This window comes from Ambystoma mexicanum, chromosome 5p, assembly GCF_040938575.1.
Source record: "Ambystoma mexicanum isolate Mex_15411 chromosome 5p, UKY_AmexF1_1, whole genome shotgun sequence".
Lineage (NCBI taxonomy): Eukaryota > Metazoa > Chordata > Amphibia > Caudata > Ambystomatidae > Ambystoma > Ambystoma mexicanum.
In genome coordinates this window covers 479,964,160-480,108,338 of record NC_090930.1, presented here as the reverse complement: position 1 = coordinate 480,108,338, position 144,179 = coordinate 479,964,160, and positions in this window count along the sequence as shown.

Here is a 144,179-nt window from a genome sequence, read left to right as displayed (position 1 = left end):
GGGAAAAAGACATTTTGGAGCCCCCCCTATAAGTTTGCCCCCCCTGGACCAAACATGACAGAACTTTGCAAAATAAATTCAGAGTGGCCAATATACTTTTTGTGCAAAGTTTGGTGAGGATTCGTCCAGGGGGAGCAGAGTTATAAGCCGCACAAAAAGTACTCTTCCTATGGAAACAGCAACTTAACCATAACTGCACGGCCACTACCGTGGCAGTGTAATCAATGAAAACACATTGTTAATGGGACGTTATGGCTAAGTTGCAATAATAAAAACCTATGAAATTCAATGAAAAAACATTGTTAATGGGACGTTATGGTTACAAGTAAAACCGAAAAACTGAAGAAATGTGCAAGTTATGGTAAGCTAAGCAACCATAAATCGAGCCACCACCATGCACTGCTAAGACTAACACCCAGGACATCAAAGATGACATCACTTTATATATGTTCCAAATATTATGTGCTCAATCCAAGTCAGTGGGGACTATTAGGGTACAATTAAGGCTGGAAAATATGAATTCCTATATTAATCAATGTAAGCATTTAAAGTTTCCACTCTCTGAGCAGTTCCAGCTAACATGTATGTTTATCTATCAGTCCATGTACATAAGAGGTATGCATTTTTATTAGAGTGGCTGTACATGCATATATGGACAGTACGTGTAGCCATATTGAGAACTTGATTCCTTGACACTTGCCTGAAAAGATCTCTTCTTCCTGTTTGGATCCTGGACCTTGGGGAAGACACTGTATCTGATGTCTGGTCCTGCTGAACATCTGTGGACTATAAAAGACTTGATGAACATATTGGCCTTGCAGACTCCATTCCATTGTTGGACTTCCTGGTCCTCATGAGTTTGTATGGACCTCCAAGAACACCCTGGAGTTCTTCTATCTCCCAAAGGACCCTTAGAACCTAAATGCTGGCAAAAGCAAGCTTCTCCTAACAAGGGTAACAACTTAACCCTGTTGTGGGTTTCCGGATGTTTTAGAGGTTGCACGCTAGGAAAAGCAAAGCTATCCCCCTACGATAATCTCATCAATGTTTCTCTTCAGCGACTGTTGAACTTAGTTGTCCTCTTTCAGTGATAATAAGCCCCCTTAGGGATTGACAACATGTCATAGGTGTATTGGTCTTTGCTTTTTCCCCATCTCTTACTCTGGAATCTTTAACACAGGGTCCCGTGTTTGCTGCACGTCTCATGAACACCTCAGCATGTATACTCAATAACCTTTCTTTGATCTTTTCAGCACTTATTGTACTTCAATTTACCCTTACCCTCCATCAGGGCCTAGGTGTACCAAATAGTTCACCTTTTGACCTTGGAAGAACTTTACATTTTGGCCATGCATGCCTTCCTGTTTGATCTTGTTAGACTTCCTGAGACCTGACTGACCTTGATGGGTCCTGTTATATGTCTTTTGGACGTCCTGTGTCTGGACCTCCCATCACCAGTACCATTGAGGTTTACTTCTGTGAAGCCACTTCCTGTGCATAGGTTTATCCTCTCAAATGACTTGTGTTTTGATTTGCTGTTGGTGCTTTGCAATTTGGCTGACATCCAGTGAATGATACTGACAGATACAATTCATCGTAACATGCTCTGTAACTACCTACTCGGGTGGCTGGGGTCCATGGCAAGGACTCTATTGTTTATCATTCTTCTTTGATAAGCGCATCCTCTTGTCAAGCTTCACTCCATCCTCCGTCTAACAGCAAGCATCTTCTCCTGACCATCACAAAGACCTGCACTACTTCTGAATGTGTTAGTTATGACACTTCCATATATTGTAAATAAATCCTACAATGTTGGGCACCTCATGTTTGCTTACGATACACACCCAAAACTAAAATCTGTTAAGAGAATCTGTGACTGACCGTATTTTCTAGCAGTCCTGGCTCATGTGCCAGTAAGTCCTGGCTTAAACTGGTAAAATGGCTCTCTGGGTTAGGTGCTTGTTGCTGTGATCTATGTTTGATCTGCAGGTTCAAATTCTGGCAAGGTCAGCTCAGCATTTCATCCTTCCATGGTCGATAAAGTGAGTACCAATTTCGATTGGGTAATAATAATAATGTATGTAAATATGTGCGATGTAAAGTGCTTTGGATCAAAGCGCTATATGCATAACAAATTATTATTATTATGTACCAGCTTCGATGAACCAAAACAAATTGTGCTTCAACATGTTCAAGAGAACACTTCTTTAAAAAGCGTAACTGAAGCAGATCAGTGGAGAAGATCAAAGGTATAATTTGAAGAGAGAGAACTGGAGGAATGGGGTGACAAACCCAATTTTGAAAGGGGGGGCAATGTAGTTGGGCTCACTAAGCAAAGGAAAAATGGGGGCAAAGGAAAGGAGAGCAAAGCAAGGAGAGAGAGATGATATGAATAAAGGAGAAATGCATTGAGAAGCCTTTTTCAAGGGAGCCTAAGAATCATCAGAGAAAGCTACAGCATGGGCAGAGTGACCAGAGGTCAAAACAAGCAGTGGGAGAAATTGCACATTCTATCCCATTGAATTCAGCAGCCAGGACATTTGAGGGGGACAATCATTACCAATCACAATGAGATTTAACCAAACACCTGCATTCAACAAAAATCAAAGGTTCCACAGTTCTTAACTCAAGCTCTTTGATTCTGGAAAATAACAGTTTTGTTTTGCATTACTGAGGGGAGGGTACCACTGTAGGTTTGCGCTGGTGGGAACCTTAGATTTCGATTCTCCAAACATAAGAAGCCATGGTATCCTCGATACACAAAGGAACGCCCAAACACCCTTTGAATTAAAGCCTTCATTGCATGCTGACTGTACAAAGTCTAGAGGCCTCAACTGCTTCTCCAATATACAATTTACAGCATGCAAAGTACTGTGCGTAGTTGTGGATTGTATCCGTCTCTTTTTATCTTGATCTTTCTCACCCTCTGGATCTGGAGAATGCATATCTTGTCAACTCACATCTCCTTCATCATGCTAGGAGAATTCTTGGAGTGGCACTATGACTATGGACTCTCCTGAAAGTAATATTAAATTCTTTCCTATTCAGCTGTTTTGTTTAATGGCCATACCTTCACTTATGAGACTGTTGTATGAAACAATAGTAGTTGGAAGCTGAACATGTTTATGAATAAGTGGTTAATAAGGGCCACACTGTTTTGTTTCATTGCTGTTATAAAGGGGGTCGTCAAATAAAAGGTGGCTGAAACATATGTATTATTTAGGCACGTTTTCTCAATGTTTAAAGGACTGGGCACGTCCCATCATCAAGCAAAGAGGCACCATAAACAAACAGAACCACTGCTGCCAGAAACACTTGCACCCACTATGAATTGTGTTGTGTTAAATTAGGGCTCTCACACATTGCCTTATATTAAAATGCTGTGATTGATGTGGTTGATGCATACCACTGCACAAGGACCATTTCCTGGAGCACATATAACTTTAAAAGCAGCCCCCTGTGTGATTTCCCATGTTTTGTCTGCGGTGCAACTTAGTGTGACTTATCACATAATAGACAAACTAGAAGAAACTGTAAGCAGAGATGAACCTAGGTGTTGTCAGTACCTAGGCTAAAATGGAGCCAATAATCTAGAATACCGTAATTCCTGAATGTGTATGAATGTAGCTAGAGGAGCAGCTATTACAGAAAAGTGCTGTGGGTCAGACAACATTTGATTTGTCCCCATTTAAATACAGCCACTAAATATGAATACACCACATCAATGTCTTTTCATACTTGACCACAATTAAATAACAAATGCCAAATTCAATACCGTGCTTTGCTTTTCTCATTGTGCCTTCTGTGGCCAATGTCTGGGATAGATGCACAATTTATTTATGTATTTATTTAAATTTATATAGCGCGCAAGCAGCCCACGGGCATTGAGGCGCTGTTACTTGTGAGAGCTTAGTTACAGAGGTACAGGAATGGTAGCAGTTGTTGGTACATTATAAGTATTACAGGCATAATACAATACTTACAGCTTCTGCGATTGGTCATTACATTCCAGCTCATGCAGTGGGTCAAATGTATAGTATTCATGCTGATGCGAGGGACCTTATGTGAAGAGGATGGTTTTCATGGCTTTACGGAAGGCGATGAGGGAGGCCTCACCTCGGATAGTGGGAGGTAGGGCATTCCAGTGTATGGGTGCAAGATATGGGAAGCTGGAACCACCCACTCTGGCTCTTTGTACTAGTGGCACATAGAGCATGTTGGTATAGGGTGATCTGGTTGGCCTTGTGGAGGAGACAGGGTGGATCCTTTCCGAGAGGTAAGCGGGAGCAGTGAGGTGAATGCACTTGTGGGTCAGTGTAAGAGCTCTGAATGATCAGTCCTCTTCATAAGCATTTACTCCTCTCCTCAAATCTAGGATTTGTTCTGCTACAAACTGGAATTGAGAGGCAATGTGATTTATAACTTGCATTATGAAGCGCAATTGAAAGTTTACACATTTGAAAAAAACGTAATGCACCTGATTCATGAAAGGGGTTTTCAATGGGAAAGTCCCATTGAAAAATGCTTTGTAAATTAGGACCAATGAGTATGTCCAGTCACATTAGACTGTGTTATCACAGCAGTGATAGGCAAGAACCTGGTGCACTGTAAAAAAGGTAAAGAAAACCGTTTTGCTCCACGAGCTGAATACATGGCAACCTAAAGCCAGGGATGTGTACCAGAAAGTGCCAACAAGGCAGATAAATTGCACCCCAGAAATCACAGCTGAAGTAGCAGCACGAAATCTAGCATACCATACGGCGAATCTAGCATAAACATACCAGGAATCTAGCATAGCATACCAGGAATCTAGCATATCATACTAAAAATCGAGCATAGCATACCAGAAATCTAGCATAGCATACCAGAAATCTAGCATACCATACGGCGAATCTAGCATAAACATACCAGGAATCTAGCATAGCATACCAGGAATCTAGCATATCATACTAGAAATCGAGCATATCATACTAGAAATCGAGCATAGCATACCAGAAATCTAGCATAGCATACCAGAAATCTAGCATACCATAGGAATTTAAACAACGGCAATAAACCAAAAGGAAAAAGTAGAATCCTGCCCAGATTCCGGACATTGCTGGTTGGATTGTAGAAAGGAGAAGACCATTACAGAAATACACAAGGACCGAAACAGCTCTCCATATGTTCCACAAAGCACAACGGATCCAGGTCAAATCTGAGTTTCAGGAAACTAAACACCAGACAACAATTACACTTTATGCTGAATATTGGATTAGTGTATGTTTCTTGTGTGTAGTTTCTGTTTCATCTGACATACTGTGACCCTGGTGTGCTGTAGCATATGGTGTTTGTTTGTGGCACTTGGTGTTACATGATAGTATTAGCAATGCATTGGGGCTCATGTTCATTAGAGCCGTAACGTGAATGGAAGGTGTAAAAGCCTTGAGCAAGGCTTTAACCCCCTCCATTAATGGCATGGCTCATTTTCAAGCCTTTGTATGGTGGAGTGGAAGGGTGGAATGCAACTTGTGGTTCTGCCGTCCCCCTATAGACACACCATACAAATGCTTCAGCATCTGCGCCAGCATGGACTTTCCTGCCGGCGCAAATACTGGAGATCCCTTTGGGGTCTGTCTGCTTTATGCACCTTAATAAAGCAGACATACCCCATAGGGATCCATTGCACATGCTTCCTACATGCGGGGATTGCAGGGAGCATGCACAATTACAATTAAACCCTCCCCGACGTGCGAGGCTCTTTTTAATTTTCATTGTGGGCACAGCTTTCCATGAGCTCATGGTAAGCAGTATTCACAATTGTAATTAAACCCTCCGTGACATGTTAGCATGCCGGGGAGGGTTTAATTGCAATTGTGAGCGCCACTTGCCATGTAAGCATGGCAAGCGGTGCTCACAATGAAAAGAAATCACTGTTTGCCATGAAGCATGCCTGGCAGCGTTTATTCACTTTGCACTCCGGAGTGCAAATGTATAGGGCAAAAGGCTGTATAAACACTTGTATACCGCCTTTTGCCCTTTTCCTTTGCAATGCACAGTGCAAATGAGGAATATTTGGCAGTGGGGACCTGGCTACACCTCAGTGCAAAAGAACAGGTTGCTACTGTCAAATTGTGTCTGGGAGTAAAATGAGCTCCATTGTGGTAATTTGTGGTCCTAATGTGTAGCGAATGTTACAATTATTCATGCTGGTTTGGGGTTGCCCATAACAGAGAATGTGGCAGTTGTGGTACTACTGTATAGTGATTAATGGGACTTGTGTGAGGTATTGTGGGAGTTATTGGCATGTTATGGTGCTTTGGGGTACTCTGTGCTTATACATATTGTCATTTTGTTGTCAACCTGTGGCAGTTGGTTATACTGACATGTGCCTCTGTCTTGTAGATTGTGACTGTACCTCATTGTAACCATTGGTAAATTCAATGATTTTTTACTTTGTGGTATGTCATTGTGCCATGTATTCATTTGCAGTGAAAACGTGACCCTTTATGGATCTTTTTTGACATGGTGCCGGGATGTGGGCTATTGTGTGATACTGTATGGCACATTTGTGTGAATTACTGGAATTGTATTACACTTTGTGTATTTGTCATGCTTTGTATAACTATAGTGTTGTGCTTTGTAGTTGCAGTATGATCTTGTTGCTTATATACTGACATTTGTTATGTTACTGTATACTCAATTTTCATGTGGGACATTGCGGTTTGAGTGCATGCTCGTTACTTGTTTGATATGTTGAAACTATGTTTTAACTTGAATTATTTTCTGGTAAATTGTTATTTTTTGGCAATTTGTAAAACTTGGGTTACTACATTACTATTTTGTTGGTGTAGATTGTGGTACATTTGTTTCACTTTGTAGTGCCCCCAGGCCTTTTGCTGAATTTCTTTCTGGTACTCTGTGGATCTTTTTATTCAATGTGTTTACATTTTGTGGCTCTTAGGGTTTTCCTGTTTAAATACATTAAGGTATGTTTGGATTATTTGAAGCAATGTATAATAGATGTTTTATGGTTCTTATACTCTGTATTGTTTTGTAGCACTTACTACTGTTTCATGCTGTATTGTAGTTTTTGGAATCTCGTTGTAAAGTTTGGTAATACATTTTGCCAACCTGTATGACTAGTTTACAAAGGTATGTGGCACTCTGTGGTAGTTTATTTATATGACACTCTTTCTTGTTCTTTCTAGGACCCAAAGCAAAATAGGCTAATATTTGTTTTGTGTTGGAGTAGCTCTACTATTTCCTCTTACCTTTTACCACGACTCTTTCACTTAGGCCCTCATTACAACCCTGGCGTTAAGGGGTTAACGGCGCCATAAAAGGTGGCAGCGCCGTTAACCCCTTAACGCCTGATTACGAGGTCCCTTTGCGGGTTGGCGATTTTAACGCCTGCTTTTTGCAGGCGTTAAAAACCAACCCGCAAAGGGACCTTGGTGCTAAGTACGGTGCCGCAATTTGTGGCACCGTACTTACCGCCTTCCCCATTCCCATTGAGCCCTATGGGGCAAAAATGGAAATGGGGAAGGGCCATGGCGGCATGGGGAATTATCGCCCCGCCAACCTCGGAATGGGGCGGTAATTCCCCATTCCACCATGGCGGAGTCGGTAAGTTACGGGCATGGACCATGGTGCTATTAGCACCATGGTCCAACGCCAGGGTTGTAATGAGGGCCTTAGTCTATTGCAGGTCGATGGTAATCTCATGTTCTCACGTTCACATGTGTACATTTTTAGTGAACATACCATATCTTCTACATTTGACAACACTTGAAAGACTCTCTATTAACATGCAAAAAGTCTATCATAGCTTGGTTATTTTGTGCAACTGAGGTATTTGCAATCATTTACTAAATATGCCTCTATGATTCGTTCAGTGATTTAAAGTGTAAGAGATAAAGATAACAAAGTGATGTAAAACCGATTTTACTTTAAAATGTGATAATTTGTTGACCGTTGTAGATCACTGCATTAGTACAGCCATTTTTGTCAAGAAAGACCTTCTCAATGACCTACATATGTTCTTTTATATTAAAATGTTTTTGCCAAGCAGTAAGCACAAGTGAATATGGATTTTTTCTTAATTGTTTGTGACCTTCTTGGAAATTACCTTGCATTGGAGATGAAGTGTATGGAAGCGTATGCTCCAATCAGCGTTCCCTTTCTGAAGGTCCCAATAATTACTTTTCAGACACCACAAACTGGCTGTATTGTTATGAATATATCCTGCATAAATCAATTGCAATTTACACCAAAGTAAGCATGGTTCTGCTCAACAGGGATTGACGTTCAGGGTTATAATCAATTATTAGTTGTATCAAATTTGTTCTATTTACTTCTGTGAATTCTTTAGCATTTAATCTATAGTAAGCACATTGCAAACACTGTTTTTTTTCTGAATAGTTCTACTGTTCCTACACTGTTCACAATTCATGTCTATAAATTCTATGAATATAAAATTGTCATTGGCTAATGTGTGTCGCCTTTCTTGAAGAATACAACTCACGTAGGCAATACCTCATGAATGCTGCAGTATTTAACACAAGGCTTCTTTGCATTCAGGGGCATGGTATAGATAAGTATTAGCAAGATTTCTATTGTTTTGTCTAACAATCAAGATATTATTTATAAATTATATAACCATTACAACATTTGAAAAAACGGATTTCTTAGATGGGAAGGCAACTGTAGCAAAATATGCATACAATTAACTATATTTATATCAAATATGACTGTCCATTGCACTCCTTAGTATACAGCTAAAGAATGTGTCGCCCTTGCCATGGGGAAAGATTTGCTTGCTTTCAAATCAAGAAGGGAATTAGTAAGACAGTGTTGAAAACAAGTGGCCAAACCAGCTATGGTGTGATCTCTCTTAAAGTCTCGCCAGGAAGGTATAGTGAGGAAACATTATTTTCGAAATAAAATGATAACGAATATTTAAAGAGCAAAATGAAGGCTTCACAAAAACGCAGTATCACAATGAATTTTGGAGACCCCCCAGCCATCTTTCGTTTTACATAAACTGCAGTATTTTCAAGTGTACATTTCTGGTGTAGAGCTGTCATCAGAATGTTTTCACTCTGCCCTCGTCACTGTTGTTGGGGAAGCCCAACAGCCCATTCACCAAACTCTAATACATTGTACTAGTTCTGCATTTTCTTCGTCTGGTGGCCTTCATATTAGTATTATTATTATTATTTGTAATTATTATGAGCGTATTTACTGAACAAGGACCTACCTTCGAGAAGTAATAGAGGATGTTACCATCATAGGGCCAAGAACATGGTGAGGGGAGCAGAGAAACTAAGAAGTGGTAAGCTGACAACAGGGGCGGGAAGGTGGCCAATTTGTCAGCAAAGGGTCAACAAGCCATCTGGGGAGGAAACAGTGTGAACCAGATCACCCAGTCTCAGAAAGGATGTGGAATAAAGGGTGTGTGGACCTAGGTGTTAGGGAGGAGACATTCCTTGAAGTGGAGGCTGTTGAGCTCCTTCCTGAACTGTCAATAAATGCAATAAATAAATAAATAGAAGCAAATGGGTGAGTCTGATGATGAAGGGGAGATTCCAGACCCCGGTGCGTAGACAGACAATGTCTATCTTCTGGTTCTACCTGGACCAGTGAATTTCAAGTCTCCACATGTGCTTACTTCTGGTGGATCGTAGGCCTCCAGAGATGCTGAGTTTCTTGGTGACGTAGCTTGGGGACTTCAAGGTGACAGCCTTGTAGATGATCCATCAGAATTTGATAATGATATGGGCATGCAGCAGGAGCCAGAACAGTTCGAGAGAGTTCGGGGTGATGTGGTCAAATTTGAGGAGTCCTTTGATTAGTTGCAGCATGCAGTACCTCTCACGTGGGTGCTGAAAGGTGTTTCAAAAGCACATTGCCAACATCTATGTGGAAGAGGAGCAAGTCTTGCACAGCAGATCTGAAGTCGTTTTTTGGTTAGAAGAGTTTGATTTTCTGCCAGAGAGAACATTGGTACCAAGCTGGACTGAGTCGGAAGCGGCTGTGTGAGAAGCAGTTCCTTGTTCCCGATACACAGTGAGGCTTGATTCGTGGCTCGTTCAGATTTTTCAGGTCCCTTCTTCTAATCTATCGAGACATAGTTGACAGAGGTGCCAGAGGTTTTGAAGCTAAAGTGGGCCCAGGCTCGGGGGCTCAGGAGTTTTACATGCTCAGGAGTTCGACACGCCGGATCTGTGACCAAGTCACTCGGTGGCTGCAGGGAGATGCCGTACTGTGGAGCCACTGGGAAACGTATTGCCCTGCTGCTGATTTAGAGCGGAGAGGGGTGGCAGTACGATGGTCCCCAGCACCTCCGAAGCAAGCAGACTAAGTATGTTTTCATCCTATTCGTTGGCACGCTCGAATTAGAGTGTAGCAGCAGCGATCACATTGTTGTTTTTAATCTGCCCAGGCAGTAACAGGAGTTCTTTAAGAATTTCATACAGGTATGCATGGAGAAACCAGAAAGCAGAATCCTCCTGAGACTGCCTACTTGATTGTTAGCGGGTTCGAGGGTTTAATCACTGTTTGAACACCTCAACACCTGACGAGCAGATTGGAAACAGCTGAGCAAAACCGAGGTGAAGGAACAGATTGTACTTGATTGCTGAAGACCAGATACTTTCATATGCAGTGTGGACTTGTGAGAACTTACCTACTTACTTCACTACAAGTTCCACAATGCCCAAAAGGTCTCACATCAGAATAGTAGCTTCATAAAGCACCAGACTGTGAGCCTTTGAGCCTCATCATTTTTCTTTGATCTAGCAAAAGCTGTACTTGCTTTGCATTGTGCCCTTGAGCCATACCTGTGATTACATTGGCTTCTGATAGAGGGGCTTTGAACAGTTCTTCATATCTTGACCTGAGGTGACTGTGGGCCTAGAGCCTTTGAGCCCCACTGTCTTTTTTAACTCCTTGATCTTCTGGAACTAGCGAAAGCTATATCTCTCGTCCAGTAAGTTCACCCGGAAGTGCTGTGGAAGGCTGCTTTGCTGCTTCTAATTGCAAGGTTTGTGTTTGTCTTTTTGAGGTAATTTGTACCAACATATAATTGTATTGCCTCCAATTAGTTGTTGTTGCTACATTGCATGTGAGTCCAAATTGTTCTCCTCTCGTAGCTCACGTTATATCTTTATCCAAAGTTATATGCAAATGGTTTACACACGGTCACACGTTACCCTGTGACACATGCAGCACACTTCAGTTGTACTTAAGACAACCATGCCACAATTGAATGAACCGAAAACCTCCTTGCTACGCGTAGAGCCGAGTGTTTTAAACCTTTTACCGGCTCAAATAGCAGTGAGAAAAGCCATTACAGTGGTGTCCACTGCCCTCAGCCAGAAAACAGGTGGCTCTGATATTCATTGTTTCTATTCACCTCAAGGCGTTCACCCGTCACTACTCTCTGATGCACCGATAATTTCCAATGAAACGATATGTGCCATGCTGCACAAACAGGACGACCTGGCAGCTTTCTCTGTGCAAAATACACTTGCTACACCATCGACCGCAAGCAAGATTTTTATGAGCAGAGCTGAGCGTCGTACTGAAACTCCAACCTCAGCTATGGCTATGGCGATAAACCTGCTATCTCCGCTGACAACTAAACATCAAGGTGTCGACACAGCACAGCCTAGTTTGGTTACCTCTGAAATTGTATATCAGCGTTTGCCTGTAGTTTCCATTTCTATAGATGCGGAACATCTAGCGTCTTCTAACAGAGTTTCTCCAATAGATTTAACATCACAGGGAGACTCACAACACATTTCAACTGAAATTCTTAAAGTGATCCCAGCAACTAATCGCTACAAAGTTCGACATCACTATCCAATCGATTCTCAATATTAGCTCTGAAAGCTAAACAAAATCATTCCTCTCTACCAAGATCTAACAATTCTTCACATACATAACAACTCGACCCGAATCAACAGAACATAATCTCGCTAGCTAGCCGGGACACTAGAGGGCATGTACATCTGATGATTAATTTGTCGCTCTTCAAGAGACATAGTTATCAGAAAATCTGGTATGGGACGGTTATCAGGTAGTGACAGTGAAAGCCCTGACACCTGCCAAAGGTTGTCCTTCTTGTGGCCTCCTTATTGCAGTAAAAATTGCAGCTGGTTACACGTGCGAAGCTTGGGCCTCTCCTAATAACTATGCACAACTGGTCAAAATCAGAAAGGGCTCCACCTCCTGGCACTTCCTGGAGATTGCCCCCACAAAAAACATGCTCTAGATGATCCCTATCCTCCATAATCGACTTCATCTATATGGATCAAGTTACCTTCAATAATGCTTTGCATTTCGAAGTGATTAAACAAATCCATAGCGATCACAACACGATCACGCTGCAATGGGCCCGGAGAACCTTGATACATTGCTATTATAGAAGCAGTACTGCGGTCAATTATTTATTAACCAAGGCAAAAAATCGTTTCCGATGGTTTGCAGTCAAACTTGAGCATCTCCAGTATTGTATCATCACCTATCAAGACTCAGTTAATGAAACAAGATCACTGGAAGATCATTATGTAACAGCTTTGCAGATGTTTGCCTCAAATTCATCAAGCAGAATAAAACCGGTTTACAGACCAAAGCATGTTTATGATGCAATCCTGTGGGGAAAAAAACTGAATATCGTAAAAGCAGAAGAGCTGCCAAGCGTCTCGGAATGGCTGAACAACTGCAAACACTAAAGTCTTTAAAAACGCAATGCCATAATTGGATTCAATGTCACAAAGCTCTCATATACCAGCAAGATGGAGAATGTATGTTGCCTGCTCTTACATCCAAGACATCTGCAGCCACTTGGAACCTATTAAATAACACAACCAATACTGCTCAAGAATCGACACAAATAAATGGTATTAAGGTTCAAGCATAGTGTAATCACTTTTTACATCTATATGCTTTACGAAGTGCTTCCATCGTAAATGAAAAAAAAAAACTTTAAGAACTATCACCACAATTTTGATCTCCATATTACTAAGGTGGACATTATATACTTCCTACGGAGGTACGGCCGTTCTAGAGCTCTAGGGCCTGACGGATTAAGCAATAGTATGTTCAAAGTATATCCGAGCGCATGGGCTGCCATTCTATATGATATTTCCAACACATTAACCCAAATGTCTTACCCAAATCGTGGCTTAAATCAATTGTGCTTCCAATTTACAAGAAAGGAAATAGGCAATTACCAACCAACTATCAACCTATTGCCTTGTTGGATGCTCCAAGCTAAATATTTACACGTTTCATTCTCAAGGAGTTCAATAGATGGACCCTGGACTCCTGTTGTCGAGATCTGTATCAAACAGCATTTGTCTCAGGTCTGGGCACCACGGTCAACCTAATGATAATTACTGCTAATCAAGCGCAAGCTCTGAAAAAACAACAACTTTATTTTGCTTTTATAGATTTTTGAGCCGCTTTCAATTCTGTTTCAAGACCACTTTTGTTCACCAAATTAAGAACAGCTAACTGTCCATCATCTGTTCTTAGTTTAATTATGATGTTTCATACATGCACGTCAATACAAGTCCGGCTGTCCTTGGATGATTTACTATCAGAACAAATTCCCACTTATCGAGGGCTGAAGCAGGGATGTATTCTTGGCATAGCCCTTTTTAATTTATTTATTTTTTATTTAGTTAAAGATCTCTTGAGCTTGTTGACTGATGCTCCTAAATTAGGTCCTCATTTGATTCCTTGTTTATTTTACCCCAATGATTTGGTGTAGAGTTCCAAAACTCCCAAGGGTTTACAACGAATGCTTAATGAGCTTGCCTCTTATGCGTCACAAAGTTTTCTGGACATCAACTTGGACAAAATTAAAGTGATGGCGTGTCCAGGCACGATGTTCAGGAAAAAACTTGCCATGAAGTGGACCCTCTCACAAACACCTTTGGAAACTGTCCACCAATATATTTACCTGGGAATAAACACAAACAATCATCCATCTGATGTCCCCTATTTGGCCTCAATCACCCACAAAATGTCTGTGACTGTCTCTCAAGCCAAAATCGTGCATGTCAAATACGGCAAATTCTCATGCCTTCAAATTATAAACTTTTTTAACCAAAAAGCTGCCACACAAGTATTTTATGGAGCTGCATCAAGGTGGATCATATCGGAAATGTTTCTGTTAAGATTAGAGGGCAAGTGCTGGAAACAACTTTTAGGCCTTCCTGAAGCCACCCCAATCAACATGATTAGGCATGAATTGGGCATTACTTCCTGGTACTGCATATATTTATGGAAATTGTGTTTGTTTTACAGGAAATGCTTATTATGTGCTAATGAGAACCACTTGCTTACAGTACTAGCGCATTTATTTAATACATCGAACCTGAACTTTATTCATGAATGGGAAAACACGTCTCCAATGCTCTAAACGCAGCGGACATAACTAATGAGCTTTTATTGAGTGATCCCAAGCGTAAGTTACTTCTCTTTCTGATTGGATAACGACTCCCCAATTCTGTGTGAAATATCAAGATTTTAAGCAAAATCCATTTGCATCTAAGGGCTTGCGCTCAGTAGAAGGCTACTTGGCCAAATGTCCTGGCCCACGACGAAGACTTCATTTATGGGCTGCTAAACAAATTTTGGCTCGTCGAAAAATTATATCTCAAAGTGATAATGTTTGTCGACACTGTGAGAAAATTGAACCTCCAGAGACCGTGAAACTCTTAGTAGCAGAATTGACTGCATTGAGTAAGCAAAGTAATGTGTTTTTTGAACCACACTTTTTAACTTGCCAAACTTTAGATGGTGACACCGTTTGGGCAAGTAACAAAATCACATTGAGAATAGCCATAATGCACTTTTACAAAGCTATACACTTGGATGATAACGAATAGGCATCCTCTTTTCTTTTGTTAAAAACTTAGAGCAATTTGTAAGTCCATCCATATGGTTCTAAAAAAACGATGGAATTATGATTTTGTATAAGTTGGACGATGTAAATGACTTATTTTTAAAAATGTAATATGTGGTTTTATAATGTAAAAAAATGTGTAATACAAATACTGAAAAGTTGATAAAGATAATCAGCTAAATAAATAAAAAATAAAAAATAAAAAATAAAATAATAAGTGGTACCACAGTGTTTGTGTCTTCTTTGAGTTGGGTTTTTCATGTGCTTTCTGAGGTTCAGAGTGTTGAGTAGGCAGTGGAGATCTTCTTTCCTTGACTTTGTTGCTGGATTGCCAGGGATGTCAAAGTTGCAGAGGAAAATAAGATATTTTTATCATGTGTAAGACACATTGTGGCAACCAAGTCCATGATGTCTTCAACGAAGGAGATGTTGTGCTTGGGTGGTCTGCAGATGATGAGGTGAAAACTGACTTTATCCATTGGGGAGAGCAGGAAGGGGCAGGAAAGGTTTTCAAATGAGCCAATGGTGGCAGCGTCCAGTTGGGTGCATGGCCATTATGCTTTGTGAATGATGGCAAGGCTTCCATCAATCTTGTTTGGACAGTCTCATTGTGGAATTCTGTAGCAGTTGGGAATGAAGACATCTAGTGGATGTCATCCAGGTTCCAGAAATAAAGATTGCATCAAAGTCATGTGTGATGATGATGTGAGCAATGTCTGCTGCATTGTTGCTTGCTGAACAGACATTGGAAAGCATCCATTTTCATGTAGTTGTGGGTGATGGAGTGCTGGTCATATCACAAGCAGGCTCCCCAGTGCTGTCTGCCTGGAGCTGGCCTAGAGTCCTTAAGTAGCTGCTTGGAAGGTGCTGAAAGTGGTGGTGGGTGGAGCAACTGAGTGGCAGGACATGATCACATCAACTTCTTAAACAGAACCGACAAAACGGGTACTCACACTGTAGCCAGTCCTAAATTCTGTCAAACAATTTTTGAATTAAATCTCCATATCAACTTGAGGCTAGTGCTTGCAAAGGCTAGTCACTAAGGATAAACCAAAGAAGAAGTCCAGAGTATGCTGACAATACATTTATTGTTGAAAGCACAGTTCTTAATGAATCAGAATTTTTATACTTTTGACAAAAATGAATAAAAGCAATTGGAAGAAATTGAAGAAAAACATAAGACATAACATTCATCATGAATACATAAAGTACAAAAGAACAACATATTCATCAAATCGCAAACGTGGATTGTTCAAGAGCATTTAATGAGAAGAATAAAACAATCCTTGCAGGATACCAATTGTTCCTACAGCATGGGGCCTACCAGGGTGTATGAAAAATTACCCTGGTGGGTGTAGAGAAAAAAAAATTCAATTAGCTAAATTTGCATGTTTATCTGGCAGATGGTAGGCCCCATGCTGTAGGAACAATTGGTATCCTGCAAGGATTGTTTTATTCTTCTCATTAAATGCTCTTGAACAATCCACGTTTGCGATTTGATGAATATGTTGTTCTTTTGTACTTTATGTATTCATGATGAATGTTAAGTCTTATGTTTTTCTTCAATTTCTTCCAATTGCTTTTATTCATTTTTGTCAAAAGTATAAAAATTCTGATTCATTAAGAACTGTGCTTTCAACAATACATTTATTGTCAGCATACTCCAGACTTCTTCTTTGGTTTATCCTTAGTGACTAGCCTTTGCAAGCACTAGCCTCAAATTGATATGGATATTTAATTCAAAAATTGTTTGACAGAATTTAGGACTGTCTACAGTGTGAGTACCCGTTTTGTCGGTTCTGTTTAAGAAGTATTTCTTGCCCCCACTCACGCTTGCACATAGGGGCACCCCTATTGTTTGTTATATATGATCACATCAACAGCAGCCTCCTAAGTGATGTTTCATAATATATTGTTTGAAACCAGAAGGTGTCTCGCCCACTAGTCCCCAGGGATCTGTGATCTAGGTGGCCAGGACACGGCCATTTCTTTTGGATCCAGTTCCAGGTAGTGGACCAGTGCCGGAGGATCATATGTTTGAGGGGTTGTCGGGAGTGGTAGTAAGACACCAAATTGGAGACGCAATATCCCCTTCCCTTGAACACCTTTACCCCATCCTACCAGGTTGGATATTTATGAACTATAACCCTCCTTTTACAACATGAACACTTTCACATGGACAGCCCGCTATGAGAGAAAACAGACTAACACCTGAGCAGTATACCTGACACGTCGCAATATAATGGTCAGGCGAGGTCAGGTAATTACTGACCATCACACACGCCTGACTTCCATTAAGCTTCCCCACACGGATAAAAGGCAGAGCACAAGAGCACACTCTGAGTACCACCCGAGAAGTTGTATATGTGGAATCCTAAGAATAAAGGAACTTTATTGTTTGTTGTGTTGAATCAGGACCTCTGAAATAAGATACTTTGAATTTCAAAGAGACTTTGGCACAGAAGGCCCTGATGTTGAGGTTTTAAACCACATCCTCATGCTAGAGAAGCCAAAGAGTGTGCTAAGCTCAAGTGTGCTGTCTTGTCTCGTGCTGAAAATGTGGGGAAAGGAAGCCAATGGCTTGAATATCCTGACATTATTTCTTGAACACTTTTTTTGTATAACATTGTTTCCCACACTATTTGTTTTAGAATTAAGTATTGGCAATATGTTTATTAGTATAGACCCTTCTATTGTGACAGATTTGGCTAGGACTGCATTATTATGTGATGGTCGCAGCTTACTCCCATCTTTAGATTTAGGATTATATAGACATTTTATAAACCAAATTGGACTTCAAAGAACACCCTTGAACTGTAATCACTTGTGTCTGTCTTACAGTTTGATACCCTGCCTTCCCTACAATATCCACATGTCCCTGTTCAATATCATGCAGAATAAGGGTTTTACCTTTTTTCAAGTGCCAGAGGGCATGGGGAGGAGTTGCATACATGGGCAAGAGCGGTTTTGCATTTATGAAATGAAGGATATGTGAACAATCGACATTCAATATGTTTTGAGAATATATTTTTTGCTCCTAGCAGGCAACCTCGAACAGAGTAATGTCCACTCCTCATTCAAATATCCCAGCTTTGTTTCTAGGTTTGTGTCAACATTTTGAGAAACGGCAGGGTTGTTTTGTTTGCTTGATGGGTACTCAAAGCCAGAACCCTCCTCCACTTAAAACTCCATCTATGACAAGGGCTCAAGTCGAGGGTACATGCGGGTGACAGAGCCCCCCACTTTTTTTCAGAGGGCACCTTGATGTGCTAATTTCTTGTGAGACCACATTACATTGGTATGTTAATGAGGCCCCCACATTTTATTTAGGACTTGACCCCTTTCCATGACACTTTGTCAACACTTATGTGGATCCAGCAAGATTATTTTAATTTCTATGTCTTTCAATGCCTACATAAATGATGACTACTTTATTTTTACTCTACCTTACATCCTGTAACTGCTGAACCCATATGCATGCATTGGTGTTGGCCGACCCCGAACCCTCACCCAAAATAATTTGGCTCACAACATTTTGTCAAGTGTTGGCAATAAAAGGCTGGAGGATTTTATTTTCCAGATATGATTATGGAGATAACAATAATCACATATCATAATAGTATCATACTTTTGGGCACCGGGTCCTGAGGTTATCCCCTCTGGCCTGTGCCACCACACACGGGCAGGTTACCGGCTGACCGTGTTCCCCCGAAAGTAACTCCTAGTAATAGCCCCCGGAGGCTAGGGTTGCTGAAATTTCTCGAAAGAAATGTTCCATGCCCTGGTTTGATAAGTGATTGCCATCTTTGAGAAAAAGGTCCGGGTCACCCAGGGTAATGACCGGATGCTTTATGAAGCCCAGCCCTCTTGCTGTACAGAATTTCTCTAGCCCCCTATTGAGTTTTCTTTTATCAATGTCTACAGATTTGTAACAGTTGGCCCCCTGCCATTTCTTTCTGGGTAGGATGGCCGAGAAGTATATTTCTGTTTCCCTCCAGTTGTGTGAAATGCCCGCTAGGGACGAGCAGATTTCCTCGAATAGGTTTCTCCTTCCTGTGGTAACCAGATCATTGCCCCCTAAGTGTATTATCAGAAATTCTGGCGGTTCTCTGTATGCGACCAGCTCTGCTAGTGTTTCGTTGATGTCGGCCCACCGTAGGCCTCTGTATCTCCACCATGAGGCAATGGTGTTTCTGAAGGGTGGCCCCGTCTTTGGTTTCTTCCGCCCAATGGCCTGTCCTGAAAATTAATGAGTGGCCGACAATCCATGCTGATCTGAGTGAGGTCCTCCCTTCGCCTGTTGTTTCTGCAGGAGGGAGGGAGAGAACGAAAAAAAGGGGGGTGGCTATATTAGCTGTGGTCTGATGTATCTTTTGTAGCAATCTGACTTCCATCCCTCTATGTTTTTTAGCTGTTGTGTTGCCAGGCCTCCTTGCCATGCTGAGGTGGCGGCACCTATTCTAAAGGAGTGGTTGCCAAAACCCTTGGGGTCCCACCCTGCTTTGCTGATTGCTTTCATCAGCACCCCTTTAAATTGGTAGCGGCTCAGTGTCGAGGCGTCCTTGTGGATTAAAAACCTCCCCCCCACATTGGGCCTTTGTGCGTAATGAAGGTTGGTAATACATACTGGGCAGTTTTTTACCTCATCAATACAACAAATGTTGATGGTTCTTTTGGCCCCAGTTTTTGACTGTTGGATTTCAATGTTGACGCTGTCCTGTCTGACCCTGACCTCCATAACGCCTAACCCGTTTGAGGCCTTGGCGCTGGAGGCGATAAGTTCTCCAACCCAGAAAGCCCGAAGTAGGCCAGAAAAAATGCTGTTTTGAATAATATGATCTCATATGGGTGCCAGCATATGGCTTCCAACTGGTTTGCTATTTTTACCAGTTTGTTGAAATCAAGGGGCGGCGGGACCTGGGGCCCTTCAACTCTGGCCCATCCTTTCATAGCCTAGGAAATGAGGGCGTTCTGGGTGGGGTCTGAGTCACCCGTATTTTTGAGAAATATGAGATTGCTACTAGGTGTCTTTTTGCCCAGTCTTTCTTAAAGCCCCGCTCATGCGCCCATTTTAAGAAAGTTTCTATGTCTTTAATCATTATTAACTCGACATGGTTTAACCCTGTGGCTCTAAATACTGTTTTCAAACACTTACTGTACTGAGCTGCAGTAGTGCTTGCCGGTGCTTTCTCTGCCATCTCTGTTAATAACCCTGAGCCAGGGTTTGTGTTTTCTGTGGTCAGCGAGTTGCTGGCACCTGTTTTAGAGGTGCCTGGTTCTTGTTGGGCATTCCGGCCTGGACTCTCTGGCGCTGGCGTTGATGCAGTTATGTTGTTGTCACCTGTTTTTGAGGTGCCTGGTTCTTGTTGGGCATCCCGGCCTGGGCTCTCTGGCGCTAGTGTTGATGCCGTTAGGTTGTTGGCACCCGTTTTTGAGGTGCCTGATTCTTGTTGGGCATACCGGCCTGGTCTCTCAGGCGCTGGCGTTGATGCTGTTATTCTTGTATTCCCATAATTGCCCAGCATTCCGCTGGTATTGGCATCATCTGTTCCTGGGCGTGTGGTGCTAGCTCCCGGAATCTTGGCCACTGAAAGCGAGATAAAGCATCTGCAATATTATTGTCTGCTCTAGTGATGTGCTTTGCTTTGATCACAATGTTTTCTTGTAGTGTGACCGCTGTAATGGCTCGTAGGACTTTCAGCACTAAAGGGCATTTAGTAGATCTTCTGTTTATGGAGCCTACCACAGCTATGTTGTTGCACCAGACCAAGAGTTCCGTGTTAGCTAGCTGCCTGCCCCAGATGTGTAATGTTAGCCAAATGGGAAATATTTCTAGGAGGGTGATGTTTTTTGTCCACCCTGCAGATTGCCATGTTTTGGGCCAGTATACTGCCACCCATTCTGAGTCTAGTGTGGCTCCAAACTTCCTGCTCCCAGCTGCATCGGTGTAGAGGACCCTTTTTGCCCATGTGTTCAATGGCATACGCCAAAGTGCGGTCCCGTTGAATTCTTTCAGGAAATTCCCCCAAATTTCCAGATCTTGTTTTACCTCTGTGCCTAGCCGGATGTGCAGGTGGGGTATGGTGCATGATTTGATTTTTAGTCTGAAAAAAAAAACCCTCCCCTGAGGGATGATTCTGGCTGCGAATTTGAGACTTTCTGTTAATGACTGAATTTCTTTTACTGTGCCCTTCTCTTTTGTTGTCAGGCTTTGCATTTTCTACAGGAGTTCTGCTATTTTTGTTTTCGGGATTTTGCATAGGCCCCTTGCCGAGTCTATTTCAATACCTAGAACAATTATCTTGGTGGCTGGTTTGGTCGTTTTTTCCACTGCCATGGGGATGCCCCACTGTGAGGCCATTCCTTCTAACTTCGCCAGGGCTCTGCTGCATTCTTCAGAATTTGCTGGCCCCATTACCATGAAATCATCGAGGTAGTGCACTATCCTGGTCCCTGTTTTTGGAAAGCCCATTGAAAAAAGGAGCTGAATTGCTCAAATAGGGCGCAAGATACAGCGCATCCCATGGGGAGGCATCTGTCTACATAGAATGTGTTTTTAAAAGTAATACCTAGCCATTGCAGGGAGTCTGGGTGAACAGGCCATAATCTGAAGGCGGATTCAATGTCCAGTTTGGTCATCAGGGCTTCGTGCCACATTCCTGTATGAGTCTTACCGCCTCTTGGAAGTGTGTGTAGGATACCGCGGATTCCGTGTGCGGAATGCCGTCGTTTAGCGATTGGCCCTTAGGATAGGATAGGTGATGAATTAGCCTAATTTTCCCGGGTTCTTTTTTGGGGACCAGACCTAGGGGCGATATTATGTACTCCTTGAGAGGCATGTGGGCCCAAGGTCCCGCAATCCTGCCTAGTAGTAATTCCTTCTTGATTTTGCTTTCCACCATCTGCGGGTTGTCCCTGGCTGACTTAAGGTTATTTGGAACATTCTGAGACCTGATGCCCTTGAAGGGGATGACAAAACCCTTGGTGAAACCCTGCCGGATTGCTTCGCTGGTTTCTCTGTCTGTGTAATTCATGAGAGCCTCTCTGAAATTGTTTGGATTGATGGGGGTGCTGCCCGGTGCTAAACATGGGGTTGGCGGGATGCTTTTGGTGTTGCTCTTTTGTATTTTTGGCTGGCAGTCTGGTGCAGTTGCTTGCTGCGTGGTCACCGTTGCAGTTTGTGCAAGTGTGTTTGTACCAGCATTCTTTTCCCCATGTGCACTGGTTTTTTCCAAAGTTCCTACATGGGATGTTGGCTTTTGGTGAGTGGTTTTTGTTCTGCCTGTGGGCATTAGACTTAGCCGCACATGGCTGATTCTTCCAAAAGGGCTGTTCCCCTTTTTTGTTGTTTTCATTGTCAGAGAATCTGGGGCCCTGTGGGTTTTTGCTATTTTTGGGGGTTGTTTGTGCGATCTCCTCCTCTGAAGGAGGCTCGGCATTTAACATGTATAAATCATTCTTGACCTCGTCCTATTCTATGGCTGACCTCTCTGACATGCTTCTCCTGAATCTAATATCATTTGCTAGCCAGGTCTTCCCTTTCTGAGTGATTTTCACTTCTCTGATTTTATCCATGTATGCCCATAATTTTCTGCCATCATTGGGGAATTTTTCTTCATATATAGTTGCCAAGATGGCAAAGGCCTGTAGCCAGTTGTCCCAATTATGTTCTACCTGGGCGTTTCTGGCTATGGATTTCTCCTCTATCTTTTGGGATCCCTAAAAGCATCTTTCCCTTTGCGTTGGGCTTCTATAAGTGAAAAGATTTTGATGAACTGTTAGGCCCATATGGCTTCTTTGATTGTAATGTCAATGTTCCATGCTAAACACCTTTTGTATCTGTTCAATATTTCTGTCTGAAAAGATTTAAGTTTTAGGTCTAATTGGGTACTACTAATCATTACCGTGTCTGATGGGTTGTTGTTGCTCGCTCCTGTCTGTCCTGGTGTATTTGTATTGGGGATTGTCCATGCTTTTAAAGCACCTGTTGTGTCAGGAGCTGCCGTTGTTGGTGTAGGTAAAACTGTGGTGGCTGCTGCTGGTGTTGTTGGCACCTGTGTTATTGGTGCTGATGGGGCTGATGCTGCTGTAGCTGCTGCTGGTGGGGGTGGTGGTCACCATGATGTCCGGTACTAGTGGTATGGTGGGGTTTGCTAGCCTAGTCTCGGCTGTGGGACGTGTTTGTTTGCCCCTGATTTCTAGCAATAATTGCCGCATCTCACTCATATTCTTGCATAATTTAGATAGTATTTTATTACCTTTTGCCATGCCTTCTGTACACTTCCTTTTCTTTGATGGTGTTGTCTCGTCCTCTTGACTGGTTGGTATGGGGACCCCTTCTTTTGGTAGGCCATACATATTTTCTCTGACCCAGGCCCCACCATAATGCTCAGCTGCCTCCATGGCTGCAAGTAGGTGGGGTGATTTGGGCTTCTGTGAAGGTATTGGAGGTTCCTGTGATTTTCGCTTGGGACCCATGATTCTTTGGCCTGAAAAGCTGAAAATGACAAGGCTGCCTGCGCCCGGGCGCTTTGTGTGTTTTTCCTCCATGCTCGCTTCTGCCTGTAGTGTAAAGTTCTGAACAGTGACAATGTTCAAAGGAGGGGAGAAAAGACGCTGTGGGTGCAGTGAACTTTTTGGAGTCTGCTAAATAAGCAAAGTGTGGAAGACGCTGAGTGAACAGCGAACATCCTATTAGTTTCGGTCCCCGTTCAGGGTCCACAAACAGATTGTGTTTTCTTAGAGCATTCTGCTTTTATTTATAAGACCCAGGGGAGCCCTCGGTCTTTGATATGTATAGCAGTGGGGGCTGTGCGCCAGCCCCCGGCTGGATAGCCGACTTGTCTGGCCCCCCTGAGGGGAGGGCAGGTCTTTGAACCTGGGCGTGTAGTGTAATAAATAGCACCTTGGAGTGTGTAGCACCTCACTGAATGTGATGGCATTTTGTTGCCAGCAATAATGTGGCATACACATTTAGCCAGTCTATGTTGCCAGCATAACATGTGAGTATGTGGATGGAGACATACAAGGTACAGGGTTTATAATACAGCAAAGAGCAATGTGAAGCTGTATGTTTAAAAGTGCACCAGAATATTTTTGTTTCTCTACTTTGGAATACCTCATGCATAGGAGACTACATTTTCATGTAACTAACTGACTTAATTAACAATTACTAATTACTAAAGCTAACTCATTAACATTATAATGTAATCTCTGTGTGAAAAATGAGGTGAAAATGATTCGTTTTTCAAACGTGCACTGGAGTTTTGTTTTTCTTCATTCTATTCCTATGTTTGCAGCAAGCAGAGAGCCTGCATACCAGGAAATGAGATTAGATACAGTTGCTCACTGTATAACTGGCCTATTGTACTGAAGGAAGGGTGATGCTGCATTTTAACTTGATTGGTGCAAAGTATCTGCAGTTATATTACGTAGGCAAAATGGGAAGGTGCAGAGCTCTTGTGGGGGAAAACTGGCAGAGGGAGAGTTAGTTCGGGGATGACGGGCTCTCAGACAGACGTGCCTAGTCTCACTTAGCGCTTGCTTGAGAACTCTACGTTTTCGCTCCGGACAAACATCCAAGATTACAGAGGCAATCCATGATGACCGGGCCTGTTTTCTGAAGCGAGGGAAAGAAGGTCATCTGGGGAGAGAACTACAAATCTTTGGTAAGCATCCAAAGTTGAAGTGAGGCCATTGTGTCCTGTTGTTTGAAGAGGGTCTGATCTCAAAATACCAGGCAGTCAGAGTAGCCAAGAAAAACGAAACTCCCCTGCATTTTCATTCGTCTTGTTGCCTATATTTTAAAAAAAGTTTGTTTGCACTGTATGTTTTTTTTTCTTTTCTCTTCTTATTATATTACGGGTAATACCGATATATATACATGGTAAGAGTTTTGTCATGAATTGTAATTGTCTGCAATATAACTAATTTATAAAAAAACAGATGGTTTTATTGTTGTAAAAATTGCATATGAGGTGTTGGGGAAGATTTGTGTTCTTTTTGGCGATCTCTACATTTGCAAATCTCTACATTTGCAATTTGTTCATGCAGATAGAATAACAGATAGACTAAGCGGTGATAAATAGGTGTATGCCTGTGTTCCCCAGTGCATGTTGTTTGGGGAAATCTAATACAACATATAGATTACTGAGGGTCTATGAACCAGCAATGAGGCCTTTGGGCGAATAGATCAGTGGTGTAAATATATCAGTGATACCAGCCAGAGGCTGTAGGTGGCACTATACGTAAAATTGTTGGTCCTCTTGTGCATAGGTCCAAGGCCTCTATATATCACTGGGAGGTATTCTAATAAAAAGGAAGGTTATGTGTATGATGGGGTTATAATGTAGGGAAGGCAAATCATGCTCACCACTAAGTAATACTACCACAAAATAGTGCCAATAATACATATTACTAAATTCTCCAAAATAGTGTAAGAAAATATTGTAACTAGAATGATGTGAGGCCAGACCCAATCTAAATACAAGGATAAGCTCTCACCAAACTACCACTATATTTTTGGCAGCAAGAAAATACCACCAGACCCCAAAATTACACAAAATATCTTACATATATGGGCAGAGGCTGGGAAAGTGATTATAGAGCACCTACTGGGCGTGGCAAGTGTGTCTCACACTACCATACATGCATTAGCGGGAACCCATTTCATGATAGCAGTGTGACACTAAAAGTGAATTTCAGAATGTCTCAAATGGAAGCCACATTCCCAGAGCTAGTGCAATATTTGGAGGTAAAGTTATATGCACATGGGACATGGTCATCAAATAATGCCACAGAATGGCATGACCGCATTTATGGTGAAGTACAGAAAGAACCATTAGACAGCATTTTTGCAGAAGGCAGCATAATTCAGGTCTGCCTTTTGAGACTATTAAATGGAGCTGATAAACATGCAGAGAAAGATTGTCTGATACGGCTATGTGCCAAGACATGGTTTATCCTGAATAGATCCCTGCGAATGCAAGAAAATGATACTAAGCTGATTAACAGGTTAAAAGCTGATCTGGATGGGGCAAGTGAAAAAGAGGAAATGTTAAGAGCAGAAATGGAGGTATGTCAAAAAGACATGCAGTCAAAATGTACGGATCTTGATACTCAATTGTCTAAAAGCAAGAAACAATTTGAGGATAGTGAACAAACAAGAATCGGTACACTTGAAGGCATTGGTAGACCATATTAGACAAGACAAAGATGAAGTTGTTTTAGAAATGCAGATTTTGCAAAAAGAACATTGTGAAAAAGAAAGTGATCTCCAAAATGCTGTAACAGGAAATGGTTGAAATGTTTCAAGAAAGAGACAAGAGAAACAAAGAATTCAATGAATGCCAAATGCAAATGGGCGATATGCAGGAGATAATTAATAAATTGAATGAGGAAAACAACTATTTGTAAAAGGAGACAGATAGGCTCCTTAGAAGGTGCAAGGTGTTGGAACAGCAAATATGCATTTCCAGGTCCCAGGATAGACAGCAGGGCACCACATTCAATGGAATTGAGGTGAATTCTGTTTCTACACAGAGAGCTAGTGAATGAACTTGGTTGCAGTGCCCATACACCTGAAACCAGGATTGAATCACAAGGTAGTGCAATTCCATGCATAGCAACAAGTAGCCCCATAAAGATAATGAAATCCATCAAAGCTCTGATCAAACCATTTAAAAAAGGAGGGGAGTGCTGCATAGAGGACCACTTAGAAGTGGTGCATGATATATTTGAAGCTCTCCAGATACCTAAGGAGCAATACAGGCAATATTTTCATTTAACTCTAGATGCTCCCACAGCCAACATCATTAGGGGATTAAATGAACAGCAGAACAAGACATGGGCAGAGTTTGAAAAAGAGATTAGACGTCATGTTTCTCCTTTCCAATCATTGCAAGAGGCGAAAAAGGTTGCTTACACAATTACTGCTGGGCCTAGTATGTCACCTTGCCAATTTTTGCAAGACTTGAAAAGAGATTTTTCTCGTTTTGATGTATCTTTTGACCCCAATTCCAATGAGTTTAAACAGCCTACTTCTATGGGCTACCGAAAGGCATCATATCACAGTTGGTCCATGAATTTGACCGTGACAAATCCCTTGAATGGATTGTACACCAAAGCACAAAACTATATGAGGTACTCTATTGTATAAAATGATAAAATGAAAGACACTAGAACAAAATCTAAAGAACCATCAGCAACAGTGATGGAAATCAGGTCAGCCAAAATGTCCCTTGAGTCTGCTCAAAGTCCACGTAAAAATAATTTGACACCTGAACAAAGGGGTCATCAACAGAGATCGTCACTCCCTACACCAATGTTTCAATCACATGATCCTAGTAATAGGGAGAACTATATTAGCCCTAGGTACTTGGGAGGCAGGCCCCGGGCAGGATATCGGCCTGATATTTCAGGTATGAACAATAACCAGAGGCAAAGCCAGGATCAAAGAAATAATGGTCCCTATCAGGCATTGGGGACATAGAGCAGATTTGACCCTAACACCATGATATATGGTAATCAGGATAGACCCCGATATGTGGATTGATTTACTGATAATGGGAATCAACATAGGGGTCAGTACCCACAAAATGAGAGACAGGACATGAGGCAGAATATGAATTATGCTCTACGTCAATACAATGAATCACCACCATCAGGGGACTACAACCAAAGGATGAGTGCACCCTGCTTCCCTCCATACATGAATCAAGAGTTCAGGAACAATCCCAATAGAAATCATTCTCCTGAGAGGTATCAGAACAGATTCAGTCAGGGGGAAACAACCAATATCAATCTATGCCACAGAGAGAGGATTCTAGAGAAATTGAAAGATTACAGTGTCTCGAGGCTCAAGTGAAAATGTTGGTTGAGCAAATAGGAAAGCTCTGTACAACACAAAAACAATCATCAAAGGAGGGGGCAGAAGGCCATAGCACTGACCGGGCGGTTTCTGATAAGTGACTAAGTATTTATGATACCTGCAGTGCTAAGAAAACAGATTGCTCTGATGTGATTTTGCATAATGACTCTGAGATGCCTAATGATTTAAAAATGAAAGTACCAGTAAGTGAACATGTGACAGAAAGTGCAAATACTTCTAAAAAGATGTTCGGTTTAACCTAGAGCTAAATCAAACATTGGAGATTTGTACAAATGAGAAAGGAAAACCTGAAATTCCAAAAGAACAATGAGACAGATTTAAGAAAAATGACTCATGCATGGGGAATACCAGTGAACAGGGAGTAAGTGGGGATGCTATAACTCCTTCCCTGGGAAATTAAAACACTAACCATACACAGGCAGAACAAATAAATACACAAAAGGAGTGTATAGGTCAATCACCCAAAGAATTAGTTGAGCCACATATTTTTGAAGAAGTTAAAAGGACTGGTACCTTACTAATTAACTACAAATGCACAGAGATGGAAAATTACAAATTTCCAAGTGATGTTTTTACATATGTTCAGTTGGAGGATTGTAGTGTGACCTCTGAGGATCCCTGGATGGATGGGCAAATGGTAGCAACACTCCATAAAACATCTGAGGATGGGGAAATTAATATAGTCTCTCACACAGAAATGGACAGAAAGGGGGGAAAATGTCTTTCCATTTACCAAAAGTGAAAAAGGCCTTAGAAAGGTGAGTCCAGAAATCAGTAACAATTCACACTTTTTATGTGTATTAGAGGAAGTTGAAGGCAGGTATTATGCTCCCATCACTGTAGAAGAGAAATGCAATACATTTGCGATGATTAACACCGGCGCACAGGCCATAATTATGTCCAAAGAATTGGTAAAAAGTATCAATGAAGGGAGATCTCCACAGAATCAGATCACAGTGAAGCAAAGTGAAGGTCCAGTGCATAATTTTAATGGTGAGGAGGTGCCTATTATAGGTGTTACCGAAGTTGACATAAAGATAGGAAAACACAGAATGAAACAGGAGGTATTGATCACATCATTTTGTGAAATTCCATTTTTGATGGGGACAGATTGCCTGAAAAGATTGTCTCCTTAACCAAAAAACCATTGAGACCTAAGAAATTAAAATCACAAAACAGCAATATAAATGAATGCTACACTGTTGCAAAAACGAATGATGCAGTGGAGGTATACCTCCAGAACAGCTGTATACCTAGTGTAACCGTTATCTTGATGTGTCAAGATAAAATGCAAGATGGAAAGGAAAGACAATGGGCCTCATTCCGAGTACGGCGCTAACCAATGGCGCTATTAACGCCTTGGTTGACGCCGTACCCGGACCGGCAGCGCCTTGGTGGATGGCGGAATTACCGCCCCATTCCAAGGTTGGCGGGGCGGTAATTCCCCATTCACCAAGGCTCTTCCCCATTCCCAAATGAGCCCCCATAGGGCTCAATGGGAATGGGGAAGATGCAAATAACGGTGACTGTTCATTACGGTCACCGTTATTGGCTTGGAGGCCCCTTTGCGCCCTCGACTTTAACACCTGCTCAAAGCAGGCGTTAAGGGCGAGGGCGCAAAGGGAACTCGGAGTATGGCGGTAAGGGATCACCGCCACCGGTCTCGTTACCGGTGGCCGCTATCCCTTACCGCCATACTCGGAATGAGGCCCAATCGGTGCAGATTTATTTATACCCTAAAAAAAAATGGCACACTGAAATAGATGAGCACACATTGCGCTTCTATTTAAAAGAGAAGAAATGCAAACAGAATACTACTCCTAAAACAGACCCAGAAAAACACATTACTACTCTTGCTGAAATACACATGGTAGATGAGCAACCATGGGTTCACATTGTTATAAATGACCATTCCAAAGTAATAAAAGCTACCTTAGCGCTGGGACAGGAAAGAAGCTTTATTAATGAGAAATTACTGCAGAAAATAATGGAAAGGGAGGAGATCCCAACATTTAGAATTAAAAACCAATATGTCTCTGGTTTGGACAGTCCAGACTTTGAAAACCAAATTGCAGGCAGATGTATGCTAAAGATTAATATTGGGCAGACTACAATTTATCATAATGTATGGATAGTGAATGGAACACAAAATGACTTTTACATGGGCAATGATATCATGCACAGAATGTGTATGGTGTTAGATTTCCTTAATCAAAAAATATGGTCACGGCTAGGTGGGCCTGCACCTGAATTTGAAGACAAAAGAAGGGCTTATTATTGCGCACAACTGGTCCCATATGCAATTGAATTACAACTGAGGAAGGATACTATTATTCCTACATTCACCAAGCAGGTTGTAATAACGCAAAAGTGCAAAAATGGACAGCAGATGAAAGATTATGATGCAGTTGTGTGCTTGAATGAATCCATAAAACAGCAAGGCCTGGATGATGAATACATTCCATTGATAGACGTTGGTGAAGGGTCTGTAAAAATTATGGTGAATAATAAAGGGTGTCAGGATATTCATTTAGAGGAACATTCTTCATTAGAAATGGCCATACAAAAATCACATTATACTGCAGATCAAAATAACATGGTGATTGGAAATATCCCTGAAAGGTATGTAGATGCAGGGGGTGTGTTGCCAGAATACCTGGATTTTCAGCCCAAAGGGATCTTTAAAATTCATTCTGTGTACCCTTATGATTCAAATGAGACAGTGTGCTGTCATCAAGAGGATTAAATAGTATTTGATTTAAATGAAAGTGAAACAGAAAATCAGCACATTGAAGTGGAAGCTGATATGCCAAAATATTTTAAAGTGGCAGCTTTACAGAGAGACACAGACACACAGTTGGAAGAAAGCACAGAGATTCCTCCACTGGAAGATTTCCCAGAATTCTCAAAAATGGTAGAGGAACAGATTTTGTCAGCCGATGCATGAGAAAAAAATTTATGGAGTTTAAAGATGTTTAGTTTAGTTTAGTTTCTTTATTTGTACCGCGCGCCGAACCCTGGGGTAACCGGGCGCCGGAGACATAGATACAGTTACAACATGGCAAGACTTAGATACAGTTACAACATGGCAAGAATGTACAATACAGACTGTGAAATATCAACAATAAGTGTGGTAGACCAGGTTACAAGCTGGTCGACAAGGACATGCGGATAGGAAGTACATTAAGCAGAGTTTTTGTTGGAAAGCCATGTTTTAGTTTTGGCTCTAAAAGTCCAAAAGGAGGGTTCTGTTCTAAGGTTTAGAGGCATAGCGTTCCATAGTTTGGCAGCTAGGATCGGGAAGCTGGCGCCACTAGCTTTTTTTAGGGAGAATTTGGGAATGGAAAGGCAATGTGAGTATGGCGTTCTGGTTGGTCTAATTGATGTGTGATTGTGGAACTTGTCTGCCAGGAATTTGGGTGCGTCATTGGAGCGGCATTTATGGACAATGACGAGGGATCTGAGAGTGATTCTGTCTCGTACAGGGAGCCAGTGTGCATCTTGCCTGATGCTGGAGATGTGGGCGTGTCGTGGGATACTGAGGGTGGCTCTGAGGGCATTATTTTGAAGCACCTGTAGTTTGTTCAGGTTGCGTTCTGACGTGCCGAGAAAGAGTGTATTGCAGTAGTCCATTTTTGAGAGCACTAGTGCTCTGGCTAGAATAATGCAGTTGGAGGCAGAAAGGAAAGGTTTGCAGGCGTTGATAAGCTTATTTGTGTAAACTGTGGATGAGGCTGTGGCATTTATCTGTCTTTTGAGCGAGAGAGTAGAGTCTAGATAAACCTCAAGGGTTTTAATTTCTTTGGCAACTGTGATTAGGTTACCGTCTATGTTGATGGATGCGTAACGGGGGTCTAGTTTGTTTAGCCGTGGTTGGGAGCCGACAAGAAGGAGCTCAGTTTTCTCATCGTTGAGGCATAGACCGTGCTCTGCCATCCAGGCTTGGATCTCCAAATATAGATTGTTGATTCTGGTGGAGTCCTCGTCGTAGCACCCTGATAGGGTGATGAGAACCTGGGTATCGTCAGCATGGTTTGTGTATGTGACACCCAGGTTGTCTAGGCGGTCAAACAATAGCTTAGTGAAGATATTGTACAGGGTCGGCGAGACGCACAAGCCTTGAGGGACGCCGCATGTGATGGGGACAGGGAGTGCTGAGGCCCCCGGGGAGAAGACCCGGGTGGTTCAGTTGGCTAGGAAGGACTGGATCCAGGCAGTCACCTGGATAGAGAAGGCCGCTGAAGTCATCAGATGTTCCTTGAGGATCTGATGGTCGACGAGGTCGAAGGCTGCTGATAGATCTAGCAGCAAGAGAATGGCTAGATTACCCTTGTCCTTTGCCTCGTCCATCTGGATTTCTAGGTCCAGTAGGGCTGACTCTGTTCCGTGCCTTGGCTTGAAGCCGGATTGTCTGAGACCCAGGAGGTTGTTGTCCTCCAGGTGCTTCTGTATTTGCAGGTAGGCCACTCTGTCTAAGATCTTTAGGATGTAAGGAACGGTGGTGATTGGCCTGTAGTTGGTTGGGTTATTGGGGTCTAGATTAGGTTTTTTTAGTAGTGGCATGACCCAGGCCTCCTTGAGGGTGCTAGGCACTGATCTTGATTTGAAGGATGCGTTGATAAGGGCTGTTATGAAGGGGGCCAGAATGTTGGCGCCTTCCTGGATGATGGGAGCTGGGCATGAGTCCCCTTGGCATCTAGAGGGTTTGAGGCCCTTAATGATGCTTTCTACTTCTTTAGTGGATACTGGTGAGAAGGAGAAGGGGGGGCAGGTAGGTGTTTTGGGAGTAGTGGACGGTGGATGGTTTGTTTTTTTGGATAGGCTAAACTTTTTCTGTTCGATTTTGGATTGTAACATGATGATTTTGTCTGCTAGAGCTTTTTGAATCCTCTCACACCAGTCTGCATCTTCCACGCAGGTTTCTGCCAGTGTTGGGGGGGGGGATTCGAGTTCCCTGAGGATATTGAAAAGCTCTTTAGTTTTGCATTTGGCGCTCTCAATTCTGTTGTCATATGTCTCTTTTTGGCCTTGAGGATGGCAGTTTTGTAGGTGGTGGCTGCTATTGAGAGTTGTGTTTTGTTGAAGAGGTTGGGCGTTTTTCTCCAGGTGGCTTCTGTGGCTCGTTTGGAGTTTCGGAGGATTTTTAGCTCTGGTGTGAACCATTTGTTTATGTGGGCTGCCGGTTTGGCTTTGGTGAGTTTGAGTGGAGCGATGGTATCTATTGCTGATTCTAGTGTTTTGTTGTATAGGTCAGCAAGTTTCTCCGCATCTAGGTTAACGTAGTTTGTGGGGGTAAGGATGTTGTCTATTAGTGGGCTGAGGTTTTGTAAGGTAATGTTGCGGTTATTTCTGGTGAGGGCTTGAGGGATGATCGGGGTTGGAGCGTTTGGTTGTGATTTCCCTTGGATTTAGAAGGAGATGGCGTGGTGGTCAGACCATGCAGTTTGTTCGTTTTTTGTGATGGCCGTAGAGCAGTTGAGATCCGCTAGCCAGTCCAAGGTCCTGCCTTTGTTGTGGGTGGGGTCTGTGATTCTGAGCTTGAACCCTAGTTGGGAGATGGTGCTTTCCAGGGAGAGCGCATTGGCATTGTTTGGGTCACGGAGACTGAGGATGAGGTCGCCAAGGAGGATAATTTGAGATCCTGTTTTGGTGTTGGTGGTCAAGAGGTCAGATATCTCTTCCTCAAATGTGGTGTTGGGGCCTGGGGGTCTGTAGAGGAGGTGTAATAGTACGGTTTGTGTAGCTGAGAGCTGGAGCTTGGCTGACAGAAGTTCTGCAGACTGGAAGCTAGGCGGTGGGGTTAATCTGAGGCCAAGGGATGTTTTGGCGATGAAGGCTACTCCTCCTCCTTTACCTATGTCCCGGTCTTTCCTTAGTATTGAATAACCTTCTGGGATGGCGAGGGATAGCGCTGGGCCTGCTGCTTGGTGCAGCCAGGTTTCAGTGATCGCCAGGAAGTGCAGGTTGTTGGCAGAGATGAAGTCTGCGATATCTAGCGCATGGGCGACCAGGGAGAGGGCATTGATGAGGGCGCCCTTGATCAGCGGCTGTTCAGTTGTGCTCAAGGGGGCTGTTTGGGTGATGTTCAAAATTTGAGCGGTGTTAGCTTGATTGTGCGTGGGAAGAGGGGAGTGTCTTTTGGCGAGTGTCGTGGGGGTTATGAATCGAGAGCCAAGTCTCAGGTTTCTGTCTTTCAATGTGCATGGGTTCCAGGGAGTGGGCGGAGCAGCAAATCGGCGGATCCATTCTATGGGGCTGAGGGTGCCGTTAGGCTGGTCAATATGTTGGGCCTCGAAAAAACCCATAGTGGAGATGTATGAGGGATGTTGGGTTGGGTGTGATTGTGGTCGAGGTTTGTGGCGGGTGGTGTTGTTGTGGTGGAGCAAGGTGAGTGTAGCCGTTAAGGTGAGAGTGGCTAAGTAGAGGTTTGCCATGGGTGGTCAGTGTGAGACCTGGATGTGGTAGGGTGAGGTTGACTAGATGGCAGTAGAGTAGATTGCGGTGGATCGGGAGCCGACTGGGTCGGGATGGGCAGGAAGGCAAGTAGTCAGACTCAGAGTAAAGGTGCAATGGGCAGGCACAGTGACACAATAGACTAAGGCACAATGGCTAGCAGGTAGGCACATTCAGAAGTGAGGCGCAGTGGTCAGCAGACTAAGGCACAATGGCTCGCAAGTAGACTGTCCTTAAATGCACCTAGAATTGACTGTCCCAAATCACACTAAAATGCATATGTGCCAGAGGGCACCTAGAAATAACTGTCCCAAAACACACTAAAATGCATATGTGCCAGAGGGCACCTAGAATTAACTGTCCCAGATCACACTAGAATGCATATGTGCCAGAGGCACTTAGAATTGACATGTAGTATACATGCATTGGTACAGGTATAGTTTATATGAAATTCGCCAGAGCGATCAAAATAGGGCATGTTGTAGGCAGATCTGCATGTAGTTCACTGTAATGGTTAGGAGAAGGCAGGATTTAGGACAATAGCTATAGATATATATATTGCTATAGCTCAATAGCTATAGAACTGTGCGGCTTGGCCACTGCAGGTATAGTATAGAGCTAGAAAACATTACAGTTGGACATCCTGCTAATAGCCGTATGTTAATTAGATTTGCATGTTATGTCTAGGCAGACAATTATTCGGGCTAGACATCAGAGGTTATATACAGAGCATATTCAGTAAGCAAAGTATTCAGTTAGTAGTACCTTTCTACATGGGGAATTGCAACATGAATATAATAACATCGGTAGTCATAGATCATAACAATGCAGGTAGGAGTATGCTTCCAATACGCCATGTGGGTACAGTGGTCGTGCTTGAAATGCATAGGTTCATTGATAGTGGGTAAAGTTTAGTGTTATGCGGATAGTCAGCGGTCAGCAGAGATGCGGTTTGGGTTGTGGTAGTCACTGTGTGTGGGCAGCTGATAAACAGTTGATATACACAATACGCTTCGCGCTACATGGGCGTTGCCTTAGGCATTTGAATGGATTTGCTTTGGGGGCACTGGTAGGTGACTAACCCAATTAGCGAGGCATGTTTAGAGTGCAGTGCTTACCAGATGCTTTTCGCTGGAGTGTCAGATGCTAAAGAGGCATATGATTGCGGACTAACTAATTTACATGTTGCCACATTACCAGAAGGGTGTAGTAGAAATCCAGTATTTGTGCGCCAGTATAGATTACCACTGGCATGTTTAGAGTCACTGGCGGAAATAATTAAGAACTTGGAGTCTCGGGGAATTATCAGGCCTATTCATAGCACATCCAACACACCTATTTTGGGTGTGTTAAAGCCAAATGGTCAATGGCGTCTGTGTGCAGATTTGAGAGAATTAAATAAAAGAGTGCCAGTGTCTAGATGGCCACTGTCATCCATTGATCAAGGCTTAGCTCAGGTGCATGGCTCAAAGGTGTTTACTACATTAGATCTCACATCTGGATTTTGGTGTGTGCCATTGGCAGAGGAGATTCAGAATTTATTTTCATTTTCATTTGGTAAGACCCAATACGTATGGGTTAAAACTCCATTTGGGTATGTCAATAGTGGGAGTGAATTTGGCATATTTTTAAGAAAGGCTATGCCTGATGCAGTGGAAAGAGGAACCACAGTTTACATGGATGATGTCCTGATAAAAAATGAAAGCTTAAAAAGCCATTTTGATGTAATTAGACATGTTCTTGGCCAATTAAAAAAGGCAGGTGCCAAAGTATCTTTACAAAAAGCACAATGGTGCAAGAAAAAGGTGAATTTTCTAGGCCATGAAGTGACTGAACATGGACTAAACCCACAAAAGAAGAAGGTTGAGGCCATACAAATACTAAAAGACCCTAGAAGTGTCAAAGGCTTGAAAAGTTTATTAGGAATGACGGAATTTAACTGAAAGTTTATTGAAAATTATTCTGAAATTACTCAACCATTGACTAAACTACTGAAGCTGAATACACCCTGGAAATGGGAAAAAGAGCAATCTGAGGCAGTTGCTAAATTAAAGGAATGTTTTATAAAGGCACCATGCTTAGCATACCCCATAAAGAATAGGGATTTCTTTATAGAAATAGGTTTCTCTGAACATTGACAGGGTAATTCATAGAAATTCGCACAAAAGTGGTGCACGCGGCTGGCGCACAGTGTCCCCGTGCGATACACTGCGCCAGCGGCGTGTTCGAAAAAATCCTTTTCATCGCACAGCGTATTCATGGATTTTAGCCTCCGAAACCAGCCGTGGCGCAGAGTGGCGCAGCAACCCTGCAGCAGCGCCAGTTACGCCCCCAAGAACGCCCTCGCGCAAGGAAAAGCCTTCAAAATCCGCAAATCATTGCAAAGGGCTGCGCTAACCCTGGACCAGTTCACAGGGCTGCCAAACAGCAAACGGCAAGCGGGGAACGTGTATTTCAGTGGTTCGTGGGAAGTTTCACACGCGATTGTCCTGGGTACGTGTACATCAGGGGTGCGTGGGAAGTAACACACGCGATTCCATCAGGGCACGTGTATTCCAGGGGTGCACGGGAAGTATCACACGCAAAAACAGCAGGGTACGTGTATTCCAGGGGTGCGCAGGAAGTATCACACGCAAAAGCAGCAGGGTACGTGTATTTCAGGGGTGCGTGGGAAGTACCACATGCGATTCCATCAGGGTACTTGTATTCCAGGGGTGCGCGGGAAGTATCACACACAAAAGCTGCACGGTACGTGTATTCCAGGGGTGAGCGGGAAGTATCACACGCAAAAGCAGCAGGGTATGTGTATTTCAGGGGTGCGCAGGAAGTATCACACGCAAAAGCAGCAGGGTACGTGTATTTCAGGGGTGCGCGGGAAGTATCACAGGCGATTCCATCAGGGTACGTGTATTCCAGGGGTGCGCGGGAAGTATCACACACAAAAGCTGCAGGGTACGTGTATTCCAGGGGTGAGCGGGAAGTATCACACGCAAAAGCAGCAGGGTACGTGTATTTCAGGGGTGCGCGGGAAGTATCACACGCGATTCCATCGGTTTACGTGTATTCCAGGGGTGCGCGGGAAGTATCACACGCAAAAGCAGCAGGGTACGTGTATTCCAGGGGTGCGCGGGAAGTATCACACGCAAAAGCAGCAAGGTACGTGTATTTCAGGAGTGCACAGGAAGTATCAAACTCGATTCCATCAGGGTACGTGTATTCCAGGGGTGCGCGGGGAGCACCACACGTGAATTGCACGTGTGGGTCCTCCCAGGTGTTCCCTCTACACCCTCCACGGCCCCTGCAGGTGGCCCACACCACAGCGGCCTACCCTGCACATGTCCCGCAGGCACCCCATCCACCATGGCCATGCCCCCCAGCCAACCAACATGTCACCTTGCACTACTGCCCACCAACGCATGTCCCCCGGCACCCCCAGCCACCAGGGGCAGCCTCCACCAGGCCCCCACTCATGTCTCCCATCACCCCCACCCCCCAGCAGTGCAGGGGCAGCCTCCACCAGGCCCCCACTCATGTCTCCCATCACCCCCACCACCCAGCAGTGCAGGGGCACCCTCCACAAGGCCCTCACTCATGTCTACCATCACCCCCACACCCCAGCAGTGCAGGTGCAGCCTCCACCAGGCCCCCACTCATGTCTCCCACCACCCCCACCCCCCAGCATTCAGGGGCACCCTCCACCAGGCACCCACTCATGTCTCCCATCGCCCCCACCCCGAGCAGTGCAGGGGTACCCTCCACCAGGCCCCCACTCATGTCTCCCATCACCCCCACCGCCCAGCATCCAGGGACACCCTCCACCAGGCCCACACACATGTCCCCCTGCACCCCCACCCCCCAGCAGTGCAGGGGCACCCTCCACCAGGCCCCCACTCATGTCCAACTCATGGCTCCCTGCACCCCCACCCCCCAGCAGTGCAGGGGCACCCTCCACCAGGCCACCACTCATGTCCAACTCATGGCTCCCTGCACCCCCACCCCGCAGCCACCAGGGGCACCCTCCACCAGGCCCCCACTCATGTCTACCACCACCCCCACCCCCCAGCATCCAGGGGCACCCTCCACCAGGCCCCCACTCATGTCTCCCATCACCCCCACCCCCCAGCAGTGCAGGGGCACCCTCCACCAGGCCCCACTCATGTCTCCCATCATCTCCACCCCCCAGCAGTGCAGGGGCAGCCTCCACCAGGCCCCCACTCATGTCTCCCACCACCCCCACCTCCCAGCATCCAGTGGCTGCCTCCACCAGGCCCCCACTCATGTCCCCCTGCACCCCCACCCCCCAGCAATCAGGGGCAGCATCCACCAGGCCCCCACTCATGTCTCCCATCACCCCCACCCCCCAGCAGTGCAGGGGAAGCATCCACCAGGCCCCCACTCATGTCCCCCTGCACCCCCACCCCCCAGCAGAGCAGGGGCACCCTCCACCAGGCCCCCACTCATGTCTACTACCACCCCCACCCCCCAGCATCCAGGGGCACCCTCCACCAGGCCCCCACTCATGTCCAACTCATGTCTCCCTGCACCCGCACCCCCCAGCAGTGCAGGGGCACCCTCCACCAGGCCCCCACTCATGTCTACCACCACCCCCTCCCCCCAGCATCCAGGGGCACCCTCCACAAGGCCCCCACTCATGTCTACCATCACCCCACCCCCCAGCAGTGCAGGGGCACCCTCCACCAGGCCCCCACTCATGTCTACCATCACCCCCACCCCACAGCAGTGCAGGGGCAGCGTCCACCAGGCCCCCACTCATGTCTCCCACCACCCCCACCCCCCAGCATCCAGGGGCACCCTCCACCAGGCTCCCACTCATGTCTCCCATCACCCCCACCCCCCAGCAGTGCAGGGGCACCCTCCACCAGGCCCCCACTCATGTCTAACACCAGCCCCACGCCCCAGCATCTAGGGGCACCCTCCACCAGGTCCCCACTTATGTCTCCCACCACCCCCACCCCCCAGCATCCAGGGGCAACCTCCACCAGGCCCCCACTCATGTCCAACTCATGTCTCCCTGCACCCCCACCCCCCAGCAGTGCAGGGGCACCCTCCACCAGGCCCCCACACATGTCCCCCTGCACCCCCACCCCCCAGCAGTGCAGGGGCACCCTCCACCAGGCCCCCACTCATGTCCAACTCATGGCACCCTGCACCCCCACCCCCCAGCTGTACAGGGGCACCCTCCACCAGGCCCCCACTCATGTCTCCCATCACCCCCACCCCCCAGCATCCAGGGGCACCCTCCAACAGGCCCCCACACATGTCCCCCTGCACCCCACCCCCCAGCAGTGCAGGGGCACCCTCCAGCAGGCCCCCACTCATGTCTACCACCACCCCCACCCCCCAGCATCCAGGGGCACCCTCCACCAGGCCCCCACTCATGTCTCCCACCACCCCCACCCCCCAGCATCCAGGGGCAGCCTCCACCAGGCCCCCACTCATGTCCCCCAGCCAACATGTCACCACAATGTAGATCCCTCGCCCTTATGGTCAGCCTCCAAATGCCAAACACCCACCTGAGTATTGCATCCACCCACTTACAAATGGCAAAAACATGATAGAACCCCAATTGCAAGTTTGGAAATGAACACATGTCCCTCACATACACCCAATGGGTGTCAGTGAATGTCAAAACCCATATCATGATATGCATGAAACCAATGAGATGATATAACACATTGAACTTTGAAGAAAAAATATGTATTAAAAGCAACATAAATTGAATCAAAAATAAACAAACAATAATGGAAATTAAAAAAAAAAAACGCAGGTCTGTGAAATAATGCAAAACCACAAATCATAATGCAAAGGAAAGGTGTCCAAAGTCACAGTCCACAAAGGTAAATCCAATGGAAAATTAAATTCGAAAACCATTGCTCCATGGGGAAATCATAAAAAAATTGAAAATCCAAAAGTCAACTATATACAGATAAACAATCCAGGGTCCATGATCCCAACCGAAGAAATGAAACCTATCTAATAACACTACCTAAAAAATATAAAATATATACAAAAATGTGGCCCATTGTCCAAAAGGTCCAAAGAAAATCCTAAACCAAAGGAAACCTAACACTAACTACAGAACTATTTACAAGGGCAGCGGGCTAGTCCGACGGCTCACTTCGGGATGTTCCGGGCCAGGGCATCATCGAACTCCTGCTCAATGTCCCGGAGGCGGTCCTCCTCCATGGCCCAGAAGGTCTGCAGGGACGTCCACATGGTCACCCCAAACTCCCTGCGGATTGGCTCGAGGCACTCGGCCCGCCTCAGGGCCCTCCACATGGAGTTCTCCGCCCTGACCATCGTGAGCCGTGCCTCTTCCGCCCGCTGCCGCTCAGCATCTATGGCGTGGCCCAACCGCTGCCACACGGAAGACACTTAGCATCCTGGGTCCTCCTGCCCTCCGGCTGATGCCTGCCCCTCCGATGTCGAAGTCCCCGAGTCATCATGGCTCCCACCACGTTGCTGCTGCTGCTGCGCCTCTGCCCGTGCACTGCCTCCTGCTGCCTGCACATCCTCCGCTGGCTGGGGTGCAGTCGTTGATGTGGCCACCCCTGCTGGACGTCCGACTCCCGACTGTGGCCGGGATGCCTCCTCCACCAGCCTGGCCGCACCGTCAGAGGCAGCTCCACAGGGCACCCAGGTGACTGATGGGTGGGAAGATGGCACGGAGGACGCGTGGCGCATAGGGGGTTCAGTTGAGGAGGGGGTCTGAGCAAGCCCCATCAAACGGAGGAATCCGGCCTGGGTGACCTGTCCCAGTAGGCCGACGCGGTCAACGAGCCATTCGAGATGATGTGCAGTCTCCTCATGAAAAGACTGCAGGTCACCTCGCATGGCCCGTTGACGCAACGCCACACCAGTCAGGACAGGCTCAACCTGGACCCGGATAGCCACGTCTGCAGACAGAGGAAGGCCAGTTGTCGTGAGCTCATCCCCTGCCTGAAAACGGGTCTGGATGTAGGCATCTCTGCTGGTGCAAGATGATGCAGTGACAGGATCAGGGACAGGATTGCACACAGGCACCTCCGCGGCGACCTGTGCTGCCTCCTGTCCCTGGTCCTGCACTGCACCACTAGCACCAGTGAAATCCCCACCTCCAGACCCCGTCTCTGTTGCTTGCACGGCCTCCTCCTCCACCAAACCCCCCACCAACCTAGATGACTCCATGCCATCTTCCCCTGTTGCGGCTGCGGCCTGGGATGCGGCACCGGACTCCTCACTCCCCGACAAGATCACAACCTGGGAGGGGAGCCGGGCCTTGTGCCTCCGGATGGCAGTGCGATCCCCGCCGCTGTGCTCCACAGCACCTTCTCCGCCCTCTTCATCAGTTGACGCTGCAGACAGGGAGAAATAAAACACAGGCATCAGGGCACTGTACAATGGACACATACACACATGACAGTTGCACATGAGTGGCATTGGCAAACCTCAGACATGGCATCACAATTGGCAACACACATGTCATTTCAACTTGCACACATGAGCCATACCACAGCCACATCGCAACTGCCAGCACCATCCATTCACATACAACAGCATGAGCAGGCAAAGGTGAGCCAGACATCACATGCAACACAGGGAGTGCACTACACATGCACGCACACCACCACACTTGCATGCATGTGTACACCTCAGCCAACTGTCGCAGTGTTCCGATGGGCATCCATGTCACATCTGCCAATCAGTCTTCCACATCCCGCTGTCACATGCATCCATGTTGCATCACTGTTGCACCCTTGTCAAATACACACACATGCACATGTACTGTTAGGCGGAAACCTGTGCAGTTCCCTCTGGGACCACTGCAAAAGATTTAGGACTACAGGTGTTTGGCGGTGAACCCACTTGGTAGCAGTCCGTACCACACAGATTCACTTGGTAGCTGTGGCTGAGCAGTCAGACTTCCCTCAAGAAGAGTTGAGCAGTATGTGGAGTATACAAAATAGGGCAATTCTTCACAGCAAGACAAGCAAACAAGCAACGAGGCTTAGTGTAAAGATATAAAGGTATTTATTTATAACGAAACATCTATCAAAAACACTATGGCACTTTCACGGCAAACAAATCAAACACAATTACTCTACGCAGAAGAAACAATCAATCCCACCAGCAATATTTTGACAAGTCTAGGTTCTACCGGCACCACTTATTTACAGACAGAGGTGTATACCTCAACCTAGAAGGCACTCTAATATTAGTTAGGACGGGAGAGAAAAAGATAGGCGGTTACGAAATCAACACAGTTCAATACTTCACAGATAATATGCAAGGCAGGAAGGCAAGAATCACAATAGATCTTAAAGTTCAGAGGCCAGGCCCACTCGGAGAGAGGCAAGGCGATATGTCCCAAAAAGTCTCTAGTGGAGATGCATTCAAGTCTTTGTAGCAAATTGTTATCGGCAGATTGAACCAGTTCAGAACAATAAATGAGAAAAGCTTGGAGGCGACCCAACGGAAAGGAGAGGATTAAGACACCTTACTCGAACTCATCGAAAGGGAAGCCAGGCGGACACAGTACCTTGTTGTGGAGGGCAGCTCCGGCGGGGGCAGTTGTTCCTGGTGGTGGATGCACGTCGGGTCTTTGCCAAGAGTAGAGATGATCTCGTCGTCGAAGGAAAGTGAAGCCCGGTGCACCACCAGGGAAGAGACCAGCCGCGGAGTGCTCCGTCACAAGGCACCACCTTTTGGTCGCGGTACAGGGGTAGTGGCTATCCGGTTGTTGAGGTGCTCTGCACGGGCAATTCGGCCACTGCGTCCTGAGGCGAATAAAAAGCAAAGGGGACTGGTTGTTCCCACCAGTCAGGGGAAGAGACTCTCCGGCAGGGAGGTCTCCTCTGTCGTCGGGAAGTGGTGAGTCGGCTCAGCAGGGCTCCACCGGAGGTGTCGTCGTTGCAGGTCAGCTCAGCGCTACCCTCGTCGGATTCTTAGGTCCTGTGGCGACTTCTGAAGATCCAGTCCCAAAAGCCCTGCTTTTATGCAGAAAACCCCCATTCATTCAGCCTAGCTGTCAATCAACACATGCTAAGTGGTGAGCGGGAAGGCTCACCACTTGGGCCAATCACACCAGAGTGCGACCGGGGTTGGCAAGGCAACTCGGTCCAGGGTGCCTAAATCCCCTCCCACACCCCTGTGGTAACCCAGACAGAATGGCACCACTTTGGAGGGTCTCTGTACAGAGCCCGCCAAAAGTGGAACAAAGGGCTCGACCTTTGGTTTAGGAGTCACAGAGACGAACACAGACGCCATTTTACAAATCGAGTTCTGGCAGAAAATACCATCCAATAAACTTATTTAAGATAAGTAGATCGATGGTACGTTAGAGATAAACGAGAAAAAGTATCAATCTCCAACAATGGGACGAATACCATAAGGTTATGTTCGGGGTTGAACATAACAAGTAGTTTCCACTGCCACCAGCCAAAACTCGACGAGGGGGGACGGGACAGTGCCCCCTCAAGTAACAGATCCAGGAGTAATCAAATTACCCCTACTAGCACGTCCACAATAAGGTGGTTTGTACTAGTTCTGTTAGTAAATTTAGGTCTAGTAAAGCCAACGGTGACTTTACATGCCCGGGGAGACAGTAGTCAGTCCCCGGGTATGGAGTCTATGGTGGAGGTCCGCTAGGACACCCCGGTGTTACGGCACGTAGGGTGCGGTGTAACACACATAGAAAAACATATGAGACCCTATGGAGTAAAAGACCCCATAGCCCATAGAACACATTGGGCCTCATTAAGACCCAGGCGGTAAGGGGTTTACGGCGGCGTAAACAGCGCCGACCCTTACCGCCTGATTCCGAAGTCCCTTAGCGCCATGGAGGATTTAACACCTGCTTTTAGCAGGTGTTAAAATCCATGGCGCTAAGGGACCTTGTTGTTAATTACGCCACCGTAATTTACGGTGGCGTAATTAATGCCTTCCCCACTCCCATTATGCCCTATGGGGCAAAAATGGGAATGGGGAAGGGTAAATGGGGATTGGGGACTTACCGCCCCGCCAACCTCGGAATGGGGCGGTAAGTCCGCCAACCACCATGGCGTAAACGTAGTTTACGCCATGGTGGTAAAGGTAAGACCCAGGCGGTAACTTACCGCCTGGGTCGTAATGAGGCCCATTGACATTTAAAGGAATTACACACATTCAAGTCCAAGAGTGGGAGGAAAAGAGTCTCACTCTTGGCAGGATGGAAAAAAACAAACTCCCGAAATCCAGCAAAGCTGCTGGGGGACTCACTAGGTTAGGAAATTCAGCCTAAACAGAGAATTCTCCCTAACATGTACACAGTGCTGATACATGCAGCTGAAAAGAACATACATGCGTGACATCACGAACATGCCTACTTACATACACATTCATCCAAACATGTGTGCCAACACAACTGCATTTGGCATGCAAGCCTACACACACAAGCACCATCCATGTCTCACACATGACAGCCCTCGCATGTGTTAGCCTCATGGCCCTGTACACCCCCACCCATACTCGGCCCCATCCAAACAGATGTGCAACCGGCACACTACTGGCACATCACCACACGCACAGCTTACAATCATGATGCATGTACACTTACCGCTCGACTCCAGACGGGTCTGCCTCTCAAGGACCTGGACGTGGAGCGCTGGGGATATGCGTTCCAGGACCCTCATCTGATCTTCCGACAAGTGGCCCCGGCGCCCCTTAGCATCCGCTGCCTTCAAGAGGCGCCGGGCCTTGTTCAGGGTCGTGGACCTGAAGTCCTCCCAGCGCTTCTTGACATGTTGGAAGTCGCGGACTGCCACCCCATCCGCGTTGATGGCAGTCATGATGTCTGTCCAGATCCGAGTCCGTCCTTCTTTGTCGGCGCGCAAACTTCCGTAGAGGGCATCATACTGCCTCAGGACTTGCTCCACCAGGGCACCACCTTCCCTGGCACTGAAGATGGTGCCCCTCTGCCTCTCTGGCCGGGGGTTGTCAGTGGTGCCAGATGTTGCATTGCCCGAGTTGACAACCCCAGAGGCAGGAGTGGGTGGGCAACTGGTTCCTGGGGCTGGGCTGTGGAGCGATGGAATCCCATTCGGGAGTCTTCGGTTCCAGCAGGGGTGGTCACAGCAACAGCACCTCTGGCTGATGTGCAGGCAGCAAATGGCAGGGCACATGGGCAGCAGGCAGTCAGGCAGCAGCAGATGGCAGGTGGGAGCATGCTCGGGGCTCTAGGGGACAGTAAATCGGCTTTCTGGGCAGGAGCGTGGTCTTCCGTGTGCTTACGCGTGGCCAGCTTGATACGGAGTGATTTGGCAAGTGAAAATCCTGCACGTCTGCGTGTAATTCGAGGAAAGGCCCTTAGCGCGTAAGCGCGTCTGCACGCATACGCGATTTCATTGGCCCAAAGGCCCCCATGCGCAGCTATGACATCACACGCATGGCCGTAGAGAATGGCGCGTGTAAAAAAAAAAATACATGTCCGAGTGTCAAAGCATGTAATTGGTGGAAATGGCCTCATCGCGTATGTGCGTCTGTGACGTGTGTATAAAAGGTACGTGTAGAACACCATTTCCTTGTACGTTCTTTTCGTGGAGAGCGAGCGGGTGAAATCTGTGCTTCTTGTCGGTTCACACGCGATTTACTTCACGGCGTTTCAAGTTCGTACTCCCTGTTACCTCTGACAGCTTTTTCTCTTTTCCTCTTTTTCCTGGGCCTGTTTCCTCAAACAGCGTTCCCTTCTACTGTTGTCCTGTCTCCTCAGACAGCGTACAATTCTTCTTTTGGCGGGGGTGTTGCCAACGCGCACACGCGCATATTTTTCAAGCTTTGTTCCTGGCAGATGGTGAGTCGGGCACGTATTTCACATCTGTGCTTGCCCCGTGTGTCGCATACCCCTTCAGAGGTCATTCTAGGCTGCGTGTAACACGCATACGTTCATTCTTGTGTTACTGGGTGCCACAGCGTAGTGCAGGTTTATTTTTCCACACACGTGGTCTAGGAGGGGTTGTGTGCACCTTACTTCCCTTTTTTGGGGTGCCTGTGCGTTGCGTGACCCGTCATCTTTCCCCAGGGGTGACATATAGCCTTGCTAGAGCACTAGGGTACGATTACCATCTGGTACCCAACACCTTTGACCCCCAATTGCCCAGGACAATAGTTCACAGCGACTGCCATACGCACAATAACATCAGTGCCATGGCTGGGAGGCGAACAAGCCGTAAGGGTGGCAAACGTGGCTGAGCCCCAAGTGGTGGCCGTGGTGGATCCGGTAGGGGACGTGGCCGTGACTTGCAGGGTGCCCCTAGCCCCCCATGTGTGGAGAACCAGTCAGGGACACCCATGCCCCCCCCGGTTGAGGGTAACGTGGCTGACACCACCCATGCTCAGCCCTTGTTGGACCAGCCCACTGTGGAACCAGACTTGGCACTGGGTGACTCCATGGCTGACTTCCAGGTCAGCAGGTCTAGGCCACGTGCGCCGGTGCACGTTGGTGTCATCAGGCTACGTGGATCAGGGGCAGCTAGGTCATCTGCTGCCCCGCGTAGGCAGGCTGGGGAGACTGCAGGGGCAGCTGCGGCTCCATCCACCCAGCCAGGACAGTGTCTGCCCTAGTCCATCCTGCTGACATTCCCCCTGACACCATCACACTTGAGCTAATGCCTGCACCAACTCCCATGCTGAGTGTGCAATCCCATGCTCCTAGTACAGAGTCCACTGGGGCTCCTGCCCCTAGTGTCCAGAGCGGCGTAGGACACTCAGGATCCCCACCACCTTCCAAGCGGAAGAGGAAGAGTGCTTGTCCAGTAGAGGCTGATGCCCCAGACACGGCTACACAGTCCGGCCCGTCAAGGAAGCCCAGATTCAATGAGGCCGAACTGAATGCACTTGTAGAGTATCTGTCCGCACATGACCGCGAAATGGTGATTGTTGCAGGATCCAAGACCACACCTGCACAACGTCAGGCACACTGGCAGACCATTGCGGACCACATATGTGCCCTTGGAATCGCGAGGCGCACAGCTACTGAATGCTACAAGCGCTGGAATGACCTGAAGCGCAGGGCAAAGAATAAACTGGCCTCAAGTCATGCCGCAACTATAGTGACTGGAGGTGGGTCTCCAGCAGACGACATAGAACTCACTCCACATGAGTAGGTTGCTGGGACCTACGTCACGGAGGAACATATCCAAGGTGTGGGAGAACTGGCAGATTACGAGGCATTGTCAGGTGAGTGCACATGCATGTGTGTGTCATCCATGTGCATGGTGTGTGTGGGAGGGCTTCTGTTTGGGTGCCAGGTGAGGGTGTGTGTGCCTGAGTGGTTTGGGTCACCCATGTGCCTCATCCAATACATTCTGCGCACCAGCATTTGGGTATAGCAGTATCCCTTCTGCCAACATTAGACATCCAGCCCAACACCACGCCAGTTGCCCTTGAAGTGTCATCTTGCCACCACATTGTTGCTTATTTTCCTCTGTTTATTCAGGCAGATTGTTTGCATACCACCACTTTTACTCGGCATTTCTCAGTCCTATTGTCACATGTCTGACATGGCTATGGTACAGTGGACTGGCTTTGTTTCCTGGACATGATTTGTTTAGACATGTCCCTGTGCCATAGGACCATTTTGGACTGGCAGCTCCAGGTTAAACATTTGAACCATTTCAATTGAAAAAGTCAATTTCATGAGCAAACTGGACTTAATGAATAATTGGTGCCCTCCTCTCCCTCTTCACTTCATGGCTAGGGTACATGCCATCTGTGGGATGGCATGTGTATTTGACCTGCCAATCACTGGCCAATGTGTGATGCCACTGCTAGGCAGCATGCAGCAAATGTGTTCATCTTCCATCTTGGTGTCATCAATGTGTGCCATCTGCCTACCCTTCACACGCAGTGACGGTGCATGCATGGGAGGGTTTTATTCATGTGGGACATGTGTCAATCAAGTACTGTTTCTGTCGCCTCTCAGCCCTAATTGTATGCCATAGTGCTAATGCCTGTTTCCATTTGTTTTCTTTCATGTCTTTGCAGGGGATGACGCACTTGATACTGCTGGGGTTGTGGAGATGGTGCAGACCCAGGAGGGGTCTGAGGCCTGACCGACCACCAGTGAGGGACGTGGTGTGGTGGTGGGTGAGAACCCACAACTGCTGCAGGTCGTGCTCTCAAGGGGTGTCTCTGGCTGCACCTCCCCCGAGCTGTATTCAGGTGTCGATTCGGATGATGAGACCTATGTGCCATCGCAGGTGAGTGTTCCTGGGAGGGATTCTGTTCTGTCCGACCCACCTGCACTAGGGTTAGAACCCTCAATGGGGATGTCAGTGTTGGCAGGTACGCCTTTGGTGGTTACGGATGCAGGGTCACACTCCGCAACATCTGATCCTGTTCCTGGGCCAGCAGATCAGAGGGGGAATGCAGTCCTGCAGCCTCAGGCAGTGCCGGCAAAGCAAGGCTCAGTTCGCCTTGCCCAAGACAGGTGTGGTGCCCGCCAACGTGGTGGCCGTCCGCCACCTGGCAATACCGCATGGGAGCAATCCATATACGGTATGGCAACCCAACAGGCAGCATCATCAGAGATGATGGCTCAGGCCATGGATAGGGTGGCCACTTCCATTGTCCCCCCCGAAAGGCTGATGGAGCGACTACAGCAGGCAACAGACTCCATCTGCCAGTCACACAGGGAGGACATGTTGGCGTCCGACAGGGACAGGCGGGCGGCACTGGCGACTCTGCGGGAAGCCATTTCCCTAGAGTCCCAGGGCCACAGGGAAGCCCTGAGGGTGGAACTCCTTCACCTCAGGACGACTCTTGTTGAGCATGAGGCTTCAACAAACAGAAGGACAGAACAGCAGCTGGAGCGTCTCACATGTACGCTCTCAGCTGAGATGCAGGCAACTAGGACGGAGGTCCGGGCATCCTTTGAGTTGTTGCATGGGGACCTACGCACAATTATCCTCCAGAACGAGACCTACCACACCCGCATGCTTGCTGCCATGGAGGAACAGACTAGGGCTTTGCGTGGGCTGCCTCCCATAGTGGCACCACCTCCTGATGCAGCTGCAGAGGGTGAGGAGAGCGCGCAACAGCAGTGATTCTCCCACAATAGGGTAGCCGTGTAGGCCATGAGCCCATGGAGGTGTTTTTATTTCGCAAGATCCACACAGGTGGGTTTTGGTGTGCACCCTGTCCTCGGACCTCCTGGGTGGCCTCCCCCACCCCCCCCCCGGGCCCATTAATGGCCATTTTTTATTTTTATTTTTTATTTTATTTTTTTCATTTTTGTTTTTTGGGCAGTGTGTTGCCTTGTGTGGCTCCCGTGGGCATACGCTGTATTGTGGCTGGGCACATGCAGGCTTGTCATGAATTTGGTTCAGATGCTTAGGTTTGTGTGACACACACCCCTCCTGCTTCCCGTTTCCATGGGCTTGAAAAGGGCGTGGCCAAGTGACATTGACGTACATGATGACGTTGGACTCCCATTTGATGTGTGGGCAGTCTGTAGTCAATACTGTGTACACATTCATAGTGCATATTGTTGTTGTATTGTACACTGCATGGTGTATTGATATGTGCCTCTGCATCCATCTCATCCTCCTAATTTGCAGGTCCATTTCTCATGTCTTCACAAGGCGGTCTACCTTGGAACTGGAGTCCATGTTGTAAGCAGTGCACCTACACTCTTGCGTGGCGCTAACACTGTATACTTTGAACTGTTCGAAGTGCTGGCATTATCAGGTAGTGAGGCTACTGACTTTTTAAGTCTGTAATGTCATGTTTAAGGTAGGTTGGAGGTTGTGTAGGTGATTGGTATTCTTGGTAAGTATTTGGTAATGTGTGTTGTAGGTCCTGCATTACTGTGAGCATTTCATGTGTGGCCAGTTTCCATTAGGGACACTGTAGTTGGTGACACTTGGGGCATGTTGTGGGGATTGATTTGTTTGCTCTCACATTGCATGACATTCCATGGTGTGTTGTGTGGCCGTGCCGGGGAGGGATTGGGTGACATGGCACTGTTCTCATGTAGTATTTTGCAAGTGGGTATTCATTTCTGCAGCATGGAAGTGTGTCTTTTGATGACACTGCATTGGTGGTGTTTGTGTAGGTAGGGATGCACACATTGTGACACTTCCACATGAACAATCTCAGGCTGCTATGGCTCTGACAGTTGACTGTCCCTTTGTTCGTCATAATTGTCAGGTCGAGTCATCATTGCTTATCAGATGGTATGTGCCAGGGCTGTGTGCACTCCACAGGAGTGTGATTTCTATGTGAAGTAATTAGCACCAGCTGCGTACGGGCTGCCTCACCCCGTGCCCGTTCCACTCCCATGCGCAGCGGGTGTGCATGTGGTTGGGGATGTGGGGGCACCACCATGTCCACAGCCAGGCCCCGGCGTGTTGCAACATTGTGCAGGACACATGCTGCCACTATGATCCTGCACACTACTGGGGGCGCATATAACAGCAGCCCGCCAGAACGGTCAAGGGAGCGAAAGCGTGACTTGAGCACTCCGAATGTGCGCTCCACTATGCCCCGGGTTGCAATATGGGCTGTGTTGTATCTTACCTCGGGAGGCGTGATGGGGTTCCGAATTGGTGTCATCATGTGGGTGCTCAGAGGGTAGGCACTGTCCCCTGGTGAGGAGGTGATGGGTATCATTAGTGGGATAGTGACATAACTCTGCATCTGACATGCATGCATGTGCAGTGGCATTCATACTCACCAAGCAGCCATGTATCACCATGCCGCCCAGCTTCTAGGTCCCGGCTTAGGGTAGACATTCGGTAAATGAAGCTGTCGTGGGTGGACCCTGGATAGTTGGCATATATTGAGGTGATGATTCCCTTGGCATTACATACTACCTGCACGTTAATGGAATGCCAGTGCTTGCGGTTCCTATAGATGTGCTCTGATGCCCTGGGGGGACATAGTGCCACATGGGTGCAGTCAATGGCACCTAGCACTTTGGGGAATTGTGCCACACCGTATAAATCCAGGGCGGCAGCCTGTCTTTCTGCGGGTGTTCTGGGCAGGTATATGTGCCTACGGACTGATGGGCGTGCAGTGATGATGTTCAAGACCTGGTGTAGGCAGCGTGACTGCGTGGCCTGTGACACCCCACCCACTATGGCACTTGTCCGCTGAAATGATCCTGTGGCCAAGAAGTGCAGTACATTGAGGACCTTCTCCAGGGGGCTGAGTGCTTGGGAGCACAGGGTGGGTGATGTGAGGTCATCCTCCCACTCACTGACCAGGTCCAGTATTATGTGTGGTGGAAACCTGTACCTCCCATACACCTGGTCATCAGGCATCCCAAAAAGGCTGGTTCTGGGAGTGAAAATTCGGGCCCTCACTATCCTCCTCCTCCTTTGGTAACCCACGTCCACTGCTGCTAGGAAAGGTATATTCATCCTGGCGTCTGAGCTTGTTTGTTGTTTGCGCGCACTTTTATGCTGCGTGGGTCGACGTACCTGGCGTACGTGTTTCAGGATTGGACCATTTATTTTTCGGCACGTTGTAGGCGAACGTGTGAATCTTCCCGCCCACCCCAGGAATACACGTAACACGCTCTCCCAGGCCCAGTTGCAAGTAAATATTCCCGCCCACCCTGGAATACACGTACCCCACTCTCACAGGCCGAGTCCCGTGTGGAAGTTCCGCGAACCCCGTAATACACGTAGCCTGCTGGTATCGCGTGTGGAAGTTCACGCGGACCCATGATACACGTACCCTGATGGTATCGCGTGGGAGACTACCCGCGCACCCCAGGAATACACGTACCCAGGCAAATCGTACGGCTGGGGGTGCAGGGGGACATGAGTGGGTGCCTGATGGAGGGTGCCCCTGCACTGCTGGGGGGTAGGGGTGATGGGAGACATGAGTGGGGGCCTGGTGGAGGGTGCCCTGCACTGCTGGAGGGTGTGGGTGCAGGGGGACATGTGTGGGGGCCTGGTGGAGGGTGCCCCTGGATGCTGGGGGGTGGGGGTGATGGGAGACATGAGTGGGGGCCTGGTGGAGGGAGCCCTGCACTGCTGGGGGGTGCGGGTGCAGGGGGACATGTGTGGGGGCCTGGTGGAGGGTGCCCCTGGAAGCTGGGGGGTGGGGGTGATGGGAGACATGAGTGGGGGCCTGGTGGAGGGTGCCCTGCACTGCTGGGGGGTGGGGGTGATGGGAGACATGAGTGGGGGCCTGGTGCAGGGTTCCCTGCACTGCTGGGGGATGGGGGTGCAGGGGGACATGTGTGGGGGTCTGGTGGAGGGTGCACCTGGATGCTGGGGGGTGGGGGTGATGGAAGACATGAGTGGGGGCCTGGTGGAGGGTGCCCTGCACTGCTGGGGGGTGGGGGTGGTGGGAGACATGTGTGGGGGCCTGGTGGAGTGTGCCCTGCACTGCTGGGGGGTGGGGTGGTGGGAGACATGTGTGGGGGCCTGGTGGAGGGTGCCCTGCACTGCTGGGGGGTGGGGGTGCAGGGGGACATGTGTGGGGGCCTGGTGGAGGGTGCCCTGCACTGCTGGGTGTGGGGGTGATGGGAGACATGAGTGGGGGCCTGGTGGAGGGTGCCCTGCACTGCTGGGGGGTGGGGGTGGTGGGAGACATGTGTGGGGGCCTGGTGGAGGGTGCCCTGCACTGCTGGGGGATGGGGGTGCAGGGGGACATGAGTGGGGGCATTGTGGAGGGTGCCCTGCACTGCCGGGGGGTGGGGGTGATGGGAGACATGAGTGGGGGCCTGGTGGAGGGTGCCCCTGCACTGCTGGGGGTGGGGGTGCAGGGGGACATGTGTGGGGGCCTGGTGGAGGGTGCCCCTGGATGCTGGGGGGTGGGGGTGATGGGAGACATGAGTGGGGGCCTGGTGGAGGGTGCCCTGCACTGCTGGGGGGTGGGGTGCAGCGGGACATGTGTGGGGGCCTGGTGGAGGGTACCCCTGGATGCTGGGGGGTGGGGGTGATGGGAGACATGGGTGGGGGCCTGGTGGAGGGTGCCCTGCACTGCTGGGGGGTGGGGGTGCAATTGGACATGTGTGGGGGCCTGGTGGAGGGTGCCCCTGGATGCTGGGGGGTGGGGGTGATGGGAGACATGAGTGGGGGCCTGGTGGAGGGTGCCCTGCACTGCTGGGGGGTGGGGGTGCAGGGGGACATGTGTGGAGGCCTGGTGGAGGGTGCCCCTGGATGCTGCGGGGTGGGGGTGACGGGAGACATGAGTGGGGGCCTGGTGGAGGGTGCCCTGCACTGCTGGGGGGTGGGGGTGCAGGGAGACATGAGTTGGACATGAGTGGGGGCCTGGTGGAGGGTGCCCCTGCACTTCTGGGGGGTGGGGGAGCAGGGGGACATGTGTGGGGGCCTGGTGGAGGGTTCCCTGCACTGCTGGGGGGTGGGGGTGCAGGGAGACATGAGTTGGACATGAGTGGGGGCCTGGTGGAGGGTGCCCCTGGATGCTGGGGGGTGGGGTGATGGGAGACATGAGTGGGGGCCTGGTGGAGGGTGACCTGCACTGCTGGGGGGTGGGGGTGCAGGGGGACATGTGTGGGGGCCTGGTGGAGGGTGCCCCTGGATGCTGGGGGGTGGGGGTGATGGGAGATATGAGTGGGGGCCTGGTGGAGGGTGCCCTGCACTGCTGGGGGGTGGGGGTGCAGGGGGACATGTGTGGGGGCCTGGTGGAGGGTGCCCCTTGATGCTGGGGGGTGGGGGGTGGAAGACATGAGTGGGGGCCTGGTGGAGGGTGCCCTGCACTGCTGGTGGGTGGGGGTGCAGGGAGACATGAGTTGGACATGAGTGGGGGCCTGGTGGAGGGTGCCCCTGCACTGCTGGGGGGTGGGGGTGCAGGGGGACATGTGTGGGGGCCTGGTGGAGGGTGCCCCTGGATGCTGGGGGGTGGGGGTGATGGGAGACATGAGTGCGGGCCTGGTGGAGGGTGACCTGCACTGCTGGGGGGTGGGGGTGCAGGGGGACATGTGTGGGGGCCTGGTGGAGGGTGCCCCTGGTTGCTGGGGGTTGGGGGTGATGGGAGACATGAGTGGGGGCATGGTGGAGGGTGCCCTGCACTGCTGGGGGGTGGGGGTGGAGGGGGACATGTGTGGGGCCTGGTGGAGGGTGCCCCTGGATTCTGGGGGGTAGGGTTGATAGGAGACATGAGTGGGGGCCTGGTGGAGGGTGCCCTGCACTGCTGGGGGGTGGGGGTGCAGGGGGACATGAGTCGGGGCATGGTGGAGGGTGCCCTGCACTGCTGGTGGGTGGGGGTGATTGGAGACATGTGTGGGGGCCTGGTGGAGGGTGCCCTGCACTGCTGGGGGGTGGGGGTGCAGGGGGACATGTGTGGGGGCCTGGTGGAGGGTAACCTGCACTGCTGGGGGGTGGGGTGATGGGAGACATGAGTGGGGGCCTGGTGGAGGGTGCCCTGCACTGCTGGGGGGGTGGGGGTGGTGGGAGACATGTGTGGGGGCCCGGTGGAGGGTGCCCTGCACTGCTGGGGGGTGGGGGTGATGGGAGACATGAGTGGGGGCCTGGTGGAGGGTGCCCTGCACTGCTGGGGGGTGGGGGTGCAGGGGGACACGAGTGGGGGTCTGGTGGAGGGTGCCCCTGGATGCTGGGGGGTGGGGTGATGGGAGACATGAGTGGGGGCCTGGTGGAGGGTGCCCTGCACTGCTGGGGGGTGGGGGTGCAGGGAGACATGAGTTGGACATGAGTGGGGCTATGGTGGAGGGTGCCCTGCACTGCTGGGGGTTGGGGGTGCAGGGAGACATAAGTTGGACATGAGTGGGGGCCTGGTGGAGGGTGCCCCTGCATGGCTGGGGGGTGGGGGTGCAGGGGGACATGTGTGGGGGCCTGGTGGAGGGTGCTCCTGGATGCTGGTGGGTGGGGGTGATGGGAGACATGAGTGGGGGCCTGGTGGAGGGTGCTATTTTTCACACAGCGGGTGTCCCTGTTTGTGGGTACCCATTTGCACCTCATTTGTCCTAGAGGGCCACTGTATGGACCATTCATCATGGCTGTATATGGGTGATTTTGGTTAGCGCACATTTTGGCGCACATTTTTTTCAGGCGCAGGGACGGTACCGCCTGCTTTCTTGTGGCGTACTTGTTTGGCCCTGTGCCCGTCTTTGACCGTGCGCTGGTTTGCCCTATTCGATTCCATGAATACGGGTTGTAGGCGAGCGTGTGGGCGTTCCGTGCACTTGCCTCCTGTACTTCCCCCATGACGCCCATATTTTCACGCGTTGTTCCCCATTCCGAGTGTTACGCCCCGTGTTCCGCCCACTTTTGTGATGTGCGCCGCGCTATGTGCGATTTTGAAGTGGCCGTGGCGCACGCTGTTGGATGAACTGTGCGCCGGCGTGCGCGGTGCACTTTTTCAGCGCACATCCAATGTTTTTCTCGCGCACGGACTTCCATGAATCGATGTGCGCTGGTTTCCCTGCGATTTTCGCACTTGCACTGCGATTTTCGCACTTTTACTGCGAATCGCACGTTTTGGTACCTCTGCGCGGGAATTTTCGGCGCACATTAATTCCATGAATCGACCCCTGAATGTCAGCAGTGTTATCACAAAAACATGATTTGAATCACAAAACCATTGCTTATGCAAATAAGGCATTTTTCCAAGTTGAAATTAAGTTCAATGAATGTGAAAAGGCCCTTTTGACGATGTGTGGGTGATACAGCATTTTCGCCCCATTGTTCAGGGGGAAAAGGTAATCATTGAGACAAATCATCAACCATTGCAGTTTTTAGAGAGTAAAAGATCAGGCACCCTAGCACAGTCCAGTATTATTTCATGGACACTGGAATTGCAGGGCTTTCCTGTAGAAGTGAGGTATGGCCAAAATAAAAAGAGCCCAGTTACTCAAGGTTTAGCAGATCTACATGACTGTGCAGCTGAACATCAATGAAATGAAGTAGAAGTGGAATCTAGTTTACAGCAGTTTGGACAATCACCAAATAAAGCTTTTGATGAAAAGACATGCAAGGATTTGCCAACTGCATATGTTGACGGTTGTGCTTTTCACATTGAAAATTACAGTAATAAACAATTGGTGTCAGGAATAGGAAATGTCTGGTTGAAATGTGAAGATATTCCCAGTGTAGGGATGAGAATTGGGGCTAGGAGCAGCCAAGTAGCGGAATTGGCAGCCATTTATAAAGCAATTACTACTGCAGTTGATAATAAATTTAGTGAAATTGTCCTGGTGACTAATTCGGATTATGAACGAAATAGCTTTGTGGAATATTTGCCTGGCTGGAAAGCAAGAGGCATGATTACATACAATATAAAGCCTCTCAAACATGGAAAAATGATACAGGCTATATACAAATTGGTGACAGAGAATGATTTGACAATATACTGGAGGAAAATGTGTGGACATTTAAAAACCCTAGGAGCGGATGAGGAGGGAAATGATAAGGCAGATCATTTAGCTAAAATTGGGGCTGTGATGGGAGAGTTGCTACCTATGGAACATTTACTTGGTGAAATACAGATTGATGCAATTACATGCTCTAAAGCTCCAAAAGAGGTAGAACAACCAGTAGTACAATGGAGTTACGATACACCAGATCAAGACCTGATTAAGGCACACAAAGATGATCCAATTTTTGGGAATCTATTATAATCATTTGATAGACCCCGAACAAAATCCTTTAACAGAAAATGATTGTGTGGGGTAAGAAGAGTTGAGGGTGCTATTAAAGAATAAAAAACGAATCACACTACAAGATGGACTCATGATTAGGGAATGCATAACAGGACAAATACAGTGGGTGGTACCCCTTTCATTCAGAGTGCTAATGCTACACCATGCACATGATGCAATAACTGCAGGACACAGAGGTGTACAAAAAACATTAGAAATACTGAAAGATTATCCTTACTGGCCACATATGTCCCAAGATGTGAAATTATATACTAGGGGATGTCTCGTATGTGCCCAATTTAAACATGCTTCACCAATGCATATAGCCCCATTGATGAAAAGAGGCTTAACCCTTTCATGGCCAGATTTGCAAATAGACTATGTGGTGCCTGTAAGAAGGTCGAGCAGGGGGAACCGTTATATTTTGAGTGTGGTTTGTTTAATGTCAAAATGGATAGAGTGTATTCCTGCACCAGATTGTAGTGCGCAAACAGCAGCTACATTACTGGTAAATCATATATTTTCAAGATTTGGGTTACAACAAAGAATAGACTCAGACAGAGGAACTCATTTCACAAGTGATTTAATGAGCAAAGTGTGGCAGGTACTGGGGGTGAAAAGAAAGCTGCATATTGCATACAGACCCGCCTCTTCTGGAGGTGATGAATGTTATAATAGGTCTGTTGTGGATATATTAAAGAAGTTTGTAGCAGAGGCAGGTTCCAGTTGGGATTTACGTTTACCTCTGGTTTTGATGGCGATCAGATCAACTCCTGCCAAAGCAACAGGTATCAGCCCTGATTAAGTATTGACAGGTAGGAAGATGGTGTTACCACAACACCTGCTGTACAGGACACATGAACAGACACTTGTAAGCGCATCTACAGTTCATGAATATATGGAAGAACTGAAGAAGCATTTACAACATGCATTTGCTTTTGTGCAGCGGAACTTGGAAAGAGCCGCTGACAGTGCAAAATCATATTATGATAAAAAGACATCCGTGAAAGAGTATTATGTAGGGGATCAGGTGTATAAATTTCATTTTGGAAAGGGTAAACAGAAAAATTCTAAATTTCTGGCGGCCTGGCAGGGGTCATTTCAAATTATAGATAAGGCGTCTCCAGTGGTTTATCAAATATTAAGAACTGAGGGTGAAACGGTGTGATGCTGGAAATGCATCAGAGGGACAGGGCCTCTGAATCCTTGTCCTTTACTGCTTTTTATCATGTGTTCTGTCATGTTTTCTGCCCAGGAGTCCATGTGGGACTGGGGGGTGGGGGTGATGGGAGACTTGAGTGGGGGCCTGGTGGAGGGTGCCCTGCACTGCTGGAGGGTGGGGGTGCAGGGGGACATGAGTGGCGGTCTGGTGGAGGGTGCCCCTGGATGCTGGGGAGTGGGGGTGATGGGAGACATGAGTGGGGGCCTGGTGGAGGGTGCCCTGCACTGCTGGGGGGTGGGGGTGCAGGGAGACATAAGTTGGACATGAGTGGGGGCATGGTGGAGGGTGCCCTGCACTGCTGGGGGGTGGGGTAGTGGGAGACATGTGTGGTGGCCTGGTGGAGGGTGCCCTGCACTGCTGGGGGGTGGGGGTGCAGGGGGACATGTGTGGGGGCCTGGTGGAGGGTACCCTGCACTGCTGGGGGGTGGGGGTGATGGGAGACATGAGTGGGAGCCTGGTGGAGGGTGCCCTGCACTGCTGGGGGGTGGGGGTGGTGGGAGACATGTGTGGGGGCCTGGTGGAGGGTGCCCTGCACTGCTGGGGGGTGGGGGTGCAGGGGGACATGAGTGGGGGCATGGTGGAGGGTGCTCTGCACTGCTGGGGGGTGGGGGTGATTGGAGATATGAGTGGGGGCCTGGTGGAGGATGCCCAGCACTGCTGGGGGGTGGGGGTGATGGGAGACATGAGTGGGGGCCTGGTGGAGGGTGCCCTGCACTGCTGGGGGGTTGGGGTGCAGGGAGACATGAGTTGGACATGAGTGGGGGCCTGGTGGAGGGTGCCCCTGCACTGCTGGGGGGTGGGGGTGCAGAGGGACATGTGTAGGGGCCTGGTGGAGGGTGCCAGTGGATGCTGGGGGGTGGGGGTGATGGGAGACATGAGTGGGGGCCTGGTGGAGGGTGCCCTGCACTGCTGGGGGGTGGGGGTGCAGGGGGACATGTGTGGGGGCACGGTGGAGGGTGCCCATGAATGCTGGGGGATGGGGGTGATGGGAGACATGAGTGGGGGCCTGGTGGAGGGTGTCCTGCACTGCTGGGGTGTGGGGGTGCAGGGAGACATGAGTTGGACATGGATGGGGGCATGGTGGAGGGTGCCCTGCACTGCTGGGAGGTGGGGGTGGTGGGAGACATGTGTGGGGGCCTGGTGGATGGTGCCCCTGGATGCTGGGTGGTGGGGGTGCTGGGAGACATGTGTTGGTGATCAGTAGTGCAAGGTGACATGTGGGTTGGCTGGGGGGCATGGCCATGGTGGATGGGTTGCCTGTGAGACATGAGCAGGGGTGCAGGGTAGTCCCCTGTGGTGTGGGCTGCCTGCAGGGGCCATGGAGGGTGTTGAGGGAACACCTGGGAGGACCCACACGGCCAAATCACGTGTAGCATTCCCCGGCACCACCGAAATACACGTACCCTGCTGAAATCGCGTGTGAATCTTCCCGCGCACCTCGGAATACACGTACCCAGGCAAATCGCGTGTGGAACTTCCCGCGCACCCGAAGTACACGTACCCAGGCCAATCGCGTGTGGAACTTCCCACGCATCCCGAAGTACACCTACCCAGGCCAATCGCGTGTGGAACTTCCCACGCACCCCGAAACACACGTACCCAGGCTAATCGCGTGTGGAACTTCCCGCGCACCCCGTAGTACACGTACCAAGGCTAATCGCGTGTGGAACTTCCCGCGCACCCCGAAGTACACGTACCCAGGCCAATTGCGTGTGGAACTTCCCGCGCATCCCGAAGTACACGTACCCAGGCCAATGGCGTTTGTAACTTCCCGCGCACCCCGAAACACACGTACCCAGGCTAATCATGTGTGGAACTTCCCGCGCACCCCGTAGTACACGTACCCAGGCTAATTGCGTGTGGAACTTCCCCCGCACCCCGAAGTACATGTACCCAGGCCAATCGCGTGTGGAACTTCCCGCGCACCCCGAAGTACACATACCCAGGCCAATCACGTGTGGGACTTCCCGCGCACCCAGGAACACACGCACACACTATTTTTCACACAGCGGGTGTCCGTGTTTGTCGGTACCCCTTTGCACCTCATTTGTCCTAGAGGGCCACTGTATGGACCATTCATCATGGCTGTATATGGGTGATTTTGGTTGGCGCACATTCTTTTCAGGCGCAGGGACGCTACCGCCTGCTTTCTTGTGGCGTACTTGTTTGGCCCTGTGCCCGTCTTTGACCGTGCGCTGGTTTGCCCTATTCGATTCCATGAATACGGGTTGTAGGCGAGCTTGTGGGCGTTCCGTGCACTTGCCTCCTGTACTTCCCCCGTGACGCCCATATTTTCACGCGCTGTTCCCCACTCCGAGTGTTACGCCCCGTGTTCCGCCCACTTTTGTGATGTGCGCCGCGCTATGTGCGATTTTGAAGTGGCCGTGGCGCACGCTGTTGGATGAACTGTGCGCCGGCGTGCGCGGTGCACTTTTTCAGCGCACATCCAATGTTTTTCTCGCGCACGGACTTCCATGAATCGATGTGCGCTGGTTTCCCTGCGATTTTCGCACTTGCACTGCGATTTTCGCACTTTTACTGCGAATCGCACGTTTTGGTACCTCTGCGCGGGAATTTTTGGCGCACATTAATTCCATGAATCGACCCCTGAATGTCAGCAGTGTTATCACAAAAACATGATTTGAATCACAAAACCATTGCTTATGCAAATAAGGCATTTTTCCAAGTTGAAATTAAGTTCAATGAATGTGAAAAGGCCCTTTTGACGACTGTGTGGGTGATACAGCATGTTCGCCCCATTGTTCAGGGGGAAAAGGTAATCATTGAGACAAATCATCAACCATTGCAGTTTTTAGAGAGTAAAAGGTCAGGCACCCTAGCACAGTCCAGCATTATTTCATGGACACTGGCATTGCAGGGCTTTCCTGTAGAAGTGAGGTATGGCCAAAATAAAAAGAGCCCAGTTACTCAAGGTTTAGCAGATCTACATGACTGTGCAGCTGAACATCTATGAAATGAAGTAGAAGTGGAATCTAGTTTACAGCAGTTTGGACAATCACCAAATAAAGCTTTTGATGAAAAGACATGCAAGGATTTGCCAACTGCATATGTTGACGGTTGTGCTTTTCACATTGAAAATTACAGTAATAAACAATTGGTGTCAGGAATAGGAAATGTCTGGTTGAAATGTGAAGATATTCCCAGTGTAGGGATGAGAATTGGGGCTAGGAGCAGCCAAGTAGCGGAATTGGCAGCCATTTATAAAGCAATTACTACTGCAGTTGATAATAAATTTAGTGAAATTGTCCTGGTGACTAATTCGGATTATGAACGAAATAGCTTTGTGGAATATTTGCCTGGCTGGAAAGCAAGAGGCATGATTACATACAATATAAAGCCTCTCAAACATGGGAAAATGATACAGGCTATATACAAATTGGTGACAGAGAATGATTTGACAATATACTGGAGGAAAATGTGTGGACATTTAAAAACCCCAGGAGCGGATGAGGAGGGAAATGATAAGGCAGATCATTTAGCTAAAATTGGGGCTGTGATGGGAGAGTTGCTACCTATGGAACATTTACTTGGTGAAATACAGATTGATGCAATTACATGCTCTAAAGCTCCAAAAGAGGTAGAACAACCAGTAGTACAATGGAGTTACGATACACCAGATCAAGACCTGATTAAGGCACACAAAGATGATCCAATTTTTGGGAATCTATTATAATCATTTGATAGACCCCGAACAAAATCCTTTAACAGAAAATGATTGTGTGGGGTAAGAAGAGTTGAGGGTGCTATTAAAGAATAAAAAACGAATCACACTACAAGATGGACTCATGATTAGGGAATGCATAACAGGACAAATACAGTGGGTGGTACCCCTTTCATTCAGAGTGCTAATGCTACACCATGCACATGATGCAATAACTGCAGGACACAGAGGTGTACAAAAAACATTAGAAATACTGAAAGATTATCCTTACTGGCCACATATGTCCCAAGATGTGAAATTATATACTAGGGGATGTCTCGTATGTGCCCAATTTAAACATGCTTCACCAATGCATATAGCCCCATTGATGAAAAGAGGCTTAACCCTTTCATGGCCAGATTTGCAAATAGACTATGTGGTGCCTGTAAGAAGGTCGAGCAGGGGGAACCGTTATATTTTGAGTGTGGTTTGTTTAATGTCAAAATGGATAGAGTGTATTCCTGCACCAGATTGTAGTGCGCAAACAGCAGCTACATTACTGGTAAATCATATATTTTCAAGATTTGGGTTACCACAAAGAATAGACTCAGACAGAGGAACTCATTTCACAAGTGATTTAATGAGCAAAGTGTGGCAGGTACTGGGGGTGAAAAGAAAGCTGCATATTGCATACAGACCCGCCTCTTCTGGAGGTGATGAATGTTATAATAGGTCTGTTGTGGATATATTAAAGAAGTTTGTAGCAGAGGCAGGTTCCAGTTGGGATTTACGTTTACCTCTGGTTTTGATGGCGATCAGATCAACTCCTGCCAAAGCAACAGGTATCAGCCCTGATTAAGTATTGACAGGTAGGAAGATGGTGTTACCACAACACCTGCTGTACAGGACACATGAACAGACACTTGTAAGCGCATCTACAGTTCATGAATATATGGAAGAACTGAAGAAGCATTTACAACATGCATTTGCTTTTGTGCAGCGGAACTTGGAAAGAGCCGCTGACAGTGCAAAATCATATTATGATAAAAAGACATCCGTGAAAGAGTATTATGTAGGGGATCAGGTGTATAAATTTCATTTTGGAAAGGGTAAACAGAAAAATTCTAAATTTCTGGCGGCCTGGCAGGGGTCATTTCAAATTATAGATAAGGCGTCTCCAGTGGTTTATCAAATATTAAGAACTGAGGGTGAAACGGTGTGATGCTGGAAATGCATCAGAGTGACAGGGCCTCTGAATCCTTGTCCTTTACTGCTTTTTATCATGTGTTCTGTCATGTTTTCTGCCCAGGAGTCCATGTGGGACTGGGGGGTGGGGGTGATGGGAGACTTGAGTGGGGGCCTGGTGGAGGGTGCCCTGCACTGCTGGAGGGTGGGGGTGCAGGGGGACATGAGTGGCGGTCTGGTGGAGGGTGCCCCTGGATGCTGGGGAGTGGGGGTGATGGGAGACATGAGTGGGGGCCTGGTGGAGGGTGCCCTGCACTGCTGGGGGGTGGGGGTGCAGGGAGACATAAGTTGGACATGAGTGGGGGCATGGTGGAGGGTGCCCTGCACTGCTGGGGGGTGGGGTAGTGGGAGACATGTGTGGTGGCCTGGTGGAGGGTGCCCTGCACTGCTGGGGGGTGGGGGTGCAGGGGGACATGTGTGGGGGCCTGGTGGAGGGTACCCTGCACTGCTGGGGGGTGGGGGTGATGGGAGACATGAGTGGGGGCCTGGTGGAGGGTGCCCTGCACTGCTGGGGGGTGGGGGTGGTGGGAGACATGTGTGGGGGCCTGGTGGAGGGTGCCCTGCACTGCTGGGGGGTGGGGGTGCAGGGGGACATGAGTGGGGGCATGGTGGAGGGTGCTCTGCACTGCTGGGGGGTGGGGGTGATTGGAGATATGAGTGGGGGCCTGGTGGAGGATGCCCAGCACTGCTGGGGGGTGGGGGTGATGGGAGACATGAGTGGGGGCCTGGTGGAGGGTGCCCTGCACTGCTGGGGGGTTGGGGTGCAGGGAGACATGAGTTGGACATGAGTGGGGGCCTGGTGGAGGGTGCCCCTGCACTGCTGGGGGGTGGGGGTGCAGAGGGACATGTGTAGGGGCCTGGTGGAGGGTGCCAGTGGATGCTGGGGGGTGGGGGTGATGGGAGACATGAGTGGGGGCCTGGTGGAGGGTGCCCTGCACTGCTGGGGGGTGGGGGTGCAGGGGGACATGTGTGGGGGCACGGTGGAGGGTGCCCATGAATGCTGGGGGATGGGGGTGATGGGAGACATGAGTGGGGGCCTGGTGGAGGGTGTCCTGCACTGCTGGGGTGTGGGGGTGCAGGGAGACATGAGTTGGACATGGATGGGGGCATGGTGGAGGGTGCCCTGCACTGCTGGGAGGTGGGGGTGGTGGGAGACATGTGTGGGGGCCTGGTGGATGGTGCCCCTGGATGCTGGGTGGTGGGAGTGCTGGGAGACATGTGTTGGTGATCAGTAGTGCAAGGTGACATGTGGGTTGGCTGGGGGGCATGGCCATGGTGGATGGGTTGCCTGTGAGACATGAGCAGGGGTGCAGGGTAGTCCCCTGTGGTGTGGGCTGCCTGCAGGGGCCATGGAGGGTGTTGAGGGAACACCTGGGAGGACCCACACGGCCAAATCACGTGTAGCATTCCCCGGCACCACCGAAATACACGTACCCTGCTGAAATCGCGTGTGAATCTTCCCGCGCACCTCGGAATACACGTACCCAGGCCAATCGCGTGTGGAACTTCCCGCGCACCCGAAGTACACGTACCCAGGCCAATCGCGTGTGGAACTTCCCACGCATCCCGAAGTACACCTACCCAGGCCAATCGCGTGTGGAACTTCCCACGCACCCCGAAACACACGTACCCAGGCTAATCGCGTGTGGAACTTCCCGCGCACCCCGTAGTACACGTACCAAGGCTAATCGCGTGTGGAACTTCCCGCGCACCCCGAAGTACACGTACCCAGGCCAATTGCGTGTGGAACTTCCCGCGCATCCCGAAGTACACGTACCCAGGCCAATGGCGTTTGTAACTTCCCGCGCACCCCGAAACACACGTACCCAGGCTAATCATGTGTGGAACTTCCCGCGCACCCCGTAGTACACGTACCCAGGCTAATTGCGTGTGGAACTTCCCCCGCACCCCGAAGTACATGTACCCAGGCCAATCGCGTGTGGAACTTCCCGCGCACCCCGAAGTACACATACCCAGGCCAATCACGTGTGGGACTTCCCGCGCACCCAGGAACACACGCACACACTATTTTTCACACAGCGGGTGTCCGTGTTTGTCGGTACCCCTTTGCACCTCATTTGTCCTAGAGGGCCACTGTATGGACCATTCATCATGGCTGTATATGGGTGATTTTGGTTGGCGCACATTCTTTTCAGGCGCAGGGACGCTACCGCCTGCTTTCTTGTGGCGTACTTGTTTGGCCCTGTGCCCGTCTTTGACCGTGCGCTGGTTTGCCCTATTCGATTCCATGAATACGGGTTGTAGGCGAGCTTGTGGGCGTTCCGTGCACTTGCCTCCTGTACTTCCCCCGTGACGCCCATATTTTCACGCGCTGTTCCCCACTCCGAGTGTTACGCCCCGTGTTCCGCCCACTTTTGTGATGTGCGCCGCGCTATGTGCGATTTTGAAGTGGCCGTGGCGCACGCTGTTGGATGAACTGTGCGCCGGCGTGCGCGGTGCACTTTTTCAGCGCACATCCAATGTTTTTCTCGCGCACGGACTTCCATGAATCGATGTGCGCTGGTTTCCCTGCGATTTTCGCACTTGCACTGCGATTTTCGCACTTTTACTGCGAATCGCACGTTTTGGTACCTCTGCGCGGGAATTTTTGGCGCACATTAATTCCATGAATCGACCCCTGAATGTCAGCAGTGTTATCACAAAAACATGATTTGAATCACAAAACCATTGCTTATGCAAATAAGGCATTTTTCCAAGTTGAAATTAAGTTCAATGAATGTGAAAAGGCCCTTTTGACGACTGTGTGGGTGATACAGCATGTTCGCCCCATTGTTCAGGGGGAAAAGGTAATCATTGAGACAAATCATCAACCATTGCAGTTTTTAGAGAGTAAAAGGTCAGGCACCCTAGCACAGTCCAGCATTATTTCATGGACACTGGCATTGCAGGGCTTTCCTGTAGAAGTGAGGTATGGCCAAAATAAAAAGAGCCCAGTTACTCAAGGTTTAGCAGATCTACATGACTGTGCAGCTGAACATCTATGAAATGAAGTAGAAGTGGAATCTAGTTTACAGCAGTTTGGACAATCACCAAATAAAGCTTTTGATGAAAAGACATGCAAGGATTTGCCAACTGCATATGTTGACGGTTGTGCTTTTCACATTGAAAATTACAGTAATAAACAATTGGTGTCAGGAATAGGAAATGTCTGGTTGAAATGTGAAGATATTCCCAGTGTAGGGATGAGAATTGGGGCTAGGAGCAGCCAAGTAGCGGAATTGGCAGCCATTTATAAAGCAATTACTACTGCAGTTGATAATAAATTTAGTGAAATTGTCCTGGTGACTAATTCGGATTATGAACGAAATAGCTTTGTGGAATATTTGCCTGGCTGGAAAGCAAGAGGCATGATTACATACAATATAAAGCCTCTCAAACATGGAAAAATGATACAGGCTATATACAAATTGGTGACAGAGAATGATTTGACAATATACTGGAGGAAAATGTGTGGACATTTAAAAACCCCAGGAGCGGATGAGGAGGGAAATGATAAGGCAGATCATTTAGCTAAAATTGGGGCTGTGATGGGAGAGTTGCTACCTATGGAACATTTACTTGGTGAAATACAGATTGATGCAATTACATGCTCTAAAGCTCCAAAAGAGGTAGAACAACCAGTAGTACAATGGAGTTACGATACACCAGATCAAGACCTGATTAAGGCACACAAAGATGATCCAATTTTTGGGAATCTATTATAATCATTTGATAGACCCCGAACAAAATCCTTTAACAGAAAATGATTGTGTGGGGTAAGAAGAGTTGAGGGTGCTATTAAAGAATAAAAAACGAATCACACTACAAGATGGACTCATGATTAGGGAATGCATAACAGGACAAATACAGTGGGTGGTACCCCTTTCATTCAGAGTGCTAATGCTACACCATGCACATGATGCAATAACTGCAGGACACAGAGGTGTACAAAAAACATTAGAAATACTGAAAGATTATCCTTACTGGCCACATATGTCCCAAGATGTGAAATTATATACTAGGGGATGTCTCGTATGTGCCCAATTTAAACATGCTTCACCAATGCATATAGCCCCATTGATGAAAAGAGGCTTAACCCTTTCATGGCCAGATTTGCAAATAGACTATGTGGTGCCTGTAAGAAGGTCGAGCAGGGGGAACCGTTATATTTTGAGTGTGGTTTGTTTAATGTCAAAATGGATAGAGTGTATTCCTGCACCAGATTGTAGTGCGCAAACAGCAGCTACATTACTGGTAAATCATATATTTTCAAGATTTGGGTTACCACAAAGAATAGACTCAGACAGAGGAACTCATTTCACAAGTGATTTAATGAGCAAAGTGTGGCAGGTACTGGGGGTGAAAAGAAAGCTGCATATTGCATACAGACCCGCCTCTTCTGGAGGTGATGAATGTTATAATAGGTCTGTTGTGGATATATTAAAGAAGTTTGTAGCAGAGGCAGGTTCCAGTTGGGATTTACGTTTACCTCTGGTTTTGATGGCGATCAGATCAACTCCTGCCAAAGCAACAGGTATCAGCCCTGATTAAGTATTGACAGGTAGGAAGATGGTGTTACCACAACACCTGCTGTACAGGACACATGAACAGACACTTGTAAGCGCATCTACAGTTCATGAATATATGGAAGAACTGAAGAAGCATTTACAACATGCATTTGCTTTTGTGCAGCGGAACTTGGAAAGAGCCGCTGACAGTGCAAAATCATATTATGATAAAAAGACATCCGTGAAAGAGTATTATGTAGGGGATCAGGTGTATAAATTTCATTTTGGAAAGGGTAAACAGAAAAATTCTAAATTTCTGGCGGCCTGGCAGGGGTCATTTCAAATTATAGATAAGGCGTCTCCAGTGGTTTATCAAATATTAAGAACTGAGGGTGAAACGGTGTGATGCTGGAAATGCATCAGAGGGACAGGGCCTCTGAATCCTTGTCCTTTACTGCTTTTTATCATGTGTTCTGTCATGTTTTCTGCCCAGGAGTCCATGTGGGACTGGGGGGTGGGGGTGATGGGAGACTTGAGTGGGGGCCTGGTGGAGGGTGCCCTGCACTGCTGGAGGGTGGGGGTGCAGGGGGACATGAGTGGCGGTCTGGTGGAGGGTGCCCCTGGATGCTGGGGAGTGGGGGTGATGGGAGACATGAGTGGGGGCCTGGTGGAGGGTGCCCTGCACTGCTGGGGGGTGGGGGTGCAGGGAGACATAAGTTGGACATGAGTGGGGGCATGGTGGAGGGTGCCCTGCACTGCTGGGGGGTGGGGTAGTGGGAGACATGTGTGGTGGCCTGGTGGAGGGTGCCCTGCACTGCTGGGGGGTGGGGGTGCAGGGGGACATGTGTGGGGGCCTGGTGGAGGGTACCCTGCACTGCTGGGGGGTGGGGGTGATGGGAGACATGAGTGGGGGCCTGGTGGAGGGTGCCCTGCACTGCTGGGGGTGGGGGTGGTGGGAGACATGTGTGGGGGCCTGGTGGAGGGTGCCCTGCACTGCTGGGGGGTGGGGGTGCAGGGGGACATGAGTGGGGGCATGGTGGAGGGTGCTCTGCACTGCTGGGGGGTGGGGGTGATTGGAGATATGAGTGGGGGCCTGGTGGAGGATGCCCAGCACTGCTGGGGGGTGGGGGTGATGGGAGACATGAGTGGGGGCCTGGTGGAGGGTGCCCTGCACTGCTGGGGGGTTGGGGTGCAGGGAAGACATGAGTTGGACATGAGTGGGGGCCTGGTGGAGGGTGCCCCTGCACTGCTGGGGGGTGGGGGTGCAGAGGGACATGTGTAGGGGCCTGGTGGAGGGTGCCAGTGGATGCTGGGGGGTGGGGGTGATGGGAGACATGAGTGGGGGCCTGGTGGAGGGTGCCCTGCACTGCTGGGGGGTGGGGGTGCAGGGGGACATGTGTGGGGGCACGGTGGAGGGTGCCCATGAATGCTGGGGGATGGGGGTGATGGGAGACATGAGTGGGGGCCTGGTGGAGGGTGTCCTGCACTGCTGGGGTGTGGGGGTGCAGGGAGACATGAGTTGGACATGGATGGGGGCATGGTGGAGGGTGCCCTGCACTGCTGGGAGGTGGGGGTGGTGGGAGACATGTGTGGGGGCCTGGTGGATGGTGCCCCTGGATGCTGGGTGGTGGGAGTGCTGGGAGACATGTGTTGGTGATCAGTAGTGCAAGGTGACATGTGGGTTGGCTGGGGGGCATGGCCATGGTGGATGGGTTGCCTGTGAGACATGAGCAGGGGTGCAGGGTAGTCCCCTGTGGTGTGGGCTGCCTGCAGGGGCCATGGAGGGTGTTGAGGGAACACCTGGGAGGACCCACACGGCCAAATCACGTGTAGCATTCCCCGGCACCACCGAAATACACGTACCCTGCTGAAATCGCGTGTGAATCTTCCCGCGCACCTCGGAATACACGTACCCAGGCCAATCGCGTGTGGAACTTCCCGCGCACCCGAAGTACACGTACCCAGGCCAATCGCGTGTGGAACTTCCCACGCATCCCGAAGTACACCTACCCAGGCCAATCGCGTGTGGAACTTCCCACGCACCCCAAAACACACGTACCCAGGCTAATCGCGTGTGGAACTTCCCGCGCACCCCGTAGTACACGTACCAAGGCTAATCGCGTGTGGAACTTCCCGCGCACCCCGAAGTACACGTACCCAGGCCAATTGCGTGTGGAACTTCCCGCGCATCCCGAAGTACACGTACCCAGGCCAATGGCGTTTGTAACTTCCCGCGCACCCCGAAACACACGTACCCAGGCTAATCATGTGTGGAACTTCCCGCGCACCCCGTAGTACACGTACCCAGGCTAATTGCGTGTGGAACTTCCCCCGCACCCCGAAGTACATGTACCCAGGCCAATCGCGTGTGGAACTTCCCGCGCACCCCGAAGTACACATACCCAGGCCAATCACGTGTGGGACTTCCCGCGCACCCAGGAACACACGCACACACTATTTTTCACACAGCGGGTGTCCGTGTTTGTCGGTACCCCTTTGCACCTCATTTGTCCTAGAGGGCCACTGTATGGACCATTCATCATGGCTGTATATGGGTGATTTTGGTTGGCGCACATTCTTTTCAGGCGCAGGGACGCTACCGCCTGCTTTCTTGTGGCGTACTTGTTTGGCCCTGTGCCCGTCTTTGACCGTGCGCTGGTTTGCCCTATTCGATTCCATGAATACGGGTTGTAGGCGAGCTTGTGGGCGTTCCGTGCACTTGCCTCCTGTACTTCCCCCGTGACGCCCATATTTTCACGCGCTGTTCCCCACTCCGAGTGTTACGCCCCGTGTTCCGCCCACTTTTGTGATGTGCGCCGCGCTATGTGCGATTTTGAAGTGGCCGTGGCGCACGCTGTTGGATGAACTGTGCGCCGGCGTGCGCGGTGCACTTTTTCAGCGCACATCCAATGTTTTTCTCGCGCACGGACTTCCATGAATCGATGTGCGCTGGTTTCCCTGCGATTTTCGCACTTGCACTGCGATTTTCGCACTTTTACTGCGAATCGCACGTTTTGGTACCTCTGCGCGGGAATTTTTGGCGCACATTAATTCCATGAATCGACCCCTGAATGTCAGCAGTGTTATCACAAAAACATGATTTGAATCACAAAACCATTGCTTATGCAAATAAGGCATTTTTCCAAGTTGAAATTAAGTTCAATGAATGTGAAAAGGCCCTTTTGACGACTGTGTGGGTGATACAGCATGTTCGCCCCATTGTTCAGGGGGAAAAGGTAATCATTGAGACAAATCATCAACCATTGCAGTTTTTAGAGAGTAAAAGGTCAGGCACCCTAGCACAGTCCAGCATTATTTCATGGACACTGGCATTGCAGGGCTTTCCTGTAGAAGTGAGGTATGGCCAAAATAAAAAGAGCCCAGTTACTCAAGGTTTAGCAGATCTACATGACTGTGCAGCTGAACATCTATGAAATGAAGTAGAAGTGGAATCTAGTTTACAGCAGTTTGGACAATCACCAAATAAAGCTTTTGATGAAAAGACATGCAAGGATTTGCCAACTGCATATGTTGACGGTTGTGCTTTTCACATTGAAAATTACAGTAATAAACAATTGGTGTCAGGAATAGGAAATGTCTGGTTGAAATGTGAAGATATTCCCAGTGTAGGGATGAGAATTGGGGCTAGGAGCAGCCAAGTAGCGGAATTGGCAGCCATTTATAAAGCAATTACTACTGCAGTTGATAATAAATTTAGTGAAATTGTCCTGGTGACTAATTCGGATTATGAACGAAATAGCTTTGTGGAATATTTGCCTGGCTGGAAAGCAAGAGGCATGATTACATACAATATAAAGCCTCTCAAACATGGAAAAATGATACAGGCTATATACAAATTGGTGACAGAGAATGATTTGACAATATACTGGAGGAAAATGTGTGGACATTTAAAAACCCCAGGAGCGGATGAGGAGGGAAATGATAAGGCAGATCATTTAGCTAAAATTGGGGCTGTGATGGGAGAGTTGCTACCTATGGAACATTTACTTGGTGAAATACAGATTGATGCAATTACATGCTCTAAAGCTCCAAAAGAGGTGTGGTAGAACAACCAGTAGTACAATGGAGTTACGATACACCAGATCAAGACCTGATTAAGGCACACAAATCCAATTTTTGGGAATCTATTATAATCATTTGATAGACCCCGAACAAAATCCTTTAACAGAAAATGATTGTGTGGGGTAAGAAGAGTTGAGGGTGCTATTAAAGAATAAAAAACGAATCACACTACAAGATGGACTCATGATTAGGGAATGCATAACAGGACAAATACAGTGGGTGGTACCCCTTTCATTCAGAGTGCTAATGCTACACCATGCACATGATGCAATAACTGCAGGACACAGAGGTGTACAAAAAACATTAGAAATACTGAAAGATTATCCTTACTGGCCACATATGTCCCAAGATGTGAAATTATATACTAGGGGATGTCTCGTATGTGCCCAATTTAAACATGCTTCACCAATGCATATAGCCCCATTGATGAAAAGAGGCTTAACCCTTCCATGGCCAGATTTGCAAATAGACTATGTGGTGCCTGTAAGAAGGTCGAGCAGGGGGAACCGTTATATTTTGAGTGTGGTTTGTTTAATGTCAAAATGGATAGAGTGTATTCCTGCACCAGATTGTAGTGCGCAAACAGCAGCTACATTACTGGTAAATCATATATTTTCAAGATTTGGGTTACCACAAAGAATAGACTCAGACAGAGGAACTCATTTCACAAGTGATTTAATGAGCAAAGTGTGGCAGGTACTGGGGGTGAAAAGAAAGCTGCATATTGCATACAGACCCGCCTCTTCTGGAGGTGATGAATGTTATAATAGGTCTGTTGTGGATATATTAAAGAAGTTTGTAGCAGAGGCAGGTTCCAGTTGGGATTTACGTTTACCTCTGGTTTTGATGGCGATCAGATCAACTCCTGCCAAAGCAACAGGTATCAGCCCTGATTAAGTATTGACAGGTAGGAAGATGGTGTTACCACAACACCTGCTGTACAGGACACATGAACAGACACTTGTAAGCGCATCTACAGTTCATGAATATATGGAAGAACTGAAGAAGCATTTACAACATGCATTTGCTTTTGTGCAGCGGAACTTGGAAAGAGCCGCTGACAGTGCAAAATCATATTATGATAAAAAGACATCCGTGAAAGAGTATTATGTAGGGGATCAGGTGTATAAATTTCATTTTGGAAAGGGTAAACAGAAAAATTCTAAATTTCTGGCGGCCTGGCAGGGGTCATTTCAAATTATAGATAAGGCGTCTCCAGTGGTTTATCAAATATTAAGAACTGAGGGTGAAACGGTGTGATGCTGGAAATGCATCAGAGGGACAGGGCCTCTGAATCCTTGTCCTTTACTGCTTTTTATCATGTGTTCTGTCATGTTTTCTGCCCAGGAGTCCATGTGGGACTGGGGGGTGGGGGTGATGGGAGACTTGAGTGGGGGCCTGGTGGAGGGTGCCCTGCACTGCTGGAGGGTGGGGGTGCAGGGGGACATGAGTGGCGGTCTGGTGGAGGGTGCCCCTGGATGCTGGGGAGTGGGGGTGATGGGAGACATGAGTGGGGGCCTGGTGGAGGGTGCCCTGCACTGCTGGGGGGTGGGGGTGCAGGGAGACATGAGTTGGACATGAGTGGGGGCATGGTGGAGGGTGCCCTGCACTGCTGGGGGGTGGGGTAGTGGGAGACATGTGTGGTGGCCTGGTGGAGGGTGCCCTGCACTGCTGGGGGGTGGGGGTGCAGGGGGACATGTGTGGGGGCCTGGTGGAGGGTACCCTGCACTGCTGGGGGGTGGGGGTGATGGGAGACATGAGTGGGGGCCTGGTGGAGGGTGCCCTGCACTGCTGGGGGGTGGGGGTGGTGGGAGACATGTGTGGGGGCCTGGTGGAGGGTGCCCTGCACTGCTGGGGGGTGGGGGTGCAGGGGGACATGAGTGGGGGCATGGTGGAGGGTGCTCTGCACTGCTGGGGGTTGGGGGTGATTGGAGATATGAGTGGGGGCCTGGTGGAGGATGCCCAGCACTGCTGGGGGGTGGGGGTGATGGGAGACATGAGTGGGGGCCTGGTGGAGGGTGCCCTGCACTGCTGGGGGGTTGGGGTGCAGGGAGACATGAGTTGGACATGAGTGGGGGCCTGGTGGAGGGTGCCCCTGCACTGCTGGGGGGTGGGGGTGCAGAGGGACATGTGTAGGGGCCTGGTGGAGGGTGCCAGTGGATGCTGGGGGGTGGGGGTGATGGGAGACATGAGTGGGGGCCTGGTGGAGGGTGCCCTGCACTGCTGGGGGGTGGGGGTGCAGGGGGACATGTGTGGGGGCACGGTGGAGGGTGCCCATGAATGCTGGGGGATGGGGGTGATGGGAGACATGAGTGGGGGCCTGGTGGAGGGTGTCCTGCACTGCTGGGGTGTGGGGGTGCAGGGAGACATGAGTTGGACATGGATGGGGGCATGGTGGAGGGTGCCCTGCACTGCTGGGAGGTGGGGGTGGTGGGAGACATGTGTGGGGGCCTGGTGGATGGTGCCCCTGGATGCTGGGTGGTGGGGGTGCTGGGAGACATGTGTTGGTGATCAGTAGTGCAAGGTGACATGTGGGTTGGCTGGGGGGCATGGCCATGGTGGATGGGTTGCCTGTGAGACATGAGCAGGGGTGCAGGGTAGTCCCCTGTGGTGTGGGCTGCCTGCAGGGGCCATGGAGGGTGTTGAGGGAACACCTGGGAGGACCCACACGGCCAAATCACGTGTAGCATTCCCCGGCACCACCGAAATACACGTACCCTGCTGAAATCGCGTGTGAATCTTCCCGCGCACCTCGGAATACACGTACCCAGGCCAATCGCGTGTGGAACTTCCCGCGCACCCGAAGTACACGTACCCAGGCCAATCGCGTGTGGAACTTCCCACGCATCCCGAAGTACACCTACCCAGGCCAATCGCGTGTGGAACTTCCCACGCACCCCGAAACACACGTACCCAGGCTAATCGCGTGTGGAACTTCCCGCGCACCCCGTAGTACACGTACCAAGGCTAATCGCGTGTGGAACTTCCCGCGCACCCCGAAGTACACGTACCCAGGCCAATTGCGTGTGGAACTTCCCGCGCACCCCGAAGTACACGTACCCAGGCCAATGGCATTTGTAACTTCCCGCGCACCCCGAAACACACGTACCCAGGCTAATCATGTGTGGAACTTCCCGCGCACCCCGTAGTACACGTACCCAGGCTAATTGCGTGTGGAACTTCCCCCGCACCCCGAAGTACATGTACCCAGGCCAATCGCGTGTGGAACTTCCCGCGCACCCCGAAGTACACATACCCAGGCCAATCACGTGTGGGACTTCCCGCGCACCCAGGAACACACGCACACACTATTTTTCACACAGCGGGTGTCCGTGTTTGTCGGTACCCCTTTGCACCTCATTTGTCCTAGAGGGCCACTGTATGGACCATTCATCATGGCTGTATATGGGTGATTTTGGTTGGCGCACATTCTTTTCAGGCGCAGGGACGCTACCGCCTGCTTTCTTGTGGCGTACTTGTTTGGCCCTGTGCCCGTCTTTGACCGTGCGCTGGTTTGCCCTATTCGATTCCATGAATACGGGTTGTAGGCGAGCTTGTGGGCGTTCCGTGCACTTGCCTCCTGTACTTCCCCCGTGACGCCCATATTTTCACGCGTTGTTCCCCATTCCGAGTGTTACGCCCCGTGTTACGCCCACTTTTGTGATGTGCGCCGCGCTATGTGCGATTTTGAAGTGGCCGTGGCGCACGCTGTTGGATGAACTGTGCGCCGGCGTGCGCGGTGCACTTTTTCAGCGCACATCCAATGTTTTTCTCGCGCACGGACTTCCATGAATCGATGTGCGCTGGTTTCCCTGCGATTTTCGCACTTGCACTGCGATTTTCGCACTTTTACTGCGAATCGCACGTTTTGGTACCTCTGCGCGGGAATTTTTGGCGCACATTAATTCCATGAATCGACCCCTGAATGTCAGCAGTGTTATCACAAAAACATGATTTGAATCACAAAACCATTGCTTATGCAAATAAGGCATTTTTCCAAGTTGAAATTAAGTTCAATGAATGTGAAAAGGCCCTTTTGACGACTGTGTGGGTGATACAGCATTTTCGCCCCATTGTTCAGGGGGAAAAGGTAATCATTGAGACAAATCATCAACCATTGCAGTTTTTAGAGAGTAAAAGGTCAGGCACCCTAGCACAGTCCAGCATTATTTCATGGACACTGGCATTGCAGGGCTTTCCTGTAGAAGTGAGGTATGGCCAAAATAAAAAGAGCCCAGTTACTCAAGGTTTAGCAGATCTACATGACTGTGCAGCTGAACATCTATGAAATGAAGTAGAAGTGGAATCTAGTTTACAGCAGTTTGGACAATCACCAAATAAAGCTTTTGATGAAAAGACATGCAAGGATTTGCCAACTGCATATGTTGACGGTTGTGCTTTTCACATTGAAAATTACAGTAATAAACAATTGGTGTCAGGAATAGGAAATGTCTGGTTGAAATGTGAAGATATTCCCAGTGTAGGGATGAGAATTGGGGCTAGGAGCAGCCAAGTAGCGGAATTGGCAGCCATTTATAAAGCAATTACTACTGCAGTTGATAATAAATTTAGTGAAATTGTCCTGGTGACTAATTCGGATTATGAACGAAATAGCTTTGTGGAATATTTGCCTGGCTGGAAAGCAAGAGGCATGATTACATACAATATAAAGCCTCTCAAACATGGAAAAATGATACAGGCTATATACAAATTGGTGACAGAGAATGATTTGACAATATACTGGAGGAAAATGTGTGGACATTTAAAAACCCCAGGAGCGGATGAGGAGGGAAATGATAAGGCAGATCATTTAGCTAAAATTGGGGCTGTGATGGGAGAGTGTCATGCCTGCCAACGGCTTCTCCTCGACCTCTTGTCATTCAGCCCAGCGAACGGCTAGACCGTTCTACACTCGCTGGCGGCTGTTTAATAAACTGCCCGGCAAACGGATACATTGACAATTTCCTGTAGGATTGGTCATGACTTTTATTCAGTTTCATACCTTCCTTATATTCTCCTTTCTTTGCGTAGTGCCTCTTTAAGGAACCTCCGGCATACGCAATAGTCAGCTGACAATGCGTTGGTCATGTGTTACGCGTTGTTCAGCTGATACGTATTTAAACCCGGAAGTTCGGGTGTTCGGCGCTTCTGATCGTCGTTAGTTCTACGCTCCGGAGCCGTTGCTCTTGCTTCTTTCCTTGCTCCTCCATGGATTGCTCTGGCTGCTCGACCTCCTATTGAGACGCCGTCCTGGCTGCACATCGTGACGGTCACCTGACTTTCCGAACTCTGCAACCTCCCGTAGCAGCTCCTGCAGTCTTTTCCCGCGGGGCCATTATTCCGGTTGTGACTGCCCCCGCTGTCTTGGTCGCATTACTCTGTGATTGTATCCTGCCTATTGTGGTACCTGAGGTTCTCCCCGAGGGGCTGCGCTCCATGAGGGCAATTCTGTAAAGGGCTTCCAGCTTGGTTTTCGGTTCTCCTTCTCCCACGGACTTCCATAATCCCTCAGTTCCGAGGCTCTGTTCTTCTCATTTACACATCAAGTGCACTGAGACATTATGGACGCTATCCTGCGTGCACCATCTCGACTCTAGTGTGGCCCTCGTTTCGTGCGGGTTAGGATTTCCCTACTAACCTCCCATACCCTGTCGTTGCTTAGGATTCTTCTATTTTGGGATTTCTAGAGACTAAACTGGACAGGTTGATTGTTCCTACTTACCCCTACATCTTCAAAGAAAACAGGTCAGTGGTTTTCGAACCGATACATACTGTCATTTTGTTTTTATCAGTTCCTGAAATCATACTTGTCTTTTTCCTAATAGGCTGGTGGTTCCTTTATACTTACTCGCCCTTTCCGCTGATTCCTCCCTTGGGCTGTATCCTTAACAGTCAAAGAGTGCCGTCAGTTGGAAGGTCGCTATTCACCTATTACGAGGGACATCGAGTCATCTCCTGAAGACTCTACATGTATCCTTTTGGTAAAATCTACTCTACATGTATCCTTTGATGCTGATATTCTGTACTATTGTTGGTTGTTTCAGTTACCCAAAACCGAATTCTAACAGAATCAGAAGCCTGAAATGGAGGGTTCAGATCCCTTAAATGTACTCACTCAGCTGATTGCTGACCTGAGACAGGAAATGATATCAGCACAGGATACATTGCGCCACCGTATGGACATGCTGCAAGATTCCATGCACGCATCTCCACAGGGGGTGGCAGGCTTCAATCCCGTGGCCTCGGGTTCGGGTCTCCAGGCCACTCAAAGGGACCCCGTACAGGTGCTCATGCCAGCCCAGTTCCCTTTAGCCCCTCCGGAGAGATTTATGGGGGAACCTAGGAACTTTCGCACCTTTGTAAACCAGTGTCGGCTTCACTTCTTATGTCGACCCAGCTCTTTCCCAGATTTGACCACTAAAGCAGCATTTGTGCTGTCCTATCTAGGGGGAACAGCTGCCGCATGGGCTAATCCTTTGCTCGAATCAAACAGTCCTTTGTTGTATGACTGTGACGCTCTATTATCAGCCATGGGCAAAATATTCGATATGCGACACGCTACCCAGGCTACGGATCTTGAACTATTGAACTTACAGCAAGGCAATCAAAGCTTATTGGCCTACCTTGCTCGGTTCAATCAACTCACAGCAGAAACCCAATGGCCTGAGGACAAGAAGTCCGCAGTCTTCTACAAAGGCTTGTCTGAAGAATTGAAAGATGCCTTGTCAGCGGTCCCTGTGGTTCCGTCAGCATTTTCGGATCTCCTAGATCTGGTCCTTCAAATAGACGCCCGACGATCCGCCAGGAAAGGAGAAAAGAAACCCTTCATGGCAACACCTGGGCGTTCTGATACTTCTCATACCGCAACCTGCGAACCTGAACCTATGCAAATAGGCGCAGTACGCGGCCATCTGTCTGTTTCTGAACGTGAAAACCGCCGCAAGAACAACTTATGTATGTACTGCGGCTCTCCTGAACATTTATTAGCGTCTTGCCCCAAGAAACCGCCTAGAAAGTCGGGAAACGTCAAAGCTCGGCAATAGCAGGGGTCCCTGTGCCGAGTACCAAACAGGACTCCTCTGTCTACATGGCTTCCTCCATATCAGTACCAGTGTCCTTGGAATTTGACGGGACCATTTTACGATCCCTAGCTATGCTTGATTCAGGCGCCTCTAATTGCTACATGGATCTATCGTTTGTGGCCCGGTCAGCAATACCAACGGTTCCTAAATCGGTTCCAGAAGCAGTTCATAACATCGATGGTTCTTCTTTATCTTCCGGATTGGTAATGGAAGAGACCATCCCAATTAAGCTGTCCTTACCTGATGGTCACACAGAACTCTTGGTCTTTGATGTGATAGCTGCACCTCAATACCCATTGATATTAGGTTTGTCATGGCTCAAACTGCATAATCCTATCATTGACTGGACCACAGGCCTCATCCAATACCCCTCGGATTATTGCCACAATGAGTGCTTTCCGGGATCTAAAGGGAGCCGTTCTCCGGTGTTGGCATTCCTAGTGGGGGCTCCTTGCATCGGCTTGCTTACTAACAAGCCCATCTTGGTACCCAGAGAGTATGCGGCATACGCCGATGTGTTTGATAAAGGTAAAGCAGAGGCGTTACCACCTCACAGGCCTTATGACTGCCCTATAGAATTGGTGGCTGGCGCCAAGACTCCTACAGGGCGTGTCTATTCTCTTACCCAACGGGAGGATGAAGTACTGAAAGAGTATATCGATAAAGCCCTGGAAAACGGTTTTATCCGCCCTTCTCGGTCACCAGCTGCTTCGCCCCTGTTCTTCGTTCCTAAAAAAGAAGGGGACCTACGCCCGTGCATTGACTATAGGGCCCTCAATGCTATCACTGTAAAAAATCAGTACCCGTTACCATTAATTAATGTACTCCTAGACCAATTGGGTGCTTCTATCATCTTCACTAAACTGGACTTGCGTGGGGCGTACAATCTTGTACGTATTCGCCAAGGCGACGAATGGAAGACCGCATTTAAGACCCGGTACGGTCTCTATGAGTATTTGGTCATGCCCTTCGGATTGTGCAACGCCCCCGCAACGTTCCAGTATTTTATGAATGATATCTTCAGTGACTACATTGACCAATTCATGGTCGTCTACCTAGATGACATCCTGATCTATTCGTCCTCCATGGAGGATCACCTCACACATGTTACCAAAATACTTCATAGATTGAGAGAAAACCACTTATTCGTTAAAGCCGAAAAATGTGTATTCCACACTCAGGAAGTGGAATTCCTAGGGTATGATATCACCAATAAGGGGGTGAGAATGAGTCATTCCAAAGTCAAAGCAATCCTGGACTGGCCCGTTCCCAACTCAGTCAAATCCTTACAATCCTTCCTGGGCTTCGCAAATTTTTATCGGAGATTCATCCACTCTTTCTCTAAGACTGTAGCACCACTTACAGCCCTGACTAGTCCCAAAGCTTCATTTCACTGGTCAACAGAGGCACAAAAGGCCTTCGATATGTTGAAAGAGGCCTTTACATCAGCCCCTGTACTACAGCATCCAGATCCTGAGACACCCTTCATTGTAGAGGCTGATGCTTCCAGTTTGGCTATAGGGGCTATCCTCTCACAGGAATGTACGTACACTAGAGAGGAACACCCAGTGGCGTTTTTTTTGCGTAAATTAGCCCCTTATGAAAGGAATTACACTGTCACAGAGAAAGAACTGTTGGCGATAAAAGACGCGTTCTTGACATGGAGACACCATCTTCTTGGGGCAAAACATTCGGTGCTTGTGTATTCAGACCACCGCAATCTCCAAGAAATAAAATCAATGAAATGCTTAACTGCTAGACAAGCTCGTTGGCACTCGTTCTTTGCCCAGTTCGATTTCCATATCACATATCGTCCGGCCAAAGACCACACCAAAGCAGACGCATTGTCACGTCTCCATTCTGGTCGGGTCGATGGTGTTGACCCAAAACCCACTTTATTGGCAGAAACCGTTATTTGCAGTTGTTCTGTTCAACCTTCCCTCAAACAGGATATAACCAAATGGGTTACGCAAAACCCACAAAAGGTTTTGGAATCGAATCTGGATGTCAGCGATGGTCTCCCGTACTACAACGGTCTTTTGTATTTACCCACGGATCAGACCCGTCTTAAGGCAATGGAATGGAGTCATGACTCATTAGTCGCGGCTCATCCCGGTCAAAAGAAGACTTTGGAATTGGTTCGGCGATGGTCTTGGTGGCCAGGTATGTCACGCGACGTCATAGACTATGTTTCTTCCTGTGCTGTATGCGCCCAGTGTAAAACCATATCGAAAAAACCCATGGGATTGCTGCAGCCTTTACCGGTGCCACACAAACCTTGGTACATGGTGTCTATGGACTTTGTCGTGGAATTACCTCCCGTACAGGGATTTAATACGGTGTGGGTTGTCGTGGATTACTTCACTAAAATGGCCCTGTTCATCCCATGTCAAGGTATTCCTACGGCCATTGTCTTGGCGGATCTCTTTTTGAAACACGTCTTCCGGTTTTTTGGCCTTCCTGCAGTAGTGATCACAGACAGGGGATCACAGTTTGCTTCGCGTTTCTGGAAAGCTTTAACATCTACACTTTTGATGGACGTGCGTCTATCTAGTTCTTATCACCCTCAGACTGACGGGCAGACAGAGCGGGTAAATGGTGTCATGGAACAGTACCTACGATGTTTATTGCTACAACATCAGACCTCCTGGCTTGCCGTTCTGCCGGCGGCCGAATTTGCGTATAACAACTCGGTGCATACCTCTACTGGCGTATCGCCTTTTTACGCGCTCTATGGTCAGCATCCTCGTTCCATTCCTGTTCATCCTGAATTGCCCGGTTCGGTTCCTGGGGCAGTCAACAAAGTACGGGACATCACCTCCCTACAGACCAGGATCAAAAGAAATCTGGAAGTAGCCCAGGCTCGCTCAAAACGGCATGCTGACAAACACAGACTTGTCGCTCCTCTATACAAAGTCGGTATGTCAGTCTGGCTATCCACCAAACATCTGAAAATACCTGGAAAAAAGAAGCTGTTACCTCGTTTTGTAGGTCCATACAAGATTACCGACGTAATAAACCCTGTGGCTGTTCGTTTGGAACTGCCTTCTCGTTGGAGAGTTCATCCAGTGTTTCACGTCTCTCTCGTTAAGCCTTTGACCGCTGGAACACGATTGCCGGTTAAGCCTTTGGCAGTCTCGGTACGAGGTTCGGAGGAGTACGAGGTGAAGGCTATTCTGGATGTTAGGCTGCGTGCTGGGGTTCCACACTATCTCATTGATTGGAAGGGTTACGGCCCCGAGGATCGTTCCTGGGAACCCATCTCCAACATCCATGCCCCCGCTCTACTGCGCCGGTTTCACGCTTCTAAGGGGGTGGGGCGCTCTTTGGGGGATGGCACTGTCATGCCTGCCAACGGCTTCTCCTCGACCTCTTGTCATTCAGCCCAGCGAACGGCTAGACCGTTCTACACTCGCTGGCGGCTGTTTAATAAACTGCCCGGCAAACGGATACATTGACAATTTCCTGTAGGATTGGTCATGACTTTTATTCAGTTTCATACCTTCCTTATATTCTCCTTTCTTTGCGTAGTGCCTCTTTAAGGAACCTCCGGCATACGCAATAGTCAGCTGACAATGCGTTGGTCTTGTGTTACGCGTTGTTCAGCTGATACGTATTTAAACCCGGAAGTTCGGGTGTTCGGCGCTTCTGATCGTCGTTAGTTCTACGCTCCGGAGCCGTTGCTCTTGCTTCTTTCCTTGCTCCTCCATGGATTGCTCTGGCTGCTCGACCTCCTATTGAGACGCCGTCCTGGCTGCACATCGTGACGGTCACCTGACTTTCCGAACTCTGCAACCTCCCGTAGCAGCTCCTGCAGTCTTTTCCCGTGGGGCCATTATTCCGGTTGTGACTGCCCCCGCTGTCTTGGTCGCATTACTCTGTGATTGTATCCTGCCTATTGTGGTACCTGAGGTTCTCCCCAAGGGGCTGCGCTCCATGAGGGCAATTCTGTAAAGGGCTTCCAGCTTGGTTTTCGGTTCTCCTTCTCCCACGGACTTCCATAATCCCTCAATTCCGAGGCTCTGTTCTTCTCATTTACACATCAAGTGCACTGAGACATTATGGACGCTATCCTGCGTGCACCATCTCGACTCTAGTGTGGCCCTCGTTTCGTGCGGGTTAGGATTTCCCTACTAACCTCCCTTTCCCTGTCGTTGCTTAGGATTCTTCTATTTTGGGATTTCTAGAGACTAAACTGGACAGGTTGATTGTTCCTACTTACCCCTACATCTTCAAAGAAAACAGGTCAGTGGTTTTCGAACCGATACATACTGTCATTTTGTTTTTATCAGTTCCTGAAATCATACTTGTCTTTTTCCTAATAGGCTGGTGGTTCCTTTATACTTACTCGCCCTTTCCGCTGATTCCTCCCTTGGGCTGTATCCTTAACAGTCAAAGAGTGCCGTCAGTTGGAAGGTCGCTATTCACCTATTACGAGGGACATCGAGTCATCTCCTGAAGACTCTACATGTATCCTTTTGGTAAAATCTACTCTACATGTATCCTTTGATGCTGATATTCTGTACTATTGTTGGTTGTTTCAGTTACCCAAAACCGAATTCTAACAGAGAGTTGCTACCTATGGAACATTTACTTGGTGAAATACAGATTGATGCAATTACATGCTCTAAAGCTCCAAAAGAGGTAGAACAACCAGTAGTACAATGGAGTTACGATACACCAGATCAAGACCTGATTAAGGCACACAAAGATGATCCAATTTTTGGGAATCTATTATAATCATTTGATAGACCCCGAACAAAATCCTTTAACAGAAAATGATTGTGTGGGGTAAGAAGAGTTGAGGGTGCTATTAAAGAATAAAAAACGAATCACACTACAAGATGGACTCATGATTAGGGAATGCATAACAGGACAAATACAGTGGGTGGTACCCCTTTCATTCAGAGTGCTAATGCTACACCATGCACATGATGCAATAACTGCAGGACACAGAGGTGTACAAAAAACATTAGAAATACTGAAAGATTATCCTTACTGGCCACATATGTCCCAAGATGTGAAATTATATACTAGGGGATGTCTCGTATGTGCCCAATTTAAACATGCTTCACCAATGCATATAGCCCCATTGATGAAAAGAGGCTTAACCCTTCCATGGCCAGATTTGCAAATAGACTATGTGGTGCCTGTAAGAAGGTCGAGCAGGGGGAACCGTTATATTTTGAGTGTGGTTTGTTTAATGTCAAAATGGATAGAGTGTATTCCTGCACCAGATTGTAGTGCGCAAACAGCAGCTACATTACTGGTAAATCATATATTTTCAAGATTTGGGTTACCACAAAGAATAGACTCAGACAGAGGAACTCATTTCACAAGTGATTTAATGAGCAAAGTGTGGCAGGTACTGGGGGTGAAAAGAAAGCTGCATATTGCATACAGACCCGCCTCTTCTGGAGGTGATGAATGTTATAATAGGTCTGTTGTGGATATATTAAAGAAGTTTGTAGCAGAGGCAGGTTCCAGTTGGGATTTACGTTTACCTCTGGTTTTGATGGCGATCAGATCAACTCCTGCCAAAGCAACAGGTATCAGCCCTGATTAAGTATTGACAGGTAGGAAGATGGTGTTACCACAACACCTGCTGTACAGGACACATGAACAGACACTTGTAAGCGCATCTACAGTTCATGAATATATGGAAGAACTGAAGAAGCATTTACAACATGCATTTGCTTTTGTGCAGCGGAACTTGGAAAGAGCCGCTGACAGTGCAAAATCATATTATGATAAAAAGACATCCGTGAAAGAGTATTATGTAGGGGATCAGGTGTATAAATTTCATTTTGGAAAGGGTAAACAGAAAAATTCTAAATTTCTGGCGGCCTGGCAGGGGTCATTTCAAATTATAGATAAGGCGTCTCCAGTGGTTTATCAAATATTAAGAACTGAGGGTGAAACGGTGTGATGCTGGAAATGCATCAGAGGGACAGGGCCTCTGAATCCTTGTCCTTTACTGCTTTTTATCATGTGTTCTGTCATGTTTTCTGCCCAGGAGTCCATGTGGGACTGGGGGGTGGGGGTGATGGGAGACTTGAGTGGGGGCCTGGTGGAGGGTGCCCTGCACTGCTGGAGGGTGGGGGTGCAGGGGGACATGAGTGGCGGTCTGGTGGAGGGTGCCCCTGGATGCTGGGGAGTGGGGGTGATGGGAGACATGAGTGGGGGCCTGGTGGAGGGTGCCCTGCACTGCTGGGGGGTGGGGGTGCAGGGAGACATGAGTTGGACATGAGTGGGGGCATGGTGGAGGGTGCCCTGCACTGCTGGGGGGTGGGGTAGTGGGAGACATGTGTGGTGGCCTGGTGGAGGGTGCCCTGCACTGCTGGGGGGTGGGGGTGCAGGGGGACATGTGTGGGGGCCTGGTGGAGGGTACCCTGCACTGCTGGGGGGTGGGGGTGATGGGAGACATGAGTGGGGGCCTGGTGGAGGGTGCCCTGCACTGCTGGGGGGTGGGGGTGGTGGGAGACATGTGTGGGGGCCTGGTGGAGGGTGCCCTGCACTGCTGGGGGGTGGGGGTGCAGGGGGACATGAGTGGGGGCATGGTGGAGGGTGCTCTGCACTGCTGGGGGGTGGGGGTGATTGGAGATATGAGTGGGGGCCTGGTGGAGGATGCCCAGCACTGCTGGGGGGTGGGGGTGATGGGAGACATGAGTGGGGGCCTGGTGGAGGGTGCCCTGCACTGCTGGGGGGTTGGGGTGCAGGGAGACATGAGTTGGACATGAGTGGGGGCCTGGTGGAGGGTGCCCCTGCACTGCTGGGGGGTGGGGGTGCAGAGGGACATGTGTAGGGGCCTGGTGGAGGGTGCCAGTGGATGCTGGGGGGTGGGGGTGATGGGAGACATGAGTGGGGGCCTGGTGGAGGGTGCCCTGCACTGCTGGGGGGTGGGGGTGCAGGGGGACATGTGTGGGGGCACGGTGGAGGGTGCCCATGAATGCTGGGGGATGGGGGTGATGGGAGACATGAGTGGGGGCCTGGTGGAGGGTGTCCTGCACTGCTGGGGTGTGGGGGTGCAGGGAGACATGAGTTGGACATGGATGGGGGCATGGTGGAGGGTGCCCTGCACTGCTGGGAGGTGGGGGTGGTGGGAGACATGTGTGGGGGCCTGGTGGATGGTGCCCCTGGAGGCTGGGTGGTGGGGGTGCTGGGATACATGTGTTGGTGATCAGTAGTGCAAGGTGACATGTGGGTTGGCTGGGGGGCATGGCCATGGTGGATGGGTTGCCTGTGAGACATGAGCAGGGGTGCAGGGTAGTCCCCTGTGGTGTGGGCTGCCTGCAGGGGCCATGGAGGGTGTTGAGGGAACACCTGGGAGGACCCACACGGCCAAATCACGTGTAGCATTCCCCGGCACCACCGAAATACACGTACCCTGCTGAAATCGCGTGTGAATCTTCCCGCGCACCTCGGAATACACGTACCCAGGCCAATCGCGTGTGGAACTTCCCGCGCACCCGAAGTACACGTACCCAGGCCAATCGCGTGTGGAACTTCCCACGCATCCCGAAGTACACCTACCCAGGCCAATCGCGTGTGGAACTTCCCACGCACCCCGAAACACACGTACCCAGGCTAATCGCGTGTGGAACTTCCCGCGCACCCCGTAGTACACGTACCAAGGCTAATCGCGTGTGGAACTTCCCGCGCACCCCGAAGTACACGTACCCAGGCCAATTGCGTGTGGAACTTCCCGCGCATCCCGAAGTACACGTACCCAGGCCAATGGCGTTTGTAACTTCCCGCGCACCCCGAAACACACGTACCCAGGCTAATCATGTGTGGAACTTCCCGCGCACCCCGTAGTACACGTACCCAGGCTAATTGCGTGTGGAACTTCCCCCGCACCCCGAAGTACATGTACCCAGGCCAATCGCGTGTGGAACTTCCCGCGCACCCCGAAGTACACATACCCAGGCCAATCACGTGTGGGACTTCCCGCGCACCCAGGAACACACGCACACACTATTTTTCACACAGCGGGTGTCCGTGTTTGTCGGTACCCCTTTGCACCTCATTTGTCCTAGAGGGCCACTGTATGGACCATTCATCATGGCTGTATATGGGTGATTTTGGTTGGCGCACATTCTTTTCAGGCGCAGGGACGCTACCGCCTGCTTTCTTGTGGCGTACTTGTTTGGCCCTGTGCCCGTCTTTGACCGTGCGCTGGTTTGCCCTATTCGATTCCATGAATACGGGTTGTAGGCGAGCTTGTGGGCGTTCCGTGCACTTGCCTCCTGTACTTCCCCCGTGACGCCCATATTTTCACGCGTTGTTCCCCATTCCGAGTGTTACGCCCCGTGTTCCGCCCACTTTTGTGATGTGCGCCGCGCTATGTGCGATTTTGAAGTGGCCGTGGCGCACGCTGTTGGATGAACTGTGCGCCGGCGTGCGCGGTGCACTTTTTCAGCGCACATCCAATGTTTTTCTCGCGCACGGACTTCCATGAATCGATGTGCGCTGGTTTCCCTGCGATTTTCGCACTTGCACTGCGATTTTCGCACTTTTACTGCGAATCGCACGTTTTGGTACCTCTGCGCGGGAATTTTTGGCGCACATTAATTCCATGAATCGACCCCTGAATGTCAGCAGTGTTATCACAAAAACATGATTTGAATCACAAAACCATTGCTTATGCAAATAAGGCATTTTTCCAAGTTGAAATTAAGTTCAATGAATGTGAAAAGGCCCTTTTGACGACTGTGTGGGTGATACAGCATTTTCGCCCCATTGTTCAGGGGGAAAAGGTAATCATTGAGACAAATCATCAACCATTGCAGTTTTTAGAGAGTAAAAGGTCAGGCACCCTAGCACAGTCCAGCATTATTTCATGGACACTGGCATTGCAGGGCTTTCCTGTAGAAGTGAGGTATGGCCAAAATAAAAAGAGCCCAGTTACTCAAGGTTTAGCAGATCTACATGACTGTGCAGCTGAACATCTATGAAATGAAGTAGAAGTGGAATCTAGTTTACAGCAGTTTGGACAATCACCAAATAAAGCTTTTGATGAAAAGACATGCAAGGATTTGCCAACTGCATATGTTGACGGTTGTGCTTTTCACATTGAAAATTACAGTAATAAACAATTGGTGTCAGGAATAGGAAATGTCTGGTTGAAATGTGAAGATATTCCCAGTGTAGGGATGAGAATTGGGGCTAGGAGCAGCCAAGTAGCGGAATTGGCAGCCATTTATAAAGCAATTACTACTGCAGTTGATAATAAATTTAGTGAAATTGTCCTGGTGACTAATTCGGATTATGAACGAAATAGCTTTGTGGAATATTTGCCTGGCTGGAAAGCAAGAGGCATGATTACATACAATATAAAGCCTCTCAAACATGGAAAAATGATACAGGCTATATACAAATTGGTGACAGAGAATGATTTGACAATATACTGGAGGAAAATGTGTGGACATTTAAAAACCCCAGGAGCGGATGAGGAGGGAAATGATAAGGCAGATCATTTAGCTAAAATTGGGGCTGTGATGGGAGAGTTGCTACCTATGGAACATTTACTTGGTGAAATACAGATTGATGCAATTACATGCTCTAAAGCTCCAAAAGAGGTAGAACAACCAGTAGTACAATGGAGTTACGATACACCAGATCAAGACCTGATTAAGGCACACAAAGATGATCCAATTTTTGGGAATCTATTATAATCATTTGATAGACCCCGAACAAAATCCTTTAACAGAAAATGATTGTGTGGGGTAAGAAGAGTTGAGGGTGCTATTAAAGAATAAAAAACGAATCACACTACAAGATGGACTCATGATTAGGGAATGCATAACAGGACAAATACAGTGGGTGGTACCCCTTTCATTCAGAGTGCTAATGCTACACCATGCACATGATGCAATAACTGCAGGACACAGAGGTGTACAAAAAACATTAGAAATACTGAAAGATTATCCTTACTGGCCACATATGTCCCAAGATGTGAAATTATATACTAGGGGATGTCTCGTATGTGCCCAATTTAAACATGCTTCACCAATGCATATAGCCCCATTGATGAAAAGAGGCTTAACCCTTCCATGGCCAGATTTGCAAATAGACTATGTGGTGCCTGTAAGAAGGTCGAGCAGGGGGAACCGTTATATTTTGAGTGTGGTTTGTTTAATGTCAAAATGGATAGAGTGTATTCCTGCACCAGATTGTAGTGCGCAAACAGCAGCTACATTACTGGTAAATCATATATTTTCAAGATTTGGGTTACCACAAAGAATAGACTCAGACAGAGGAACTCATTTCACAAGTGATTTAATGAGCAAAGTGTGGCAGGTACTGGGGGTGAAAAGAAAGCTGCATATTGCATACAGACCCGCCTCTTCTGGAGGTGATGAATGTTATAATAGGTCTGTTGTGGATATATTAAAGAAGTTTGTAGCAGAGGCAGGTTCCAGTTGGGATTTACGTTTACCTCTGGTTTTGATGGCGATCAGATCAACTCCTGCCAAAGCAACAGGTATCAGCCCTGATTAAGTATTGACAGGTAGGAAGATGGTGTTACCACAACACCTGCTGTACAGGACACATGAACAGACACTTGTAAGCGCATCTACAGTTCATGAATATATGGAAGAACTGAAGAAGCATTTACAACATGCATTTGCTTTTGTGCAGCGGAACTTGGAAAGAGCCGCTGACAGTGCAAAATCATATTATGATAAAAAGACATCTGTGAAAGAGTATTATGTAGGGGATCAGGTGTATAAATTTCATTTTGGAAAGGGTAAACAGAAAAATTCTAAATTTCTGGCGGCCTGGCAGGGGTCATTTCAAATTATAGATAAGGCGTCTCCAGTGGTTTATCAAATATTAAGAACTGAGGGTGAAACGGTGTGATGCTGGAAATGCATCAGAGGGACAGGGCCTCTGAATCCTTGTCCTTTACTGCTTTTTATCATGTGTTCTGTCATGTTTTCTGCCCAGGAGTCCATGTGGGACTCCTGACAGTGCAGCTCTCTCTTTTGGTTTGGTGAACAGACCCCTGGGATACCCTTATGGCACCCATGGGTAGGGGTACAACCCTGTACCCCTAGTTTATGTTTTTGGGCACCTGTGGGTGGCCCACAGAGCAGGGTATGGGCTGGTGGCAGCTCCATGCTGAATTTGACAGGTGCTCTGGGTGTCCTCCATTTTGGGATACCCAGGCCCTGCCATTGGGATCAGTTGATTCCTGATAGAAAACAAGATGGCCCCTGTGGCCTCTTGCTTTCTATTGCCTATTATCTTGTTTCCCAAAGTCCTGGGAAGCCCTGACTCTGTCCCTTCCCCCTGACTGGCTGTTGGGTGTAAGTTCCATATATGGTGTTGTTGTGAAGGCCCAGCTAGACTGACTGGAGCCTTCCCAGTGACTGTATGTTGTGGGTACCCCTCCTGTGGGTGGGACCTGGGTGAATAGAGTGTGTGACCAATACACACTCCTTGTTGTGGTTGTCTGGTTTCTGGCATGAGAGACAAAGACTGAGACAGCCCTGCCCGAAACTGGCCTGAATGCATTGTGTAGTGTTGAATGGCTGGGTACTTGTCCCAATCCACATTCCTTGTTGTGAGTGTCTGAAAGGGAGGAGTGTGGCCTGAATGCACTGTGTGCCTGATTGGCTGACTGGCTGCATGAATGCCCCTCTGTATGATTGGCTGCTGAGTGTGTGCCAGCAGTGTGGATGAGAGGCAGAATAGTATATCTGGCAACCTCTCACCACTGGTAATTGGTTCAGAAGCAGCCAGGGGTTCAGAAGCAGCCAGAGGTTCAGGAACGTTCAGGAACGTTCAGAAGCGTTCTGGAGCTGAGTCTCCACTCTAAGAGTAACTGGAACTGCTGATCCTCGACGTCCAGCTGGAAGAAGAAGACTTGCTGTGGCATTTGCTTCGACCGATCCGAAGGCTGCCGAAAGCGTCGAAGACTGACCCGAGAGAGGACCTGGTAGGGCGCCCTCTTCCCGTGCTCCGAGGGACCATCGAGCACCGCTCCATCTTCGCCGAAGCGCCCTGGAAGACAGACCCTCGAAAGGCTGTCGACCCGAGACGGGACCGCCGAGGAGATCGAAGTGAAGCACCCGGACATCGACGCCGTCGAAGTCCATTGCTGTCGACCAGGGTTCGCAGGTTTGTGTAACCGCTGGAGGCCCGTCGAAGTTGTGTTCCCCAGCCGTGGGAACCACTTGACGCCGTGCCGCCGACGACTGGAGCCGTCCGCTCCTTTGCCTAAGAACATTCGAATCAAAGGACTACCTCGTCCGCACCGTCGACCGCTTTGTCCTGCCGGAGAAAGTCGAGGACGACCAACGCGCCGAGGAGAAACCTGCCGGTGGGTTTCCCGCCACCCGAAGACCACAAAGACTCGAACGACTCGACGCCCCTGCTGGGCCTCCGTCTCCACAATCTTTGCGGTCCAGAACTATTGTCACCGAGGTGCCCCGCACGCCTCTGCCTTGCAGGACGCCGACGCTCCGACGCCGACGAGCACCGCTCGGACGAAGCTGCCGCCTCATCGACGCCGTTCTACCCTGTTTGTCGACGGACGTTCGACGCCCCGTGTCTCCTGCCTGAAAGGGAAGGCATTCAAGAAGGGCTGTCGATTCCCCGTCGCCGAACACCGAGTTCCTCGACGTTTCTCGACGCCTCTCGACGATCCGTGACTCCCGCTTGAAAGGGGGTCGCTCAAGAAGGATCTGTCGACGCCTCCTCGAAGAACTCTACTCCACCAGGTACATTGGGGGGGTAAAAACATTATAGGAGGGAATAAGACTTGCAGAGCAATATATGGACTGGGCTTGGGCTATATCTTTATTTTACAGGTTGCCAAGGTGGGGGGATCTCCACACAGAACTGTGCCTAGTGGTAGGGGCCAGTATTCTGCCTATTGCTCAACCATCTTGTTTTCTCTCCTCTCTCTATTGCTGGTTTCACTCTATTGATCTGTGTGACATTGTACAGTATTGTTGATGCACTTTAAAAGGGTGGTACCACTTTAGAATTGTAAATACTTGCCATTGTTGATTTTCCAGAGTACAAAATGAGTTATTGTGATAAGTGTACATAATCCTGACTATTGATTATATAAAGACTGTGTTCTAACCAATACAGTGTGTGGACATTCCTTTGTGGGGGCTTGGGGACTACACTGTACTTAAGAACCAGCCTGCATCACCTCCTTAGAAGCTAGGCCTTGATTGCTCGACCATTGCTACCGTAATAGAGAATCTTGGCTGGGGTCCTCTGTGCCTCTCTTCTACCATATAGAGAACAGAAGTACAGACACCCCCCACCGGTCTTCTTTTCACACTGGTGGCCAGCGGTGGGATGCTTATGGTTTTAAGAATCAGTGTATAACCGTGCCACTTACAAAGGATATCTGCACTTTATTAAATTAAGGTTTAGTTGTGTACAAGATAACTGCATTACAAACAATGGAGTCTATTGCAAATGGCAAATTGACTCGGATGAGCTTGGAGGCTCTCCAGAGTGCTTGTGAAGCCAGGGAGTTAGACTTTGTGGATAAGTCTAGGGCTGAGCTGATAGCTGCCCTGGTGGACTACCAGACTGATAGTGAAACTCTTGATGAGGGGGGGAATGCAACCAATGAGGACTCTGCCCCTGGGGTTTCTGCTGAATCTGTTTCTGGGAATGCCGCCATTCCGGCTGCCTCTGTTCCAAACCCCAGCAATTCCTTGGAGCTTGAGTTATTAAGGATGAAATTGGCCTTTGAATACCGCAAGTTGGAAATAGATGCTGAACTTAAGAAAGAGGAGTTGGCTCAACAAGTGGAGCTCAAGAATAGGGATCTTGAACTCAGAAATAAGGACCTTGAACTCAAGAGCCAGGACACTGAATGTCAGAGAATCCAGCTAGAGAAAGCTAGAGTGGAGACTTCAGCTAGAACCAGTGAGAGTGTCAGGTCCCCAGCCACCAAGTTTATGAAAGATTTGGTTGGTGTATTTGTGGAGGGTTCAGATATCCTCCAATGGATTGAAGCGTTTGAAATGGCTTGTGCGATTCATGATGTTGATAAAAGAGATTGGGCTAAGTGTTTGTTAAGCAGAGTGCCTCAAACTGGATATGACTGTATTCTGAAGCTGAGTGCGGAAGAAAGGGGTCAGTATGAGTCTATGAAGTCTGCTTTGATTGCCAAGTTTGGCAAGACACCTACCCAATACCTTAGAAGGTTCAGGGATTTGAAGAAAAGAGAGAATGTGTCTTGGGTTGACTGGGTGAGTGCTGCGCACATGAACATGATGGGGTGGATCGACGGATACAAGGTTAAGACTTTTGTTGAATTATCCCACCTCTTGTTCTTTGAGCATTTTTCTGAAGCCTGTTCACCAGAGTTGCGTCAGTATGTGGCTGACCAGAACATTTTGGACCCCTTTAAGCTGGCTAGGTTGGCTGACAAGTGGGTCTCCCACCGGGTGTCCCCTAAGGACTCCAGTGGGAAGGACAAGGACAAAGAAAAGGGGGCCTCTCAGAAAGCTGAGGAGTCCCCCAAGCAGTCACAGTCGGGTAAACCAAAACCTTCCTCTCCTAAGACCCAAAAATCTAGTGGGGATAAGTCATCTGGGGGTGGGAATAAGAGTAGTGGTCCACCTGCTGCAAAGCAGGCTCCCAGTGGTTCCAGTACCGTACCCCGCACTCCTGGCGCTTGTTGGGACTGTGGGGCTCTGGATCACAAAAGGGGTGACCCCAAGTGTAAAGGTAAGGCACTTGGAGTACAGGCTGTCAGCCTGACCTACCCTTACCCCGTGTTTGAGGTGGAGGCCACTGTCCTCCCCTCCTCTACCGGGATCACATTTGGTGCTCCGGCAGAGATTTCCTTAGTGTCCCTTGGGGCCTGGGACCAGTATGCAGAAGTACTGGCGACTATCCCACAGAACACCCGTAGGTTTTTGAGAAGTGTCCTCTTGAATGGCCAGCCTTCTACTGGTTTGAGAGACACTGGGGCAAGCATGACAGTGGTGGACAGGACCCTGCTCAAGCCAGAGGACTATGAAGGTGCTCCTCTGCAAACCACCAGGTTAGCTGGTGGGCCTCCCAAATTATCACCTGTAGCCTTAGTCACACTCATGATTGGAGACAAGACAGCAAAGCTTCCTGTCCTGGTTCAGGACAATGTCCCTGCTAACATTTTGTTAGGAAATGATCTAGTAGAGTTGGGGATGATCTCGGATGGTCTTCCCATGACTGCTGCTGCAGTCACTAGGTCACAGGTGACACCGGGTCTGGCTGTGGGTCAGGTACCCGAGCCGAAGGCGAGGCCTAAGACAAGAAGAAGGAAGACCAAGAAGGCCACCTCTGTGGAGGGAACACCTTCTCTTCCTGCTGTTCCGACAGCACCCATTGGGATACATGCTCCGGACAGGCTGGGTCCAGTGGAAAACCCAAACTCAACTCCTGTGGGAGAAGAGACAGAAGACTTTCCTGTGGGAGAGGTTCTCAACCCGGAGGATCATCCTGACCTTCAATGCTTGTTAGCTGAAGGGGGACCCTCCCGGGCAGACTTCTGTAAGGGACAGAGAGAGTGCCACTCTCTCGAGGGACTGAGGAAACAGGCCCTGTCCCAGGCACAAGGATAAGTGCCTAGGACATTCCGGATTTATTGGGAGGATGAGCTCCTTGTTAGTGAGCCCACTAAGCCTGAACCTGGTGCCCTCAAGAGGTTGGTGGTACCCCAGGTTTACAGGCCCTTCCTACTGCAGTTGGCGCACGAGGTGCCCTTGGCTGGTCATCTTGGGACCAAGAAGACTAAGCAGAGGCTCTCTGCCCATTTCTACTGGCCACGGATGGGAGTAGAGGTGGAGTCCCACTGCAGGACCTGCCCAACTTGTCAGTTGTCTGGCAAGACTGGAGGCAGTGTCATTGCCCCACTGCAGCCATTGCCAGTGGTTGGCACACCATTTGAGAGGGTGGGCATCGACATCGTCGGTCCCCTTGACCCTCCCACTTCAGTTGGACATCGGTTCATCCTGGTCTTGGTAGATCATGCCACCAGGTACCCTGAGGCGATACCCCTTCGGACTGTTACTGCCAAGGTGGTTGCCAGGGCTCTCCTGGGCATTTTTACCCGTGTTGGATTCCCCAAGGAGGTTGTCTCTGACAGAGGATCCAACTTCATGTCTAGTTACATGAAAACCATGTGGAAAGAGTGCGGGGTAACCTACAAGTGCTCCACCTCTTACCACCCCCAGACCAATGGTCTGGTTGAGAGATTTAATAAAACTCTCAAGGGCATGCTAGGGGCTTTGGAAGAACCCCTAAGGAGGAAATGGGATCTCCTCCTGCCATGCCTGCTGTTTGCTTACAGAGAGGTACCTCAAGAGGATGTTGGTTTCAGCCCCTTTGAGTTACTCTTTGGACATCCCGTGAGGGGGCCACTCGCCTTGATCCGAGAAGGCTTGGAAGCCACCCCTCCAGGTCCCGCCAAGCAAGTGGGAGACTATGTGTTAGGCCTCAGACGGAGGATGACACAGATGATGGGTCAGGCAACAGCAAATCTCAAGGCCAGCCAGGAATTGAATAAGTACTGGCATGACCTTAAAGCCTCGCAAGTGGATTGGACTCCGGGACAGCAAATCCTTGTGATGGAGCCTACCAAGCCTAGAGCTCTGGCAGACAAGTGGACTGGACCCTTCAGGATCATCTCCAAGATGGGCAAAGTCAATTATCTGGTTGACATGGGAGCCTCTGGGGTAGCCCCTCAGATATTCCATGTCAACAGGCTCAAGCCTTTCCACCGGCGAGCAGAAGTCTCAAATCTCTTGCTAGCTTCAGGGCAAGAAGAGGATGAGAGTGAGCCCCTTCCTGATTTGCTGCATAGCAACCCTCAGGATGGCTCAGTGGAGGGAGTACATCTCTCTCCAGATTTGACAACAGAGCAACAGAGGGCCTGCAGGGCTTTGCTCCAACAGTATGCCTCTCTGTTTTCACTGACGCCAGGCCTTACACCATGGTGTAGGCATGAAATTGACACTGGTGACAGTGTGCCTGTCAAAAGCAGGTGCTACCGTATGTCAGATACCGTCAAGAACCACATCCAGGCTGAGGTCGCCAAGATGTTGGATCTGGGTGTTATTGAGCCCTCAACCAGCCCCTGATCCAGTCCAGTGGTCCTTGTCCCCAAGGCAAGTTCCCAGGCGGGTACCAAGGATTGGAGGTTCTGTGTGGACTACCGAGGAGTCAATGCCGTCACCAAAACTGACGCGCACCCATTGCCCAGGGCTGATGAGCTCGTGGACACCATAGGTGCTGCCAAATTTGTGAGCACCTTTGACCTTACCTCAGGCTATTGGCAAATAGCTCTGACGGACCAGGCCAAGGAAAAGACGGCCTTCTCAACACCTGAGGGACTCTACCAGTTTAGGGTCATGCCTTTTGGGTTGAAGAATGCCCCTGCCACCTTTCAGAGATTGGTCAACCATGCGCTCAGTGGGCTGGAAGCCTTTTGTGTGGCTTACTTAGACGACATTGCCGTCTACAGTTCCACCTGGGAAGAGCATTTGACACATCTGGATAAGGTGTTGCAGGCCTTGAAAAGGGCTAACCTCACTATCAAGGCCACCAAGTGCCAGATAGCTCAGGGGAAAGTTACCTATCTTGGTCATGAGGTAGGAGGGGGTCAAATCCAACCTCTCTCCAGTAAAGTACAGGATGTACAGAACTGGGAGACTCCCACTACTCAAACCCAGGTGAGGGCCTTTTTGGGCCTCACTGGGTACTATCGCAATTTCATGGCAGACTATGGAACCATAGCTGCACCCCTGACAGCTCTAACATCGCCCAAGCAGCGTAGGAAGGTTAATTGGACCGAAGACTGTCAGAGGGCCTTTGATGGCTTGAAAGAAAGTCTGTGTAGGGCACCTGTGTTGTGTGCGCCTGACTACAGCCGACCCTTTATCGTCCAGACGGATGCCTGCGACACCGGAATTGGAGCTGTCTTGTCCCAGTTAGATGACAAAGGGAGAGAACATCCTATCATATTCATCAGTAGACAACTCAAGGGTAGAGAATTCAGGTGGGCTACTGTTGAAAAGTAGTGTTTTAGCATAGTTTGGAGCCTTAGGCGTTTTAGGCCCTACCTTACGGGGTCTACCTTCAAGGTCCAAACAGATCATAAGCCCCTGAAGTGGCTTATGCAGATGAAGGGTGAGAATCCGAAATTGCTCAGGTGGTCCATTAGCCTGCAAGGGCTAGACTTCACCATAGAGCACAGACCAGGGAAGAGTTACGATATTGCAGATGACCTTTCCAGAAGGTATGTTGACCGTCTGGATGAGGGTGTCTATCCCGTGGGAGATTAGACACCCTCCACCTCAGTCTGGGGGGGGCGACTGTGATGCTGGAAATGCATCAGAGGGACAGGGCCTCTGAATCCTTGTCCTTTACTGCTTTTTATCGTGTGTTCTGTCATGTTTTCTGCCCAGGAGTCCATGTGGGACTCCTGACAGTGCAGCTCTCTCTTTTGGTTTGGTGAACAGACCCCTGGGATACCCTTATGGCACCCATGGGTAGGGGTACAACCCTGTACCCCTAGTGTATGTTTTTGGGCACCTGTGGGTGGCCCACAGAGCAGGGTATGGGCTGGTGGCAGCTCCATGCTGAATTTGACAGGTGCTCTGGGTGTCCTCCATTTTGGGATACCCAGGCCCTGCCATTGGGATCAGTTGATTCCTGATAGAAAACAAGATGGCCCCTGTGGCCTCTTGCTTTCTATTGCCTGTTATCTTGTTTCCCAAAGTCCTGGGAAGCCCTGACTCTGTCCTTTCCCCCTGACCGGCTGTTGGGTGGAAGTTACATATATGGTGTTGTTGTGAAGGCCCAGCTAGACTGACTGGAGCCTTCCCAGTGACTGTATGTTGTGGGTACCTCCTGTGGGTGGGACCTGGGTGAATAGAGTGTGTGACCAATACACACTCCTTGTTGTGGTTGTCTGGTTTCTGGCATGAGAGACAAAGACTGAGACAGCCCTGCCCGAAACTGGCCTGAATGCAGTGTGTAGTGTTGAATGGCTGGGTACTTGTCCCAATCCACATTCCTTGTTGTGAGTGTCTGAAAGGGAGGAGTGTGGCCTGAATGCACTGTGTGCCTGATTGGCTGACTGGCTGCATGAATGCCCCTCTGTATGATTGGCTGCTGAGTGTGTGCCAGCAGTGTGGATGAGAGGCAGAATAGTATATCTGGGGACCTCTCACCACTGGTAATTGGTTCAGAAGCAGCCAGGGGTTCAGAAGCAGCCAGAGGTTCAGGAACGTTCAGGAACGTTCAGAAGCGTTCTGGAGCTGAGTCTCCACTCTAAGAGTAACTGGAACTGCTGATCCTCGACGTCCAGCTGGAAGAAGAAGACTTGCTGTGGCATTTGCTTCGACCGATCCGAAGGCTGCCGAAAGCATCGAAGACTGACCCGAGAGAGGACCTGGAAGGCGCCCTCTTCCTGTGCTCCGAGGGACCATCGAGCACCGCTCCATCTTCGCCGAAGCGCCCTGGAAGACAGACCCTCGAAAGGCTGTCAACCCGAGACGGGACCGCCGAGGAGATCGAAGTGAAGCACCCGGACATCGACGCCGTCGAAGTCCATTGCCGTCGACCAGGGTTCGCAGGTTTGTGTAACCGCTGGAGGCCCGTCGAAGTTGTGTTGCCCAGCCGTGGGAACCACTTGACGCCGTGCCGCCGACGACCGGAGCCGTCCGCTCCTTTGCCTAAGAACATTCGAATCAAAGGACTACCTCGTCCGCACCGTCGACCGCTTTGTCCTGCCGGAGAAAGTCGAGGACGACCAACGCGCCGAGGAGAAACCTGCCGGTGGGTTTCCCGCCACCCGAAGACCACAAAGACTCGAACGACTCGACGCCCCTGCTGGGCCTCCGTCTCCACAATCTTTGCGGTCCAGAACTATTGTCACCGAGGTGCCCCGCACGCCTCTGCCTTGCAGGACGCCGACGCTCCGACGCCGACGAGCACCGCTCGGACGAAGCTGCCGCCTCATCGACGCCGTTCTACCCTGTTTGTCGACGGACGTTCGACGCCCCGTGTCTCCCGCCTGAAAGGGAAGGCATTCAAGAAGGGCCGTCGATTCCCCATCGCCGAACACTGAGTTCCTCGACGTTTCTCGACGCCTCTCGACGATCCGTGACTCCCGCTTGAAAGGGGGTCGCTCAAGAAGGATCTGTCGACGCCTCCTCGAAGAACTCTACTCCACCAGGTACATTGGGGGGTAAAAACATTATAGGAGGGAATAAGACTTGCAGAGCAATATATGGACTGGGCTTGGGCTATATCTTTATTTTACAGGTTGCCCAGGTGGGGGGATCTCCACACAGAACTGTGCCTAGTGGTAGGGGCCAGTATTCTGCCTATTGCTCAACCATCTTGTTTTCTCTCCTCTCTCTATTGCTGGTTTCACTCTATTGATCTGTGTGACATTGTACAGTATTGTTGATGCACTTTAAAAGGGTGGTACCACTTTAGAATTGTAAATACTTGCCATTGTTGATTTTCCAGAGTACAAAGTGAGTTATTGTGATAAGTGTACATAATCTTGACTATTGATTATATAAAGACTGTGTTCTAACCAATACAGTGTGTGGACATTCCTTTGTGGGGGCTTGGGGACTACACTGTACTTAAGAACCAGCCTGCATCACCTCCTGAGAAGCTAGGCCTTGATTGCTCGACCATTGCTACCGTAATAGAGAATCTTGGCTGGGGTCCTCTGTGCCTCTCTTCTACCATATAGAGAACAGAAGTACAGACACCCCCCACCGGTCTTCTTTTCACACTGGTGGCCAGCGGTGGGATGCTTATGGTTTTAAGAATCAGTGTATAACCGTGCCACTTACAAAGGATATCTGCACTTTATTAAATTAAGGTTTAGTTGTGTACAAGATAACTGCATTACAAACGATGGAGTCTATTGCAAATGGCAAATTGAATCGGATGAGCTTGGAGGCTCTCCAGAGTGCTTGTGAAGCCAGGGAGTTAGACTTTGTGGATAAGTCTAGGGCTGAGCTGATAGCTGCCCTGGTGGACTACCAGACTGATAGTGAAACTCTTGATGAGGGGGGGAATGTAACCAATGAGGACTCTGCCCCTGGGGTTTCTGCTGAATCTGTTTCTGGGAATGCCGCCATTCCGGCTGCCTCTGTTCCAAACCCCAGCAATTCCTTGGAGCTTGAGTTATTAAGGATGAAATTGGCCTTTGAATACCGCAAGTTGGAAATAGATGCTGAACTTAAGAAAGAGGAGTTGGCTCAACAAGTGGAGCTCAAGAATAGGGATCTTGAACTCAGAAATAAGGACCTTGAACTCAAGAGCCAGGACACTGAATGTCAGAGAATCCAGCTAGAGAAAGCTAGAGTGGAGACTTCAGCTAGAACCAGTGAGAGTGTCAGGTCCCCAGCCACCAAGTTTATGAAAGATTTGGTTGGTGTATTTGTGGAGGGTTCAGATATCCTCCAATGGATTGAAGCATTTGAAATGGCTTGTGCGATTCATGATGTTGATAAAAGAGATTGGGCTAAGTGTTTGTTAAGCAGAGTGCCTCAAACTGGATATGACTGTATTCTGAAGCTGAGTGCGGAAGAAAGGGGTCAGTATGAGTCTATGAAGTCTGCTTTGATTGCCAAGTTTGGCAAGACACCTACCCAATACCTTAGAAGGTTCAGGGATTTGAAGAAAAGAGAGAATGTGTCTTGGGTTGACTGGGTGAGTGCTGCGCACATGAACATGATGGGGTGGATCGACGGATACAAGGTTAAGACTTTTGTTGAATTATCCCACCTCTTGTTCTTTGAGCATTTTTCTGAAGCCTGTTCACCAGAGTTGTGTCAGTATGTGGCTGACCAGAACATTTTGGACCCCTTTAAGCTGGCTAGGTTGGCTGACAAGTGGGTCTCCCACCGGGTGTCCCCTAAGGACTCCAGTGGGAAGGACAAGGACAAAGAAAAGGGGGCCTCTCAGAAAGCTGAGGAGTCCCCCAAGCAGTCACAGTCGGGTAAACCAAAACCTTCCTCTCCTAAGACCCAAAAATCTAGTGGGGATAGGTCATCTGGGGGTGGGAATAAGAGTAGTGGTCCACCTGCTGCAAAGCAGGCTCCCAGTGGTTCCAGTACCGTACCCCGCACTCCTGGCACTTGTTGGGACTGTGGGGCTCTGGATCACAAAAGGGGTGACCGCAAGTGTAAAGGTAAGGCACTTGGAGTACAGGCTGTCAGCCTGACCTACCCTTACCCCGTGTCTGAGGTGGAGGCCACTGTCCTCCCCTCCTCTACCGGGATCACATTTGGTGCTCCGGCAGAGATTTCCTTAGTGTCCCTTGGGGCCTGGGACCAGTATGCAGAAGTACTGGCGACTATCCCACAGAACACCCATAGGTTTTTGAGAAGTGTCCTCTTGAATGGCCAGCCTTCTACTGGTTTGAGAGACACTGGGGCAAGCATGACAGTGGTGGACAGGACCCTGCTCAAGCCAGAGGACTATGAAGGTGCTCCTCTGCAAACCACCAGGTTAGCTGGTGGGCCTCCCAAATTATCACCTGTAGCCTTAGTCACACTCATGATTGGAGACAAGACAGCAAAGCTTCCTGTCCTGGTTCAGGACAATGTCCCTGCTAACATTTTGTTAGGAAATGATCTAGTAGAGTTGGGGATGATCTCGGATGGTCTTCCCATGACTGCTGCTGCAGTCACTAGGTCACAGGTGACACCGGGTCTGGCGGTGGGTCAGGTACCCGAGCCGAAGGCGAGGCCTAAGACAAGAAGAAGGAAGACCAAGAAGGCCACCTCTGTGGAGGGAACACCTTCTCTTCCTGCTGTTCCGACAGCACCCATTGGGATCCATGCTCCGGACGGGCTGGGTCCAGTGGAAAACCCAAACTCAACTCCTGTGGGAGAAGAGACAGAAGACTTTCCTGTGGGAGAGGTTCTCAACCCGGAGGATCATCCTGACCTTCAATGCTTGTTAGCTGAAGGGGGACCCTCCCGGGCAGACTTCTGTAAGGGACAGAGAGAGTGCCACTCTCTCGAGGGACTGAGGAAACAGGCCCTGTCCCAGGCACAAGGATAAGTGCCTAGGACATTCCGGATTTATTGGGAGGATGAGCTCCTTGTTAGTGAGCCCACTAAGCCTGAACCTGGTGCCCTCAAGAGGTTGGTGGTACCCCAGGTTTACAGGCCCTTCCTACTGCAGTTGGCGCACGAGGTGCCCTTGGCTGGTCATCTTGGGACCAAGAAGACTAAGCAGAGGCTCTCTGCCCATTTCTACTGGCCACAGATGGGAGTAGAGGTGGAGTCCCACTGCAGGACCTGCCCAACTTGTCAGTTGTCTGGCAAGACTGGAGACAGTGTCATTGCCCCACTGCAGCCATTGCCAGTGGTTGGCACACCATTTGAGAGGGTGGGCATCGACATCGTCGGTCCCCTTGACCCTCCCACTTCAGGTGGGCATCGGTTCATCCTGGTCTTGGTAGATCATGCCACCAGGTACCCTGAGGCGATACCCCTTCGGACTGTTACTGCCAAGGTGGTTGCCAGGGCTCTCCTGGGCATTTTTACCCGTGTTGGATTCCCCAAGGAGGTTGTCTCTGACAGAGGATCCAACTTCATGTCTAGTTACATGAAAACCATGTGGAAAGAGTGCGGGGTAACCTACAAGTTCTCCACCTCTTACCACCCCCAGACCAATGGTCTGGTTGAGAGATTTAATAAAACTCTCAAGGGCATGCTAGGGGCTTTGGAAGAACCCCTAAGGAGGAAATGGGATCTCCTCCTGCCATGCCTGCTGTTTGCTTACAGAGACGTACCTCAAGAGGGTGTTGGTTTCAGCCCCTTTGAGTTACTCTTTGGACATCCCGTGAGGGGGCCACGCGCCTTGATCCGAGAAGGCTTGGAAGCCACCCCTCCAGGTCCCGCCAAGCAAGTGGGAGACTATGTGTTAGGCCTCAGACGGAGGATGACACAGATGATGGGTCAGGCAACAGCAAATCTCAAGGCCAGCCAGGAATTGAATAAGTACTGGCATGACCTTAAAGCCTCGCAAGTGGATTGGACTCCGGGACAGCAAATCCTTGTGATGGAGCCTACCAAGCCTAGAGCTCTGGCATACAAGTGGACTGGACCCTTCAGGATCATCTCCAAGATGGGCGAAGTCAATTATCTGGTTGACATGGGAGCCTCTGGGGTAGCCCCTCAGATATTCCATGTCAACAGGCTCAAGCCTTTCCACCGGCGAGCAGAAGTCTCATGTCTCTTGCTAGCTTCAGGGCAAGAAGAGGATGAGAGTGAGCCCCTTCCTGATTTGCTGCATAGCAACCCTCAGGATGGCTCAGTGGAGGGAGTACATCTCTCTCCAGATTTGACAACAGAGCAACAGAGGGCCTGCAGGGCTTTGCTCCAACAGTATGCCTCTCTGTTTTCACTGACGCCAGGCATTACACCATGGTGTAGGCATGAAATTGACACTGGTGACAGTGTGCCTGTCAAAAGCAGGTGCTACCGTATGTCAGATACCGTCAAGAACCACATCCAGGCTGAGGTTGCCAAGATGTTGGATCTGGGTGTTATTGAGCCCTCAACCAGCCCCTGGTCCAGTCCAGTGGTCCTTGTCCCCAAGGCAAGTTCCCAGGCGGGTACCAAGGATTGGAGGTTCTGTGTGGACTACCGAGGAGTCAATGCCATCACCAAAACTGACACGCACCCATTGCCCAGGGCTGATGAGCTCGTGGACACCATAGGTGCTGCCAAATTTGTGAGCACCTTTGACCTTACCTCAGGCTATTGGCAAATAGCTCTGATGGACCAGGCCAAGGAAAAGACGGCCTTCTCAACACCTGAGGGACTCTACCAGTTTAGGGTCATGCCTTTTGGGTTGAAGAATGCCCCTGCCACCTTTCAGAGATTGGTCAACCATGCGCTCAGTGGGCTGGAAGCCTTTTGTGTGGCTTACTTAGACGACATTGCCGTCTACAGTTCCACCTGGGAAGAGCATTTGACACATCTGGATAAGGTGTTGCAGGCCTTGAAAAGGGCTAACCTCACTATCAAGGCCACCAAGTGCCAGATAGCTCAGGGGAAAGTTACCTATCTTGGTCATGAGGTAGGAGGGGGTCAAATCCAACCTCTCTCCAGTAAAGTACAGGATGTACAGAACTGGGAGACTCCCACTACTCAAACCCAGGTGAGGGCCTTTTTGGGCCTCACTGGGTACTATCGCAATTTCATGGCAGACTATGGAACCATAGCTGCACCCCTGACAGCTCTAACATCGCCCAAGCAGCCTAGGAAGGTTAATTGGACCGAAGACTGTCAGAGGGCCTTTGATGGCTTGAAAGAAAGTCTGTGTAGGGCACCTGTGTTGTGTGCGCCTGACTACAGCCGACCCTTTATCGTCCAGACGGATGCCTGCGACACCGGAATTGGAGCTGTCTTGTCCCAGTTAGATGACAAAGGGAGAGAACATCCTATCATATTCATCAGTAGACAACTCAAGGGTAGAGAATTCAGGTGGGCTACTGTTGAAAAGGAGTGTTTTAGCATAGTTTGGAGCCTTAGGCGTTTTAGGCCCTACCTTACGGGGTCTACCTTCAAGGTCCAAACAGATCATAAGCCCCTGAAGTGGCTTATGCAGATGAAGGGTGAGAATCCGAAATTGCTCAGGTGGTCCATTAGCCTGCAAGGGCTAGACTTCACCATAGAGCACAGACCAGGGAAGAGTTACGATAATGCAGATGACCTTTCCAGAAGGTATGTTGACCGTCTGGATGAGGGTGTCTATCCCGTGGGAGATTAGACACCCTCCACCTCAGTCTGGGGGGGCGACTGTGATGCTGGAAATGCATCAGAGGGACAGGGCCTCTGAATCCTTGTCCTTTACTGCTTTTTATCGTGTGTTCTGTCATGTTTTCTGCCCAGGAGTCCATGTGGGACTCCTGACAGTGCAGCTCTCTCTTTTGGTTTGGTGAACAGACCCCTGGGATACCCTTATGGCACCCATGGGTAGGGGTACAACCCTGTACCCCTAGTGTATGTTTTTGGGCACCTGTGGGTGGCCCACAGAGCAGGGTATGGGCTGGTGGCAGCTCCATGCTGAATTTGACAGGTGCTCTGGGTGTCCTCCATTTTGGGATACCCAGGCCCTGCCATTGGGATCAGTTGATTCCTGATAGAAAACAAGATGGCCCCTGTGGCCTCTTGCTTTCTATTGCCTGTTATCTTGTTTCCCAAAGTCCTGGGAAGCCCTGACTCTGTCCTTTCCCCCTGACCGGCTGTTGGGTGGAAGTTCCATATATGGTGTTGTTGTGAAGGCCCAGCTAGACTGACTGGAGCCTTCCCAGTGACTGTATGTTGTGGGTACCTCCTGTGGGTGGGACCTGGGTGAATAGAGTGTGTGACCAATACACACTCCTTGTTGTGGTTGTCTGGTTTCTGGCATGAGAGACAAAGACTGAGACAGCCCTGCCCGAAACTGGCCTGAATGCAGTGTGTAGTGTTGAATGGCTGGGTACTTGTCCCAATCCACATTCCTTGTTGTGAGTGTCTGAAAGGGAGGAGTGTGGCCTGAATGCACTGTGTGCCTGATTGGCTGACTGGCTGCATGAATGCCCCTCTGTATGATTGGCTGCTGAGTGTGTGCCAGCAGTGTGGATGAGAGGCAGAATAGTATATCTGGGGACCTCTCACCACTGGTAATTGGTTCAGAAGCAGCCAGGGGTTCAGAAGCAGCCAGAGGTTCAGGAACGTTCAGGAACGTTCAGAAGCGTTCTGGAGCTGAGTCTCCACTCTAAGAGTAACTGGAACTGCTGATCCTCGACGTCCAGCTGGAAGAAGAAGACTTGCTGTGGCATTTGCTTCGACCGATGCGAAGGCTGCCGAAAGCGTCGAAGACTGACCCGAGAGAGGACCTGGAAGGCGGCCTCTTCCTGTGCTCCGAGGGACCATCGAGCACCGCTCCATCTTCGCCGAAGCGCCCTGGAAGACAGACCCTCGAAAGGCTGTCAACCCGAGACGGGACCGCCGAGGAGATCGAAGTGAAGCACCCGGACATCGACGCCGTCGAAGTCCATTGCCGTCGACCAGGGTTCGCAGGTTTGTGTAACCGCTGGAGGCCCGTCGAAGTTGTGTTGCCCAGCCGTGGGAACCACTTGACGCCGTGCCGCCGACGACCGGAGCCGTCCGCTCCTTTGCCTAAGAACATTCAAATCAAAGGACTACCTCGTCCGCACCGTCGACCGCTTTGTCCTGCCGGAGAAAGTCGAGGACGACCAACGCGCCGAGGAGAAACCTGCCGGTGGGTTTCCCGCCACCCGAAGACCACAAAGACTCGAACGACTCGACGCCCCTGCTGGGCCTCCGTCTCCACAATCTTTGCGGTCCAGAACTATTGTCACCGAGGTGCCCCGCACGCCTCTGCCTTGCAGGACGCCGACGCTCCGACGCCGACGAGCACCGCTCGGACGAAGCTGCCGCCTCATCGACGCCGTTCTACCCTGTTTGTCGACGGACGTTCGACGCCCCGTGTCTCCCGCCTGAAAGGGAAGGCATTCAAGAAGGGCCGTCGATTCCCCGTCACCGAACACCGAGTTCCTCGACGTTTCTCGACGCCTCTCGACGATCCGTGACTCCCGCTTGAAAGGGGGTCGCTCAAGAAGGATCTGTCGACGCCTCCTCGAAGAACTCTACTCCACCAGGTACATTGGGGGGGTAAAAACATTATAGGAGGGAATAAGACTTGCAGAGCAATATATGGACTGGGCTTGGGCTATATCTTTATTTTACAGGTTGCCCAGGTGGGGGGATCTCCACACAGAACTGTGCCTAGTGGTAGGGGCCAGTATTCTGCCTATTGCTCAACCATCTTGTTTTCTCTCCTCTCTCTATTGCTGGTTTCACTCTATTGATCTGTGTGACATTGTACAGTATTGTTGATGCACTTTAAAAGGGTGGTACCACTTTAGAATTGTAAATACTTGCCATTGTTGATTTTCCGGAGTACAAAGTGAGTTATTGTGATAAGTGTACATAATCTTGACTATTGATTATATAAAGACTGTGTTCTAACCAATACAGTGTGTGGACATTCCTTTGTGGGGGCTTGGGGACTACACTGTACTTAAGAACCAGCCTGCATCACCTCCTGAGAAGCTAGGCCTTGATTGCTCGACCATTGCTACCGTAATAGAGAATCTTGGCTGGGGTCCTCTGTGCCTCTCTTCTACCATATAGAGAACAGAAGTACAGACACCCCCCACCGGTCTTCTTTTCACAAACGGTTGCAGAGCAATTTGTTCATGTTAAGCAAATTAAGCCCGGGAATCCCAAACATGAAGTAAGAAGACTTGAGCAAGTAGAAACAGATCAAGTGCCCTAAATACATGAAAGAAAACACATGGGTCTATTTATTGTGCCCAATACCAGAGAAATAAAAATAGATGTGATTGATTGTTGTAATGGAATAGATGTAAATAAAAATACTATATGTGGTGATCATTAAAAAAGGGGGGGCTGAAGCAAATAATATTATTTTATTGCAAAGTTGAGATATGTTTAATGTTTAATGATATTATGTTTGTTTTCTCTCTAACATGTGCTTACTTTCAGAGACCAAAGAAAAAGGGCGAAATGTTTTGGATTCAATATTTTATTTTTGGTAAAAGGGTGAAATTGGTATTCTGCTATATACTCAATCTGTCTCTTTTCTATTTCATTTAGAATCATTAACCTATGTTTTGAGGTCAGAGGTCACAGGACCGGAGGACACGGAAGATGACGGAGTACCACGGGATGAAGATCAAGTAATGCCTCTGGACTGAAGTATGGAGGTGAAGATAAAATAACTGGGACGCCAAAAGATATGATTCCTATGGAAAAGCATCCAAGAGTACCAGGATGAAAGAATTCACCAGATGAACCAAATGATAAGAAGTTGATGGCCGGGACGTCTCAAAGCTGGACATCATTATGGAACAATGTTGAACTGAACCTGCAGCGTTGTGGGTGCATTATTTCCAATGCATTCTGGAAGTATGGGCTTATTTTATAAGAACTAATTGACTCATTTGAGATTAATTCTGATTTTGTGGTAGTTAAGCAGCGATTTATTGTGAAAAATGTGAATATTCGTTTTGTTGAATTGCTATGATGGAAAGAAAAGGAGGAGCGCAAGTTGGATTTCTTCCAATTGTGGTTTGGGAACATTGCCAAATTGGCAGAAAAGTAGGGATAATGTAGTGTAACATGTAGCGCCTTGGAGTGTGTAGCACCTCACTGAATGTGATGGCATTTTGTTGCCAGAAATAATGTGGCATACACATATAGCCAGTCTATGTCGCCAACATAACATGTGAGTATGTGGCTGGAGACATGCAAGGTACAGGATTTATAATACAGCAAAAAGCAATGTGAAGCTGCAAGTTTAAAAATGCACCAGAATATTTTTTTTCTCTTCTTTGGAATACCTCATGCATAGGAGACTACATTATTCATATAATTAACTGACTTAATTAACAATTACTAATTACTAAAGCTAATTTATAAACATTATAATGTAATCTCTGTGTGAAAATCAGGTGAAAATGATTTGTCTTTCAAACATGCACTGGAGTTTTGTTTTTCTTCATTCTATTCGTATGTTTGCAGCAAGCAGAGAGCCTGCATACCAGGAAATGAGATTAGATACAGTTGCTCACCCTGTAACTGTCCTATTGTTCTGAAGGAAGGGTGATGCTGCATTTTAACTTGATTGGTGCAAAGTATCTCCAGCTATATTACGTAGGCAAAATGGGAAGGTGCAGAGATCTGCTGGGGAAAACTGGCAGAGGGAGAGTTAGTTCGGGATGACTGGGCTCTCAGACAGACGTGCCTAGTCTCACTTAGCGCTGGCTTGAGAACTCTATGTTTTCGCTGCGCACTTCAAACTTCCAAGATTACAAAGGCAATCCATGCTGACCGGGCCTGTTTTTCTGAGGCGAGGGAAAGAAGGTCATCTGGGGGAGAGAACTACAAATCTTTGGTAAGCATCCAAAGTTGAAGTGAGGTCATTGTGTCCTGTTGTTTGACGAGGGTCTGATCTGAAAATACCAGGCAGTCAGAGTAGTCAAGAAAAAGAAACTGCCCTGCATTTTCATTCGTCTTGTTGCCTATTTATTTTTAAAAAGTTTGTTTGCACTGTATGTTTTTTTTTCTTTTCTCTTCTTATTACATTACAGGTAATGCTGATATGTACATGGTACGAGTTGTGTCATGAATTGTAATTGTCTGCAATATAACTCATTTTATTTTAAAAAAAAACAGATGGTTCAGAGTTTTATTGTTGTGGGAATTGCATATGAGGAATTGGGGAATATTTTTGTTCTTTGGTAATACATTTGCCAATTTGTTCATGCAGATAGAATACCAGATAGACTAAGCGGTGATAAATAGATATATGCGACTGTTCCCCAGTGCATGTTTTTTGGGGAAATCTAATACAACATATAGATTACTGGGGGTCTATGAACCAGTAATGAGACCTATGGGCGAATAGATCATTGGTGTAAAAAAATGAGTGATACCAGCCACAGGCTGTAGGTGGCACTATATGTAAAATAGTTGGTCCTCTTGTGCATGGATCCAAGGCCTATATATATCACTAGGAGGTATTCTAATAAAAAGGAAGGTTTTGTGTATGATGGGGTGATAATGTAGGGAAGGCAAATCATGCTCACCACTAAGTAATACTACCACAAAATACCGCCAATAATACATATTACTAAATTCTCCAATATAGTGTAACAAAATATGGTCACTAGAATGATGTGAGGCCAAACCCAATCTAAATGCAAGGAGAAGCTGTTTCCAAACTATCACTATATTTTTGGCGATAAGAAAATACCACCCGACCCTAGAATTACACAAAATATCTTACAGCCCTGCCTGACTGTTGGTTTTCCTTAGGTGCTTAGCACCTTGTTGGTTGGAGGAAAGGTGAGGTGATTGTTCACACCTCACCCATCCTCAGATTTGTGTGGCGGAGACTGCGTGTCTCTTTAGCTTGTGGAGGAGAGGACCAGGCGTGGGGGTTGGGGCTGCCCCACTCCTGGCCTGCTGAATGGTAACATCAGTTACCCTGCCTTGCCTTGAGAGGCCCTGCGGCATTGCCCAAAACAAGAGCACAAGATCTCTTCTCAATCTCAAATGTTCAACACCCACATCAACCTTTTTGTGGGATTTCTAGAATCATGGCAGGACATGTGAACAAAAATAGCAGCTATTTCTTTGCTTTCAAATGTTTGCCTTCAGACTTCACCATGGCGCATTTCCAGTTTAATTCACTTTCATAATGTCGCTAAGAACTTTGCCTTCAAGTTTCCTCATACATTAATTCACGTTGTATTTACGATTTCACCTGCCTCTGGTAAATTTGAATTCCGGCAGGCATCCTTTCTCCTTGTAAATTACTTTTTCTGTTGCCAAAAGTATCCTATTCTACAACGTCCAGGATGCATTTCTTTCTTTAAAACACTTGTTAACAATCGTTTTTCAGCCTAGGATTTTCCTCAGATTTCTCCTATCTTGAGGCCTTCTCATTAGCTGTCCCTGACCACATAGGCAAGCATCTGCAAAGCTCTCTCCTGTCCGGACTCTGCAAGCAATTTTATTCTGTTGCCTTTTCTAGGATGGTCTTTTGCACAACTTTCAAAGCTTTAGAATTCTTCTGCCATTCCACATGGCCTCAGCATCTGACATTTCTTATACACATGCCACTTTTGGCATTTCTCTGCAGAGTCTTGCTTTCCTGGTGCCTGACTGTGCGCCTCCACTCAACAATGCTGCTAATCACAAGTTTCACGTCTTGCAACTACTGACGCTTCTCTGCTCCAACAATGCTTCACAAATTCCCTGCATACACCGGCAAGGCAACTCAAGCTGATCAGAGGGCTTGCTTTGACATACACGCAGAGCCTGCAGATGCAGGTTCGAATCCTGGCAGGGCCAAACTCATCCTTTCATCCATCCGAGGTCGATAATTGAGCACCACACACCATGGCTATGCAGCACTCAGATGTCTCAGGGTTTGTAGCCCTATATAAATGCAACAAAAACAAAAAAACTCCATCAGGGGTTTCATCTGACTGGTTACTACTTCCTTTCCTTTCCCGCAAGGTACAGCAGAGCATGTAACATGACGATAGTCAAGGAAAAAAGCCTTGGCTTGGCCATCCCTCCCCACATAGGCATGCAATTACAGTTACAAACCTCTCTCCTGTCTGTGTTTTGCTTCGTGCCAATGGAGCACATCACCACAATTGACATAGGTGTTGTTACAGGAAAATGTAAAATCATGTGCACTGATGTGATTTTATGGTATAGAAGAATACAGCATCAAGCACACGAAACATTGGCATTAGGGGTAGCTGAATACAACATCATACAAATTAACATGTACATATTGGCAAAGGAGAATCTGAAATTACACATGCGTGATCCTTTAGAAGAGGGAATGTGAAATCAAAGAAATTCATCAGTGAACTTTTCTATCAAGTTTATTAGAATGCAAATTGCCAGTGAGGACCAGGTGAATGATTGGCAAAGAAGAAGAAAGTATTGGATTAAAATGAAATTAAATGGTGGAATCTAAGTCAGGTTTGTAGGGTCAGGGAATAGGGTATAGCCTAGCAGCAACATGTGTTTTCATTGAAGAGACAACAGCAACAACAAAGCACAGAGAGTCACATATTCTTTTGGCAAAGGTGAACATACAATCACAGATAGGCACTTGTGAGTTTTCTGGTGTGGGGGAAAACTAAATCACAGACAGACTCACATCACAATCAAACATCTGTGATTTTCTGGTGGCAGAGAACACAATGCAAAGATGCCTCACTCTGTTGCATTAAATTGTGCCATATGAGAGCCAGGGAGATGAGTGAACCTGGCTCATATTTCTCACCATCTTCTACTGCCTGTGCAGTAATGGCAGCTATTCAGCACCTTCAGACCTCTACAAATCACAGGCAATGTAATTCAGTAGGTGAAAGTTCTTCTGCGTTTGTACGGACCAAAGAAGGAAGAGCAACCAATCTAGTTGTGTCAGGCAGAGGGAGAATCACAGATGGTGTGCCACACTCTCTCATTTAAAATTCCCTGACTATCAGTTTAATTGATTAAGGCTACAGTGATGAGAATGACAGCTATTATTCTTTAGACCCTCAAAAAGGCTGAGACATCTTTATAGATGATACCACTGACACTGAAAGGAACAAAGGCAAAGATCATGAGGATTCTCACAGTGACAAACCATTAGCAGGGACAAATCCAAACACTGTCTTGAAAGAGCAAGTGTCATACATTCAAGTCTGCCCAGATAGTCTCTTTAAAGAACTGCTGTCAAAGCCCCATGGTTCTAGTGCAGGTTATGTGCCAGTAACATAATGTCCACCACCATCAATACCACAACAGAGTGGCATTATACCAAGGAGACCTGAAGAACACAAGTACTTAGAGCCCATCTCAGCCAATAATGCAAATCTAATGTGTGGTGTTTCTGCCCAGCACACAAGTACAAGCCACATTTTCAATCTGTACAAAATAAAGCCCAGGGAACTCTATAATGAACGTGTGCTGAGGCTCCATCAGCAGTCCCGCTTTACCGACAGTGACTGGTCAAAATCCCACCACCATCAATACCATTGCCCCAGACAGACTTGCTGCCTTACAGTCACTGGCAAGCTGTTTTCCATACCTTCCGCCCCATCAGTCAAGTGCAATTTCAAGAGCAGAACATTGCCCTGTGCCATCAAGCTACATTTGTGCATGTATATTGTTAAGACGGATTTCTGAACTCTGACCTGGTGGGCAGAGGTTCAGAAGGCCAGCCTAGTTTCTTGGAACAGGGTAACCTTAAGGACAAGCCAGACCAATCAAGGTAGTTTGGCGGCGTTCAAGACTAGGTCTCAGGAGAGGTGAGGGTGACTGAAAGAACTCAATGAGCACACAGAGTAAAGGACACTTACAAATCACTCCCAGTCAGGTGTACATATATTAAAAATACAAATACATTTATTTCAAGGCCTTTGAGTTTCAACACACAAATCAAATCACAGGAATACTTTTAAGCCAACACAATCCTATCTAAATACATATATACAAGACCAATGTGGTCTAACGGGTTAATGCACGAAATGGGTCCATACCTAAAAGGGGAAGAAAACAAGCAGTGCAAATAGTCTTTAGTCCCTTCTGCATCCAACACAACCCTAACTGAGAGGCAGTCCAATCCCTAAGAAGAGTGGAGCCTAATGCTCAAATGTTCTTGCAATGCTGGCGCATGCAGTAATGCAAATGGGCAAATCGGGGTCTCTTCATGCGTCTGTAGCAGCTCAGGAAGGTGGGTGAGGCGATGAAGATTAGGTTCCCACTATTCAAGGAGGGCCTCCACTTGAGGGCAGAGTTGATTCCAAGAGTTGGGAATAGTTCACTAGTCTGCACTAGAAGTGGAAAGGAGAGGGGCCCTCAGGGGCCTCTTGTGCATAAACATGTATGGAGGTGCTAGGGGCCACCAGTTAGGGATGCGATTACTCACCAACCCCAGTTCACTCTGGACCAAACTTCGGCAGTCGAGTCCACTTTGGTTTCAGGTTCAAGTGTGGCAATTTGGCAGCTCTGCGGCTTTCAGCGACAAAGATACAGCGTTGCGTCCCAAATAGGGCAGTGGTGATTTCTCTGTTCCCGGGGGAATGATCAGCCCAGTTTCACTGCATCAGGCTTCAGGGGCAAGAGGGGCACAAATGCAGCACACCTGCAAAGTTTGTCACCACGGCTAGGCGACATGGTAACGTGTATACTCTGGTTCGGGCGCACTCACTTTACTCCAGACCTGGAAATGCCAAGTGTACGAAAATTCAGTGTAAGCATGCCGTGTACACAGAGCTAGCAACGTACCATGTTTTGAGGTCCTCCTCGAAATGGCGGCGATATCAGGGCAAAACTGCTGTGCAAGCTGGTCAGTCCACTGGTTGGCCCAGGGACACATCTGAGAAAGCTTACTTGCATGGTTTGGCGAAGGTGCCGAGAATAGGTAGTCCCACTATTCCAATGGGTCGAAGCATTTTCACAGACCTTCTAGGACGACCAGATACAGAGGGGTCCAGCGGGACGACAGTGGGCTCAGGGTGCCAAACCTTCCAGTGGGTCACCAGCAGTTCCTCGAATCGGCATCTTAGTTTCAGGATACTTGGATACTATTGTTCGCTCAGTGAGAACTTCAGAGAACTCCAGAGATCGGCATGTTATGGCTGTATGGGCCCTTCTCTTATCCAGAATCTCCTCTGTGCCAAAACAAAGAGGACCCAATTGGATATCTGCTCACATTCAGGCATACCATACATGGACCAATCATGGACCACAGTGGTCCCAGGCATTCACAGCACTTCAGACTCTCTGGCACCCAGGATGTCTATTGGTGACAGACACCCCAGCCCACATCATGGAGACACACACACACGGCATGCAGATGCCTGTGAAAGCATGGCGTTTGGTGGGAAAATGCATGCCTAAATAAGGACTGACCCGGGTCGGCTCGACCTGGGGAAGGTGAAGGGGCAAGATGGCCAAAGGACAGGACAAATAACCTCGTGGGATGGCCATTCTGGAGCCAGGCCACCTATTTGTGCCAAATGCATTAATCGCGGTTTACCTGAAGGAAAGGGTTAACAATACATGCAATGATAAGCTGCCACCAGCCCTGTCCAAGGCACATCTGCAGTTCTCCTAAAAAATCCTTCGAGAGTATCTAGGGCCTTTGGAAATGACTATTAGACCCAATTGCACTGTACTGTAAGGTACTTTGTACACTTGTTACATGTTTCAGAAAAGTTGCAACATTGGAAAGGACTAAGGGAAACAAAGTCTTCCAGTACTGACTGTCTTTAAGGGCATTTCTGTTTCCCCATAATAAAGTGAGCGAAAAGCCCAGAGGAGTGCAGCAGAAGGCTGTGATCCTCTAGTAAAGTCAGACTATGGTGTTTGAACAAAGCGAGAAGTTGGGGGGTTTAGAACTGGAGGGAAAATTACACATAAATGGAAATCCTAACATATTTGTGTAATGATAACAAGGGAGTAGAACCCAGAGAAACATTGAAGGGCATGGTGGCACACGGTCATACTCCCGGTCAGCTACAACTAACCTTTGTTGTAGCTGACAACCAATCCAATGTTGTTACAGCCCTGATGATTGGTGAGACCGCAAGTCTTTTCTCTGTTTTGAAGAGTTCACCCAGTGTTTTAGCCTGCATACTATGTTACTCACTGAGGTGTTGCCACTTATGTATCTGCTGGAAATAGAATTATCCAACACAATCTGAGAACATTACTTTTCTGGTGAGTCTGGAATAGAATAGCTATCAAGAAAACAAACTGTTATCAACCTTGTGAAGGGATACCATCCACGCATTGGTGCAATGAAAGCCTACATGGAGTATGTCTTGGCATCGTCCCTTGACTCACGCTTTAAAGTAAAGGTGTCAATGTTTCATGGTAATGGTAAGCTAGATAGATACCCAACGAAGAGATTCCAGAACATGATCTCCCAGAAGGTAGAGAAAGCATGTCAAAGAGAGTGGATCTCCAAAAAAGAGGCATAGTTTCTCATAATGGAGAGACCTAGGATCCCTCAATTGTATACACTCCTGAAGATAAACAAATTACTGGAGAATCACCCCCCCACCCCCGGTTGCACTGTAGCCTCTGGACTTAATTTTGTATTGGAGCCTTTATCCAAGTTCACTGTTGCTCACCTTAAACACCTAGTGAAGAACCTGTCATCATATATCATATATCCAGGACACTACCAAACTAATAAAAGAAGTAGAAGGTCTAGAATTCAATTAGGACGAGGAAATACTATTTGAGTTAGTTGTGCTAGCCTTACATATCAGTATTCCAGAAGGCACTACCCTTAGCATGCTAGAAGAGTGGTTATTTGTGGAAGAAAACAGCACAGCCACTCCACTCTCATTTATCTTATGGTGTGCTGAAGTTGCCCTAACAGAAAACTATTTTCAGTTCAATTGGGAATCTGTCATAAGAGACATGGTACCGCCGTGGGGGCCACCATTGCTTCCAGTGTAGCTAACCTTCACATGGAATTATTTGAATTTAACAAGATCTACACTAACAACAACTCATTTAAAAGCCATCTCCACCTATGGAGAAAGTACATAGATGATGTGCTAGTACTTTGGAAAGGGAGCAAAGAAGAAGCAGAATCCTTCTTTGAGTGGATAAACAAGCAAGACAGACACTTGAAATGTACAAACAAATTAAGCAGAATAGAGATACATTTTCTTGACATAACCATCAGGGTAGACAAAGAAAAGAAGAAGCTATTTGTTAAGCCCTTCCTCAAACCTACAGAACGGAATGCATTATTGCATACCACAAGCATTAATTCCCGACATGTTAGAGACAACTTACTGTTAGGTCAGTTTCTGAGATTGAAAAGGAACAATACCAACTGTAATGACTTTAAGAAGGGAGCACAGATCCTGGGAGGAAGACTACATACATAGAAGGGGCTGTCCTGAGAAACTGAGAGCTAGAGTAATGAAACGGGCAAGTAACAATAACTGTGAATTCTTACTGAAATACAATGAAAAGACTGCAACAAAGTAAGAAGACAAACTGGTATTTGTAAATACGTACAGTAATCGATCCAATCAAATAATAAAGATAATCAATGGAAGATTATTGAAAAACGGAAATTCACTCTAGCAAGACCTCTTATAGCATTTAAGGGGAGTACAAATTTAAAAGATCACGTAACACAGAACAATATAAGCCAAACAAATTTGAAACAACCCACCCTTAGAGAAACCTGGGGCATGACATCAGTCAGAGGACCACCACCATGTGGAAAATATTCCTGCTGCAACCAGATACACTGAATCACAGAAGTGATCTTGGATTAAGCAACATTTTACACATTGTAATTTAAAAATGGTGATCTATGGCATATGGTGTCCGTGCCAAAAATTGTACATAGGGAAAACCGAGAGAAACATAAAAACTAGAGTGATGGGTACAAATCTGTATAAGAAATATGGTATATCCAGCCCCATTAGTGTCCCGTTTTATAGAAGTGATACACACAGCAGAGGAGCTGAAATGGACTGTGTTATACCAGATGAAACCAAGTAATGACGCCAACATGTGTAAGAGAACACTACCACGAAAAGAAAAACAGAGTGTTGAAAAGGGTTTTAATGAGCAAATGGAGTGGTTTTAGTTATGATAATAATCTGAAAGTTTCTCAAATATTACATACATTGGCAGGATAGGGAGATTTAACTTAATGTGAAAAATAAGGATTCACAAAGTATTATGTGAATAGGTCCCTCTACAGTACTAAGACGAAGAAGATAGTGCTGGAGGTATACAGCAGCCGCAGTCCGAACACTGGAACTGAGAGGAAAGTACCAGGCAATGTAAAGCATACGTGCTGTTGCTATACCAATGGGGATAAACACTCCCTTAACAACCGACAATCCGGGAACAAAGGTGGCGAAACATCTGATCGCCAAAGAGCGCAAACCAAAGGCAATCTGCATTTAACTGCACAATGCACAATCATAAAGATAAGAATGCTTTTGCACACTTAGAGTAGACACATTTGAACCAGTCCATAAATGTGCTCCACCCTGTTTGTGTAATTTCCACATGCGCGACCACCACAAGCGACTAAGAGGCTGAATGGATACTGATGAGCGACATTGTAACCAGCGACCACAAATGGAATAGAAGGCAATGTAGCACTTCAATTAAACATATGAGAGTTACACTATGCACACGCACCAGATAAATGGAGCACAATGTCTAATGTAATCTACCCATTGCTAACTTTATAACAAAGCATTTGTAACGAGAAATAAATAACTGAGAAGCTTTCTGCTTCTTTTGTCCCTTTTGGATTTTACCAGACAGACTTTACCTTGCAATAATAAACTATGGAGAGTGGATTAGGAAGAAAGGGCTGTCCATTTCCCAGCAGTCTTTCACCAATAAGTTAAATGGAAGAGCCACCATAGCCGGTGTATGTACTATGCGACGCATGAATTGTACTCAATCACAGAATGCCAAAATACTCTACTCACTGTGATTGTGTCCCTGCAGAAACATCGAGATACCCTAAATTGAGGTTAAACATTTATAAATATCAGACTTCATCCTTGGAATCCTACTGAGGACCAGATCATACAGAAATGAGCCACATGTCAATTAAGACATCTAATTATACACACATTTTGAATTCCTTAACAGGGTAAATAATATCCCTGAGATATGTTAACATATAAAACAACATGGAGATATTCAACCATGTGTTTTGTTGACTTAGGAGGTGCGTTATTGTCATGTGTATCTGAACAAGAGGAGTCAAGAGGAAGTGTTAGAATATCCCACTATAAGGACAGCAGAATTGAAACAAATAATAACACAAACATTCGCAAAAAGCAAAAAGCTGGGAAGGTCAGAAACTATCATTGAGCAAAAAGAAAATAGCCTATACACCCCATGGAAAATGATACAATTATTCTAACAGCAAATTATTGTTAAGATAAAACTACGGAAGCCAGTTTCCCCGTCACATATTTCCAAAAATATTTGTAGAGTGAGATTGAAAGGAATGAAACATGCAGGGAATGTATGAGTGAAGTATGCATGAGACTAATAGAAATGTCAGAGAATGAAATGAGTCCATGTGTTGACTAAACACAGGACAGCATTGATAGAATAAGCTTGTTTGTATACGATTTAAAGAGCTGACTACCGTAAATAATACATTTGCACTGTTTTAAGCACTTTTCTTACAGTATACCTGCACTGTTCTAAGCAAATTCTCTCGAGTGAATTATTTTGTGACTGTATAAAAATGCAAAACACATTTTTTTTTACAAGGGAGCATATCAATGTAGTAGAAAAAGAAATATTATTAATAAATATATCAAATAATGACAAAAGAAGGTGTGGCCGGTGTACATATCTAATAACACAAAAACACAAGCTCAGATACAAGGAGATAACATTGATTGTGCAACCGTAACAGCTGTGACCTGAGAGCAGTTATGGGTTAATTGTTCTAAAACTAAAGACGGGTTGCTCTTACAGGTCTTTAAAAACCCTCAACTCTCAATTTTAGTTTTTTTTTCAATGTTTCAGCAACATGTTGATGAAGAGGAGAAGTTTTTGGGGATGCGTCTCCCTCCGAGAAGGACATTGCCACTATGAATTAGGATGGACTGGACAGACAGAAATGTCTCACTACAACTCTCAAGATGGGAACTCCAGTGCAGTCAACAAGTTCATCATACAGTGCAAACCTCTCTCAACAACCTCTGGCATCAAAGTCACCATTAGCACTTGTACCTTTGAAAGATGTTGGAGAGTGTGGAATAGACTCCACCCCCACCATGCAATGCAGTATGAATCTGGGTCCACAACACTAGATCCCTTCCCAGTCCAAAATATTCTGAGATTTATTTAAAGTGCAGTTTAGTATTAGGAATTGATCCTGGATACTAATATGCTGACCTTAGCATTATTGTCTCTATTTAAGTCTTTTAAACATAACACTTAGTTTGAAAGGCAAGGAATGGGAGATGAAATGTATATTTTGTTCTGATCTTTCATTGGCTTTATTGCTCCCACTAAAAATACCTTGTTTCAAATGTTTTATTTTCCTTTATTCCTTAAGGAATGATGATCCCTTGTCCACCAAAAGAAACCAGTTTCCACACAGTACCACATCTCTTTATAGTTAGGAGCTTTGTTCAGAAGATGTGTCTGTTTTGAGTACAAAACCACATTTTCATTGAATTGTGCATCATCTGAATCAGAGAACTTAAACAGAAATTTTATTCTTTGGTAATGCATTTGAACATTTGAGCAAATTAAATCTTAATCAATAAAAGCATGTTTCTCAGGCTGTATCAGGTGATTAGTATGCCTACTTGTAGTGAGGGTCTTTAATGAGGGGAAGTGGGCTGTTATCTCAAGAAAACACCATTATAGATATTAGTACCACCATGATGCCTTTGGTTGCAAGTACTGTTATGCTGTGGAAAAAACATGTCACACAAACAGTACTTGAGAACGGCGTTTGAATATTTTGCTCTTTTTTTCTTAATAGATATACTCGTCCAACCTACACAAAAGAGTAATATACATCTCTAAGAGAATTGGTGACCTTAGTTGTGCACTGAAATGCATATATCCAGTGCCAATGATCAAGAAGCCACCTGGTCAAACGCCAAGCATAGACAGTCGGAAAAGCAAAACAGCACAATCCTGTATTCCGTCATAAATGTAAATAAACGTTTTTTTGGATGCAAACAGACAACAACTAGTAATACATTCACTGTGGCACTTATTTTTACACCATACAGATGCCAGAAAAATTTATTAAATTATGAACTGCATTTAAAAAAAAGACTCTAATACTACATGAACACAGTATAAAAATAGTTATAAATTAATTCAAGTAGTAACAATGTGTCTTGATTGCCTATGATTAGGCATGACCAAGAACCTCTTATCTCCACTTCAGTTGTGGCTGTGAAAACAGACCCCTGGTCATCAGTCACTCATGTCAAAACTCAACGTAGGCTGTGTCTCAGCGCTAAAAGACAGGAAGGCCTGGGCTCATGTGCTCATCAACATGATTAAACATACACAGTTAGGAATTGTAAAGTTCTCAAAGAGATACCACTCTGATGTGTTGCTCTGAATTATACACTTGAAACAGGTGTTATCATGTTAATGCATTTAATATGACTCCCTGTCTTCTGAGGGTTCTTATTCTCATTAAACAAGCTACAGCAAAAGCAGATACAACATAACATAACATCACACCCATGAACAAGATCGCCATGTAGGCAAAGAGCATGTTTGGATGTGTAAGTAATAGAACAAGTAATGGTTTTAGTTTAAACACATCGGTAATCTTTATCTCTTATTAAGTTAAGCTACACTATACTATATGATACACCATCAGTCTCCATGCACACAGCAAGCGTCAACCTGTCACTCATGTTTAGAGCAGAGTGTGCTTCAAATGAAACAGATGCTTTTGGGGTTGATGTTTTCTGCTTTGCTGGGACTCACTGTCTTGCTTGCATGCTGCTGCTGCTGCTATGCACTCCTCCCTAGCCCTCCGGCTTGAAATTGACTGGCAAGTCTGCTGGGCTCCCTTCTCTCCTTTTTCCCTATTTGTGTTGGGTTATATATCTATTAAGCAAAATGGCGGCCCTGCACGTGTGGGTTCATCATATCCGCTGTTTGGAACAATGAGAGCGCTAGAGCTAGCATGTCACTTTGTTCGTTCGAGGTTGAACTCCTATGTGAAACTATGTTGGATTGTTTTTTTACATTTCAAAGTGGGATCTCTGGATCCGTTAGTAAATGCCTTCACTGTACCCTATGGCAGCTGTGATGTTCTGCACCATCACAGCATCACATGCTTCTGCGGTCTATCTGTGCCAGCTGTCTGTTATCAAGGGATATCTTTCTTACTTGTTACCTATTTTTCTTCCATTGTAACCTATGGGCTTTGACTTTGCAAATTTGAAAGATGATTCTGCTCACGTCTGTCAATTTCCTGTTCATGAATCCTTATCAGATAACACTTAACCATGTGATGTTAAAAGACTGCTATCAGATAACAGTTCATTGTGTGAAGTCAAACAGGCTGCTAGCTCACAGCTTTGTAGTTGGCCGACCTGCCAGAATAGGAAACACACCATTTCTTGTACGTTGTTGATCTGCAGGCCCTAACAACACTTGTGCACACTTCGTATGCATCATTACATTTTATGTTAAAGTGTCGTGTCTGTGTAAAGAATATTGTTCATGACTACAGGCCGTATGAGAAATGAAAAGCTATCTTAAATTAGTCTGAGTTCATGTCAAACTTTAGCATATGCTGTACAACCCAGTGGCACACATCACCTTTTCAATATGGTTGCCACTGCAAATAGAGTTGCTATTTCTTCTGTATTTAACAGACAAGGGGTGGTGGCAACAAAGAAAGTGACTGTGCTGTGAGCAATATGTTGCCAATTGTATCATGACTAGGGTACATTCTGTCTTTAGCAAGATTACAGATGTTGATTACAAATGAAGTAGTGTCCGACTTGTACATTTCCACAAAAAAAAAAAAATGCAAGATGCCCACTTTAAAAACCACAGGCAGGCAGTCTAGAAATAGCCAGTCTTCGATTCCGGTGGATACTAGAAAGTCAGAAGGAGAATGGAGTGATGGCAAGGTGCAGCTATGAAGACAGGTAAGGGCAACAATATCCAAGAGAGGATGGGATGGCAGGAATGTTGCAGGTGGCACATAATATGGGAGTTCCAAGATGCCGCCAATAAATGAAATGATATTTTATTTATATTGCGCTCCTACACAAGTGTTTCAGAGCACACAAATGGGGTGATGGGGATGGGGTGGAAGTTAGCGAGTATCTCAGGCTCATAAGAAGACTTATTATGGAGAGGTAGAATGTGTCTTTTATTTAGTTCTTAAGGAAAGACACCTGCTTGAATGGGATGATGCTCTTGTACCTGAGCATTGAAACATTTTATGCTATCAAAGATGATTTGAAGGACCAGTGGGAGAAGGTGGAGGGTAGGCATGGCCTAGTCTTTCTTTCCAAAAGGAAGGAGCAGTCCAGCTAAAGGCACTTTCTTTGATGCTGAAGGAGTTTTTAACATTGGTTGCCATTATTCAAAGTAGCATATATGTCTATTGGGATGCAAATGGCAGTACAGAGCTTTTGTTCAAGAGGTTTTATGTCTTAGTAGCTTTCCATGTGTCAAAGGCAAGCTGGTGGGTCCACCCTTGTCTTCGATTTGCAAAGTCAGTGCTCCAGCACTTGGTTCTTTCTCATCATAAGGTCAAGGTCATAGTCAAACCAGGGGGTTCTTCATCCTGACAATTGGATGAGACTAGCCAGATTGTTGGGAAGATAGTGGCAGATGCTAGCTAGCAAAGGACAGACGCCAGGGGATCAGGGTCCAGGCTATGAAGCACAACGCTTTAAACACATGCAGATGTAGGGATCCATTTCAAATGCCTTAGAAAATAGAATTCTGAATCAGGTGGGGATGAATGTGGTGAATCTGATAACTGGGAGTGATCTTCCTAGAGAGGGTCTTGGGAAAATGTTCCAGAGTGACAGCTAAATTAAAGAAAAGGCATACAGTGTACAGTGTATGGCCAACTGCATGAATGGAGAAGTTGACAGCAAACAAAAAAAAAGGAGATTAAAAAAAAAAGTAATGGCTAAGTAATGGTGTGCAGCCAGATATCAAAGTCTCCAAGAATGACAGTATATCGATATGAATACTCGCAACAAATCAGGCCATTCTTTAACAAAGTGTGATGTGTCTCCATGGGGGCCATTTAGATTGTTTCAATAGGGAAGCATGTTATGGAATCCAGAATGCATTTGCATGTTAGACATTCAAATGAAGCACAGTTCACTGTACACATCTTGGTGATAGTGATGGAAGCAGAAAATGTACGGAAACACCACCACCCAATTTGATGTGTAGTTAGAAGTGAACCATGTTTCAGTGAGACAGAGGAGGTTAATAACTTTGACAAGGTCATGTATGTTGGAGACATGCTTGTTGGTGGGCCTGGTGCTAACCATGACAAAATAACTGGCCTCAAGACTTTTCAGAGGAAGAGGGAAAGAAACAGACTGCAGTGTGATATATCGCAATAGGGGTCAGGTCGGAGGGTGTCAGCAGGCCAAACTGCCTGATGATGTTGATTGACAATGATGGTCAGCGGTCCCTTAACAGTTCAGGTAAAGGTGTGAAGAGGAAAGTAGATAGGAATCAGGTGATCAAAAGCAAGTCATTATCGCTGAAGTCTAGTGTTTGCAAAAAAAAGAGAGCAGACTTAAACTGTTATTATATTAAGGAATACCTTCACCTGGTATCCCTTCCCAAAGGTTGTTCCTACAGAAAAGAGCTTTTTCTATTGCTTCAAGATTTAACTCTCAAAGACTTTCTACAGATTTAATTCTATTGCTCAGTACTTCATCTCCAACTGAATTTCCGGTTCCACATCATAAGCCCCAGAATTTCAGATGAAGTGAGAAGGGCTTGAAGGTTGAATTTCTGAAAAACAGAAGCTCAGGAGCTAATGTGGGCTTTTGTGTTATTCTTGTCAAGTGTGAGTGAGTGAGACAGTGGGGGACTGTGCTGAAGTGGTATGGGTACTGGCATGGTTAGGCCAAGAGAGTGCACTAAGGCCTGGCAGGTCCCGCTTCAGCTGCTTGTGTTCCTCCCACATGCACATTTTCATTTTTTTTAACAATACGTATTTAGGCATTTAGTGCATACACATCACATTAGTAAAACATGTCAAATCCCAACCAGTTTTTAACCAAAGTAAATCAGGCAACACAATAAAACACTTACCTCCCCACACCCATTATTTACTCCCCTGTCTCCCCTCTACCCACCCAGATACACCTCCTCTCCCCCTTCAGCAATACCTATTAATGACAAAGAGCTCTGTCTTGGACCACGCAGCCACACGCCATGAATTTCCCAGCCAGTACTGACTTCCAAACATCTCCTATTACAGCCTATGCATTTAATTCAGTTTGTGGTGCTCTGTCATCAGATGGGTACAGTAAGGCATTCAATAACATCGCCCATTCTGCTAAGTTTGACATATTTGCATTACTATACGTCACTTCTATCCTTATCAGTACAGCCAGCTCCGCTCCCGCCATTTAGTCAAGTCGCTCTTCTGTTCCCCCAGTTTTGGGTCGGCAGGATTATACAAGGCCATTGCTTTACATTGTTGCACCAAGATCAAGGCCAAATCCACTAACTTGTTAAATTGTTTATGTTTCTTAAGTCAAGGGACCATATGGCCCCCATTACTTGAACACTTTCTAGAACTTTATACCAGAATTGTCCCAAGTGTGGGCATTATCATATCATGTGATGGAAGGCTGCTTTTCCGCTTCCACATCATGGGCAGTGAGCAGACCTAACTGGATGTGCCTAATGTGATCTTACCAGTGTGAGGTAGGTCCTGTGCAAGATATTGGATTTCACAAATTGTAGTTGTTAGTTTACGGGATACCAAATTGTGTATTAGCTAATTTCTTCCCAGGTTTCCTCATCTTAGCTATACACAGCCCTAAGTCTCTTTCCCATTCCGCTTTAATTTTAGGTATGTGTTTCTGTTTGTAGTCTCGTAGCAGCCTGTATATAGTGGAAACTGGCTTTTGTCCCTCTGACACCTCATAGAAACTATATAAAAAGGGGTTGGTCTTGGGCTCATTAGGCTGTTCCGTCCAGTACTTCAAGATCTGTATCATTCTTTGAAATTCAACATCGACAATACAATACAAGCACATATCAATCAAGTGATGGACTCTACACATCAATATTACAACCTTTTGTAGAAGAAACAAACATGACTGATAAAACTTTGTTCAAACACAATCACAAATACAATCTTGAATTTAAACAGGAAAACTCCACTAGGAGGAAACATATGGTAAATATCCCATAAAGCTGCAAATCTGCATTTTTTGATTAATGCTTTAAAGGCAAAATATAAAAACTGGGTTGCATCTAGGAGATCGCACCTGTTCCAACAGGATGGAGAAACATTGCTTAAAGTATTAGCTTCAAAAAATTCTGGAGCAATTTGGCATTTACTCAATGGTACCACATTCACCTCTCAGCCATCGCTGCAAATAAATGCGGTCTCAGAGCAAGGCTGGATTGCCCATTTTACAGATCTTTATTCAAGCAAAGGTGGAAATTCACTTAACGGCAGTATTCTTGCCCCTTTGGAACCCCCATTGAGATTTGATATTGAAGATATGAAGATTTACATCTCCAAATTAAGTCTCTCAAGAGCCCCAGGCCCAAATGGCCTCTCTAACAGAGACCTGAATACATACCCTGAACATTGGGCTGAAATACTCTTTCTAATCTTTCAAGAAGTAGTGAAAACTCACCAAATTCCTGGAAGTTGGCGCAAGTCAATAATAGTTCCCATTTAAAAAAAAGGAATTGCCAATATCCCGTTACCTACAGGACAATAGCATTGCTTCATTTTCCAGGCAAGATTTTTTTAGGCTAATCTTGAGGGATTTAAGTCTTTTGATCAATGAGAACAAACTTTTTGATTTTTGAGCGGGTGTTACGCCTGGCATGGGTACATCAATAAATCCTCTTACCAAAACAGCGAAACAGCAACAAATCATTAGATCCAAACAGCCCATATTCATGGCCTACGTTGACTTTAAGTCAGCATTTGACTCGATGAGCAGAGCACTTATGTTTCATAAACCATCAACGGCTGGATGTCCTATGAATTTAATGACTTTAATCACTGAGTTACATACAAAGACATCTATATGAGTCAGATTAACAACAGAGGGCAAGCTCTCAGTCCGAATACCAACCAATCATGGTCTGAAACAGGGATGAGTCCTTGGATCCACTATTTTCAACTTGTTTATTGCAGACATGGGTATTTTATTTTCATCTGTATTATCTGACCCCCCACGACTTGGCGAGTCTCCCATACCTTAGCTCTTTTATGCAGATGATCTGCTTCTCATTTCAAAAACACCTATGGGCCTCCAAAGGCTACTTGATGCCCTGGAGAAATATGCAGCTGTCAATCATTTAGAAATCAATGTTGACAAAACTAAATTCTTATGTAGTCTTCCCAAGATACGAACAAAGTCTTGTAACTTTAAATGGCGGTTGAATAGCAATGACCTTGAAATCTTCCAACAATATAAATATCTAGGCATTAATGTTAACAATCATTATAATGACCTACCGTAACTACAAGATCTGGAAATAAAAATGCAAACAGCTGCGTCGCAAGCACTGATTATTCAGCGCAAGTTTGGGAAATGTTCCTATACATCGGCCATTAATTTCTATTTGCAAAAAGGGACAACAATAGTTCTATGTGGAGCAGACACTAAGCCTCCCATGTCAAAACAGTTCTGGACAAAATTAGAGGGGAAATATTGGAAGAGAGTTTTGGGTCTCCCAAAATGTACACCAATGCCTGTATTAAAGTATGAGTTGGGTCTATCGTCTCAATATGCAATGTATTGTTGGAAGATGTTGAGTTGTACAGAAAGCTTAGTATGGTTTCTAATGCAGGTCTCCTTATAGACAAATTATCTGTATATATATATGTTCACATCTGATCATAATTCTCCTCAAACGTGGAGATTATTTATGCATAATGTAATGGATGCGACAGAAAAAAAGATAGAACTACTGACTTCCAATCCCAATGAAGCCAAAAATAAAAAAAACTGTACGAATAGATAGGATCCATACTATAAATCAATGTAAGCAATATTTGATTCATAAAGAAAATATATTTCAAGAGAAGAAGTTTCGGGTTGTCGAACCATACCTACTTAAATTTCCCAGTCCGCGATTCAGATAGATTTTCTTACGATATCGTTTGAACCTGGTGAAAACAAAGCAAATACAAGAACGAAGTAAACAAATAAAGGAAGCAGAGAACTACTGTTGTTTCTGCTGCAACCAAGCCTGTAAGGAGACAATGCAGCACTTACTAACTGAATGTAGAACTTTGACAAATAATAGTATTCTGTACTTAATACCCTACTTTGAAAATTATAGGATATTGACCTCACAGGATTTATGGAACAAACTCTACCACACAAAAGTGACAATGGCTCAAATAACAATAGCCAAATTCATTGTCTAGCTTGAAATAGAAGATTGGGTCTAATCAATATGATTTGTAGACAATAGTGCTAAAACCAACAGTTTTTAATTTGACAGAGAAACTTAAACTTGTATGTGATGTGGTGATTCATGTGTTTACAGATCACTAGTTTTATATTGAATGATTTTTAATTGTATTATATGTTCATATGTTTCTTCTTCTTTTTGATAAGCAATTTAAGTAGTAAATATGTGCAATTTCTTTTCTCTTATATGAAATGAAATCGAAACGAATTGTATTGAAAATTTGATTATCAACTAAATCAATAATAATAATAAAAATTAGATACTTGCCTCTCCCCTATGGATCACACAAGATCCCTGTTGTATTTCTATTCACAATTGATTTTACTTCTAGGTTTGTGCCCAATGTATGCCTCAGGTAATCCTTATAGACTTACCCCAACTGTGTGCCTGCTCTGCATTGGAAGGAGGAGAAACATGGGCAACTCTAGTGAGGTGTATGGTGCGGTTTGAGACTAAAGTGTGGTAGCAGAAGCTGATGCTTCACGGGTAAGGGAAGGGACATGGCTAAGGGAGGGGTAGCAAATCATGTCAAGGCTGGAAAGGTAAGAGACCAGGATGGAAATATAAGAGACCCCCTGGAGGGAAAATGTTGGTGGATGCCATGAAGGATGGATATCCTGAATCCAACTCATATCCTGCTGGAATAGCAGGCTCAAGGGGCCAGTCACTTGAAAAGAAGAGCTAGAGAGTGTTAGATTGTTTGTTTCTACCTTCTTTCACTTTGTGCTAATTACAGGGATCAGAAGGGCTCAATCTGAGAAGGGAATGGGAGTAGGGAATAAGGAGTACATGGCGTTTGGGCAATGCTGCAAGCTGATTTTATGGCCTAGTTAAAGCTCAATGGGCTTCAAGTCACTGCACCCTGGCCTATACCTGTGGCCTTGGCTGATGGCAGATATGCATTTGAGAGGGCTCTAAGACTTTCTGCTCTCAAAGAAGGCTGCCAGGACAGTGAAAGGAGTTGATTTGGGTGAAACATACCCAAAGATACTTCACCTTCCTGATGCCTTTCAATTTATGTACAGCCTGTCAGGAACTAACTCCCTGAGTCATCTGGCTCCACCTTTAGGTAAGCCCCAGTATTGGGGGTATGTATTTAAATACCACTCTCTGCATCCAGCATCACATTTTAACTTTGCTCACATACATTTCCTATAGTGAGGCAGCTATCCACACTTGGTATAGTTTGACTAAGTCATGTTATATTGTATTGTGTTGCAGCTCTTGTGAAGCATTGCTATTGCCACCTTGGTGGTGTATTGGTGAGAGGCAGGCTTTTTGCCAGTTTCCTTTTGTGGTCCTTTTGGGTTTGGGAGGCTGTTGCTTCCACTTTCCAACAATCGTCAACTAGAAGGTCCTTTCTCCTTGTTTAGAGTTTAAATATTGCCTTTCTATGTGTTTCAGAAAGGGTAGGGCGGTAGACTTTGCTTTTTAATTTCTAGCTTGTATCAGTAGTGGCCTTTGCCTACTCACTCGGATAAATGAGTTGCATGGCATGCATTTGATGCTTGTACATCTCTGATGCTCATGAACTGTACTGCATCGCTTTATCTGGATTTCTCAATGGACGCAAAGTAGCAGATTGTCTGTCAGCTGTAATGTCGTATCCACTTTAACAGGCAGGGCGTGTTAATGCCTAAATCACGTGTACATTGCAAATTCTCTTGATACCTACCACGTTACAGGGGACACATGCATTTCACGCCAGCTTCTATGTTTATCTAATCCCTGTTGGTGTCCCCGCTATAATGCAGGGCCTCCTGTATACTTTAAGCTCCAATACATGTATGCATCCATTGACAACTGTAAGTGTAGTCACAAATCCATGTGTACTAATTTGCAACATGTATCCACTGTCCTGTGCAATGCATGTAGCAACTATGGCAATATTACCTGCTTGTTAGTTAGGCAATGTAAAAATGCTTAGTTTGTGTTTTGGGGATAATAATTAGATGGACCACATGTATTTGCATTGATAATAGTAGCGGCAGGCACACTGATTGTGTGCCTCTGTGCGATGAAATCGGAGAGGTGTTTTCCTAGGCCATCCAACAAAGAATGGATAGCTTGCTATGTGTCTATTGTAAAGATTTACACCAGATTATCCTCCTGATTTACCGGGAGGGATTTTTCAAAACGGTATCATGTTAGGAAACCTCGAAACTTCCAGGGCATGCTTGAGAACATCTAGAGTCTATCACACAATTACGTGCTAACACATTTTACTACCACGTAAGGGATGCATTAGAACTTGCCCTCACGTGCAGGTTTTGTCTCCTCTTTTCTCAGTCAACATTGATTTAATCACTTACTGATGATTACACACACTCCATCTGCCACAAAAATACACCCTACTCCTGTCCTCCTCCTTGTACCTTTCCAGTTGATTGTCTGCTTATTTCTGTTTTACGCATGCTTCTCTTATCCTCTTGCCTTTTCTCCTCCCCCCACTGGCCAATGTTTGATTTACTCAGGGTGGGGCACAATAGGTGTATCTGAACATGGCTTGGCACTGCAAATCCACTAAAGTGGTGATGGATAGAGTATAAAAGCGTATTAACATAACAGAACACACACAACACAGCACTCAGAACCTCAGTGAGGCCAAATGGACAATAATACGTAGTGTTGTATGCCTCACACAGTCGGTTTACAAGCGGTGGGGCCCTGGAAAGAAACACTGAAGCGGATGGTGGGGTCACAGGGAGTCTGTCCTCGTGCAAGGGTGGACCTCCCCATTTATTGTAACTGTGATGCAGGCCGTCACCTGACAGGGGTGACAGCACACGTCATAACATTCCCTCCAACCATCACAAACAACTAAACAGTTAACACAACACACTAATAACTCAACATCTCAGGCCCAGATCTTTTATGGAGTTTGCCTTCACTCCGGGAGGTAGTCTCTGAGTCTCTCAGGTGGGTGCCTGATGGAGAGCTGGGGATAACTGGCTGTGGCGAGTGGCAAGGGGGGGCCCCTTCGAACCTTCTTGGTCGACCCCCTCCGCAGGCAGGTTGTCCCTTTCTGGGTAGCTCCTGCACTCCATTCCCATTGGAGCTCTCTACCTGCCGGTTGACAATACTAGAAGTACCTTGACGACGTTGAAACCAGCTGCTGTTTCTTGTAAGCCACTCCTGTCCCTGCACCGCCATGATCGTTGTCCCCTGACACTCTGCCACTGTCCATGACACCAGATCATGGGGCAGATATAGCTTGTGTGTAGGGCGCCTCATTCTTTCTCAAACCTGGTGGCTGACCGCCAGTGGCTGATACATCACACTCTTTCTGGATGCCTATTTAACATTTGTTCTCTCCTGTTTCTCCTGTTCCAGGATGGGATCCACCATCACCTTTTTCCTGGAGCCGTGTTCTGGGATAAAGTACCACACTTTCCATCCCAGAAAGACTTCTGCTGGAGCCACTCCTGTAGTGGAGTGGGGTGTGTTGCGGTATGCCATTAGGAAGGTTGTGAGAGATTGCTCCAGCAGTTGCCCCCTGTCCAGGGCTATGTAAAACGCCTTGTTCAGGGTCCGCATGAATCTCGTCACATCTCCATTGGCCCTCGGCCAGTTTTTTGCTATGCGCTTATGCACCACTCTGTCCATGAATCTTGCCAAATCTTCAATCTGGAATGGCGAGCCATTGTCGAACCTCACCGACTCTGGGATCTCATGTGCTGCAAATATGTCTTCCAAAATGGGGATGATCGTGCTAGCTGCTATAGAGCCGACAAACTGCATCAGGGGATAACAAGAACACTCATCCAAAACTACCTGGAAGTGCTGGGATGGGAGAATGGTGCCAAGGTGAAAGCTGAGTGCCTTCCACAGGCGGATGCTCTTTCCAATTTGGCTATCGGAGGACCCTTTGCCAGCAGTCTTGTTGCCTGGCAGCACGTGCACCAAGTGATGGCATCCTCAATTTTCATTTCCAAATCCAGAAACCACACCTTTTCACAGAGTTGAGCTTTGGTTTTGCTGGCCCCTTGATGGCCCACATGTGCCCGACTTAGGACCTGATCTTGTAAAGTGACAGGAAAGACCAGCTGGGTTCCACTAAGTAGGACCTGCTCCTAACCTATGGAAAGCTTGACCCTCACCTTCCAGAGTCCATGCAGGAACTCCTGCCCCCTGGGATCTTGTGATGTTTAAGGGTGGAAAATTCTTTCCACTGTCCTGCTCGCAATTGTTTCAGCAGCTCCTGCAATTCTGTGTCTTGATGTGTCGCTGCAGCGATATCTGCCAGTGACATGGACCGGGCCACTGTGGCCTGGGAATCCATTGCCACCAACTCTTCAGTTTCGCCATCGTCCTGAACTCCTGTGGGCTCTTATGACCCAGGATGGTGAGACATATAATCTGCAGGGTTGTTCATGTCAGCTTTGAATACTAACGTGACCCCATACTCCTGTGCAGCCATCTTTTGAGGCATCGACCCTCCCATCATAGGCACCAGGGGCTTGTGGTCCATGACAACCATGACCGCATGGCCGTAGATGTAGATGTGAAAATGTTTACACCTGCACAGAACCACAAGGGCCTCTCTCTCTATCTGGGAGTTCCCGGTGTTGGGTGGGGATCAGTGCTTTACTCGCATAGTCGACATGTTTTGCTCCCTTTGCTCTGAAACCTGAAGCAGGACTGTGCCCAGACAGACAGGGCTAGCATCGACCACAATCCTGGTATCCGTGGCCGGGTCAAAGTATGGCATAGTAGGGGCTGCAACCAGGGCCTCCTTGGTGGCTCTGAATGCCTCCTGTTCAGCATGCCCCCAACACCAGTATGGATCCTTCTTGGTCAGTAGACATAGGGCTTCCGTAATCATAGCAATATTCTTGATGAACCTTCCGCAAAAGTTTACCATCCCAAAGAAACTATGGACTTCCGATTGAGATGCTGGGGCTGCCACTTTCTTTATATGTGCAACCTTTCCTGTATCTGGCAATAGTCCCCGTCTTGAAATACGAATCGTAAGAAGTCAACCTTGGACTCCATGAATCAGCACTTTCTTCAGTTCTGAGTTTTAGCCCCTGTTGAACGAACCTCTCGAGTACAGCCATGAGTCTGGACATTTGTTCCTTGGGTGACTGTGAGCATATCAGCACATCGTTGTTCACATTGAGCACTGAGGAGTCCTGCCAACATACCCCTGATGGTGTGCTGAAACACCTTGGATGCTGATGACACACAAAACTCATGCGCTTGTAACGTATGAGCCCAACATGTGAAGAGAATGTTGTTTTTTCGGGACTCAATGTGTATGGGGATCTGATGGTAACATGCCTAGAGGTCCAAAGTGGAGTAACACTTGACCCCCTGTAGATACACTAAAATGTTGTAAAGGGTGGTCATCGTGTGTCTTTCTCTGTGGATGGCTCTGTTGGGAGCCTCATGTCCAAGCAGATGCAGACTTCTTCGGGGCACTTAGGTTTGTTAGCTACCACTATGGGTGAGACCCAAGGAGTGTGCTCTTCCACCCATTTGATTATGCCTGAACTCTCGAATTTGAAGATTTCTTTCTCCACTTTCTTGCGCAAGTGGATCAGCATTCACTTGTGATGCAAGGCCACGAGCTGGACTGACCTGTCCACATGCAGGTGGACCTCTTGGCCCTTTAGTGCCTTCCAACAGATTCTGAAATGTATCTATCGAGCATTCTATGTCATTTTGATATACCTGAAAAGCTATTTACACCAGCCCAAGATCTGCAGCTGTAGTGCAACTTAACACTGTGTCCTTTTCCACCATAGTCTCGTAGAACGTGCTTCCACCACCTCCTGTTCATGGCACACCTTGACACTAAATGCCCCATCAAGGGGCAGTGGCAACGACCCACCATACATGAAGATGTGGACCAATAGCACTGGGGATGGGCATTGCCTGGCAAACTGAGTCACCAGCAGGACATTTACGGAAGCTCCAGTGTCAACGAGAGTGGACATGTCCGTGTCCAGGATGGATACTGAGCACTGTGGTTTCTTCCGTTGCCTTTAGCCATGAAAGCAAATTGCTAAAACAAAGAACACATCTTCGATGTCACCGGCGCTCTTGAACCTCGACAGCATGGAGTGAACGATCATTGGTTCTCCTCAACAGCTGCTACTTTCGACGTCTCTACCTTGGTGGTGTCAGGGGAGGACGAGACGACTGTGCCACCTGCCAGGGAGCTATGCGCATTCAGCCGTAGTGATTGGGGTTGCCACATCATCCACGTGTAGTGCCCCTGGCTGCACAGGCTTGATCGTGTGGCAACACTCCTCCACATGCTTTGCAGTATTTCAGCTGCTCTTCTGGCACTTTCTGTGGGGCTGGCCTTGCCTGCCTATTAAACCACCAAGTGTGTCGAAGTGTTCCTTCTGTTGGTCACTCTGCAGCTGGCTAGATGTGTTTTGCTAATTCTGCGGAGAACTGTGTTACTGCCGCTTTAACACTCTTGGGAGTCAAAAATCCGACGTCAAACCCGAAGCAACGCACAGTGTGTCAAAGGGTTCCTTGTGTTCTTTTGTGGACCATAGAAGGAGAAGTTGGGTGCGGATCCCACTTCAGTGCCGATGTGCTGGGGGCATGGGGCATAGTGTACGAATGGTGATGAGTGACTATTGTTGCCAGCCGCCTTACCTCAAGCATGTACGTCCACTCAACTTTATTTGCATGTACGTCCGCTCAACTTGATTTGGACTGGAGACTGAGACTGCGTCGGAAGCTTGCCCACTATGTGCATAGATTTGCTGTGTTGCATCTACTTCTACTGACGTGTGCACAAGTGCTGTTATTGGACTTTTGCGTGGGGCTGCTCTATTGCTACAGCCTTACCTAGCTTGTCGGAGGTAGTACAACCGTCTGTGACATCTTGACAGAGGCAATTTAAGGAGTAAATGATTGCGTAAGCACCTGAATTACTGCTACTCTGCAAAGCAGTGAATAGGGCACGTAATTCTAACTTACGCAAGGGTAAGCCACACGGCAAAGCTGGTGCACGTGGTGGAAATGTGAGTAATGACTCCCCAGAACTATTGAATAAATCATCCAGATTAGTGAAACGCATGGTTCCAGAGGAGCAAATTAAGTAGCCCACTATGGGTAAAATGAAAGTGCTCTTCCTGCCCGCACAGTAATGCGTCAATAAGGACAATGCATTAAAGACGGGTGACCCCCCGCAGGAGGCAATGTCAGTGGTTACAACTCGGACTTGGGGGCATTGACAATAATACCTTTAATAGCATTATGCCATACACTGCAGGAATCGGCTGGGGTTAGGCTAGAAAAAAAGAAAACAGTTGGAGGCATGGTGTTGCCATGCTCTATCAACGAGGCAAATTTGTGTTGTTTTGCCCGACTCTGTATCTCCCCATGGCAACGATTATCAGCAGCTCCTAACTTATACCCGGACCATACTGGGGATGGGGCGATCTGGCTGGACTGTCAACAAGATTGGTCAGTTAGTAGTGGCGGGCTTGGGCGGGGTAGATGCAACCAACATGTCACCAGGAATGATCCACATTCCCGTAAAGATACCGCTTAAGCTCTGTCAAGTAATTCGAGAGGAGGTCCAGATCAGGGCAGGGTGATTGCTTCTATCGATCAAAGGCTACAGGTTCTGTATGCCCCCAGCCCAGGATCAGTGAACGGGTTTCTGAGGAGGCTGTAGACATTACTACTGCCGCCACCCTTCAGAATATGGCCTCTACTGCACAGGAATGCCAGGTGATTGAAGCATTATGCCCGGATCTCTCTATTTTCATGACCAGGAGGGAAAGGCTTCTCACAAACGTGCGTAGGAAGGGGGGGCCTATGGCTTTTGGTACAACTCCTGAAATTGTAGTTCCACCCGCTACTGAGCCATTTAACTCTATGGCCATTGTCGAGGGCCCACCTAAAACAAAATAAATTCAAGAAAAAAGTCACTAGGAGGCAGACGTGCCTAGATAGGTCTGCCGACACCTTAACCAGTTGGCTGGCAGAGGACGGTGCCCAGAAAGCACCAGCTTCATCAGACATGGTGGTCGCTCATCAAGGTGGTCAATCTGAGGCTGAGCTGAGGCTGAGCCCGAAATAGTGCAGGTGGTCACCCAGGGCTTGTCCACTGTTATTGCCTCTGATTATAAGATGCTAAACAACCAGGTCTCCGAAATAAATCCTCCTGTTTTTACTTTTGGTCGTTGTTCCTTGAAATTTACAGAGAAATGGCCAAACAGAGCGGTTCTACTTTCGGTCTGTAAAAAGGTTCTTTCTTCAAGTGATTTTGAGCTTGTGGAACCTATGAGGACAGGCAGGGGTAATTTTGCTAGAATTCATTGTGCTTTTCCTGAAGTTTCCATGCTCATAAGCGCTTATCAGGCCTCTAGTCTTGCTATGGGTTATGCAGTGGATTGTCCTACTCATGTTGGTATCCTGAATAAAGATGTTCCTCCTCAACATCGGGAACCAGCGACCAAGGAGGGGCAGGTGTTGTGCAAGCTTTGCCCCACAACAACTGAACAGCTTTCTGATGATGTATCAGGGCGGGCCTAGTTTAAAAGATTCATATTGAAGCAACCAGCAGGAAACAAGTGAACTTGGAAACTGGTGAGTTCGAACACCCAGGGCCATAAGCACTTTCTGTCTGAAAACTGTTCTCGTACTGTGTTACTTGAATTTGATATTATTTTTTTACAAGAGACTTGGCTTACTTCTAAGCTGTACTTGGATGAGTACTGTGTATTTCAAGAACTGGCGATCAAGGGCATTAGAGGCTTGACACTTGACACTGATTTATGTGATCACTCCCTCTTAGAACTCACGTTAAGACTCCCGGGACATCAGCCCAGTACACAAGGCAGTGGTGGAGTGCTAGTCAATCATTGTGGGAATCGTTTGCGGTGGACCCAAGGGAACATTGCAAAGGCTTCCATATTGGTTGCTAAGCTTTCAGCCTATGAGCTGACATATTTCTCTTGTATTGCTGTCAATGAGATGGAAGGGTGTTACAAACCGTTGGCTGAAAAGGCAGAGATTTCAGAGCCGGGGCCCTGATTACTTCCAATTCTGATCATGCTCATATCTTTGACATTGAAATCTGTGATGCCAAATGGTTAATCAGAGGGAACATTAGCAGGATGAGAGTGGCATACTGCCCAGTGTGGGAGGCAGAGTCTAAGATCATGAAGATTAAGCAGGATTATAGGCTGTGGCTAAAAAGATGGAGTTGTTCTGTTCACAACGCCCAATGGCAGCGGATGTTTAATGCATTGTATAGTGCGAGGCCAAGATCCATATGGCAGATTTTGACCTTTTGCAAGTGGGAGAGAAGGACTCATATTGTAAATCCCATAAGTGAACATAGGCAGTTGGAATACTTCAGAAGACGTACTGGGGCTTCCAGTAAAGTGGAAGCAGACCACTGGACTGGTGGTTCTTGGCCTCTTCAGTGATGAGGATGACATTCGCCCCACTATTACTCATCTAAAGGGCACCTGGATCAAATGGCGTTTCAAACGCTGTATCGAAGGCTAATCCGGGACCATGGTCACGGGTTCTAACAGTGTTGATTGATAAAGTGTGCATGGACGTTGTTATACCTGCGTCCTGGCAACAGGCAATATTGCTCCCAGAAAGGAGATGGTGAAGTGTCATCTAATTACAGACTCCTTTCCCTCTTATGACTGGTAAGTTGTTTGGTTCTTTTATTACAGAAAATAATATCCTGGATTTGTTACAGACAAGTTTTTGCCCGGGCTCTGCTACCACCCACAATATTAGGTTAGTGGACAGTTTGATTCACGAGACTGCGGTGCAGGGTAACCCCGCACTGTACTGGATTTATGCTGTTTTTAGTACAGTGTTTGACACTGTTAATCATACTATTATTTGGCAAAAGTTGACAAGACTGGGCTGCCCTGATTGGTTACTGGCAATCTTAGTGGGTTTACATACTAAAACAGGGGGCTCGGTTGCTCAGGGCCTCGACAAAAAAGGTACACCATCTTATCGGGTTTGGACAGACAGGGGAGTAAAGCAAGACTGTGTGCTGGCTTACCTGCTGTTCAACCTGTATCTGGCAGACTTACCGGGAGTTATATCCACATCCTTTATGTTATACGCAGATGACTTGGTTCTGATGCACCGCACTGTTAGGGGGATCAGAGCCAAGTTTGATGATTTGTTGGAGTATGCTGTTGCCCACCACCTTCATAGAAACATGAGCAAAACTAAGGCCATGGTGTGGTCGGCCATAAAATAAACTGTTTGGCTCTGGGCTCGGAGTTCGGAAACATTGAATATGTGGAGTATTATCCTGGGGCTAGATGTTTGTGCTAGTGGAGGTTATACCCATATTAAAGCTTGGAAAAAGTACAAGGCTCGACTACTCGTGGTTGATTTAAATGTTTTCTACGCAGACACCGGGGTATCACTTGGCTGTCATGGGTACTAGCATGGGAAGTCACACCTCAGTAACACAAACACATGGGGTAAAGCCTGAGACACAAGTAGGGGCTAGATGGGTGAAAGCGTGGCAAGCAAAACATGCACTGAGGAACTATTAATATGCATACCTTCCTTATAAGCCTTGTTTTCCAGTCACTTCCTGTGCTACCAACATGGATGCCTAGGGACATCCAGGAACTGTGAGAAATTGTGAGGCACGCTCAGTGTTTGGGTGTGGCTCCCTATATAAACCACACCCAAGAATTGGTCCATGGTTCGTGTGCTTTCTGTTGCCTTGTACACACGTTCACCGCCGCCTGGATCCTTGCCCGTTTCTGCCTCTCTGCAGCTTGGAGCTACCTTATCTGTTTCCTCTCTCCCATCGCTCGGATACCCTGAGATCACTGTCAGCTGTTTTCTTCGCGATCAAGGTGAATCTCCGCTCTTCCACGCATCCAGACCCAATCTTCAACTCCCCTGCACTCCGGACTCGATCTTCAGCTCTCCAGCACTCCGGACCCGCTCTGCAGCTCTTCCATGCTGGGCGAACTCCGGAGAGTGTGCTTCGCACTTACACCTGCCTGAACCTAGTGAAGCAACTAGCTCTGAATCCCAGACGTCAGCGCCCCTGCAGATGCAGGATGGAGAGTGCGCCATTCTAAACCAAAAGGTGAGCCACACCGTAGTAAGGGAACTCACTCCACAGGGACACAGGGAGGGCGGAGGGAGGTTTAGGAAGCCTATTTACAAAACCCTCTAAACACCCATTCTCTTGGCAGGTCTGCTTCCCAGTCCTGGGGTCATGAGAGGAAGGATCCGGAGGACTCCATTGCTCCCGCAGAGACCCAGGTGAGCGTGATAGAACACAAATCAGTTGTCCCAGCTTCTGGGGGAGTTGCGAGCTGAAGTGCATGCAACCCGCGCTGAGACAAATGCCCTGAGGCGCGCGTTGGTAATCAACAGAGACAAGACTGATGAGATAGCCCGGCAACTGCTCCAAACCCAGGCAGGGCTGTCACCATTACCCGGAGGAGCTGCTGCTTCCTCAATCCCACAGATTCAATCTGTAACCCCTGTACAGGTGGTAATTCCGAGTAATATCCCATTAGCACCACCAGAGAGATTTGTGGGAGACCCAAAGAAATTTGGAACCTTTATGAACCAGTGCTGTTTGCATTTATGCAAACCTGGGTTGTTCCCCAACGACCAGTCCAAGGTGTCCTTGGTGCTATCATATCTAGGGGGCCATGCAGCAGACTGGTCTGTCCCATTAGTAAGTAGGGAGGATCCCTTACTACGTGATTACGTCGGTTTCCATCATGAGATGGAGAGCTCTTTGCTCGTCGCATGCAAGGAGAGGCCTTAGATGATGAGCTGTTATCACTCCGACAGGGCAGTCAGGATATTCTGGCTTATGTGGCCACGTTCAACCGGCTAGTTGACGAGACAAATTGGCCAGAAGAAAAACGAGTTATCTTGATTTACAGGGGCTTATGTGGGGAACTGAAAGATGTACTTGAGCATGTGGTAAACCCCCCGGAGGGTTGCGCTGAGTACATAGACCTAGCTCTCCAGCTTGATCATCGGATACAAAACCGGAAAACGTACCGTGCCCATTCCGAGAGCAGAACATTCTATGTACGGCCTAAGGAGTCGGACCGACCCTCAGCGGAGGTGCATCCTGAACTCATGCAATTAGGTGCAGTACGGGGCCCTCTCACTAAGTCAGAGCGGGACCGGAGGTGACAAGAACAGTTATGCCTGTACTGTGGTCAGTCAGGTCATTTCCTCTGCAGCTGCCCAGCAAAACCACCTCGGAAGACAGTAGGGGCCATGGATGGAAATAAAGGCATGGAGGAGTTGGAAAACTCCAACGCCCGACAGACAGAGAGGTCGGTTTGTCGAGCATGGTAAAGACTCCTCAGACCTCCCACTTTGCTATTCCAGTTATCTTGAATCCACCACACTCGCCCAAGATGCATGCAATCAAGGCCTTCATCGACAGTGGGGCCGCAGCCAATTACATGGACTTAGAAACTGCTGACCGGATGAGGTTATCAGTTAGCCCAAAGACAATAGCCGACAACGTGACCGCGGTAGATGGTTCCCAACTCCTTCGATCTAATTAAGGCTCCACAATTCCAGGTGATTCTCGGGATGCCTTGGTTGGAGGTTCATAACCCCCGTATATAGACTGGTGAGCAAGAACACAAGCCTTCCCAGAGGACTGCAGATGCTGTTATGAAAAATCCCAATCCTCAGAATACCCGCTACTCGCGTCCTCTAAGTCAGTGCCAGTGCTTGGGATAATAGGAGCCCTACCACCTGAATACCAGGAATTCCAAGACGTGTTCGCTAAAGAAAAAGCTAATATTCTTCCACCTCATTGTTTGTATGACTGCCAAAATGATTTACTACCTGAGGCCCAAGTACCATGCAGTTGAATCTATGCCTTGACCGAAGAAGAGAACACCCATCTAAGAATGTGTCTGGATACATATCTAGCAAACGGATTCATCCGTCCTTCAAAGTCACCTGCAGCTTCACCATTATTCTTCGTCCCCAAGAAGGAGGGTGATCTCCACACATGTATAGACTACCGTGCATTGAATCAGGTCACCATAAAAAATAGGTATGCGCTGCCATTAATTTCAGTCCTGTTAGACCAGGTACGACAAGCGCAAGTCTTTACAAAACTAGACCTATGAGGAGCCTATCACCTAGTGCGTGTTAAAAGAGGTGATGAAAGGAAGACCGCGTTCCGCACCAGGTACGGCTTATACAAATTCCAAGTAATGCCATTCGGGCTATGTAATGCCAAGCAGAATTTTCACATTTCATGAATGATGTTTTACGGGAGTTACTCGACGTGTGTGCGGTAGTGTATATCGAGGATATACTCATTTATTCGTCCAACCTGCAAGAACATATCACACATGTGCGAGCGGTACTCCGTAAATTGCGTGAGAACCACCTTTACGCCAAGCTTGAAAAATGCTCGTTGCATTTCACAGAGGTGGAATTCTTGGGGTTCGTGTTGTCCCTTCAAGGCATCAGGATGGACAACAGAAAGGTTGAGGCCATACTAACTTGGCCTTCACCCACATCTCTAAAAGGGGTACAAAGCTTTTTAGGCTTTTCAAATTTCTATCGACACTTCATACCCAGCTTTTCACACCTGATGCATCCGATTACCTCACTTCTCTGTAAACACCGAAAGTTTGAGTGGATGCCAGCTGCAGAAGAAGCCTTTCGTGCATTAAAAGACAGGTTCACCTCAGCCCCTGTGTTACAGCACCCCCAACCAGATCTCCCTTACTTCAGGGAAACTGACGCGTCCAGTGTAGCCATGAGAGCTGTCCTATCTCAGCGGAATCCGGCAACAGGCCACTTACATCCTCTGGCATTCTGGTCAAGGAAATTTTCTCCAGTGGAAATAAACTATGCCATTACAGACATAGAGCTCTTAGCAATCAAGGATGCTCTCAAAGAATGGAGGCACTATTTACTCAGCGCCAAGCACACTATCGCAATCATAACCGATCATCAGAATCTACAATATCTACGCTCAGCTAAGGCCCAATCATCATGACAGCTTCGCTGGACATTGTTCCTAACTGAATACGACTTCGTAATAACGTATCAACCAGGAGTCAAGAACGGCAAGGCAGACGCGTTATCCCGTATCAGCAAAGGAGAAGAGGCCTACAACAATCCAGATCCAGTGGACATAATCCCCAGTGAAAATATCCGAGACATTTGCGATAGTGCTCTCTCCCCGCTAGATGCGCTCAAGAAAGAAGTGAAGAATAGTATTCCCACTGAAGAGCTAAGGACTTGGAACCAAAAGGGAACTCACTTTTCCATACAGGACAATCTCCCCTATTTCCAGGGGCGTCTATACCTACCTACATGTGCTCTTCAAGATGAGATCCTCACCAGTTATCACAGTTCACCCCTGGAGGGTCAGGCCAAAGTAAAAAGACACTATTGGTGGCCAACGTGGCGGAACGACACACTGAATTTTGTGAACTCATGCGGGATATGCGCTCAAAATAAGGCATCAAGGTAAAGACCAGCTCATCTGCTACAACCGCTGACTATACCGCCTGCTCCTTGGCACACAGTGTTGATGGATTTTGTCACAGATCTACCTTCCTGTTCCGGATACACCACCATCCTGGTGGTAGTTGACCTCTTTTGTAAAATGGCCCACTTTATACCTTTAAAGGGAATACCTTCGGCTCAAGTTCTAGCCCAGAACTTTCTAGACCACATAGTGAAATTGCATGGGTTTCCATCCGTGGTAATATCTGACAGAGGGAGTCAGTTTATATCACAATTCTGGAGAAAATGCTGTGCTTTAGCAGGAGTAGAAATCCGCTTATCCACCAGTCACCACCCACAGACCAACGGGCAGACTGAACGCACAAACCAAACTTTAGAGCAATACCGGCGCTGTCTTCTACATCAAACAAACCATGGTTGGTTGGAGATCTTATGGATGGCAGAATATGCATACAAAACTCAACACATGCCTCTACTCAACTGACTTCATTCTATACTTTATACGGACGGAACCCACGGACTTCAAAATATGATCCACCGGAAGCAATCGAAATGCCTGCGGTCAAGACCTTGCATGAGCACATCACCCAGGCCGCCAAGGAGGCAGTGACACATTTACAAGTCGCCAAAAAAACACAGAAAAGGTATGTAGATCAACACCGAGAAAAGGCCCCAAACTATCAGATTGGAGATTCAGTGTGGCTGGCATCAAAACATATAGCGCTTAGAGGCACAAGGAAAATTCAACCTAAGTTCTTAGGCCCATTTATAATCGAAGCTGTAATATCCCCAGTCGCCATGGAGCTAACCTTACCACCCTGTATGCATATACATCCGGAGTTTCATGTTTCACAGCTAAAACCTGTGCACCTGGATACATGAGTAGCAACACCTCCAGCTCCAATAGAAGTAGAAGATGATGAACCAGAATATGAAGTCAAAAGTATTCTGGACTCTAAGATAACGAAAGGGTCCCTATACTATCTAGTAGACTGGAAAGGATATGGGCCACAGGATAGGTCATGGGAGCCAAGCGAGAAAATTCATGCCCCGTGGTTACTATGTAGATTCCATCGGGATAATCCCACCAAACCTGGATCAGGGAGAACACCATCGGGTGGATCCTTGAGGGGGAGGACTGTCATGGGTACTAGCATGGGAACTCACACCTCAGTAACACAAACACATGGGGTAAAGCCTGAGACACAAGTAGGGGATAGATGGGTGAAAGCCTGGCAAGAAAAACATGTACTGAGGAACTATTAATATGAACACCTTCCTTATAAGCCTTGTTTTCCAGTAACTTCCTGTGCTCCCAACATGGATGCCTAGGGACATCCAGGAACTGTAAGAAACTGTGAGGCACGCTAGGTGTTTGGGTGTGGCTGCCTATATAAGCCACACCCAAGAATTGGTCCATGCTTCGTGTGCTTTCTGTTGCCCTGTGCACACGTTCACTGCTGCCTGGATCCTTGCCTGTTTCTGCCGCTCTGCAGCTTGGAGCTACCTTACCAGTTTCCTCTCTACCATTGCTCGGATACCCTGAGAGCACCGTCAGCTGTTTTCTTTGCGATCAAGGTGAATCTCCGCTCTTCCGCGCATCCGGACCAGATCTTCAACTCTCCTGCACTCCGGACCTGATCTTACGCTCTCTAGCGCTCCAGACCCGCTCTGCAGCTCTTCCGTGCTCCAGACTAGACCTACGGAAGAAAGAAGAAAACAAGTTAGAACAAGTAAGCCGCGCATGCAAAATAAAGCCTCAGTCTCCTGCGCGACCACAGAACTTACTTTTTGAGGCGAGTCTAGCGGAACTCTTCTCTCTGCTCCCGCAACCAGCTGGCAGCCCACCTTGAGACCTGTAAAGACAACATTCTTCATTACAACACTCAGCTTTTCCCCAATCAACCGCCCACCTTAAAAACCGGACGCAAACCAGTGAAGCAACTGGTTTTAAAAGAACTTGTTGGACTTACCTGTGGGCTCCTGGACTTAGCCCATTCTCTGAACTCACAGACTTACCCAGTGCTGTAACTGGGGAAACTCCGGAGACTGTGCTTCGCACTTACACCTGCCTGAACCTAGTGAAGCAACTAGCTCTGAATCCCAGACTTCAGCGCCCCTGCAGATGCAGGATGGAGAGCGCGCCATTCTAAACCAAAAGGTGAGCCACACCCTAGTAGGGAACACACTCCACAGGGACACAGGGAGGGCGGA